The sequence below is a fragment of the Grus americana genome, chromosome 2, assembly GCF_028858705.1.
Source record: "Grus americana isolate bGruAme1 chromosome 2, bGruAme1.mat, whole genome shotgun sequence".
NCBI lineage: Eukaryota > Metazoa > Chordata > Aves > Gruiformes > Gruidae > Grus > Grus americana.
Genome location: NC_072853.1, coordinates 56694605 through 56824511, shown reverse-complemented (window position 1 = coordinate 56824511; position 129907 = coordinate 56694605). Strand labels below are relative to the sequence as shown.

The window sequence follows — 129907 nt, the reverse complement described above, 5'->3', positions numbered from 1 at the left end:
GCTGGAAGTGCCCAGCGAGTAACCATGGCATTGGCTTGCAAGGAGAGTAGGGCCCGAGGAGCTGTTTCAGGATAAAGGTTTCTTTATATTTCAAACCAAAATATTTTTCATAAATGAGATGTAAGCAAACAAAACAGCATTAGTGCTCTGCTATTCCATCTCACTTGCTCTATGGGCTACAACCTTGGGGGGGGAGCAGGGACACTTTTCTTAAGGCGGAATAAAAAACTCCAATTAACTGAGAATGGAAAGAAAACCACAGGGCAACAGAAGTATCTTCAGTGCTGTGCAGTTTGGCTCCTGCATCACTCACACAAAGAAAGAAGAGGTGAAATGAAGCCAAGGAGAATTCCACCACCACCAGCTTTGGAGTTGACCAATTTCTGAGTTTGCAAAAGTGACTCAGGAAATCACTGAAAGATTACCTCAATTTTCAGGAAGCATGCTCTAAATTACAAGGCACTCCAAATGCAGTAGTCACAGTGTGCAATGAAGCGGCCTCCCTTCCACATAAAGCAGTGGGTATGGTTGAATTCAGGCGTAAATAGATTCTACATGGCTTAATTTACTCATTCCTGACACAACAGGGAAGGCTAGGTAAGAAAAACCAGCACCACTCATTCTAAATTTTTTCGTTAATTTTCCATAATTTTCCAAATATTTGCCAAGAATTTTTCCTTCTAGTCTTCTCCTCTTTAGTGCAATCACTGTTATTTTTTTAACTGCTATTTGCTGCCAGCAATTCATAATAATAAGGAAATGAAGAAACAAAATTTCCACTCCACTGCTCAATCAGGCAGAAACAAACATTTCTGTGAGGAATCAAACTACTAGTACCCTCAACAGCTAAGGAAACAGTGCTGTTGGCGTCAGCAATTATTTGCCATGCACCTTCTCCCCACCCCTCCTCCTTCACAAGTCTGTTCCAGAGTATAGGACCAGTGCATCGGATGGATTCCAGCTACGGTGCTACCAAGCCGCAAAGACAGTAAGTAATTCCTACGTGTTTTTCAGTAACGAGAACTGCATGTGATTGATACCTCAAAGAGGGTGGACACGACTTCCAACATCCCTTTCCCCAAGGGAACCACATTGGTCCTTATCTGCTGCCACTTCCAAGACAGTCTGTTGGAAAGTGAGAAAGCATGCTGCGCAGGATAGTGCTGTCTTCAAATAAAGAAATTAACCAAGGCCAGGAAAAAAGTTTACACTTGGAGTTGTTAGGAATTAGATCTCCTAGATTAACTCTGGTGAATTCTGCCATTCCACCCACAGAAAAAGCCTGGGGTCAGACTTACGGACCTTCATCCAGAGGACAGACGCTTGCTAGACAGACACATGCGTTATCAGTTTCTTTCAATAAATGTCCAACTACTGGATCATTTTTCTCTTAGCACCAAAAAGCAGCCTGAAGACCCCTAAAGATGATTAAAACAATATCTAGACATCAGCTTTACTAACTACCCTGTGAGGCATTGCTGGAACCAACCAGCAAACAAAATTAATACTTTCATGGCTATAAACAAGAGACACACAAACCCCCAAATTTTCTGCCACAGAAAAGAGCTATATATCTGAACTCTCCTGCAGGTTCGTGTGACGGCGGCCCATGGGTTCAGGGCAGGGGCCGGCTGCTCGGGCTGGGAGCGCTGAGGGCCGAGGAGACATTGCCATCTGGTGGCTAAAACCTGCTGAACGTTAATTCTCCTGCCAGATTCCCCCCTCAAAAAAAAAAAAAAAAAAAAAACCCAAAACAACGGTACTATGGTTAGGGGAGCTGGGAAACTAAAACCAGGCGAGCTTTTAAGGTTCGCAGTCTCCTTTATCGCGAATAATAAGCAGCAGCCGCAGCGCTCAAGTTAAACAGAGGCTAGGGATGCTTTCCCTTAGTCTGATAATAGCAATTAGTTTAGACTACTCAGTAGGGTAAGGTAGCAACTATGGAGCAGAGGAGCGCCAGCAAGATAAGAGGGTGACACCATGTCTTTCATGAGAGGAAGGGTCATCAGAGCCTGGGTAACTGGGCAAATTAACAGGAAACCTGTATTGGCCCTTAAAGCAGCTTCTCTGCTGAGCCTGAATTTTTAGCATACAGAAAATAAAACATACACACATCTTTTAAAGATATTTACAAGTCTTCCCTGAGGATCAGACTAACACTACAATTTCATGCCACAAGATGCTCTCTCCTTACCAGAAGGGCACACCATGCATGGGAGCAGTAGCAAAAAATGGAATTAGAGGAACTACACTCAGAAGAAATCGGAAGGTACGCTTTCAAGAGTTAAGAAACGCCCAAATTAAGCTTTGCTCCTGCAGCCTTCGCTGCAGCCCTTTCCGCATGCCCAGTGCCATACAATCAAGGCAAAACTTGTTGAACCTATACAATATGCACTAAAGGAATCTCTTCTCTACACTCCGTAAGAGATACTGGGGAAATGACTGCATGTTCAAGGCTGTAGCAACCATTTCCGCAGGTTTTGCTTTAAATTAGTACTAGAAGGAAAACACTATTACGAAACTGTACAGTGTGCATTGCTTCAACATATTCCCATCTGCCATCTAAATGGCAACTGGAAAACATAATGATATACATATATACAGCTCATATGTAAGTACTTTATTCATGCAATTACCAACATTTTTAATGAGTTGAATCACACATTCACTAAAACTGTTCTAAGAGCTACATAAACTCTCAAATACGCTATATATGCTAAAAAAATACTGTACTTTGACAGTCTAATTCTAAATCTTAGACTATTATTGACTCGCCCCATTATAAGAGCAAATGCTTTAGGTTCCATGATTCCAACCAGGACTAGGAGATAACTATCAATGTGTAGCCACATGAAAGGGAGTATATAGGACTTAGTGGCCATCAGGCCTGAGACTGGGAAGGATTTTCCTACGAAAATAGCTTATTTTCTTTAAATCTAAAAATGCTTTTGCATTCACAGCTGAGATCTTTGCACTTCATGAAAGCAGTAGCAAATGCTTCTGGATGTTGGAAATTCACCTTGTGACAAAATCCTCCTGCTTAAGCCTCCTGTTTCTCTTTGAAGGTCTCTAATACTTGCAGAGGCTCAGAGAGCTTTTGGGAAAGGGTTTTGGACAAGGCAGCTCCCATTTGGCAAGAATGAAGGAAGTGTTTCTGCACCCAGTCACTTTGAAAATGAGCAATTTTAAAGTAGCTCAAAAATTAGGAACAGTTAAATGAGGAATATGGATTAGTAGAGACAACTGAAGCAGCTACAACCATGATACACAACCTAAAGTCCTACAGTAACCCAGTCCACTGTAACCACCAGTTTGCACGCAGGCACCCCAGAAAGACTTCTGTTCACAGATCAGACGTAAATATGAGCGTACACAGACAGGCGCACCTCACAGTTTTGCATAACCCTATTATTACACCTGCCCACAGGGGAATTAACATTTGTGTGGCTCACCTAACGAGCTGCGCTGCATGCACAGAGCGCCGGAGGACTTGGGTCATGCACTGCGCTTTCCGTGTTGCACTCTCAGAGCAGTAGCCAAAGAGATCAGGAGGCCCCTGTCCATACACTGCTGGTTTCCTTGCTGAAAATACTTTTAATTAGCAGCTTCATTTCTACGCCTCTAGTTCCACAAATGCAATTTCTACAAGTGGACTCATAAAACAACAATTAGCTTATTTTTTTAAATTACTGGTCTAAGAGAAGCTGTGAGGTCAGTTACACCTCCTCTGAAGATCGGATTTCTTCTCTGATCCATTTGCAATCATTAAATCATTGGTATTTCTGAAGTGCCTGAGCAGAGCAGTGAGGACACATACATGCAGGGTTATACTTTCTTCCAACTTGTAGCATTTTCTTGCATCACCTCCTTCCTGTCCCCAGGTAAATCACACTCCTGTCTCACCCCACACACCTGCCATGAGCTTACTCCAGTGACAGCTCGAGTTTTTCCCCCACCATCCCTGCTAACCTGCTCCCAGGTAATACACTTGTCTCTCACCCACATTGCTGACAAGCGCCAGGGTGTTTGATGGGTGCCCATGCTGACAGCTTGGCAAGCACACCAACACTAACTGGTCAGACAGCAGCACACAGGACAGGTATCTTTTCGGCTTACTGTGCAGGCTTGCCCTTGATGGGAGCACCAATTTAAATGTCTTTCATCTCAGCTCTAATTTTCCTGTAATTGGAGGTAGTTGGTATCTGTAAAACATCAACTTCTCTATCAAATGTGGCTTGAATTAGATTTCAAATTCACACAGGGAGAAGCAGCACAAAGATGCTGCAATCATATAAACCTTGTCTCTTTAAGTTAACTTTTTCCACAAATATGCTGACCTTCCTTTGCCATTGTAATCTGGTTCCTGTGGAGGCAGGATGAAGAGATAATTTCACCTAATCAGGAAAGCAATCTGTTCTGATTTTCTTAAAGCTGGGACATGAAATGAAAGGCCCAAGGGCTAAAGTATTTCAAGGTATTACACAAGAAAGTGTAGTCTGAAAGCAGCGCCGTGAAGTTGAAGGCTGCATTGGAAATCTGAGGTTAGACAATCCTGGGCATGAATACAATGAAAATCCTTCTCCTGGCATTCTCCTGTTTACAAGACCAGTCACCGTGTGTTTGAGGCTTACTCCCTGAGGTTGGACAGAAAGTCCCATACCTGGAGAAGGCCACAGCTGCCTCCAGCGTATGTCTGGGGACAAGGCAGCACGTACAGAGCTTTCCAACAGCCCAGCTGTCCTGGGAAGACAGAGCCACCAACAAAGCCACTTCTGAAGCAGTCCACCTTGCTCTTCTTATGACCATCTTTTCCTACCATACTCCCTTTTTCTTCACCTGACACCAGCCGCTCCTGAGATGTGGGGAAAGTGTCTCATATTTATAATTTCAAAACTTTAAACTAACCTGAGGTGACTCAGGCAATCAGGAAAATTAGCTACTGCATGAGCTCCCACTATGAACGACTCACTTCATTATCAAAGCTGCACCCTCCAATACCTCCAACTGCAGCTCTGGAGGGCTGGCTCTATTTGACCCAGGGTTCAAGTTTTGTTTTCTGTATTTTCCTTCTAAGCCTTTCCAAAACAGCTCTGTGAACTACACTGTCCTACATAATGATTTGAAGCAATGCCTCTCAATCATTAAGAATCAGAGCACCATCTCTATAATTAATTACTAGATTCTCATTAATATTCCTCAAAGCAGCCCTCATACCAGTGCAGAGGCGTACTGTAGTCTGAAAAGCAGTAATAACAGCAAAGCATTTACTAATTTTGAGTGAAAACACATCCGTGGATTTAAACTCTGTAAGAGTCTACTATTGTTGGAGCACCTTTGCCTGCAGGAGTCAAACGTGTCTGGGTTTTAAAAAAAGAAGTGCTTGGCTCTTCTAAGAAGTGCCTCCAAAAATCAGAGCATAGCTGTCTGTATCATCTGTATTTAGACTATTAGAGCAGCAATGGAAAAATATTTTGCCATTCCCATGGGCAGAACAGTATATAACAATATGTACCAACACTAACATATTAGTTGTACAGATTTAGGACTGTTTGTTTACTTTTACTTGAAAAGTACAAACACCACTGGCTCCACACAATTTTTTTTTTTTGCTACGCAGACACACTCTTATGTTCTAAGACTACAAACTCAACATGCCCAAACGTTTGGCTTTTTTTCCTCCCCCCCCCCCACTGTCTAGTCTAGCAGAGGTCAGACATTTATCATCCCAGTGAGCACAATCCACCGTTAAACACCTCTCTAACAGCCATGTTTTCTGCCTGCTTAACACTGGGCTTCAGGAACAGACAAGACAACAGCTGTCTCTAGGAAGGTGCTTTGAAAGCCTATGAAAGATTCCCAAGGAACATGAGGCAGCATTTCGGAAATCCAACAACAAAAAAAGACTTGGAAGAGGCTCAAAGAAGGCTTGATGAGAAACAGGATGGAGGTGTGCTAGAGAACAGGGCTGTGCCTAAACCATCCCTTCCCAATCATTTGTCCCAACATTTGTGCCTCAGTTTCCCCATCTCCAAAGCCAGGATAATCCATCCTCACAAGGCAGACCGAGACACTCGCAAAGATTGCTCTTTAATTACTACCCATCCTGAGAACAGCCTAGGCATTGACCACTAGTGACAACCTCTCTGAACTCACCTATGCATGTGAACCTGCACCAGTATTAGTAAAAAGATAAAACTTTCAACAACATCCTGAAGCAATTATTCCGAGACTACAGCAATTTTTTAATTTTTTTTTTTTTTGCAGAACTTGGATGATAAGCAGACTAATTTAAAAAAAAAGAAAAACCAAACTCAAAACGTTGTTTTTATACACAAGTTTGAAAGGTAAGAACAACTACTTCAGTCACCTTTAAATTAATTTTTCATTTATTTCAAGTGTCTGAGCTCAGACTGCTTAGCTATAATAATAGCTGTCTGTTTCACGCCTCTGTGCCTGGATACCATAACACCATTTAAATCTTTTGTAAAGAAGAAGAGGGAGGGCAAAAGCAGCATTCCACCACTGCCAGCAACAGAAGTAGCTACTGTATAAACAGAGATTCAATACTCTGCTGGCGGTGTTATCAACATTACATAAACTGGTACCAAGGTTTAAATAAAATGGCACTGTAACATGGTGGGAGATGCTTATACCACAGCTTAGTTAAAGCTGCATCTTTCATGCCCTACAAATTATATTTCATCCAAATCAGTTCCTAGATCCAGTTCACCATGCAAACACATATACCCTTCTCCCAGCAAAAGAGGTACTGACCTTACCATCTAGCAGTAATGAGAACACCAGACAAAAATATCAGAATTAATTATTTTGCTTTTGCACAAGACTTCATTTCTACATAGCTATTTGTGACCTAGAGAGCAAATAAATAAAGGTGACAACACCATCACTACCCTCTGCTTACGCAGCCCTGTCAGAATCAGGAATGTTTCTTAAGCATACACAACCTGTATTCAAAAAGAAAAAACACAACAGATCACCTTCGATATACCTGGTTACAGTACTGAGTGCCCCTGGAAAAGAAGGTCAGACAGGAAATAAAGAAATCGGTCTCATTTAATCATCATTAGTTTCAATTTTTCCTACAGGAGTTCGAACCCTTGTGAAAACTGACTCCTCTATTTATTATGACTCTATGATTTAGCCTCCCCTCTTGTCCAACACTAAAGCGTGCCACCAGACTAAAGCTGCCACAGAAGCTCAAGATCAGCAAAGACAGAGCACCCCTGGCAGCAGTGGTCAGTGCTACAAATGGATTTGCCTTGCAGGACACATCCCGCAAAGCCATTTGGCAGGAACCAGCATAGAAAGCAAAGCAATAAACTGTTACAGCAACGTGGCTGAAAAGACAAGCTATGTAATTTCAATCCCACCTGCAAACATGAAGACCAGGGCATTTCACTGTTACAGTAAATGTTTATTAGGGTTGCTCTGTACCTGTGTAGCTTCTCATTCCAGCTTTTGCCAGACCGAAGCAAGCGTTTGCCCTGGCATGTCAGTTCAAGGATAAATACCTAGGGACTCCAAAAAGGAAAGTTCTTTGTCATGACAACTATTATAAATCTGACAAGCCATCAGCATCCTCAGAATTGCCTGGATTCGGGCACCTGCTCTTCAACACTGATTCTTCACCCAAGGCAGCTCCATGCTATTTACCAGCTGTACCTAGAAGCAGGGCAGCTACACAGCCTGCGAGGCAGACTAGATACACCTATTCAGTATCAGCAGTCTACAGAAGGTACATAGTCAGGGAGAAGGTCCAAAATAAAAAGGACACTACTACATTTTTAATGGTTTATTAATACTTCAACTTTTAATATCTTTGAAAAAGCCCTGAAAATTAAGTTTTGCTTATTGACTTTGTCTTTTCCCCTTTGGCAAAATGTCACCTTCCACCTCCACCCTCCCTCCTCCCAAGCGGATAACGAAGTTTCAAGCTAGTGTTTGGATGCTTCTTGTAAGTTGGCTTCAATCCTAGTAGCAGAAACATGCAAGCTGGGGCAATCGTGTTTGTCAACAGCTTTTAGAGAATGCATAGAAATGCACAGATAACTTGTGTATTGATATAAATAACTTTTTCTTAAATGAACTTCATATACTTTTTTTTTAAGTGGGTTAAATTTGGTGCCCAGAATTACTACAGAAGCTATATCTTCTATTTAACTAGGCTTTCCCCCCTCCCCCGAACCATCATACTACTCTTTTTTTTAAAGTGCTATATTCATAAAGACTTTAAAATACTACTTTGATACTGTTTACTTGTTCCATCTTGCCCTTTTGAGAAATCAGAAGAGCAATCTGTAATGCATATTTAACTACAGTTACGCATTTAGCCTCACACGACTTTATGGGCATTGTCGTCGTCTTGTATCAGTAGGAGCAGTGGAGAGACTGTATTTCCCCATGCTTACATACACAAGTAAGCAGGCAGACAAAGCAAGAAGTTCTAACCATTTCAGGAACAAAGACAAACAATTTAATCCATATTACATAATTCACTGAATACAGTTGATCTCATCCAAAGTGACTCCTGAGAGCAAAATAGTTTTAGCATTACATTTTATATACAGCTATGAAGGGATTACAGGAAACCAAGACAGTCTCCTTATACCATTACTAAGTACACTGGTTACGAGACCGCTGCGCACTTTCACTTTGAAGACATTACTTAAACCATGACCAAGTTTTATCACTACCTGTTTGTTATTTATGAAAAAAAGATATTTCAATCTGATTTTCTTGTTATTTTTACCTTATTTCTGCTGCCAGGCATCTAAACCTGAGTCAGCTGCATTAAGCAAGGACTTCTTTTTCTGCTCTCAAGTCTTGAAAGTGCTAGCTACCCTTGAAAACCTCTGTACAGTATGCTGTAAACATTTTAGGATCTTCCAGAGGATTTTTTTTTTTTCTCCCCTTCAATGCAGGAATGACTGCTCTGTCTGAAGCAAACTACATCCTGCACACTATTGCTTTCGTTATTTTCCACTTAATCGGTTTGGAACAGGCTATGAAAGTTTGATGCGGCAATGTTCTGTTAGAGAGAAAAAAGGAAAAAAAAAATCAGGAGAATTACACCATTCTGAACCAGCGGAACCAAAATAATCAAGACCTTAGCATAGTTTTTCCAGTCACTGGGATGGAAGGAGACTTGAATGCAGACACTGGAACAAGGAATTGGAAACATCTGTGCTTGCATGCTTAAGTGAAAAGATAAGCAGTATTTGCATTTTCTTCATCATCTTCCTTGCACATATGCAAGATTTTATAAAAAAGTTTATCACAGAGAGCAATGACAGAACATGATGTAATTATAGTTTTCTTTTTTTAAAAAAAGCACTAGAAATCAAAGGCAACCAAGATAACATACAACTTCTCCAGAACATTTTTCTCAGCTACATAAGGTGTGCATATACCAAGGTCTAACACACTTAGCTGCACCACATCAAGTCAAGCTGTCCAAGAGCATACACAATTTTGCTTACAGGAGTATATGCCTTCTGCAATTTTTCAGTTTATAAGTAATTCCCTGTATTGGATTATGCTTAGTCAGAAGTACAGATAATATTTTGTTCCCATACTACTGTTTGTTTTTATGACAGATGAGGCAAGACATAAGATTAAGTGCAGGGAAGCATTTCAGACCCCCAAATAATGCGTTCTTTAAAACTTCGCTATACATGGTTAACACAGGTAGATCTGCCCAAGAGTTGCATAAAAATGATTTTAATTTTCAAAAGGTGAGCAACTGAGGCTCGCTCAGCAAATATCAACTCTTCTGCATCATAGAATTCACTGTGGGTGTCTGAATCATTCAATTTGCATTTTTGAATATCTGCTAAAAGAGAATTACAAACTGAGTAGGTTAGTATATGTGAATTAAGTACCCTTATGAAATCAAAGAATAATGTTGACTCCTGGAAGACACCCAGAAGATCCAAAGATGGAACAGAAGGTTGATTATTACACTCCTGCACAATCCAAGCAAATTGTTAATATATTGAAAACATTCATGTCTGGTATTTGTACCTGCTGTATATCCAAATTATTCTGTCCCAAAACAGGTTCGAGAACCATCCTCTCTGTAGCTGAAAGCAGCCAGAAAACAGTTCTTTTTTTTTTTTTTTTAAACAAATTGAAACCTCCCCCCCTCCTGCCCCCAAGTTTCAATTACAACAGTCTAAGCCAGAGACTTAAGCAAATAAACTTCAAAATAGCCATTTGTTACAACTAGCAAATTACCATGAACAATGAACTTGTTAGGAATCCCTTCTAAAAGTACGACACATACAAACAGGCTACCCAGCAGAAAAATCTGTTAACAATTTTATTTCTTTTGTAATGTTAAATATTATAGGACAGGATTGTAAAGATGAAGAACTGTCAACAATGCCTCACAAGGGATAAGAAAGAAATTCTGCCATGATATTAGCAAAGTAAGGTAAGGAGAAAATTTACACAGTAAGAGGCACCATTTCCCCCAGAATACCTCTTGTCATATTCCTGAATGAGTGGGATTAGCGATCTAATAAATCATTTTTCAAGAGGTAACAGCAACAGATAAAATTTTAAAGGATTATTAAAATAACATTTACAAGACTGAACAATTTTTGAATTCTTATTAAAACCACAGAAAGAAAGAACAATTCTTTATTTATGAATTTTCATAAAGGACTGACTGTGCAACTGACACCTGCTATTGATGACTTAATATACAATTTTGTCCAGTAGCCGAACAGTTTGTCTTTTCAGATTGTGTTTTCTAACCGTGCGAGATCATTAAAGGCAAAGCCTGTTATGATGCTGTACACAAAAATGGCCACTTGGGCCATATTACCAATGAAGTGGTAGGTAAACAAATCTTTTTCTGGCCAAGAAAAAAAAAAAAACAACCAAAAAAAAAAAAAAAGGAAGCTGCATTTTGCATGCTTCTCTCACTCATCCTTTCTACAAGATGAACTTCCCTAGAAAGAATCCAATGAAAATGGCTGCAATTACAACAAGAAGTGAAGGAAGAGAATTAGAGCCATTATCTCTGAGGGCCAAAGCTGTGGGTGATCCAGATTTATCCGAGTGCGCTACCTTTCTGAGCCTCAAGCCTTCATCCTGAGGGGGGGGAAAAAAAACACAGACGGAAAAAAAATTATAAACACATCTTCTTTGTAAGTGTAAAAACTGAACTCAAAGGCAAATTTACTGGTGAACATTTAAATACAGTTTAAAAAAAATTACTAATATTCCAAATAAGGACAGGTAATCCACTAGCATCTCTCCATGCTCTGGTTAAGAAAGATTCTGAAATTCTTGCTAGGCACAGTGAAGAATCCTGCTTTTACTTACTATGTGGCAGAATGAAATAGCAGTAATTTCTTATTGTTAAGGAGAAATGTCTACTTTGTGTAGTGTTTCTCCAAATGTTCCAACGTCATCAAAATTACAGGTGTGGAGACATCATTATTTCCTGGTTCTTTAAAATGCTACCATGGCCAATGAAATTGTCAGATACCCAAAAGCAAATATATAGAAAAGTCACAGAGTCACATATTGACTAGTTACAGGTTACTGAAATAGCACCTTTACATAAAGGTACTGGAAAGTAGTGTTTGCTTACCTCCTCTGGCCAAACAATTGTTCTTTTTCACTAACCATTTGTGATACAGAATGTTACCCCTTTGGATCTCATTTACTCATTCTTAATGAATAATAATGCACTTTTATTAAAAGCTACTGATTTGGTATCTCTGATTTAGACTTGAAGTAACTAAGACTACCTTAAATAGGACCATTTCATTTAAGAAGAAAATTATGTAGCTTCAATATCTCATCCATAACAATCACAAAATCTCAATCACTGAGACATTCAAAATATATAGTAGAAACAGAACAGTAAAATCTTATTACAAATCACTCTTGACATTTTAACAGTCGTATCTACTTTCTGGAATACACATCTGTTGGCCTAATTACAAACCAGACCTTTCAATCAAGAAAAGTGAAGCCACTTCAATAAAAACACAGAAGCAGAACTTACTCTCAGGTGCCGATTTTCCTCTGTCAGCTTCATAATCTCTGCTTGAAGTCTTTTGCACTCCTCCACTAGCTTCCTTGTTTCAGTATCATTAAGTGAAACACTATGTGGTTTTGGCATCGGTCCATCCTGTTTAGACGTATTCAGTACTGGGGCAGGCTTGCTTGCATCTATATCATTCTACAAATATTAAGAATTACTTGAGAATTTTACTTACGTAGAGAAAAATCATCCACAGTTTAAAACTGCAACAATCCAGCTACTAATATAGTTCAATGAAATTTCTATTTACAGTAATCTGACCAAAGACTTCTGTTATCACTTCAATTCTGATTAGCTCAAATATTAAAAAGCAAGAAGAGATTGCACTGTTTAATTTTGGTACTACATGCTACTGAGACAAAAATTAATACTTTAGCTGCTTAACACTGACCCAGCAGGCATGCAAAAGATGGCATAAAATACATCAAACAGTCTAAAAAAATAAAAGGAAGGAAGTAATTTTGCAATAGTTAAGAAACAAAACAAAGTAAAAAGAAAACAGGTTGTGTCACAAACTAAGTTGAAGTATGGCACAATTATTTTGCACTTATAGCGTCTCTTACTGAAAGAAAATAAAATATCACACAAACATGGAATTTAAATCTCACGGCATCTCTGAACTACATTACTAATTATACAAGTGGAAGTCACATAAAAAGCTGTGAAAAAGCTAAAAATAAAATTAAAAATCTAGTTCCCATAGCTCTGCTCAAAATATACACTGTCAGTAGACATTATCAATACAAGGGATTCAACTGTATAACCCAGGTTACCATTTGTAAAAACACATTCACATGGCAATATACTCGGAAACAGCTCATATTCAGATTCAGGCTTCTGTATTCCTCCTCGCTTGGCTACACAGCTATGTCATTTAAATCACCACCATACTGCATCTTTCATAACCAAAGTAGTCCAAGGTAAATACTAAATGTAACAGAAAACTTATTAAAAGTAAACATATCTATGTAATAATAAAGCAACTAAAGAAAAGACGCAAGAATTTCTTTCGTTCCTATGCAAACAGCAGTTATTTGGTCTACGGCACCTACTTGCATTTTACATTTTTTTGCAATGCAGCCACAGATAGCCTAAGAGCCAGACCCTGCTACTCCACACAGGTAGTCCTAACTGGATTTTAAAAGTCCAACGTACTTATATCATGAGTAAGGAGATCAGGACCTGTTGCTTTGTTAATTGGTTTGCTAGCTGAACTGAATTCCTTTAGTAGCACTGAAACTTCACTAGAGACCTAAGACTTATCTCCCTGGAACAAACCTCCTTCTGCTGTTGGACCTCACTGACTGGTTTCTTAACATCAATCTTCTGGCTACGACTGGTAGGGATCTGAAGAAAGTTGTTGCTGACTGGAGTGAAATACTTGTGTCATAGTGTAGGTATATCCTGAGGTGGCAGGTGAGGCTTACTCTCAGGACGTGGCAGATTTCTCATTGCCAAGTTTAAGGGATTGACCAAATCAACTGCTAAAGCAGGGGGTTGCTACTCTGTGCTGCTACTCAGAAAATACAAACATTATGTACAGTCAACACTATGAAGATATCACATTAAAGAAAGTACAAAGGGAGGTAATTTTGTATAATCCACTACATTTCTCTCACTACATTATACATTTTATAAAATTATAAAAAAGTATAATTTTTCTAATATCTAAGATGTATTTTAGTAAGATAAAAACCACAGAAAGTAAACAACTGCCTTCATAATAAATGCTCAACCTTTACAGTTTTAGCATTTAACACACACTTAGGCAGCTTACACCTGAATAAAAGGCTGCATCTCATAAATTATCCTCTACCCCCCAAAGAAAAAATAAAAAATATATATATAATCACACCAAAAACATTATAACGATATCACATCTGAAAAATATCTTTAAATTACACTCCAAAAACTGTATTAAAAGAATGGTTGCAAAGACAGCTACTAGCCAGCTAGCAGCCTTCACTGGGACCCTTTATGCAATGTAAATAATGAGATTTTTTTACATGCATAGATTCATGCTGCTTTCCCCCAACATGCCTTATATGCTACTGCAAAAAAATGGACAGTACTAAAAAGAAAAGTCAAGGCCATAAAATGAATAAGGTTGTTTACAGGAATCCTACTTCAGCACTCTAATTCATAATGCTAAAAGCAGCACTCCCGAAAAAAAAAAAAATCCCCAAAAACACAATCCAGAATATACAGTATTAAGATTCCATAAATCAGAATTTCAAGTATGAGGGTGAAAAAGAAAAAAAAAGTTAATGCATAAAAATTTAGTCATATCCTGCAAAACTTTTAGGGAACTGAGTTACCTATTTTTCCAAATATCAAGCTATACAAAACAGACATCTTCAGTCTGTATACAATGAAACTGTCGTCTCCTACACAATTGGAATAGACTTTGTCTGAAATCAAGAGCATGAAAGAGGTAATAGGATTTTTATTTTGTCCGATTCTCTGTCTTTACCACTACCTTTAAAAATGCATTTTGGATTCCCAAAGCATGCATTAATTTCTAATCAGTACTTCCTTTTCTAATTCAGCTGAATTAGAAACAAAGGTTTTAAAATTGGAAAGCATTTAATACTTCAAAAAGCAAATGATGCAATTCACTTTTCACTGTACACAGTATCGAAGATTCTTTTTCTTTTTTTTTTAATCTGACAGCAATAAAAATGCTAAAGCAGATCAATAATAAAAATAATGAAAGGATAATAATTTTGGGCACTAGTCTCCATTGCTGGAGGTTTTTAAGATGCAGCTGGACAGGGTGCTCCCTTTCTGATGAAAGGTTGGACCAGATGGTATTTCAAGGTCCCTTTCAACCTGGGCTGTTCTATGAATCCTTGAAAAGTTATATACCGAACTCTCCTCCTGTCTAATTTCGTACAATTTCATACATTCCATTTAATCAACAAGTCAAATCCAAAACAAATTTCTGTGAGATCCTAACAGCCAGTGTATGACAGTTTCTTACTCTTTTCATACTTACCAGTTTATCGTTTTCATTAGGCATTTCAAACACACATCTTAATTTGGAGTCCATTAACTCATCAGGTTTTGCTTCTTTCCACTAAGACAACAATTAATATAGTTAGCATGCCAGACTCATGCAAACATCTCAACAGTTCATAATCTTGCTCTTAGTACTTGCCTCCCCTAACCTAGCTACAATTTTCAGACTTGTTTCTGAACAATGTTTTTTTTGTTCACTTTGACTACGCAAAAAAGTGTAGAAATGGTTAGTTAAGTCTGGAAACAGAAATGAGTAAATTGAACGCAAGGATAGATCCAGAGGTTTGCAGGGGACAGGGAGGGGACAATACAGCAGTTCCTTTAACACACAATGAGGAACAAGTACCATCTGAGTCAGTTTAAGAACCAAGTTCTAGCTCTTTCACTCCTTGGTAAATGTACTCCTTATGTGCCATCTTGGAAGCACCAATTTTAAACAACACTGAAAAACATCTTTTAGTGACTCTTTATTTAGTTCCAGTGTAAATTTCTTTAGTTCTTCGTATTTCAGAACCACTTCCTCCTTTTACTGCATAGTACATTACAGTTTGGCCTAGAGAATTTTTCAAAGCTGTTTATAAAAAACATGTCAGATTCTAATGGTTGTCAATATATTTAAGTAACGGTGAAATATGCCGGAATCTCTCTGCTCAACTGACAATTAACTTTCAAAGGATACACTTCATGTAGTTGGCTTAAATCTTTAGGCTCAGAGACTGATCTGAAGTCTGTAGCAATTTTTCCAACAATAGGTCCTCTGAAGTTACCTTAGAACTGCAGGTTTTACAGACTAGAATACTCAGGCTTTTCATAACATCCTTCCCACTCCCCCCCCCCTTTTTTTTTTATCCAGTGGCATTAGTTGTATAGTAACTTATAACTACAATTACCAATTTTCTGCAAGATCCGCTTCTCAGTATTCTATACTTGAACACACTGAGAAAGCAGTTATTTGAAAAGTATTCTAAAGTGGATTTTTATATCCTCACCAAATAGTTGCGCTTCACTTACCACACATAACCAAGAGCTGTCAGACCATATTAAGAAAAAGTAAACCAGACCAATGAGGAAGAGAGATGTTAACTTTCTAGCTACATGTCTCAAAAGCTTAACAAAATCTAAAAGGTTTTCCACTTTGTCCAGTGAAGAGTGATGTCACAGTAGTCTTTGCCTTCATATGAGAGGACAGAGCCTAAACCGGCAAAGATCTAGTGAATTACAGTGATTTATAAAACCTCATCTTTATCCTTTGTTTCCCCTCTCCTCCTCTGTCTGCCTTGAGTGAATGTTGAACATACCTGTGTAAACTCAGGCATTCCTCGCAACAGTCTCTAGAGACAGAAGCCTGTGCATCATTCCCCTCCACCTTAATACACATGCTTATGGGACTCTACATACACCCTCAAGGGCATGTTCTGACAACCAAATGTTTCCTTCCCATTGCTACCAGCTTGTAACATCAGAAACAAGCGTCCTTACTTCTGAACTAACAAGCACAAACCCAAGCATCTTCTTTCTGGATCTTTCATAAGACCAATCCTGCCTAAGAACTGAATCTACTACATGTTCTATTAAAACAGAAGATAAATCTATAATTTGTGCTGCGTTTAGCCACTTGGTATCTTGCAATAAGACATATCTTAAGTCTTCCAAATGTTTTAATTCATTATAATCCCATTCAACATTTCATTTAAACACTTTTCAGACCAAATGCACCCATTTCATACAGCTTTAGGCTTGTTGTTTAAATATACTCAATTCCTTCAAATACAATGTTTATCCCCTTCAGGTTAGCTGTGTATAAGGTACAATATGCCCATATTTTAACACTGAACTGATTTTAGATTCACTACTATTTCCATTCAACCAGTTCACTAGGTGAGTTCTAAGAACTAAGCTTGTATTTAACATTAAAAACCCCGAATCACATACGGAAGTTATACTTGCTCAGAGAAAACCCAATTCTTCTCCAAAAATAAACTGCAAAAATACTATTCATTTACACTTAAGCCTGAATTTTTAAGGAAAAAAAAAAAAAAAACAACAGTCATTTTACACTATTTTTACTTACCACTGCCTCCATATCTGAAATATTTGGTGGTGCATAGGTTGTTTGTACCATAAACTTGTGTTTACTCTTTTCATTTGGGTCATAGTCGAAAGGCTGCAGCATTACTGTTCGAAAGAAACAATAAAGTACAAAACTGTGATTCTTCAGCTGATCACTGCAACAAGCATGCTATCCACTTTAGATTTGCCTCTCACTGAGCCGACACTGAAAGTTAAAATGCAAAGGCAGAGTTGAAAACAGAGAAGATATACACTGTGCCAACGGGTACTGAGAGAAAAGATCTTAAAGTTTTTCAGAGCCTGACGTAGCTGACATGATTATTTCTGTACTTACTATAGCTAAAACACATTTCATATACAAGTATGAACAAACAGATCCTGTAAGACAGACAAAAAAAAATAATCCCAAATGCCACAGGACTTTTCTTTGGAATAAACACATTTTTTGATTAAGTGAATGCAAAGTTAAAGAATTGTAGCACATATTATGATAGTTGGGGGGGGTGGGGAGGAAGGCATCATGTTAGTCCCCTAGTCTCCTTTTAGAGACAATTAGCTGCCTTACTCCAGATGAAAGTACAGGGCCACACAAATTATATTTAAAATATGTGTATGTGGGTACACGTGCAACTTGGTCTACCAGAGGATGAGGACTCAGAGTGAACTATAAAGATAAATTATTTCACAGTGTACATACACTTGTCTTCCACAGAATGGGAATTCCAGTTCAGTATATGTTTATACAAAATTAAGAGAATCGGAGAATCATAGAATGGTTTGGGTTGGAAGGGACCTCAGAGATCATCTAATTCCAACCCCCCTGCCATGGACAGGGACACCCTCCACCAGACCACATTGCCCAAAGCCCCATCCAACCTGGCCTTGAACACTTCCAGGGAGGGGGCATCCACAACTTCTCTGGGCAACCTTTCCCAGTGCCTGACCGCGCTTATTGTAAAAAATGTATTCCTGATACCTAATCAAAACCTACCCTCTTTCAGTTTAAAGCCATGACCCCTTGTCCTATCACTATACTCCCTGATAAACAGTCCCTCTCCTGCTTTCTTGGAGGCCCCTTCAGGTACTGGAAGGCTGCTCTAAGGTCTCCCCGGAGCCTTCTCTTCTCCAGGCTGGACAACCCCAACTCTCTCAGCCTGTCTTCATAGGAGAGGTGCTCCAGCACTCTGATCATCTTCATGGCCCTCCTCTGGACTCGCTCCAACAGGTCCTTGTCTCTCTTGTACTGGGGACCACGGAGCTGGACAGAGTACTCCAGGTGAGGTACTCTCGCGAGAGCAGAGCAGAGGAGGAGAATCACCTCCCTCAACCTGCTGGTCGCGTTTTTGATGTAGCCCAGGATACAGTTGGCTTTCTGGGCTGCAAGCACACATTGCCGGCTCATGTTGAAGCTGAAGTAGTTTCAGATAAAGATTTTAAAAAACCCCAAAAATTACATTTATGTAGTCCTATCAACAGATATCTGTATATTTACCTATTTTACAGCAATGAAAAAAGCTATAGCAGAAATACTGATTTAGCTAGAAAAGCACAGTGTGTGCTCTGAACCTTCCCATATATTCTAAACCAATTCAGTTTGTATACTTTGATATTGCTACAGTTTTCAACAATTCAATTATATTTTCCACAATTCTGAATCTTCATGGGATGTATAGTTCAACATGCTTCCCTCCACACAGAGAATAAATTTTTCATGGTAGGATTGAACTGCATTAGCTTATAAAATACTAAGTACACTATCAAAATTACTAACTTGGCCTAGTACCTATGAAAAAAAAGTTACTTCTAAATTTAATTACATTGCCACCTAATTTGAGACCTTACTTATTAGTTACAAGTTCCAGGTGTTTGCTACAGGATGGTTATCGCTTTTTTTATTATTTTCCTTAAATGTTACATAAATCATAATCAAAGGATAAGTGAATAATGTGCATCAGATATATTACACAAATAAAGCACATAAAGGAATTGCAGTATTTGACATGCTTTCAAACAATCCTATTTGGAAAGGTTTAAAAGTCCGGTTTCCTTAAATCCTTGGTCTCACCGTGGTCCAAAACATAACTGATCAAACTAAATGCTTCTTCCAGGTACAGATGCTATAGCAATTTATCTCTAAGAATTGTTCCATCAACAGACTACTGAATAGTATGCAGTACTTCAGTTTCCTAAAGCCAAGGGAACAGATGGAATAACTTGAAAGATGGCAAAGCCAGCTTTCCATCATCAGAGAACTTTTTCACATGCTGGCAGAATCCTTGGGTAACAGGGATAACCGTTATGCTCTTTATGCTCTTTGACCACTCGGTAACAGCTGAAAACCTGATTGAATTGAAAAGCAGCAGAAAAAGACAATCCACAGATCCAAAGAGCCCTTCAAGCTCTTCATGGTTTTAAGTAATCACGGAAAATCTCATGAATATACAAAGCCACAGTTTTCAAGATGTTCTTGGAATCCCTGAGTAGTCCAGAGATCACTTCTAGGGGAACTGCAACAAATAGCTATGAAAGGAAGCCTCTTGTTAATAGGCCTCAGTCTTCTATGGAGGAAGGCTTTATCTCCACAAAATAAATCTTAAAGGGGTCTGGAAATCAGAAGGAAGAACAGTAACAAGTAACAGTAACGAGTTGTGAAGGAAGAAGAGTAACAGGCTATATTCTGAAAAGAAAAATCAATAACAAGCAATTGTTGTTAACAAGCAATACATGACACAATAATAAACAGTTCATTTAGGGCATCAAAGTAAAGAAAAACAGCTCTTACCAAATTAGTATTTTTTGGAAGAAAGGATATAAACATGGCTAAAGAAGGTTACCTAGTGATTCACAATTGAATGATAAACAAAATGCCCATGGACTTCCTTAAAATGACTGTTAAATCCCATCTCTAACAATGCATTTATTAAAAACTGGCTTGACTCTGAATCAGCATGATGCATTATACAGGCTGAAGACAGCCAACAGTATCTCAACATTTAGTTTTGAACACAGCATTTCAGCCTATGGTATCCTACAGTGATTTCTGTCTGCCCAACAATGTGAGAGAAATCTATGTTTAATTATATGAAAAATGAGTCAGCACTGAAAACATTCAGTTGAGAGACTGACGAGATAAAGTGGGTCACGAGAAAAATTATCTGCGCGCTTGGCTTAACGAATGACCCAAAAGAAATTATAAGGTTAAAAACCAAAAATACGATGCTGACACTTTGGGGAAAAGAACTTAATTCTGAAAAGCGTTGTGGAATCACTGTAACTAAACAACTGCACATGAAAGCGTCTTGGGGTCACTGTAGCTGAGTAACTGCATGAGAATCCAGTAATACAGAAAAAGGGGTATCAGAGATTCCCTGCTATGCAAACTGAAGAGTTGAGCAGTATGATACTGTTTCCCTGGTGAACCTGAAGCTGAAATATTGTTTACAGCTCCGGTATTTCATCATTTAAAAAACTGAAATATTCAAAATATTAAAAGGATTATCGGTAACTATGAAAACAGACTTTACGATAGGCAAATGGAATACTTCAACCTATTCAACTCCCTGAAGAGAAAGTTCAGCAATATCTCAATCGTGATGTATGTCTACCCACAGGAAAGATCCCTCAATACCTGATCAAACACACAGTTGAGGCAAAACGGCTCTAAGTTGAAGATGGAAATAAAGTAAGCTTTTCACTACTTGAATCCTGAAACAATTCTCAGTAAAATGATCTTTCATCCGCAAGATGCTGGACTGCTCATGGTAAGCAATACTGAAGTTCTACAGATTATATTAGATTAGAAAACTGGTCTCTCTCCTACAAGGGAAGTTCCTGAAGGTTTTAATCAATCATAAATACAAAGTATTCCTGAGTTATTCCTTGCAACATTTGAATGTATCACCTGAAGCTAGTTCTCCAGCTTTTTTTAAACTTCCCAAAGAGTATAAAGATCTGAATCTTAAAAGCTTTGAGGGTTTCTCCATGTTTCCCTTTTGCTTTGCAACAGCTCTCCAAGGGTTCTACAAAAATCAGCTTTCTAGACTTAGGAGATCTAGGAGCTCACACCTGCATCGCCCGTGATCTCTACAACCTGTAAGACCACAGTCTATTAAAAGGGGATTCTCCTCTCTGCAAGTTAGGAAATATGGTAGGTCCCAAGAAATAAAGAGTTTCTCACCTCTTACAGTCACTGGCTTGAGAATCTCCGTTATTCAGGAGATTCTTATCTCAAAATGATCAGCAGAATGACCTACAAAAATCATTTACCAAATCAGAAGACTGATACCTAGTCTTTTCCCATTTTCTTGAGAACGTCTGCTCCCACAATTAATAACACCTGGTCTTTTTGACATTGTACGGTCCAGTATAGGATTAGGCCATTATACATATAGCTATTAAAATTCTGTGGACTGTCAGAATGACGTAAGCAAGCCAAACTGTGTTGGGTTTGCGTGGCAAGGTTTTGGTAGTGGGGGGGGGGGCTACAGGGGTGGCTTCTGTGAGAAGCTGCTAGAAGCTCCCCCTGTGTCTGATACAGCCAATGCCAGCCGGCTCCAAGACGGGCCCGCCGCTGGCCAAGGCCAAGCCAATCAGCGCCTCCGTGATAACATATTCAAGAAGAAAAGCAGTTAGAGAGAGCGAGCTTTTGCAGCCAGAGAGAGGAGTGAGAAGATGTAAGAAACTCTGCAGACACCAAGGTCAGTGCAGATGGTGGGGGAGGAGGAGCTCCAGGCGCTGGAGCAGAGATCCCCCTGCAGCCCGTGGTGAAGGCCATGGTGAAGCAGGCTGTTCCCCTGCAGCCCATGGAGGAAGGATGAGGGGGTGTAGAGATTCCACCTGCAGCCCCTGGAGGACCCCACGCCGGAGCAGGTGGAGGCACCTGAAGGAGGCTGTGGCCCGTGGGAAGCCTGCAGTGGAGCAAGCTCCTGGCAGGACCTGTGGACCCGTGAAGAGGGGAGCCCACGCCAGGGCAGGTTTGCTGGCAGGACTTGTGACCCCGTGGGGGACCCCACGCTGGAGCAGTTTGCTCCTGAAGGTCTGCACCCCGTGAGAGGGACTCCATGCTGGAGCAGGGGAACGATGAGAGGAGTCCTCCCCCTGAGGATGAAGAAACGGCAGAAACACCGTGAGATGAACTGACCGTAACCCCCATTCCCCGTCCCCCTGTGCCGCTGAGGGGGGGAAGGTTGAAGCCGGGAGTGAAGTCGAGCCCAGGAAGATGGGAGGGGTGGGGGGAGGTGTTTTAAGAGTTGATTTTATTTCTCATTCCTCTACTCTGTTTTGCCTAGTAATAAATTAGATGAATTCCCTCTCTAAGTTCAGTCTGTTTTGCTCGTGACAACAATTAGTGAGTGATCTCTCCCTGTCCTTATCTCGACCTACAAGCATTTCGTTATGCCTTTTCTCCCATTTAGTGAATGAGGGGAGTGAGAGAGCGGCTCTGGTGGGCACCTGGCCACCAGCCAGGGTCAACCCACCACACAAACCTACCTGGAGTTTCATGGGAGGAAAAAAAAAAAATATTGTCTGGTTTCAGCTCACACTCTGCTGAAAAATAAGGATACTTTTTTTAATCCCCTCACTCAAAAAAACAAAACTAGATTAAGGAATGAGTGTCTCTATAGTGATTTTTCAAATTTAAGGGCTACAAACTGCTCCAGCTACCTAAAATAATAGAAAATATAATTTTTTTAAAGCAATTTAATGATTGCCACTTAACATATACTACTGTGATAAATGGAAGAAATTCTGAAATAGAGTTCAGGGACCAACACTATCGTCAAAACAACCAGTCTACAATCATGAATGAATTTATTTTTTTTTAAACGCAATGAGCTGTCAAACGTTAAACACATCAGAGCAGCCAAGCAACGCCCTACTTCAAAATATGAATATAGTAGTCTGAAGCAAAGGTACTGTTAATGTCACTGCCCATTTCCAATTTTGCCTCGTTTCACGAGCTGCACGTGACAAATGGCAAGTATTTCTGTATGGAGGATTTTTCATGTATCTTTGCAGCTCTACATCATGTTGACATTGCAATAATTAAGGGGAACAGATGTATTGTTAAAAATGTTTTTAAAAAACTGACATACTTCAAATAGCCTCTAAGATCAATCATTAGAGAACTTCATGAAAGGCCTAAAAACAGTTAACCTACAAGTGTATATATTTGTTTTTACCTGAAACAATTACAGATGATCCTGGGTCAATAACTCCGCTGTTTGGCCTCACACAGTATCGACGAGGCGCTGTGGTCTTCACTTTGAAGCATACTTTTCTATCTGATGGATTTCGTAGTTTAAGATTTGTAGTTACTACATCTGTAAAGGGACCTGAAAAAAGGGTTGGTGGTATTAGATATGCTTGTATCTCTGGAACAGAAATCTGTTTATACAGTACAAATTACTTTTAAAATATAACTTGAAGGCAACGACTTCTAGAAGCAGGTTAAATCATACCTCTGTTAAGCACATATACTGTTACATGCAAAGCATGCTCTATCACCTTAGTTATGATAATATACATTACAGCAATGGACAAACAACTCCCTTAAGTAGTATGACAGACTCAAGTTGCTGGTGCAAAAAGTTCACATATACATATGCTAATTTTACTAAATCCTTCCTAACATGTTAAATACCTAGAAGGTAATGATCACATGCAAAAGTAAATTTTGCTGGATTTTTCTTCAGGAATAGAAGTAACAGGTACTTTGGAACTCTTTCAAGTGTTTAAAGAAAGAAAACACTGTGATACTGAAATATATTAACTGCTCTTGACATTTCACCTTCTGTGGTGCTTCTGAGCTCCCATAGACTTGACAGAAACAGACATCAACCTCATCTTTTAAACTCAAAATAGGCAAAAGAGATGATACTCTTGTTTATGCATATACTCTACCTGATCCACAGAAAAGAAGTTGTAGTTGCCATATTTACATATTCAATGCAGTGTATTCTTTAAACTGTACTTATGTTAAACCATTAGGATAGAAATTGCCCCTAAGACTCGATTGGACAAGAGGCATAATTTCAATGTCAAGCTGCAAAAGCACATCTTCCAATAGAGATCACCTCCATGTGATGCCACAGTAACAGCATGAAAAGCAAGTAAGGTTCACAGTGTTCTGAGCTGTGTTAATCTCCCTTATGCTTGTGTCATCTGAAAGCAAGACTACACAAGCACTAAAAGAATATAACTTAGAAAATGGCATTTTATATGAAAATGAAATTTATTCAATAATATTTCATGTGTACATTAACTTTTAAGAACCTTCTTTACCATTCTTTAAAAATTACATAAATTACTAAAAAATACTTTTCATCAGAATTGAAAACATGACAACTGCTCATCCATTAAAAGAACCCACACACACAAAGAAAGCAAACCTTAGATTAAATAGGATGAAAACTACAGGTGATACGAGCAGGTGGTAAGGTACAACAAAACCACTAATTGATTGAGACAAAGGAAGTCAATTCTCCTCTGGACACCTTATACCACAGCGGTGTCTGAACTACTCTGAAGGAAATGGTACTGGCCACCATCAAACATGCTACTACACTAGAGGGCTCACTGTCTGACCAATGTTTGTGTTTCTCTACTTCTCTCAGTCCAAATCCTTCATTTTGAGAGAGTGCTAAACAGCCTCTTGACACAAAACACCAAGACACAAATTGATAAAGGACTAAACCAGGAATTACTAAGAACCAGAATACCCAGATGTAGATGAAGACACACAGGGGCTAGATTTACATTCAATGAGGCTCATCTGAGAAAACAGGAACTGGTATTACTTGTCAGAAACTTTATTTCTCATCTGGCTTTAGACAGTGGATGAAATAGTCACCCTCTTAATCCAAGGAAATTTGACACAGCCCCCAAGAGGAAGATTTACAAAACGACTTCAAAGTTTCCTCCCACTTGCCTCTTGATGTCTCTTGCAGGATCCACTTGCATTTACTTATAGAGTGTGATCCAAAAATAACTCCCATCACCCATACCACAAGCTGAACTAAAATCAAGCAGCTGAATACTCCTCTAAATCTAAGACTGGCAATACACTCAGAAAAGACCAAACATTTATTTTTCAAGCTATGCTAATATTTTTGCAGAAGTTATTCTGGGAGTTTTACTAATAGACATCTAGGCATTACCTTTGCAGTGCCCAGTGGCATACAGCACCTCATATCTGGCTTTCAAAGGCGTGTATTGGTTTTTTTAATTACAACTCTAGACAAACTGAAGGAGCTCTGCTTCTCAATTTTCTCAACTACTATTACTAAGGAAATTCTGCTTAAAGGAAAAAAGGCTCAGTTCAGAGGCTCATTTTGAAAGGCACAGTCATCAAGAAAAGAAGCTATACTATTCAAAAATAGCTTATTTCAAGACAAAGAAGCAGTGAACTTATAAACTGATGATAAACTGCTATCTAAACTTAAAACCAACAACAACAAAAAAACATGTTCTGTTTCTTTTCAGACATGAAAGGTACCCTCATGCCTGCCTTCTCAAAGTGTATAATAATGAGATAGGATTCAAAATATTCTTCATTCTGGTATTTACTGTCAGTTCTAACACCACAGATGATATTTTTAAAATATATAAATAAATAAATCTACTTTTGTTCCCCAGGTACATGAATGCAGTGACCTCCTTTGCATTTTCTGGATACTTCCCAAAAAAGAGCCTTTAGCTCAGGGACATTTTGAAAGAAATGTCTGATACTGAAAAGTGGACTGAAATCTTTTTCAAGGTTTACAGCATCCGACAGCTTTACCTTTCACCTGTTTTCTAAAAGATTTAAAGAAAAAAAAAAAGCTGCATAAAGCCTCTCAAGACTCACAACCATCAGATTTAACAAACAGCTGGTAACAAACTGGTGCACAAAAGAAAAAGACGACTAAATTTCACTGTTCCTACAGAACTCAGCTATTTGGTAGTTTAGTAGCATATCAAGAGACAGCAGTGATCTGAGCATGGATGGGCAGGAGCAGACACAAGGACAGTAAATCAGAAAAAAAATATCTATTACCATTCAGAGGAGCTGCACGATCTAAATTAGCATGGCATATCCTTCAAAAAAGAAACCATGCAACAGCTGAAGAGGATTCTGGAGTTCCCATTCACACAAACAAAAATACCACTACCCTTGGAGGAGCGGGGAAATAAAGTACAAGCTGGCACTAACAGCCTGAGTGCAAAAGTCTAAATCATGACAGTTCCTTGAGAAAAACAAGCGAAGAGTGGAGGAGGAGAACCAGGAAGGAGGAATGTTTTAGGCCATACCACAAAGACCACATCTAACCAAGGAAAAGAACAGCAAAGACACAGACATTTTGCACATGCACTAAGATAGACAAATGCATGCCAACTCCATCTCAGAAAACATCCAGCTACAGTAGGACAGCATTATACTCTCAAAAAGAGCATCTCTCACTGCTTGTATGACGCCCCGGCCAAAGCTGCTTTTTATTTGAGCACTTAAACCTCAGACAGGCTCAGGCCTAACTGTACCACCACAAAAAATACCTCACGGGTACTTATCTACTGTTGTTTGCCCAATACTTTCATTGTAAATTGCTTAAGACTATCTTTTATCTTATGTTTGTGCAACTTAAGACTTATGGACTTCTGGATCTGCAACTAGGGTTTTCAGAAGCTGTGGTCATTTATCTAATAAAATCCTCAAGCTATACTGATGTACCTATAGTGTCTAATGACAAGAAATCATTGCTTTATAAGCCTGCAATTTCAATCTAACAATCTTTGAGAGTCAGAGCTACTGTAAAGGGGACAGGGAGTTCAGCAACCCACTTAGTAGTATAAATTCAAGATGTCAGTTATAGCACCTTCCTAGGACAAAAGTTGTGAGCGTGCCAGGTTATTCTAACTGTTTTGAATGGAGCAGCGACAATCCATGCTGAGATTTTTCCTGTCTTTTTGACTTATGAGGGCCTTAGAAAGGAATGACAGACACCTGCCTAACCACACTCAGAAATACTAGAGATCGCCAAAAACATTATGTACTGAATTTCTATTCTGGCAGTCTTACAGTGCAGCCACCACAACATTAATGCTGGGGTTGCCTCTGGCAACTACACATCTCGGACTACAGCAACTAGTAGACAGGAAGAAATGACACAGATTCTGCAGAGCCAGTTTCCACTGCTGAAATACAGTGCCAAGTTTCCTTGGCCACAAGCTTGCCAGTTACACTGCAGTAAAACCAAAATACTATGTATTACTGTACAGGTAGGACCTGTACAGAGATCTTTTTAATCAACAGTGTCATTTTCTCTTCAAATTCAAGTCTCCTTCAGTTCCTCAGCTCCAAAAGTCATCCTTCTACCGCCTGGGAGGGTCAAACATAAGAGAAAAATGATGACGTGAATATATCTTTCTAGAGTGGGAATGAAGAGCTTAGACAAACCTCCTCAGTCTGTGGTACCCTGGGAAAGGTGAAAGATCACTGCCAGTACCTCTAGTTGTTGGTAGTACAGAGCAAACATAAGAACTTCTGAGAAGTGGACAGGTTTGTTTATCAAGCAGCGCCATTCAAAATTAGTAAGGCTGTCATAACATACACACAGAGCCTACCATAAAACATCACCTTTACCTAAAATTGGATAAGAAATTGTTTTATTAAATTACATAAATATTTGATAATTAGAAGGTAGATAATTTGTAGAGTTGTACAAAAATGAGCATGCATTATTAAACAAACTCAACAGCATTTTATATGAACAGCTTAAGTATTAAGTATATTGTACTCTTCAATTTAAGACATTGAACTGCAGCTGTTATAAAAGCTAATACCTAAGCTGACTCTGCCAGAAAGCACTCTATTTCACACACAGAACTAAAGTTTATTTGAGCTGTAAACTGGCACAGTGAAGTGATATATGCAGCCACATCTAAAAACAATACAAGTACACGTAAAAAGTACACAGACTGGCAAAAGAAATCCAAACTCCTTAAAATGTGTAAGTTACAGTGTTAACTTCAAACGCTATTGGGATTATATGTTTTAAGTGGGATGCTGGGTTTTTTTCACAACTGCTTCATCACTTTTGAAATTCCAAGAGCACTTGAAATATACAGAACATTTCAAGCATCTTTACCAAAACAAACTCAGGCAGGGTAGTTTTCTTTCAGTGCACAATAAAGTCAGGTTGGACAGGCAAAGAAAACTCATTTACTGCAGTTGACAATTTGAGCCCTAATGAATGAGAAAGGAGTTAAAGTCAGCAGGATAAAAATTAGCAGTAATATTATAAAGCCAGCATTTTGAGAACAAGTTAACCAACTTATGATAAACCTGACAGGAACAGAGTAAGATCTCCATCAATGCATTCTGCCAGAATTAGAAGTAACAATGGCATAAAGAAAGAATAAGTTAAATTAACACAGCACCATATAATTTACATTCGTATGATGTAATAAAGATTTTTTTAATTAGCCAAAGTTTAATTGTTTTTTTTCTTTCCCATCATTTCACATGACAATCACAGAATGGTTGAGGTTTGAAGGGAACTCTGGAGATCATCTGGGCGAAATCCCCTGGCTAAAGCAGGGACACACAGAGTCAGTTGCCCCAGCACCACATCTAGACAGCTTTTGAATATCTCCAAGGATGGAAACTCCATAACCTCCCTGGACAGCAAGGGTTTAGAGCAGCCCTGAGGAGAAGGACTTGCGGGTATTGGCAGATGAGAAGCTCAGCATGAGCTGGCAATGTGCACTTGCAGCCCAGAAAGTCAACCGTGTCCTGGGCTGCATCAAAAGAAGCATGACCAGCCAGTCAAGGCAGGTGATCCTCCCCTTCTACTCCACTCTTGTGAGACCCTACCTGTAGTACTGCATCCAGCTCTGGAGTACCCAGCACAGTAAAGACATGGACCTGTTCAAGCAAGTCCAGAGGAGGGCCATGAAGATGATCAGAGGGCTGGAGTACCTCTCCTGTGAGGACACACTGAGAGAGTTGGGGTTGTTCAGCCTGCAGAAGAGAAGGCTCCGGGGAGACCTTAGAGCAGCCTTCCAGTACCTGAAGGGGGCCTACAAGAAATCTGGAGAGGGACCGTTTACAAGGGCATGGAGTGATAGGACAAGGGGTAATGGGTTTAAGCTGAAGAAGGGTAGATATAGATTAGATATAAGGAAAAAATTCTTCACTGTGAGGGTGGAGGCACTGGGAGAGGTTGCCCAGAGAAGTTGTGGATGCCCCATCCCTGGAAGTGTTCAAGGCCAGGTTGGATGGGGCTTTGGGCAAGCTGGTCTAGTGGAGGGTGTCCCTGTCCATGGCAGGTGGGTTGGAACTAGATGATCTTTAAAGTCCCTTCCAACTCAAATCATTCTATGACCACCTATGCCAGTGCTCAGTCACCCTCACAGTGAAAAAATGTTGCCTGATGTTCAGAGGGAACCTCCTGTGTCTCAGAGGTTGTTTCCATTGCCTCTGGTCCTGTCACTGGGCATCACTGGAAAGAGCCTGGCCCTGTCCTCTTTCCACCCTTCCATCAAGTGTTTGTACACACTGACAAGATCCCCTCTGAGTCTTCTCTTCTCCAAGCTGAGCAGTCCCAGCTCTCTCAGCCTTTCCTCATAGGAGAGATGCTCCAGTCCCTTCATCATCTTTGTGGCCCTCCACTGGAGTCTCTCCAGTATGTCCATGTCTCTCTTGTACTGGGGAGCCCAGAACTGAACCCAGCACTGCAGCTGTGGCCTCACCAGTGCTGAGCAGAGGGGAAGGATCATCTCCCTCAACCTTCTGTCAACACTCCTAATGCAGTCCAGGATACCATTGGCCTTCTTTGCTGCAAGGGCACATAGCTGGTTCACGGTCAACTTGGTGTCCACCAGGACCCACAGGGCTTTTTCTGCAGAGCTGCTTTCCAGCTGGTCAGACTCCAGTATGTACTGGTGTATGGGGGATGTTGTTTCTCTTCAGGTGCAGGACTTTGCACTTCTCCTTGTTGAATTTCACAAGGTTCCTGTCAGCCTGTTTCTCCATGTACCAGCTCCTTCAGCACTCATGGGTGCATCCCATCAGGGCCCATGGACTTATATATGTCCATTTTACTTAAATAGGCCCTGACCTGATCATCTTCCACCAAGGGTACTGAAGGAAAGATGTCTAAAAATTAAAGATCAGTGTTCTGTAGCAAGTCAAAACTACCTTGATTGTCAGTTAAGAAAACTAACCTTAAAATGTACACAAAGCACTTAATTACTCCAAACAGAGTCCTATAGTACTTTCTGAAAAAAGCACAGGTGACACACAGCTGACAAAAAAGAAAATGATAGGAATGCTGTTTATTTCCATAAATTATTTTTAAGAAATTAATATTCAGATCTCTGTGAAAACAATCTGAAGAGAATCCATAACTTGCCAACGAAGATAATTCCTTCCTCTTGAAATACCAAAACCATGACCATTCAAAAACCTTTTCAACTAGAAGAAAAATTCTGACTTTAATAAATCACCTATGTTAAAATTATTCACAGTCTATGAAGCGTAACAGCTTAGGTTTCATGCATTAACACTTCAACATTATAGGTCTGAATGATCAGGCATAATCAGTGGAGGAAGGTGCAAGATTAATAATACCTACAAATAACCATGGCTCTCAGGTAGAGATCCATATACTAGAGCAATAATACACAATCTTTCACTTCTTATTCTACCCTGGTACTTGAGAAATAGTTATTAATTTTATCATCAACCTGCATGTATGTGTCAGAATGCAAAAAAGGCTTTATAAGAAAGCTGACACACCTCAATGTCCACAGCTCCTGAAGGCTGATTCTAGGCTAGCACTATTTATCATGAGTAACATTAGATTTTACCTGAGCTCCCTACAATGACATGCTGTCAGCAACCATGCTGATGATGTATCTGTCAAAGATTTTTCCTTCTAAAAAGTTCTGAGACAATGCCCATTTTTTAATCCTTAAGGAGCTCATCTTCCTCTGCCAAAAGGACAAGCAGAGCCTATATATGGCTATACAGCTTACTAGATGTGTTTGTGCAGATGCTGGCATGCATGCTCTACTGGGGGCTGGTGTAAGAGAAATGGGAATTGAAAATTTTGCCTGCCATTCTGACAGAAGAGACAGGAACACAAGACAGTGGCATTTCAAAGCAGACAAAACAATTTTTTCTTACACTTGGTTTCTGGATCAAAATTTCATATTCGCCCCAGCTTGTTACTGACATGTTATTAGTGGCCAAAAACCACTGTAAAAATGCAATAAGCATCTATCTCAAGAGTAAAGTACAGCCACAGATCATTACCATGAATTCTGGTAAAGAGAACATTAAATGCAGGACAATCTCCTTTTAGTCTGTATTTTATCTAACAGATAAAGTAATGAATGTTAAATACAGACAACGGTTTCTTTAGCATCAACAACAACAAAAATCACTATTAATAAGATGGTATAACATGGAATAACTTCATCCAAAGATATTAATGATTGTATTTAGCTTAAGTTTTAAAAGCTAGCAGTCTGAGTCCAATTCAGACATATATGTCTATTGTTGACATTTTTTCCTATTGAAAGAGTGCCATTACTAAAGAACTGTCATGTTCCTAACATCAAAGGCATGTTTGTTACTTAATCTCCATATTATTGTTAATTCCTTACTTGCAAGTTAACTTTATTTGGTTACATTGTTATTCTTGCCAAATAGAAGCTAAGAGTATACTAAAATTGGTAGCTCATAAGTCTACTAAAGTCTTACAAATCTAATGATAAAGTATTATTCATCCCAAAGCACTCCCACCATTGAAATAACAAGAGCAGTAGAAATATTTCACTTCTGCTAAACATTTAAACCAGCAAATTATGCCCAAAGTCCTTAAACAACTAAGTAATGTGTATATGCAGTCTTTCAGTACAGATACAACATTAACAATTTAATTCAATAAACCCTTCCTGCTGGAGCAACTATTCTCTTTACTTGCATGAAGTAGGATAACTAATGAATCTGATAATTACAGAGGTTCTTACATTTCAAATACTAGCAGATTCAAACAACAAAATTAAACAAACAAGTAACTTTTCCCTTTCTTTTTCCTTTTGAACTTGCTTTGTATTTTAACCTGCTGTAGCTTAGAAAAGGTTTCAGTGATGCTGAAAAACCCAGTTTAAAATATTCAAATATTCAGCAGCTTAAAATATGTATGCATCCTCAAATTCATAATTTCCAATTGGATACACCTTTCTGATCTGCATTGCAACATGTAAGATGCACTTCAAACTCTACAGCAGTAATCAGTATACTTGTAATCGTCTCAGATGGCAGCTGTAGTGGCACACAGAAAATCAGTCTTTCCACAGAAGACCTGACCAAAAGCTGTTACCTAACACTTTTCCCACTGTGCTCTAAGAACTGGGTATATGAGGCCAGATTCAAACATTAAACAGAGCACCAGAGCTCTCCCGGTTTTCATCAGTTTCCTTGCAAGTAGTATCAAAAGTGTAACAAAGTAACTTTAAAAATAAATCCATTTCACACTTCTCCCAGTGTGGACAAAATCCCAGAAAGTTTTTAAAAAACCCAGTCTTAGGTGTTTGACTGTTACATGGTGTCCAACCTCAGCACATAACACAGAGCCCAGTCTAAACAGGCTTATATATCAAACATCAAAATTTCCTACAGACAGGTCTAACTAATACTGGACTACCTCCCAAAGACATGAACTTCAGTTTCAGGGTGACCTTTCATTCTCTGGAAGGATGGACTATACGTCTCCATCTCCCAAATCTCTGAAATCCAAGTACAGCATATCCCACAGTCACTCAGGAAAACAAACATCTGCTTTAAATAAAAGTTGCATTCAGTCACAGTCTTGTCACTCAGGCAGGATCACAAACTCCATTCCTGCATTACCTTCACATCACAGTACTGAGCTAATGCAGCCACACTTTCCAGGACCAGTCAGCTCACTTCTATAGAAGCAGCTGGAGTTCTAACTTGAGCTGTAACATGGAACGTGTCTAGTAGACATCCAAATTAAAAAACAAACAATTTTCTTTTTATTGGGTTTATTAGATTTAGAGGCCATATTAACATCATGCTATTAACATATTAAACATGTTAAATTAACATTATATTCCTATGGATTACAATTATTAAGTTTACTTCACAGATGGCACAGTCCTAAGCATGTGATTTCAAAATCTATGAACATCCCCTCTTTCAAAGAAAAAAAAAAAAAGTCAAACATTAAACATTATCTCAGTCAAGCAATTCTAATGTCTTGGAACATAAAATGACATACTGGCTTCTAGCTTAAGTACATAATGAGGTACCACCACTGTTCCTACCAAGCTTTGAGGAACATTGTAACCTCATGACCTGTGGAAGTCTTCTAAAGTCTACATGAAACAAACCACTTTAAGATGGTATCTAATGAATTTAAAATTATTTTTGCCCACGTAATTTTTAGAAGGTTAGTTCACACTGACACGATTCAGATTTGAAATTCAACTAGTTTCTAATGATCTAAATACATTCACAGCCATTTTATGCCAATTCATTTCTGTACCAATCCTACCCTTTAGCCTATGTAGCTTTTTTCCCCCCCCCGGGCTTACCTCTTCTGATGTATTTATAGACAGCAATCAGATCATCTTCATTTTGCTAAGATAAACAAGCCAAGCTATTCTACTTCACTTATGTTAATAATTTTTTCTTTGCACCATTTCCATTTGGGTTCATCTTCTCTGACAAGGTGTTGCCAGGGCTGCATTCAAGTAAAGCTTCATCAATGCCATAAACCTTGACATGAACACTTCTCTCACAAAAAAACTAGAGTCTCATATTTGCTCTGTTTCATGACTTGTCACACTTGCAATAAACCCATGATCAAGTACTAGTCTCTAGTTTTACTGCTTCATCACGTCCAACTAAAATGAGAAAACAGCAGTTCTATTATTAGCGCACATCAAATGCACAATTTTTTGCGTTCATCATATCTCCTAATTCCACATTATGAATGAGCTCTACCTGCACAGTCCCAACCATACAAAGGTCATTAATGAAGATACTAAACCAAGTTCAAACAAAACACTGTCCATCCTTTAGAAATGTCTTTATTAAGCTTCTAATAGCCCATCAGCTGTGCTGCAGTTTATTTAATAGCTTGTCCCTTCTCTACATTTTTCCACTAAGCTTTTTTACCTGCAATTAAATTATTAGTTTTGCAGATATCTCCGCATCAAATAATCAATATTCAGATCATGAAACAAACCCTCCTGGAAGATATGTCAAAATGTATGGAAGAGAGCGCCAACATGCAGAAACATTACAGGCAGTCAACATGGCTTCACCAAGGGCAAATCATGTCTGACTTATCTAGTGGCCTCTTACAATGGACTGACTGCATCAATGGACACGGGAAGAGCTATGGATGTCACCTACCTGGACTTCTGTAAGGCCTTTGATACGGTCCTGCACAACATTCTTACCTCTAAAATGGAGATATGGGTTTGATGGATGCACTGTGAGATAGATAAGGAATTGGCTGGGTGGTCATGTCCAAAGAGTTAGAGTCAGTGCCTCAGTGTCCAAGTGGAAACCAGTAATGAGTGGTGTTCCTTAAGGGTCCCTACTGGGAACAACATTATTCAGTCTTCAGGCATAGACAGTGGGATTGAGTGCACCCTCAGCAAGTCTGCAGATGACACCAAGCTGAGTGGTGATGTTGATACGCTTGAGGGAAGGGATGCCTTCCAAAGGGACATTGGCAGGCCTGAGGAATGGGCCCATGCAAACTTCACGAATTTCAACAAGGTCAAGTGCAAGGTCCTGCACATGGGTCAGGGCAATCCCCAATATCAGCACAGACTGGGGGATGCATGGATTGAGAGCAGCCCTGTGGAGAAGGACTTGAGGATACTGGTGGATGAAAAATAGGACATGAGCTGGCAATATGCACTCACAGCCCAGAAAGGCAATTGTATCCTGGGCTGCATAAAAAGATGCATAGTGATTGTTCCCCTCTACTCTGCTCTCATGAGAGACCTCCCTTAGAGTAATGCACCCAGCTGTGGGACCCCCAGTACAAAAAAAGACATGAACCTGTTAAGAGTGAGGTCCAGAGGGGGCCCACAAAAATGGTCAGAGGGCTAGAGAGCTCTCCTGTGAAGAAAGACTGAAAGAGTTGTGGTGGGTCAGCCTGGAGAAGAGAATGTTCTAGGGAGACCTTATTGCAGCCTTTCTATATATAAAGGGGGCTTGTACGAAAGAGAAAGACTCTACCAGGGCCTGCAGTGACAGGACAAGGGGCAATGGAGTTAAAAATTAAAGAGGGTAGGTTCAGATTGGACATGAGGAAGAAATTTCTTATGATGAGGGTGGTGAGGCACCAGAAGAGGTTGCCCAGAAAAGTTGTGGATGCCCTCTCCCTGGAAGTGTTCAAGGCCAGGCTGGATGGGGCTTTGATCAACCTGGTCTACTGGAGGGTGTCTCTGACCATGGCAGGGTGTGTGTGTGAACAAGATGATCTTTATGGTCCTTTCCAAACTAACCCATTCTATGAAATAAAGATATCCAGTAATTACAGTTGTAACATCAGATTTTGTTTCAGGGGGTGCACACAGAAGAGATCAAAAAAGAGACAGAGAGAGAGAGAGAGAGAAGTTCTCAGATCAGAATGCCATATTCTACCCCAGACACTCATGCTGCATTTTATTCCATGTTCCATTTACCTCCATGTCTTTAACTATTCTTTACTCTAAGGCTTTGCATACTATCGAGGTCAGACCTATTCAAGCATTGAAGTGTCAAATTAAGAATTACTTCAAGTGAGACCACATTTTGAGAGAAACAGGAGGGAAAAATTCTGATGTGACTATCTTTTTAGAATTCGGGCAAACAATTATTTTTCTTTTCTTCCTTATTCATTTTATTAAAAACCAAACACCTGAAGTCCTATGCTAGGATAACACTTAGCAAAGTATTTTAACTCTCAAGATCTTGTTCATATAGAAATAAACTGTAAGTATTTATTTTAATTTACATAACCATGTATTTCTAAATACTTTCAAACCATAAAATGAAATTATATCTACATTGCCAAATAATTCCAATGCAATGAAATAACTGTATACAAGACAAACAAAAACCACTAAAAGGCAAGAGAAGCTAAGAGGCCAAGATCATTATGCACCAGATAAAGTCTTACTACCTTAAGGAAAACAAAGTTACTAAAATTCTAACTTGTGTTTCTGCATTTTTATTTTCAACAAGACCACATCAGAAATTACTTTATTAGAGTAATTTTGCTGATTTTTTTTCTTTTTAAAGGAATTGGCTTATACACACTTATCTGGCTCATCTGACAATAAAAGCCTTGTAATTTGACAGCTTTCACACTGGAAAATGTAATACTTCTCTAATTAGTCAGTGATTTTTTTTCACCTTACACACAGCAAGTGGTCTCCAGCAGCCTTTTCCAACTTGAAATTATGGCTTGTAAGATGAGCATTTAATAACCCTTTAATGACTGATGTTCAAAAAGATCTGGTAAACAAACATCTCCAAAAGACAAAGTTGATCAGAAAGTAAAACATATTCACAAACCACAGTCAAATCAAAACAGGAACAATTTAAAATACCACAATGGACAGTCAGTGCGCTAAATATTCAGACCTATTAACTGATGCATAAAACAGCTCCTCTTGTTAATGGTAAGTCTCTATTTTGCAACTTGGCTTTGAACAATGGTACAGTGTTCATGTATAATACAGTATTTTTTACAGTATTAATAATGAGGTATTACAGTGATCTAGAACACTTGCTTAGGCTATCAACAAGCAGAATGAGTAGGCGCTTTATACTAATCACAATGTAAAGGTGAAGCTTTTATACCAATGACTGCACTAGAAGTACAAGACAGTGAGGTTTGCTTAGTGTTTCTGTTTAGTGAGGATGTAACATTAAGTAAAACTGAGTCCTACAAATTGCAGGTAAAGCATAAAACTTCCAAATCTTTGCTGCTGTATACCTCTGTCATCACAGGAAAAAATCTTCCATTATTGAATCTTAAAACAAATGGCAAACTAGATCTGCCAAAATATAATCTAACACCTATATTACACCTGACTTCACAGATCAATGCAACTCCTTTTTATTAGTCAGTTTTAAATGCAGTCTAACACTGTAATAGACATATGTATTAACATAGTATCACCTTATAAGCAACACCTGGTAAAAAAATCATCTTCCTTTCTCTTCCTCAACACATTCCTACTACTCATTTCGTGTCTCAATTTTCATTAATACTTATCATTATAAAAAAATAGGATACTAAAAAATATCACATTTGAGCCAGGAAACAATGGATAGAAGTACAGATATATAGGAAGAATAAACAATTCTAGAAATCCTTCTTGGATTTAAAAAAAAAAAAAGAAAGGAGTCAAAGACTACTTGTTGAATACTGAGTCATTCTATGGGACGTTCAATCTTTGTCATTACACAATATTCAGCCAGCAAAAATATTAACTTAAATGGAATTATTTCAAAATATCAAAAAGCCACAACTGTGTTAGTAATCACTTAGAACCAGTTTTTCCCCTCTGCACTCCCATTGTTTAGTTTCAAAAATGTTCTTGAATGAAGATACCAGAAAATTGACATCCCAATCACCTTTTTATTAACGTATCTTAGAAAGCTGGGACATCAAAAATTTGCTGGTACTTTGAATAGAGTGAAAACAGGCGTAAAATTTGACATAATCAAGACACACACAAATAAGGCAGCAAGATCGCATTTGAGGACTTCAAACCCTGCCTACACTAAAAGATATCCTGGGCCAATTCTGGCAACAGACCTTCAGAGCAGGGGACAGATTTAACGTTGAGCTATTTTTACCTTTAAATTCCACCTTCTCGATTTGCAGCAACACATAGCCTATGGCTTTCAATGTTACCAATAGCAATGCAATGATTACAAAATAATCTACAGCAATATTTTTGTATTATTTAAAAGGTAATAGAAATCTGCATTTCAGAATGAGCTGTAATACTTAAGTGTTCTCTACTTCACCTGGAACGCTACCACCTGATAGCTGATTTTATACACTAATAGTCCTAGATTATTAATCAGATTAACAATCAGAAATTAAACAGATGTTATGTTGATCTCTCCCAGTAAGTCAAACCATCAAAGGGAAAACTAATTGCACACAGACATGCTCAAAAGTTGATTTTAGTCTGCTTACTTGCTGACTTATTTCTAGCCTCAAGATAATTAAAAAAAAAAAGGAAATGTGCCTCATTATTTTGAGACCTTTACAAAGGTAACATAACTGGATTTCACACACTTGTAGCAAGAACTTCAATAAAGGACATCAATTTAGAATATTCAGACATTTTTATAAAGTTTGACTACTGCTAGTCAGGCACCTCTGAATCACGTGAAATTCAAATTCTGAACACTGTCTACTAATCTTCCAAGGCTCATGAAATCAACTAGTGTTGATTTGCAATTAGGCATTGCAGAAGCACGTCTTATGACTGATTTAAAGATTTGGCAAAGGTTTTTAAAACCTCTTAAAAGAACCATCATCCAAGACCAATTTAAATACACTTTACTTACAATTGCAAAACTGGCTTCTTGGACATAAGGAAGACCTGGTTCCCATAACAATGTTAGAAATCCTTGAACTGAAAACTTCAAGTGCTGCTATTTATCTACACAACCGTTTTAAAAAATATTAAAAAAATCTATTTACTCACAAGGAACCAATTCCAGATTACCATAATCTTCACTGAACTAGAGCTACAGACAATGATTATGTGCATGAGTCACATGAAAAGACCCCAATAAGAAGCAGATGTTCCACCTTCCAAATTAGTTGCTTTTAAGTGTCTCATGTTACAATTCTTCCAATCCAGTCCTAAACAAACCCAAACAACTTCAGATTTGAGAAGCTAAACAAAATACATTAGACTAAAATACAGAAGAAAGCTAACCTACTGGAGTAATAGGGTTGAAGACCTGGATACAAGAAACATGAAGCTAATTCTCAGTGCTCCGTATTGAGTCTCCGAAAGTGGTATTACGTAGTATATCAACTGCCTCTTGGTTTCATCACTTTTAAGTACAATTTTTCCCCTTGTCACATTTGCACAACACTCTGAAATGTACTTATTTGTTTTGTGGTTTTCCTTAGGTATTCATAATGGTTCCACAATACAAAGAAACCTAATTATCACAGAAGCAGAGGGAATTAACCATGACTCCAAAGTGCTATTAATGACTAAAATTTCTAGGAATTCAAAGTACTATAAAAACAGAATTCTAATCTTTCCGTCACCAAGGGATATATGTAATGTGTTAACCACCACGGGACATGTTCTTTAGACCTCCCCCTGAATTGTGTGCAATAAAATTCAGAATAAATGTATTTATAGACCTCATTTTTGCTGATTGAGTAAAGTAGATTAGAAAAATAAAAAACCCAACCAGGGAGAGTTTCATCAGACAATGATGAATTTAAAACCTTGCCAAAAACTCCTTAAGATAAGTCCTATGTACTTTTAAATCATTGTTTGCACAGGGGCATATTAACACATTTCACTGTCAGCCTAAAGGTCAGCAAATCCTATACAAGATCCTGAGGCAAGAAAACCAACAAAACTATTTGTTCAGTTCAGCTGTTTAGACTTAACTTATATCTCTGTTACATATGCATCAACAGTATTAGGTAAAGAGTAATAATGGATAAATTTCCTAATAAAATAACTTTGCATAACTAGCCACACTGAAAAAAAAATAAAGATATATGATTTTCCTACACTAAGTTACACTTATTCCAAGTCATACATTCTCTTACTGACCAATTACTTTTTAAAAGATAACTCTTGGGATTCCCTTGAGCCAATATTGTACTCTTCAATGCAATACTTTAGAACTGAATTACTGTCTGTGGTCCACAAACCTTTTTAAACACCTCAAAAATATGCAGTTAGAAAATGTTTGAGAGTGCATTCAATGTTCTCGATAGATCTTTCTATAGTATACTACTATAATAATATAGTAATAGACAGTGCTTTCTATGAAGTGTTGGCTGCAGTCTCATTATGCTTCAGATTTTGTTTTTGCTTAGTCTGGTCTACAGAAATTTTCTTAATATATGCATTAGACTGAAACCAAAGTTTATGCCTAAAGAATACACATTTTGTGCTCTATGTACATAAACACACACCACAATAAAAAACACTGATTGACAATGGGTTCAAACAAACAGAATTTCTAATCTAGTATTTATTATATATTCCCTGTATCAACACTTTGTTTGAAATCACATAAATACAGCTTGTCTTCAAGCTGGAAGTAACTCAACATCTGAAAGCTTCAAATTAGACACAGTAGCATGTTTCCTTATAAAAGAAAAAAAATGCATTTTCCTCCAACCTGTTCTTGCAATAAGAATACAGTGTATTGAAATCTGAGTGCAGGCAGACCTGGCAGCATTTTAACAACACAAAACAGAAATGAGAAAGGATAAGTTCCTGCTATGGTTTTGACTCTGTCTATGAATGTGCAATTTAAAAATTGAAGCTATTAAGAAATTAATATGTGTGATCAGATTTTGGGTTTTAATTGATTTGATGGATAAATAAAACAAGCACAGTTTTTTAAAAATCTCTTTGATCAACCAGACTTAAGTTTTATTTCTAAAAGCCAGGCCAGCCAAAGGTATTTTGGGGGAATACAGTGTCCTTCTCTAATATAAACATTAATTTCTTCTAATTGTCCATTTAAAGATTTTTACAACCTCATAAATTCCACTCTGTACCTCTAAAACAATGAAAAATTAGTCTACTAAAAATGGAAAATAAAACAGAAGTATTCATAGGATTAGGCAAGTGCATGTGTTGACACTAATCACAAAATTTTAAATGTAAGTTCAGATAACATTAACAGCTTTTTTTAAAAAAGAAAAATCTAGTATTGCGGACTCTAGTTCTGAAACGTTCTGAGATTTTTCTCAATGCCCCTTATGGGCATAAAATAAAATCACAGGATACTACTGAAAACTGCTTATTCTATCATGCTTTTCTTTATGCCCCTGCCTTTCAGGGATCACTCATCTTTGGAAGAGCCTTCGCTTTTCACAACTATCTAATTTATTAGGAGAGAAAAAAATCCCACATGATAACAGCACTAACTAGGACCTATTTTGACAGAAGTGTATCATGCCGGTCACAGTCATGCGGTCGGCACGCAATACCCGATACGCAGAAACTTCCGAAATGCACGCATTCCTTTCCTTCGTTCCTAAGGAAGGAGCCAGCTGCCTGTTTACGTACCGAGAACCTGCCTGAAACATAACAACTTGGGGGAAAGGGCGGGGTCATTTGCCAGGCCAGCGGGACAGGCTGCATCGGGAAGAGGGTGCGAGTGCCTGCACATCGCCTGGTCCCATACCCCTGGAGTGATGGTGCAAAACCGCACCGGCCCCGCAGGGAGACCGGCGGGGGCCGGGGGCTGGACTCTGACAAGTGCCCACAGCCGCCCCTCCAGGGCGCGGGAGAGAGAAATGGCCAGACATGAGTGGCCTCCCGAGGCGAGTTTCCCTCCTCGGCTCCCCTCCCTGCTCCCTCGCACAGCGGCAAGGCTTCAGTCGCCCACTTCGGGGCCTCTCCTTCCCGCTGCAGACAGAGGGAGACCTCACGGAGAGGAACCGGCGGCCGCGCAGACCTCCGCAGCCACAGAAATGACAGAAGAGCGACTCCCCCCTCCCCGGGCCGGGCTCCGCTACCTCAGGGCCGGGCCTCCCGAGCGGAGCGGAGCGGTGACACGGCAGCGGCCGCGTCGGCATGCGGGGGACACGCGGGGGCAGGAGGCGGACTGGCGCACTGGCGGGGGACGGACGGCCCCCCGAGTGCCGCGCCCGGCAAAGCGGGCGGGCACCCTCCGGGGACCGGGCCGCAGCGCTGCTGGGGCCGCGGACACGCTCTCGAGTCCCCGCGGGATCCCAAAATGGCGGCGGCCGAGCCCGTTCACCGGCTCGGCGGCGCCCCCCACCCCTCGACGGACCCGGGCGGGCAGGGCCCGGCACCGCGGCCCGGGGGAGGGAGGGGGGAGCAAACCGAGGCGACTGGAGGCGGCCCAGCACCGAGGCGAAACGGGACACCGTGCCAGGCTGGGCCGTCCCGCTGTCCACCCTCCCCCGCGCCCGGCTCCCCCTCACCTTTGAATTTGAGGTCGGTGGGCGGATCGAGCACCAGGATCTGCTCGTGCTTTGCCAGAGCCCCGGCAGCCGCCATCTCGCTCGCTCGCTCCGGCGGGAGGAGGAGTGGTGGGAGGGAGGAGGAGGAGGAGGAGTCCGGGCAGCAGCAGTGCCGCTCCCTCGCGGCGGGCGGGCAGTGGCTCCGCGCGGCTGCACGCGCTGTCGGCGGGGCGCGGGCCAAGGACGGGCGCTGCCGCCTGCCGCTGCGCGCGCTGCCGCCCCGAGCCCCGTTCGCCGCCCTCCCCGCGCGACTAGCTCACCGGCCGGTCGGCAACGCCACCCCTCCGCGGGCACGAGGGCGGCGGAGGCGGCGAGGCGCCTTGCGCGCATGCGCCCGCGCGCAGCTCGCGCCTAGCGGCTTCCCCCCCTCCTCCCGCACCGCCGGTTGGAGCGGAACCCCTCGGCCCGGCCCCCGCAGCCACCCCCTCCGCTGGGGCGCAGGAGCGGAGCGAGGAGAAGCGACACCTCCCAAACACACACACTTGGGGCAGAGGCGGCGGCGGCAGCACGCGTGCGCCGCGGATCGCCGGAAGAGGAAGGGCGCCGCTGGCTCGGTGCTTCGGGCGGCCGCAGCGTCGCTTGGGGAACTACCGCTCCCGGCGTGCCGCTGCGGGCGGGCGTGGGGACTGCCGGGAGTTGTAGTCATGGCGGGACGCTGAGGCGGGCATGGGGAGCCGAGGCGGGCTCCTGCTCTGTGGGGCTGTGGGGAAGGGCGGCCCTCTGGGTTCAGAGGTGGTGTGACCGGCCCTTCCCCCGAAACTGGAGGAAGGAGGGCGAGGCTGGGCGTCGGGTGGCGGACACCGGGCGGTAGTTGGGAAGGGGGCAAGTAAAGGCAAATTGGGGAAATAGTCTCAAACTCCCTATGGCCGCTGAGGGATCTGGCTTGGGTTCCGTCTGCTCACGGTTGAGGCGCTGGAGCCAGCTCGTGGCTGCCATCCGGTACCCGTGTGATGCGGCCCGGCCTAAAGGCGGCTCTGCCACCGGGCAGCACCCCAGCGACAAGGTGGATGGGCCCAGCTCTCAAACCGGCCTGGAAAATGGCCAAAAACTTCCCTCGAGTACGAAAGCTGTCACTAGGTGAAGGCTGAGGAGCATTAATAGGGAGTCGATGTTGAGAAAGATTGAGCTCTTGCAAAAAAAAAAAAAAAAGAAATATGAGCTATTATTTATTATTAGGCAGGAACATGGCATATTTGCCATCCTTCTTGCTTGCACTTTTTGCCAGTGTTTTCGTGGTAGGCCTTTTCATTGATACCATACTTTCAAACGAATGGTGCATGTTTGGTGAATACCTCTACCTCAGCCACCATCACGAAGAAGGAGTTGTGATGCCATTCAGCAGGGGAGACCCACTTAGTAATTTAGGTTCAGGCTCTGCCTTGGCTCCAGCAGAGCCTTCACCCTCCATTTCGGCTGCCTGCCTCTGCTCCAGGGCTGCCACCATCATGCCTGCCTACTTCAGCGCTTTTCTCCATGCGGCTTTTGCCAGCAGCAAATACACACATGACTTTTAATACCATCGATGACTGAAGAAGAAATAAGTGAGAATTGCTGTAGAAAAGTATTTCAGAGCAGTTTTACCTGATTAGAATTGGCGTCAATAGGTGGAATTATGTAGCATGTATGTGAAAAAGTTGCTAAAGGTCTGCAACTATTCTGGCTGCAGTTTTCCTGCAGACTTATTTTATGATGCACATAAACCAGCATCTTTAATTACATCCTTTATTTACAGTGCAATATTTAAAGTTATTGTCTGGTGGTCTGCTGGGCTTCGTTAGCAAAACCAATGTTCCGCTTTGCTTATGCATTCTTACCCTTGGGATCTGGAAGATAAACTGGAAGATAGAGGGGTTTTTTTCTGTCCTAGTACATCTTTTTCTGTTAACATGGACACTTAGTCTATTAACTCCACTCTGTTTCTGTTCATGAATCTACCAAAAGATTAAACCACAGTCTACACTTCCCAGAAATTATAATTCAGTTCCAGAATTACTTGGTGATTATATACCAGAAGAACTCATGGGTCTCAGCTTGCAAAGAATCAAGACATGGGGAGCTGCTGCAAAAGGTTCTGTCTTTTCTCCTTTTAATGGGGTTTAAAAATTACAGAAAAGAGTACAAATCCAAAATCAGCTTCCTCTTTGTAGATTTAGAAGACAGAAATACCTCTGTTTTCTAATTCTTTTATAGATCTCTTGTATAAGAAAATCTGAGGCAAATTAGAAGTTAAGATCCTTCCTTAACATGACAACAGGTCTTAGAGGTTTTCCCATGCATGGTTTTCAGTGCAAACACCTTGTTAGACGTGGTTGCATGATATATGTACCTGACATCAGGTGATGTGCATGGGTTGGAGGAGGACTGGGTTAATCCTTATCACCAGCATATCGAGAGGGAGTGGACAAAGAACAGGGCAGAGCCTCAAGCTGTGGCTCACAGAGGGAGCATCACAGCATCACTGAGGCTGGAGGGGACTCCAGGAGGGGCCGTAGTTCAATTTCCAACTCAAAGAAGAGTCAAAGCTGATTTCAGGCCAGGTTGCTCAAGGCTTTGTCCTGTGGGGTCATTAAAACCTCCAAGGACAGAGATTTCGCAGCCTCCTTGCAGCAGCCCAGCTCAGCACTTGCCTGTCCAGCTTCAATCTGCTCCTTTTGTGTTATAGTAACAGCAAAGTTAGTACATAAATATTGAGTGGGTGGATTAATGGTAATTATGTATGTTGTTTGAACACATTGAGAACCTTAATAATGCATTCATCTGTTTTGTTGCATTTAGTATCATTTCTGATCTAATGCTTTTATTACATCCAGACTGATGTCATTTTTTCTATTAAACACCACCTGTGCTGTTGATCAGCAATATCTGGCAACCTGCTCCAACATCTGATTCATTTCATTTTAACACCTTATAGCACAGTTCAGGAATGAAATCTTGGATCTGCTGCAGTCAGTAGAACTCCTCTCACTGATTTTGGTGAGATCATGATGTCATTCCAGAAGTAGCTATCTTTAGTATATTCATCACTGCTTGTGAAAGGATAACATTTGCTTAACCTGAGGTCAACATTTTTCCTATGTGTTTGTAGATCTTAATGTTTTTCACCCTGTGCGTTCAGTATTGTCGTTATATCTCATTTTGGAGATGGTTTGACATTTTTTCAAAACTGTTTGCTATTAAATACTAAATAAACTCTGTCTGTACCTGAGAAGTAGCAGAGTAGATTCAGTTTCGTAATAGTGTTTTCCGCTGTTTATTATGCAGGTAGTTTATTCAGTCCCACCAATTCTGAACTTGAAAATGTCTTGCAATAAAACAGTATCATGACCACCTTTGCAATTTCTTGGTGTTAATAAGACTGTGTCTGAAAAAGCAACCAACTGCCACATTACTTGTCCTGTTAATGAGAAAATTCTAGATTTCACTCAGTGAAGTATCTCATGCATCCTGCACTGCTAAGTCAGTGAATATTGCAAAATGCGAAGGTATAAACGTAAGAGTATGTTTTAATTTCTCTGTATGGAAATACCTGCCCTTTTGGTGCTGCTGTTTATCTTCTGAAATACAAAACTCTTCATACAGCAGGTTCTAGTCATAATTTACTTGACTGCTGATGAGTTCCGTACATAGTTTTAAGCCCACTTGTTATATTGTAAATCAAAGGTAAAATTGCAGTCCACACTATTACTGAAGATTTCTGGCATTAGTCAAATGTTGCTGCAGAAAGGAAAAGTAGGTCTTAGTTGAATATCTTCAAGTTTGTTCAACTACGGTGTATTTCTTTACCTGGTGACATTATTATGAAAACGTACAACACGTTGAATATTCAAATAGAGAGAAGCCAATAGCACATAATGGCATTCTCATAAATAGCTACAGTGTGAAATTTGATGTACTTTTCATATTTTGGACCTGATTCTATATTGCCGAACACAAAAATGCTCTAGGCCATTAACTTACGTAGAAACAAGACAAAATTTGTATCTTGTCTTTGTGGTTGAAAGTAGCATTTAAAGGATCGAATGCTTCCTGAGCCAATTTCAAATGTGCTAAAAGCCATTAGTCCTTTGATAAAGGACAAAGTTATTAAGGAAGTGGATTTTTGCATTTTCTTTTTAGTAAATCGTTCTTACAGTTCATATACATTCATGAGGGATGTAGTGAGACAATTCAATATACAAAGTATAGAATGTGAGTGTATGTTGGTTGTTGTTTGCTGGTGTTGCATTTCTAAAAATGCACCAACACTTTGCTAAAAAGTAGCCCAAAATCAAGTACACATAGCTAAGGATACAAACAGAAGTATGTAGTTGAAACTCACCTCCGGAAGAGAACAACTGTCTTTTAAGTATCAGTCTTAACCTGAGAAGTAATTCTGCAGAAAAAGCGTGATGGTGCCCTGTGGTCGTCGCATCTCTTTCCCAATCTGATATTCTTGCAAACATCATGGTCTTTCTCAGTTTCAGTTCGGAGAACTCACCTGGCAACCGGGGTTCAAATTTCGGCTTTCATTTGCTCTGTTAATACACGTAGCAGCTCTGCAATGCTAATTCTGCCCTCGGCATCTCCTAAGCGGTTCCAGGAAGCCCTCAAATTATATTTTCACACCATGCCTAGGTTCAGTTCTAATGGGTCACAACGTAAATGGGATCAAATAATGTCATATCGATGTGTGAAAGACAAGCATTGTATCCAGACTGTGCATGACACGTGAAGCGCTTTCCCTCTACTAAGCGCTGACAAGACGTACACTGAAGTGCTGTGTCCAGTTTTGGGCACTGTCCTTCAGGAAAGATGTGCGATGATTGAAGGGAGTCCAGAAGAGAGGACCTGTAATGGCTAAGGTCCGGAAAACAGACAGATTGAAACATAAGAACGAATTGAAAAGCTGAGGTTATTTCGCTTCAGGAAGACAAGATTGACTCATGTGTTCGGTAATAGTCTTCAAATACATTAAAAGCTATGGCACAGAGAGAGAAAATCATCTGCTCTCACTTAATTTGAATAGGACAGGAAGTAATGGGCATAGATCGGAGCAAGAGCTGATTCAGAGCAGATGCGAAGAACTTTTTAAGAGAAAGGATAGTTAAGGAAAAAAGATTGCCTGGAAGTGCAATCTATGGAGTCCCAGTCACTGACCTTTAAGAACAGGTTAGACATCTGTTGGGAGATATAAATTTAGCTGATCCTGCCTTGAGATGTGACCTCCAAAGTCCTTTCGAGCCCTATGAGTCTATCATTGTGTAAATTCCAGCATGCTCAAAGATTAAACTGATCATCCGCAGTGGAAATGTCCATTCCCTAAGGTCTGAGCTACAGTCCATTAAAATCAGGGGGAATTTTTCCAGTGACTTTAATAAGCGTTGGATCGGACCCTAATTGAGTGTGTAATTTGGAGCTGTGTGTGGAATTTGGTCCACAATTCTGTTAATGGTATTTGCAAATGAGAAGAATCCAACTCCTTTTCCCAGGGTACATTAGTTTGCAATGGTTACAAGAGAAAGTAAACACACGCTGAAGGAGCAGTGCTAGATTTTTCTTACAAAATCGAGTAGAATTGACTGAAGACAGACACAAGGAAAAGATCTCTGGGGAAAAATTAGCAACTTTTCTCATGGAAGAATATTTTAGACAGCTATTTCTTACATCAATTAAGCAGAGTCAGACGGAAAGAGACAGCAAAAACTATGTTAAAAACACTTTAAAAATAAATAGGTTTCATGAACTTGAGAATGAAATGTTTGTCTTTGCTGAAAGATCAAACTAGCTGAGTGCCTGAAAATGAGCAGAGCAAAAGAAGGGGAGACACGGAGAAATTCAAACTGTCAGTATCTTCAGTCGGTTGCATAGTGACTGGTGAGGAAAGACCCATTCCCCCATAGTCTGTTACCAAATAACATAAAGATTTTCCTCCACTCTGAATGATGAATTAAATCACAAGCACTTATGCCAGCTAAAGCTCTGCCTCTGCAATCACACGTGTTTATGCGATCCGGAGGAATACTAATACGCATGAAGTGGAGAGTTTGCAGATTTGCAAAATCACAACTCCTGTGGGCATCGGCAGCCGCTCTGCATTCGTGGCTTGTGCACATCCCCTGGAAATTCTTTCTCTGTTACCCTTGTCTTGTGGCAGGAAACAGGCAAGTGCTCAAAATGCTCCTCTAACAGATGCAGGAAGGTAAGGTTACTAATATGTGGCTAATACACGCGTGAAAGCTCTTGATTAATTCATTATCTCTAGGAGTAAAGACATAAGGTTTCTAGAATCATCTCCCCACTCCAGTTTGTTTGTTGCGGACGTGTTCTGTGTCTGCACACGGGCTTGAACACTCTACCTGAGAGATCATTTATGAAATATTTATTTACTTTGCATTTGGGGAAGAAAAAAAGAAAAAAGTCTGCATAATATTATTGATGGAATCTTTGCCAAATACTGAATTATTTATAGCTTAATTGTACAAATGATACCCATGAGGACCTGTTAGATTGCAATATGCAATTGATACACTGTGCAAAACCAGGGACATGTCTTTCAGACTTTGTTCTGGTACCTTGGTGGGTCACCTTAAAGCAGTTATGAACACTTTGCAGAGGCAAAGCTGGCACACCCGACAGCATTTTTGACGTTGCAAGGGGTAAAAAGGCCAGCGGAAAGCCCCGTGTAGCAAAAGATGCTCTGACCTTCCCACTCCCAACCCATGTGCCCCCATCGGCCAGCAATCTATCATGCCATGCTTAATTCCCTCATGCTCCCCTTCCCTGTGGGCAACCTAGTCCCTTCTGCCCTTTAGCAGGTCCCACCTACGCTACGGTCACCGCAACTTTGTGCACGGCTCTCTACCTACAACCCCGCATATTCACCATTTTCCTTCCCCCCGTGCCAAGCAATAACAAGGAAGGTTAGGAGAGTGCACCCACTCACCCGTTAACTTTGGTCCTGTGCCTACATCCCTGTTGCAGAGAAATACATAAATAGATGTTTCACTGCTAAATTCATAAAGTTAAATGCTTTTAAATATTTTCTGAGCGTGCCTTTTAATACAGACTTTAATTGTGCAATCACTATTTTAATTCCACAGGTTTCCTGCCTTCAATTCTGCTTTTCGGAGAGAAAGACACTATAGTGCATTGAGACCCTTCTGCTCCCACTCCATCACCCCAGAACTACTTCTGTCCTATTTTGCTGGGGTTTTTTCCCTCCCCTCTCTCCTAATCCACATTGCTCCTGCCCCTCTCTTCCTGCTGTCTAGCAGACAGGCCAGCAAGCTTCCCCTCCTTTCACCTTCAAATGAGACAGGTGTATTTTCTCCTCCTTTGTCCCTAGTATGAGAAAAAGCAGCTTAATAGAAATTAATAGCAATTTAATAGAAAACCAGAGTCAGCTGCTGCAAACCTACAATGTGATTTTTTTCTGTGCCTGGCCGTTTCTTGCATTTTTTCCTTCCCCAAGTGAGGCAAATACTAGAAATGAGGACAATGGGAATCTATAGTGGATCAGAGAGTAGTTTCTATTTATCCACCACCCTCACTCTCTGGGCCAGAACCAAAGGCTTCAGAAAATCCCACCATAGACAGACAGAGGATAGTATCTCTTCTACATTGAGACTGGTCCTATTTTTAAATACTGGCGTAAGGCTTAAGATCTGAAGCACCATGTTAAATACCCTTCTGTCATTTTGTTCTCTTCCTTCTTTCCTTTCCAGCTATTTTGGTGTCATTTGCAAAGTAATCAGCAAACAGTTTATGTTTTCTTCCAGATCACTGATAAAGACATTGAACTGCCTAGCTCCTTTGAAGCTGTTAAATAAGCCATTAGAAGAGAGTAGAAACATGCTGATGTAGCTGCTAATTGGTTCACAGAGCATTTGATACAGGTAAATTGATTTTGTATAGTACTGGTTTTTTTTACAAGATTGTCATGCAGGGCTACATCAAATGACTTAAAGTAATCCATGTGTGTTAAGTCAATATATCTATGTTAAGCAACTACCTTTTAGTCCTGTCTTATTGCTTGGATGCACCTATTTTCCATTAAAAATATATTGATTAACATTACATAAGCTACTACCTATGAGTTAATTTCTATTTATTTCCCGTATCTGTCTTTATTAGTATTTTGCCCAGGGTCTATGTAATGCCTGTAATGATCCAAACCCATCACATTTATTCTTTACGGTGTACCTCGTTCACATTTTACCAGTGATCTGAAATTTCCCCTGTGCACCAGTATTTGTTCAGAATGAATATGAATGGTTCCAAGAGTATCTATCTCCTCCAATTTTTGTCATTCTCCTGGGAGCATTCAACCCTGAAGATTTAAATGTGTTTTGCTTTCACTGATGAACATTCTCTCACACATACAGTGAAAGGGAAAGAATTTCATCTCACTTCATTATTATAACAGGAAAAAATTCAGCTTTTCAAAGTAGCTTAGTAAAAACTGTGCTGTCTTATCCAGAAACTAGACCCCAGGTGAATTCAGTTTCACTCACATCAAAGGCAAAAAAGAAATCGTTGCATTTTGCTCTTGTTAGCTATGCAGCAACAATACAGTTGTGACATAAACAGCTGAGCTGGATTTTGGCTTATGCATCAGGAACAAAACTTTTAACCAAGTTAAAATATTGGATGTTCAATCTTAGGGATGGCTAAGCCAAAAAGATCACACATTAGGCAATTTTCACATTCTAAGTTGGGTTTCCAAGTCTGGCATGTAATCTTCAGCAAATCTTGGGAGGCTTGATCTGGATAGCTTTGATGGACAGCAAAGCAAGGAACTGCATGATTATATTTTTACAAGTCACATTTTAAATCTGAGAATTAGGCTCTTCCTTAAAAACTGTCATGCATTTGGGAAAGCTTGTGTATTCCGGTGACATCATGCCTGATATTTCTTCGCAATTTTTTTCCTTTATTGAAAAGTGAAATGAGGTTTTAAATCGTATGTCTGTCTCTTAGAGGATGAACTGGATAGAGGTTTCTGAATGACTCATTGGGGCCCCTGACTCAATTCAAACAAATTTCAGTAACTCGTTATAAAAGACTGGACAGGATGGGAGGGCTTCTGGCCGCATTATGACAGACCCAACTTCCAATTGTTTCAGCCTGGATAACTTAGATGGATTCATTCTTAAACGCAAGCAGAATTCGCTTGATGAAATGACCATAGCAACATCTATCAATTATCTGACTACTTTTCTAGAAACTACAACAGTAGAGTTTACCCAAGATGAGCTTAAACAGACTTTGGCACATTTTCAGTTTTCACTGTCTTTGTTGCTATTGTGTGAGTTGAGTAGCTAATAAAACTCAACACTTTCCTTCATTGTATCATCAGCAGATACCAGATGATGTCATAAGGAAATGAAATATTTGCAGTTGTCTCACAGGAAAACTTAGAAATGCACAAAAACACCCATGAAGCCTACTCTTGTGTGAGGCAATACAGGGGCCAGTTCTGATGAAAGTGATCGAGTTGCCATGGAGGCCTGACAGTGTGGTAACTCAACATAGACCTCAGTCCCCAAGGCCTCAAAGCCCTGACCCAAAATTGCTCTTATTCAATGGCCTCATAGAAGGATGGCAGTTGAAGAGAGGACTGATACCTAAACTGGAGGCATTTACCCTGGTGGGAGAAGGCAGACAGTTTATACTCCATCATAATCAGTCAAAATCCCACTCTCCATAGACCAGCTCTGAGTACAAAAGATGTAGGTAAATGACAACTGTGACATTATAGTAGTGGTTCTGTTTAAAATTGCAGATGACTTTGAAATTTGACAGAGAATCTTTATATCACTTCATCACACACTTTATATGACATGGTTGTGTATGAAATCAGATAGGCCACTTGGTTCGAAACACGGCTTGCTTACATTGCCAGCAGGACCTGAAGATACCAAAAGAAAATCACAAGTTCCGGAAGTCTAATTTCTTGCCTGTGGCTGGCTGGTTTAAAATACATGTTGGAATTATCTAACATCCAGGATTTAGTTATGCCTTCGAGCTCGCGCTAAGTGGAAGGAAAATTTCCAATGCTGGTTGAAAATGGCAGGGAACACAACATCTCAGGAAATGGGGACCTCTCATGGGAATTCTGGCACTGTTTCACCAAGAAAGCTAGCTTTCTTCAAAAGCAGACCAGTCAGAAGGCAGCCTCTGTAATTTCAGGCTCTCCTGCACTACCAGAGACACAGGTTGAATCATCTTGCCAAATAGCTAAGTAGCCACTTTCCCAGAGCTTTGAAACCCGTAGCTTCCAGACATCCTTACTTTGCTGTCACTGATGTGATGCGAAACAGGCTTCTCAGACGGAGGCTCTCCTTCTAATCTGGTAGTTGCTTCAGGCTTTGTAATTTTTTTAACTGTGTCTATCACATAAGGAAGGGTGCAATTTTCTGCCGTGGTATGCGTCTTTCGCTGGTGTGTGATTCGCAGTGAGATGAGGCGAGGTGTCTGAAAGACATGCCCGCTGACAGTGATGACTTGATGACTCAAGTCTTGTGGATTTTCTAAGGCATCAGTTTGCTCCTGGGAAAAATAAAATTAAAATCCCTCCATTTTATCTTTCAGTGATGGATGTTGTGTTATTGTAAAGCCTTTATACTCCCAGCAGCAAGTACTTAAGTACCTACTACATGCTGCGGTTAAATCGGTCAATGCAAATCTACTTGGATACATTTATCACCACCTCATCCTTTCTTCCTTAGCTTCCTCTGGAACAATTTGCCCTTTCTGTGCAAAACTACCCATCATTCCAAGACATCACTCAGCCAGAATCAAGCTTCATGAAAAGCTAAACCAGGTAGGCAGGGTGGCTACGTAAGTGCACTGGAATGTATTAGCCAAAGCCCTTTGTGCAGGGCTCCTACCCAGTAACCGGTGTGTCATGGACCGCATGAATGAGTATCATCTTTTATTCAGTGGACTTCGTACTATGTAAATTCAGGCATACCCACAGGTAAAGATATGGTATCATTTTTTACAGGTGGAGTCCAGCCACCTGATGCATTCTTAATCTTGTATTTGTTTATGATCATTTATTAGCTAGGGTTCTCAGGTAACAATGGTGTTAACATGGCTGCACCATGAAATGCATGTATATGCACTGTTTGACCATTTATAATGTGATATCCTTTTTACCTCAAATCCAAATTTTCTGTTTCACGCATCACTTTTGTTCCTTCTCTATCACCTCGATGGGCTTGTGACCCCACCACGAAGAGTATCTTCCACAGTAGGACATCATCATGTTGTTTGTCCCTTCAGTTCTAAACATTATTTTCCCTCTACAGAATTTTGTAATCAACATGACATCCTACCCTTGTTCTCATTTCAAGAAACCTATTTCCCCTTCAGAAATTTCACCTCCTAAAAACATTTAAAAAAAAAAAAGTGGTGAAAACCTTATAAAAAAACCCCAAACATTTCCTTTTTTGGTATCTCTGTCACAAGGAAACAAGTTTATCTGTTGAGAGCCCTTTCCTAGATCATCATGAGTTCATATTTCCAGCATATCTCGAAAGCCTCCTTTGTATTCAAAACTGCCAAGAAACTGAGTCACCTCCATTAGAAATGTCAGCCGCTAATGAGACTTCTGTCCCTCCTTACTGTGACTCTGGCGAGAACCGTTCCGGTGTTAAGGGCTGTGCCGTAGGAGGAGAGCTGGTTAGGTGCCAGCAGGCAGTTCAGGTTGCCACCTTGAAAGCAAGTTTTCCCTGAGAACCAGGAATGACCTACAGAGCATGGTAGAACTCAGAGGACAAATGGTATCTCTAAAAGGAGTGGTGCCAGGAAAGCTATTTCATTCCCATGGGGGTTCCTGACTGTCTCAAGAAATAGCACAGAAAATTTAAGTCTTTATTTTGAACATCCTTCTTTCTGAGGGCTCTGATTAGATTCCTACTACACATTTTATGCTTTTTAAGTAAGTATCTACAGTGCAAAATTGTCCCATGTGATGAGTGATGAATGCAAACAGGAACTTGGATATTTGATAGTGATTCTAGATTTGCTGATGACTTGATTTTTTGCAGAGCTAGAATATTGGAAAGGGATTTTGAAATGCACTGTGTCATCCAGGTTGCATCCATTGCTCTTTCTTGCTAACCCTCTGTGACAATTCCTGACATATATTTGTCAGCAAAGCAGTCAGATTCTTTGAAGATGACAAGAAGCAGGGATTTCTTTTATAAGGTGTTTAACCTACATTTCAACCCTATTAAACAAGCAATGAGAAACTATTACTATCCTCTTACTCATTTTTTATTCATTTTAAGTCAGTAACAGCAATGCTATCGGTTGCTCCCCAAGTCATGTTATACTGACAAAGAGGAAGGAACGTGATGTTCATTTTCGTCAAGGGCATCTCTTAGACATGTAAGCTGATTTCCTTATTGAGTGGCACTTGTCAATAAGTAATCAGAAGCCTAGGGATTGTCTCTCTCTTAGTCCGTAACAGATCATTTCTCCAGAGTACTCTACTTGCTGGAGGGGAACAGAGATTTAGTTGTCAAGTATTTATCTTCTTATTTAAACACATATTTTACTGTCATGGAGGGAGCAGGAATAGCAGTCACAAGGTAAAATAAATGTGAATTAAATGGACTTCAGGGGAAATGCATTTTTGTTTTTTAAAATTCCCAGAGTGTGGCAATCAGAAAGGCTGAGTGTTTCATCATAAATAAGGTGTGTCTCAAAGAACTTTTGACAGTTGATGGGAAAGATTAAGCTTGAGTTCTCAGGGAGGTTTTGAGAAAACAAGGTCGGTGCTTTTCAAAGAAAGTGTATTTTTTTAAATACTTCAGGGAGTCTGAGGGATAAAAATTATTTCTGGCTGGAGTAATTTAACAGCCAGAAAAAAGAAATCCTTCCCAAGCTGATAAATGTTTAATACCTAACCAGAAGCCTCAAAATTCTTTTCTACCCTAGTGCTAGACTTTTCTGCACTGAATAATAACATCTTATTAAAAACTTGTTAATTGGTGTGACACTAAATGCAAGTTAGTACAGGTCTCCTACACTTCAAGTTCTGCCAGTGTACTATCTTCAAGTTTTCACAACAACTGTGTTACAAAACAATTTCAGTTAACACTACTGCACCATATCTATTGAAAGCACGGTGATTATGAATGCTAATATCATGAGCCTGTCCTCATACTCCTACAAAATACACAGCAGTGGTAAGTGATAATGCAAACTAATCTGCATCAAGACCCACTTGGTAATATCAGAAGTGTAAAAAATACAGACATTTTTGCACTAAAGACTCTTCTTGCAGAGCTTAATGGAGAGAGGAGAAACCCATCTGAAATAGATTTTCCAGACATGAAAAAGGCTGTATTATGCTATTACTTATTCCTTCTCATCTTAACCTGCTAAATGCGGTCAACCATTGATTTTACAGTTTCTAGCAAAGAGTCTTACTTTTGGACAGTGAAAGAGCATTTCTATCAAACAGCTGGTCCAGCTGTTAAAAAATAGATGTAATCAAAAGCAGATCTTATTAATGGTCAAGAACGCCATTACATATGAATGCATCCTATCGTTGACACTGAGTCCTTAGGGAGTAACCTGCACCAATTAATGGAGGCATTTGTACAAATTGTTTTAGCCAGTCTGTCCTCCCAGGAGGACAGACGCTTTTAAGAAAATTACTCTAGAGCCTTGTGTAAAACAACATCGAGAGGGGAGAGAAAAAAAAAATCCTGCAGCTTACTGTTTTCCTTTCAGGGAAGGGAGGCGTTTCACGAACCCGGTAGTAGCCTAAACACTTACAGATTAGGTGAGGGGGTGGAGGTATGAAGTAGATACATGGACTTTTCATCAGCCTTGCTGTCCCGAGCAGTGCTCAGGAGATCACAGCAGGGTGTCCTATCATGCTCTTTGCAGAAGAGACTGAAACTGCCGTTGTGAAGATTTTGAAGGCCAAAACATCAAATATTTTTCCTTAAGTACCCCGAGACACAACCTTCAGTCTTCAAAAGGAAAGCAGAGGAGGTTTATTTTCTAGCCAATTGTGCAGCTCCATCTCATTGCTAAATGCAACTCTAAACTAACCTTAAGCACTACAAGAACATGCTTCCAAGCCGTGTAAAACATCCCACTGGCAACGCAAGGGCTGATACATCGAGGGGCACAACTCTCTTTCCACACTGAAAGGAAAAACAGCATTCACTTCTGATTTTCCAACACACTGGTAATAGTTAAGAGGGGCTTACATCAGCTTTCCTTGAATTAAGGCTGTCACCTTTTACAGTTTACAGTTATGTACCTGGGTTAATTTTTATTTGCGCATAGCTGGAGATAAGATACCTATTTTTTTCAATGTGATTGTAAATGCCTTAAAGCACAGGACAGATCCTGCCGGGTTTCTTCAAGCAGTAACTAAACTCACAACCTGTGTAATCCCCTTGGAAATATTGGTTTCTCCTTACATAGAGAAATGGTGTTCCGTGCTGTTATTTGAGTTACTGTGCTTCTCGTGTACTGGGGTGTATTTAATTTATCACGGTAGTTAGAAAAGCCTTACTCCAAAAACCTGTTTTTCCTTAATAAAAAACCTCAACCCTTTATTCATAGTCCTCATAGTTGTGGTAACTACTTTGAAAATATGAACCAGACAGTGCAAAAATACTTTGGTGAGTTTAAAGACCTCTTGAAACAACAGGACTAAGAAATATGAAATATTGCATACTTCTTAGAGGAGTGTTAATTCTTAACTCCTAAAGACAAGCTCAAGGAACATAAAATGGGAAAAAATTAAATGTACCACCAAAAATAAAAACATACGAAAAAGGAAGTGTCATATGAGCCATACTAGTCGTGGTTGCTATTCAAAATGAGTGGTAACCATAAACTCACTTATTACCGACAGCTACTATTCTAAATTTCCAAGCTGATACTGGCCACTCAGGTACCTCTCTTCTAATGGATAAATCAAGTAACTTAGCAAAGGGATTTTCAGATAATCTTTTTTCTGGTTTTTGAAAGTTCACCTGCCCTGCAGGATCCCCCAGGAATGCACTCGGTTTCTGCTAAAAGGCCAGCCACGCACGTTTCAAGCAGCACTCAAATCCCAGGTAAGCAATCCAGAGGCTGCAGACAGCCCTTTTTCAAGAGAAAATGATGTGAAAAATGGGACCTATTTTGTTCCGCTTTATTGAAACAAGAGACATCCCCAAATCAGAGGTATTTAAAACATTTATTAGCGTTAATCGTTGTAGGTTAAATAAAACACAAAAACTATGTTTTAGAGCAAAAAAATATTATTAGGTATGATACAATTACTATGTAAAACAGAAGGTAAAGTATTAACAGATTGCAGCATCCCATACATGAAGCGAGTGGGTCCAGCCCAGTCAAAGCCTTTATATAAACAAAACAGAGGAAGAGAACTTAGGAGGTGATTTTAAACTGACAATTTATCACTGACTCTGGTTTAAATAATTAAGGGTAGGATAGTAAAATATATCATCATTGTGCTGAAAAGGTCTGATTATAGTCAGAGTGCTCGCATGTAAAATCTATCTAGTCATGCTTATTACCACGTGCCATGACGGATTAGTGAAGACAAGGGATGATAGGTAACTTTTCTAGGTATTGACACAGACCCATGTTACACTGTAGCACTTTAGATAAACCTGCTGTACCATGAACAAAAATAATCTTTTTTTTTTTTGAGTGTAACTTTATTACTTCTGAGTCCCAATTCTTGGATAATAATGGCCTTTTTTAAAAGATTTCTCAGTCTGCAAGACAAACTTTTTCATGAATATGCCATTTTCATGCATAAGAATGGCAAGTCAACAATTGTACCTATGTGTATCTCCATCTTCTTGCTACCTTTGATCCGTAACTTTAAGTTCATAAAGGTGAAATGACCATTAACAAAAAAAATGTACTTACAGAATACAATGTGCAGTATATGAGAACCAGACATAGTGAAAAAACACTACATGTCAGCATAACAATATAAAACTGTACTTATATACACACATATGCAAAGCATATATGAAAACTAGTTCCTTCATAATCTTGTTTTTAAAACTAGTTCATGACAAGCCAGAAAAGCAAGTCACCCACAACTGGACAGTCACGGTCTTGAGTCACGGTGCAAACAAGCTCCAGCAAACATCCTCGGCACTGCAGCCTGTGCTTCAGTCCTGCTGCCAGCTCTCTTGAGAAAACCGGTCTTGGACAAATCCAGCACCAGCTGCACCGACCTAGAACTGCAGCGTTATCATTATTATTATTATTATTATTATTAGAGCAGATCAGCTACAGAGTCAGGTGCTCCTGTACAGTAATTTAGCTTTTCACCAGCCATTAACTACTAAGAGGAATTCTGGTTGCTGCTGAAACTTTTGACTCCGAGTTTGGGGTTTTTCGCATGTCATTCTTCTGGCTGTTTATGAAGGATGGTGGTACTTTCCAAGCAACACAGGCAACAAAAGGGAGCAGAAATACTGAATTTTACATTCGAAAATCACAATTTTAAAACCAAATTGTTCCCCCATGTGAAGAGATAGGCTAAAGCTGCACTTTAGGTTTGACGAACAGCAGAGAGGGAACATCACCGTCAAAGGCGAGCCCTGTCTTCAAAGAAAAGAGAAGCTGCTCTGCACAGCACAGTGGCCTGTTTTTATTTCACCTGTGACTTCAGTCCCTACTGAAGCTCACCATAACACAAATCTCAAGAACTCACACAGTCAGAATCCTCATTCATTTAAAACTTTTTCTTGACCAAAAGCAGAACAAGGTGATTTAGCTTTGGCCCACCAAATGCAAAAATATCTTTGAGCCTACTTTGCCTGCATTTGAATTTTAAAATCTGCCAGAGATCCATTGTAACGACTTCCAATTTTAAACTATTTTAACATATAACTCATAAACCTGTTCTGATTCACATACAGCTCAATGGCAGCTGTGAGAGCTGGTTCTTCAAGACAGTATCTATTCCATACAGGTCAGCATCAATTGCCAGTTCTAGCATAAATTAGAGTATACAACGTACTCGCAGAATTGTCTTACAAAGCTTTCAGACATCTCAAGTAGGGTTTGATGAGTTTTGAGGTGTCACATTAGAAAAAAAAAACAAAAAAAAGGAAATATGCCACAAAGATTTACGAAAGCTTAAAAATCAGTTATGCATAACTACTATATGTTGAACTAAAATTTAGTACACTTTAAAAACATGGGTTTGATCTCACCTTGTTTTCCTGGTAACAGGTCTAGCCTTTTACTGGGTTTTATTTAGGAAGAACCAGATCTCTTGCAGCATTGAGTCATAGATCCCATAAATTATATGAATCTGTGATGTTGCTAAGTTTGATATTTCTTTAGCGCTGAAGGCCAGGTTAACCTCTCCCTCCACAGCCAGGTGAAAGAACCAGGCACCCCTGGCAGACTCACTTGTGCTAGGATGGGGTTCCCTAAAGGAGCCTCTCTCCCTCCCCAACTATTAATAGTGATGATTGCTGAATTTTCACTTAAATAACCCTGGATTACCTGTAAAATAGTTGCTGCAGTGAAGCAGCAACATGGATTATATATCAGCACAGGTGACAACTGAAAGTTTACCCAAAATATCCTTTCTTATGATAGCTGTCTGACTCTGTGTATTATCCAAGGGCGGATTTTCAAGTATGATTGCTTTCAAAGGAGTCCAAGATACCTGAGAAATGGCTTATATGTGAATTGTTTTTTTTAAAAGGGAATAAAGGAAGATCCAGGGAACTACAGGCTGGTCAGTCTCACCTTTGTGATCAGCAAAATCACGGAGTGGGTCCTCCTGGAAAATATGCTCAGGCACATGAAAAATAAGGAAGTGACTGATAACAGCCAACATGGCTTCACTAAGGGCAAATCGTGCCTGACAAATTTGGTGGCCTTCTACGATGGGGTTACAGCGTTGGTGGATAAGGGAAGAGCAACTAACCTAATCCACCTGGACTTGTGCAAGGCATTTGACACTGTCCAGGACAACATCCTTGTCTCTAAATCGGAGAGACACGGATTCGGTGGATGGACCACTTGGTGGATAAGGAATTGGCTGGATGGTTGCACTCAAAGAGTTGTGGTCAACGGCTCAGTGTCCAAGTGGAGAACAGTGACAAGTGGCGTTCCTCAGGGGTCGGTACTAGGACCGGCACTGTTCAACATCTTTGTCGGCAACATGGACAGTGGGATCGAGTGCACCCTCAGCAAGTTTGCCGACGACACCAAGCTGTGTGGTGGGGTCGACACGCTGGAGGGAAGGGATGCCATCCAGAGGGACCTTGACAGGCTGGAGAGGTGCAAACCTCATGAAGTTCAACAAGGCCAAGTGCAAGGTCTGACACATGGGTCAGGGCAATCCCTGCACAACTACAGGTTGGGCAGAGAATGGATTGAGAGCAGCCCTGAGAAGAAGGACTTAGGGGTGTTGGTGGATGAGAAGCTGAACATGAGCCGGCAGCGTGCGCTTGCAGCCCAGAAAGCCAACCGTGTCCTGGGCTGCATCAAAAAAAGCATGACCAGCAGATCAAGGGACTCCCCAGTACAAGACAGACATGGACCTGTTGAAGCGAGTCCAGAGGAGGGCCGTGAAGATGATCAGAGGGCTGGAGCACCTCTCCTGTGAGGACACACTGAGAGGGTTGGGGTTGTTCAGCCTGGAGAAGAGAAGGCTCCGGGGAGACCTTATAGCACCTTCCAGTACCTGAAGGGGCCTACAGGAAAGCAGGAGAGGGACTGTTTATCAGGGAGTGTAGTGACAGGACAAGGGGTAATGGCCTTAAGCTGAAGGAGGGTAGATTTAGATTAGATATTAGGAATTCTTTACTGTGAGGGTGGTGAGGCACTGGGAGAGGTTGCCCACAGAAGTTGTGGATGATGCCCCCTCCCTGGAAGTGTTCAAGGCCAGGCTGGATGGGGCTTTGGGCAACCTGGTCTAGTGAAAGATGTTCCTGTCCACAGCAGGGGGAGTTGGACTAGATGACCTTTGAAAGTGCCTTCCAACCCAAACCATTATATGATTCTATGAAACAATGCAGTTTAGATTCTTAGATAAAATCCAGCGGGACACTTCCCACCTATAACTAGTTCAAGCCCTCTGAAGACAAAGAAACGTTCCCATTGATTTCATCTGGCTCTGATTCAAGCCCTAATAATTAGTGCCATTTTATCGAAGCAATCTCACAACCAATGAATAAGGTCTGGTTTTTTATGTTTAAACACGGAAACCCAGCTCTAGCCTGTCTGTTCATGATTTACTGTGGAAATTTGATTTTCCCTTTTGTTTGCCTTTCATAAGTCTCCCACCAAATGCGCAGTGAGGTTAATTTTCCTCATAAGAGAACAAATTAATGTTGTGGAATGCGAGCAGGGCTTTGGTTTTGATGCCTGCATTCTTACCCTAGTTCCCATTTCCAATGAAATTGATGAAGAGAAGAAATTCATATTTTATCATCTCAGTCACATACATTCATGAAAGATGGAAGTGGAGAACACATACAGTTTTACATTTTTTCTAGATCCTAACCACTTATTGGATATTTTTTTCTACATTGTACTTTCAAGTGCATCAAGCTTCAAAGGTATCCCGCAGTGGGTCTTCTACACTGCCTCCCCACGTGGGTGAGGAGACCACTCCACAAATTCACAGAATTGCATTTGTAAATAAACGCCCTGGTTTATTAGATTCCAGCCTTTAACCCCAAATTATACTGTGCTCTCTTAAGCTGTTTTTGTACAGAAATATCGTTCTTCTAACTTGACGACTTCCTTGAGTGCTGCAATGAGTCCACGAAGGACCGGGGCAGTGTGGCACTCTCTTAAAGAAACCAGGGAAGTTGCATCTTCGAGCAGAGACAACTATGGTCTGAGGCACAGATTTGGAGGAAACTCGATAAATAGTGGAGATTAAGCTGGCATTCATGTTCTTTTTACAATTTCAGTAATTAATGAAGCCTACACCCTGGAAAGGGAATCCATCCAGGCAAAGCACAGTAGCTGCGTCTTCACTTCTTTCTGGAGCAGACTAGGAACTGCGTGGGGTCCAGCAGTCTCCTTCATGACGACTCCTTCTTTCACATACACAGCACCTCCTGACACAGATTTTAACGTCTAGCCTGTAAAAAACTGCACTTGCTCATCCTTTGGATCTATTTTTTTTTTCTGGTTAGCAAATTCAGTCCATTTCTTGCTGATGTTTGCTGAAAGTATGAGATGAACCTACAGATTTAGAAAAATACAGAAGCAGAGTCCAGCTAGAAAGATGGCAAAGAAACTGTAAGCCAAAATTCAGGTTTTATGGGTTTTTTCCACCCTATTATTAGAGAGAAAACTCTAAAAACATGCCAAGTCCACTTTGCAATGTAAGAAGAGGAGTTTTTGCAGCAAATCTAAAATTTATATATAAAAGGATCTTTTTATTAAAAAAAAAAGAACAGTCACTGGCTTAAACAGAGAATCGGAGTACTTTGACATTGTAATTTTGACAGGATATTAGAGAGGATTTTCCAACTCAGTTTTGCAAAATCCCTTTGAAGTAAAGCTTTCTGCTTCTGGTCCTTGCATTATTGCTCATGGGAAGTATTGGAATTACTGCTTTCAAGATAAGGAGCCACGTCACTGAGATCACAAAGTCCTTTCTCAGTGAAAAAGCAAATGGTGCTGTTTTTCAAGTAAATCTAAAAAGATCAAGTTGGGTCAGCAGCACCGCCTACCCGTCTGTGAAGTCTGCTTTCCAAGTTTGATTGCTCCATTGTTACCATTTTCATGAGGATCTAAAGGTGGAATTTGCCGACCTGAAACACACAAGGAGACAGTGAATTCAATTTTCCTGATGTAGTAACACCACATGCAGATAACAGTTAGAACAACTGAGCTTGCCTAAGCATTGCATCTGTGAAACTTCACCAGAAACAACCATCTCCTGTGTACCTTGAATCTTTTTCCTTACATCCTGCTTATGAAAAAAGATGTTCACATTTAAAAAAAATATATGAAATATGGCTATTGAGAATGCATGAAGTACACTGAAATGATATTATCCATGTATTTAAAAAAAGTTATCTTACTGAGCACCTTTCAATTGAGAAAGAGAAAATGCTTGGCTTTCTCCTAATTCCACTTAAATATGAATGGTGCTAGTTTAATGAGATCTTGCCTGTCCTAAATCTGCGTGGCATTTAGTCCTTGTACACTTGAGTTTTACAAAGCACTGTAACTAAACACATGCTGCCTATGCTTGAAAAAGAAAAACAAATCTGTTCTTTTCATTGAATCCCTCCCTCCTTTGAGGGGTACCCATGTCTTTCCAGCTGACAGCTTTGATTACTTTACACCACCCCCTCCTCCCCCCAAACTCTCCTGACTTTTTAATCATCTTATGGGGTGATTATTTTAAGCATTTGAAAGAATTTCAGCCATCACAGGAGAGCTAGAGATGTCTTCCAGGGGCAGAAGCACTCCTCCAACTCCCTCCCCCGTGTGCCCTTTTAATACTGCTGCATCTTTTGTCTAACTGGATTCCTACTCATGGACAACATACAATGTGCTTAATAATTAGAATTATAAATGGAAAAAGAAGATCGTCCCAAGTCCAATCTATCCTCTGTCTCTGGTACGGGCCTGGCTTGCCCATTAAACTCGTCGTGCGATCACTCCATCAGTATCTTGGAGAGCTTACAGTCATGGTAACATACTTTCTCATTACCTTGTGGATTTGCTGGAAATTTTTTCTGAAGTTGAATCTACTTTCTCTGAATTACTCCTGATTTTACTATTATCCATGCTAAATAACAAGAGTTAAAATATTTAACATTTGTTTGTTATATGCCACTTCCAGAGAACATAAAGTTCCTGTGAACAGCTCATCATAATCCAGGTGGATTTTGCAGTTTAGATTTCCCCATCCTTTGCTGCATTTATTCACAGCTCTCTCTTGCCAAATGTTCTATGAATTATGTACGTCTGTTGGAGTCTGAGTCCTACAAATTACTTGGGGGGTGGTTGTGGGAGGGTGAATTAAAAACATTCGGGTAAAATCCAATGCCAGTGAAATCAAAGAGCAAAATTTCATCTGTAAAACTTGTCCCTAAATTACCTGCGGTCTAATCCATCAAAATTTCACCTCTCTTAATCAGTTCTGAACAGGAATGTTATACAATGAAAGTATGACTTCTGAAGCAGATAATCTTGGGTGCTTGTACAACTGAATGAGAAGGGAAAAATTCCTCACATTACTAAGCTAAAGATACTGTATTTGGTCCATCAGAGTGAGAAATGGGTATCTTGTGGGCTGAAGCACATATAAGCACTGATATTACACTGCTGTGCTCTATTTAGGTCACTAAAATATCAACTGCACACCCTGCTTATAAACAAGTCCCCCTGGACTTCTTGTTTATAAGTGCCCTTCCAAAGTAAAATAAAGAGCAGAATGGGTGGTTATGGACACAGTTGTTAAATGCATTAGTTCTGTTGGCTTTGGAGATGAAGAGAATCCACTAATTCTTAAAACTCTAGAGAATATGAAGAGCATAGTTTCTGTGAGAGGCTTTTCAAGAAGGTAGCGCTATCATTGTAAAGACCCGGAGAGAACTTCTGCATTAGGTACCTACTATTTCCAAAGCGCTTTCAACTCAGTCCCAGCTAAAATAAAACCCTGTCGATCTGACTCAGTAGCTAAAGCAGTTGGAATCTACAGACACGGTTTCCATTACATACCATTAAGAAAAACATTTGGTTCTCCTAACAGCAAGTTTGGAAGAGGTGAGCTTGTAAACTAGCTTCACTTCCATTTTAGAAGTCCATGTTAAACAACTGTGTTACCTCTATCTGTTTTTCATTCAGTGTTTCACATTTCTCGTGAGTTTCAGGTCTTTGCATACACCTCAAGAACATTGTAGAAAAGAAGCAGACAAGCTTATCTTTGGAGCAAAAAGATAGCAGGCTTCAAGGTCAGTGAGCACTTTGTTCAGTTCAGACCAGGACACACAATATATGTCATTAAGAATCACCTTGATTTATTTCATTTCTCAAAATGATAAAAACCACACAGATAACAACTACAAATAATGAGAAAAAAATCTCTAGACATACTATTTCCTGATTAGTTATTCTGGCCTTTGAACTTAAGTACTGTTTGTCATTAACTAGCCATGTTTTCTGCTGTTTGGATACCCCCCCTTGAATTCAATACAAGGAAATAAAGCTTTAAACAGTTTAAAAGCTTTTCAAGGTAGAGACTTTTTTTTTTTAAGTAGGTGAGTTTCTCTCACTTATTATTTCTCTTATTACCAGATTTATTAAACCATCAAGTTAAATCATTTTAGTTTTAGTAACAAGACTTATCCCAGCCCAAGCAGCTTTTACCATCTGATGCACAGCTGACAGGAGTAACCCTCTTAAAGCATAAAACTCAGTCTAACACCTGAGAACCAGCTCCACAGCAAAAGATACAGTGATTTTTCATCACCAAGGGTCAGGGGAAGTGGATAAAAATAATCAGTCAGAATCTGTTTGACCAATTGTCTTTCCCTGGGCCTCCTTGACAGCTCGTCTCATAGCAGATGCTGTAACAGAGAAAGGTTTAAGCAGCAGCAGAACACTAAGGATGAGCAGCAAAATGCTGAGCTTGCACCTACGCTTTCTGCTTCTAAACCAGCTCAATCACTACTGCTACCTAAAAGCACCGTGATCATCGCATCTTGTCATTCAGCTCTTGATAAATATGGCATCGATATTGCTGACACCAACTCAAATATAGCTGGCACTGAGTCAGGATCAACTGAATTAATTTTAGAAAGTATGTACTCATTTAAAGTCTCACTGGCAGACACAGTCTCTGTTCCAGAGCAATAAAAAATACCCCTGTATGAGACAGCATAAATTAACAATGCTGTATGTTTTCTTTCATGCAGTTGATGTCAGAAAGAAGCAGTACTGCCCTGACATCTAGCCCAGCGATTCTCCTGCTGAAGAAATAAATACATTAAGACAATTCCTCTTCAAACCAACGGCTGCTCTGTTAAGATAAAGTCAGCTCAAAAGGTCCATAAGAGATTGAAATTTCTGTTGCTTAACTTAAGGATGACAAACTAGACCACAAATAGAGTCTTTTCTCCATTTTGCAGAGCAGGACACAACTAGCCAGCTTGCCAAAAACCACCAACGGCACATCTTTGGATTCCAGATGAAACGGTCAATTGCACAGAGAAAAACAGATGCGCATACATTTATCTAAGAACTCTACAGCTGAACTGGTGAAATGAGGAACTTCGGGGTGTACTATTACTGAGATAGTATAAAAGTTCCATATGGTTCCCATTGCTGATATTTCTATGGACTGAGGTCCGCTGACTGCAATTTAAAAATTAGATTTTGCACTTGTATTAATTAAATACCTGATCATATTTTTTGGTTTCATTTCACTAATGTTTAGACCATGTTCCACAGATTTCGTGCAACAAACCTGCTTGTAAACGTGCACCTCTACACATTCGTGCAGAGGTCTTGGTGTCCTCCATGATCTCACTCCAGTAAACACACCATGGTGTGTAAAATAATAAGCATCACAAGAGACTGCTCAAATGTAGGGTTACAGAAATTGTGGTTCTGAAGTGAACCATCCAGGTTAACAGGTGGGAAGCACTAAATCAATTGCCTCTCCTCCTTTCTGGCATATTTGAGTTAGGCTGAGACAGCCCAGGATGAAGGTCAGAGTCTTCTCAAATGCCTGGTAGAGTTCCAACTCCTGCTATTGAATCTGAAACTTAAGAGATTAATCAGTACTCTGGAGCTGCGGTTCTGAGAGTGCCAGAGGCAAAGAGATTGGGAAATGGGAGGGTTGGACAAGAGGTAAACAGGATGGGAAGGGAGAAAAATGAAAACTGGAGCAAGGAAGCAAGAGAGACAAGAGGGACTGGGTGACAGCTCTGCGAGCAGAACTTGAAGACAGAAGATGATTGCTCTGCTGCAGCTGGAAGCAGGATGCATCACGGCTGTAACAAAATCTGCTCTCTCTGTTCCTTTTTTGAATGCGATGCTCCAGTTATAAGCTGTGACATCCATTAGCTCAGAAAAATCAGGCTTGGAGTCAGGTTTTTTGATTTTGTTTGGTTTTTTAACATTAAACTAGTTTCATTATTGACCTATACAAGACTGCGTGAGAAGTCTGAAAGAGCCTTAAAGTTGAGCATAAGGAAAAAACCCAACTGGTTACCATGCTGACAAAGGGACAAACACAACAGTGCATTGAACAGATACTCATTCAGTGTGTAGTGGAAAGGAAAACAGATGTGATGATGTGATGTGACCAACCTGAGCTGGCACGTCCAGATGATGAAGTCCACATCCAAAAGAAGCACAGTCCTAATATCTAACACAACAATTCTGCTAAGGGTAAGAGGCAAGACAACACGGTGGCTTTCTGCACACTTGTCCCATCTGTTCTCCGTCTGAAAATCACATACAACTTTTTTTTTTTTTAGGGGACTGAAGGAAGGGGAGATTTTTGTTAGTGCAGGATGTGAAATCCATTTCACTTGGCTCCAGAGCAGCAGCCTGACAGCCGCCACAGCATCCTGAGGATGTGACTGCTGTGGCTCACCTGAGAAAAGGCAGACTTCAAGTAGTGGCACAACAGCTATACGATGGCCAGAACCTCTTCTTAAAATGGCTGGCTGTATCACAGCCAGGTGAGCCCCATGCAAAGCATTGCTCTCTGTTAACCTCATTAGTAAAGCACAGCCATCTGTGAAGGCATGGCAGAATGAAGCAGGCACATCTTATCCAACAGTTTTTGGCATTTGCATACAAGACTTTCTGCGCCTGTAGGACTTATGACAGTCATACTTCTTACCTCCCCAAATCCTTTCATCCTTTGAAACCAGTTTCACTGGTATTTGAGAAGTTCCCCATCTCTCTCACGTAGTTTATAAAGCTCGGCCCACTAGTCAGTCTCTAGCGTCTTTCTCTCCTATACTTGCAGTGAAGCTGGATTTCCCCAACTGACAGAGATGACTGCTGTTTACTTCATGTTGTAAGTTTTCATGCAAGGTAGCACATATTTACAGTAAAGGATATTGCACAACTAAACACAGTTAAGTTGCAATTATTTTAATACTTCTAATAGCATCTCCATGCAATAAAAAAAAGCTTTTTTTTTTAAAGCAAAAGCATAAATTGCTGACACTGAAGTTCTTGCTAGGGGAAGCAGCCATAGAACTAAATTTTACCCATTTAATTAAAATCTGCAGGAAAAAAAAAACCACACCAAGATTTAAATCTTACATGCATCAAAGTAAACAACAGAATTCCTAATGACTTTAATTACTAAGAGATCCAACCTTGATTTGAGGCCCTGCTGTAATTAACTTTGGGCTGTTTTGATTTATTTACTTGTTTATGTTGAAGAGGTCTCCTATGGTTGCAGAGAAATCCAAGACCTCACAAGTTTAACTTTAAGAATAGTCCAAATGCCAGTAAGTTTAGCTTCATTTAAATTTGAAAGCAAGAAGAGAACTAATCCTAGAAATACAAGGAGCATAAACTGTAAAGAATATAATCTCAAATACTTATAATTAGGGAAATGTTTTTCCATCCTTTCACAGTAGGTGAACACCCCCTACAAAAATTCAGTTATGAGCCTGGGCTGCCTTAAAAATGGTGTGTGTGAATTGCTTTGCAACATAAACATACTTGCATTTCTTTTTCAGAGACCTCTTCACAGTAGTTCACAGATATCCCCACATCAGCAGATAACAAAATGAAAAATACCAAACCTGTCTTCTACAAAGCTCAAAAATTATCCATCTAAAATTCCACCCATCCAAGTCCGCTTGAGTCAGTGCAAACATTGAATGTCCACTGGAAAGGATCCCTCCCCCTTCCAGAGACAGACATTTCACACATTCATCTTTAGTTTGTCCAGCATACAACCGGTTAAACTGTAAACTCTAGAGGTTGGGGTTTGGGTTTGGTTTTTTTTTTAATCTCCCAGTATTTCTAGGAAACAAGTATTTGGGTTACATTAAATATTCAATATACGGGCTGCTGGCAAGACATCAGAAAATCAATAGCTTCATACATTTATAACTGAGCATTTACCACATGAAAGATTGTATACTGAGACAGAAACTCCCTGCTTTAATTAGGAAGCCTCGTCTAGGAAGAACAACCTTATCTGGATTTTTAAACATCAGCCTGTCTCTCCTTCTCATAGTACTAGCATCAGTAAGACCAAGCGTGCTAACAACTCTTTACACACTTTCTGTAGTGTGATTCTGATAATCTTATTCCTCGCTTCCCTCTTACCCTTGACAGAAGATGTTGAAATGCTTCAATCCTACCATTTTGGTAGCACACCCATCTCCAGCATTTGCCAGACTTTGAAAAAATGATCCATGCCCATCTCCTTTTTTTTTTTTTTTTTTTTTTCCTCAACACAAGTTTATTTCCTACTTCACTTGGCTAGGTATTCTTCCAGCAGTTTACTCGTCCCACCGCCTGTTTACCTTTGGACCTACTGATGCAGACTGGTATTAACCTGGGAGGGACCGTCTCAGCTCTATCATTTATGGAGGATGGCTTTCATGTATTCGTATGTGGGGCAACTTTACGCTAAGGTAACAGGCAAGACACGCAGGCTGAAGAGAAACAGCTGGGCGTGTACTAGATTGGAATAAGGCCACTAAGGCTTATTTGAGTTCTTAAATGAACGGGTGTCTGAAAATTGCAAGGGTGTGATTGCTACTAAATGACAGTACACACAGGGCAGCTTGTTTAGTTATTGAAAACCATCCAGTTTTAATGGCACAAGCAGTGGGCAGCGGACTGAAGCCCCACAACCAAGAAAGGGCAATACAGAACTGGTACGACCCCCTGCGCAGGCACAACTTTATACTGTATTAGACTGCTATCGTATAATACATTCCTGGCATTTTTGCTGCTGTTGAAGTATAAACCACCACCAAGGAGCCGCTGTGCCTATGATTCTTCTAAGGCTGGGAATAAAAAAATTAATAACATTTGATCCTATAGACACTCAGCTATTAAAAAAAGAACTGCTGGAACACACGAAAACCCACTATAATCTTAAGCTCTTTTTATGTCAAAAACCTTTTGAGAAAGACATTGCGAAAAATTTAACGCAAGTGGGAAATATACCACTGTACTAAAAATATTCCTTTCTTGTTTACAGAGAAATAAAACAGCCACGTGATGTTTCACAATCACAGCAAGCCTTCAGTCAGGCACTGCTAAATGTAACCAGGTAAGTGGAGTGGCTTGCCATCTGAAATCACAGGGGTAACAACAGAGAGCCAGGAGCTGCATCCCATTATGCAGCTCAGTGAAATCTCTCCAGCGCGGAGAATGCCGACTTTGCTGCTCAGTCTGCCTCCTCAGCCTTATTTGCCTCAGTGCACTGACTGCAGAGTCCCTCTCCTGCCAGATTTGCTCCATCTTCAAAAGATCAGAAACTTTTATTGATTCTAGTCTTTCACATCTTGTATTTTCTTGAGGAGAATTAAGGACAATGGATTTGTGTTGAGACTGTGTTATTAAGACATCCCTCAAAGCAGTCAAATCCTCAAATCCTGAGAGAAACTTATTTAAACAAATCTTTTAAAAATAGTGTAATATAATAACCTTCAAAATGAAGTGATCTGTCTACAATCTCTATAATTTTTCCAAGATTTATCTGGTTGTCAGCAAAACATCCCAGTTCCCCTTTTATTTTCCGCCTTCTTTATATCATTATGTTGAGTAATTTTTTCCCATTATACTATTTCACTCCATTCACAACATTTTCCCTGGAAAAGAGACAGTTGTTAGACACCTTAGGAAGGAAAAATGATTATGTTAAAATACCCCTGAGAAATGAAAAGCATAAGCAAGCAGGAGGTAAATCTTTTAGCTCAATTAAAATGTAGTCTACCCTTTCTGTTTGAGGGATCAATTTCAAGAAGGTTTTTAACGGAGAAAATTCTCCATGCACGTTGGAATATCCTTCCAAATCCAGGTTGTAAAATAAGCAACACATACAGTCTACCTACAAGGTCCAAGGTAAGGAGAAGTTGCTGTCTCAGAGGCTGGGGAGCTGCACCGTGCCTTTCTACAGCAGCACAAAGAGAAGGGCACGGACTCTCAGGCAGCGTGAAAGCCAAACGGAAGCTGCAGCATGACTTCTAGGGCACCGGGCAAATAAAATCAGTCAACAGGGTAGGAGATATGGCCACAGAGGGACTTCATACACCGAAAAGGCAAAAATGCTGCCAATGCAACTTGGGCATAGACAGACTTTTTTCTGAAATTGCACAAAGACTGAGGTGGTGTAAAACATCAGAAAGGTATCCATACCCTCTGCCTAGTCACAATCATACTAATTAATTCTCCTGCTAATTAAGCATTTTTCACTTGGTTTCCACTATATTTCTATAAACATACACTACCAACTCTCTCCTTTCTCTCCACTAAGTACTCGATAAGGTCACAAGTACATCCACTGAGACCAAATATTTCTATATTTAGAAATAATTGCCTGTGGAATTAAGTGCACTTGCCTGGGTATCTAGTTCATACTAAACTTAATTTAGCTGATTTTCCTCATCTATTATATCCATTATTAGGGACAGCGTATGCTTCCAGCTGCAGCATTGCCTATCAAAGACGGAAACTAATTATCTAATTACGTGGCAAGATGAGTTCTTCTGCGAGAACATTCACAACCATCAGATGCAGACAGTCAAGTAAACTATCACAAGGAAGAACCGGTTCCTCCAGACAGCCATGTTACACACTTCTTTTTTAAAGGAGGTAAAAGAAAGGTAGCGCATTCTAGGAATATCAGTTCTCATCAACCATTTCAAATGCATCCGATGCAAGGAAAGCAAACACTTGAACAGGCCCCACCTCAGGCAAAGTGTGGTAGATCATATGAGCTGATTATGAATATGTGAAATAAAATAAAGACTTCAGGGAAACAAAGTTGAGTTTCTGGACATGCTATCTCCTAGGCTTCTGTACCACAAAACAGGATCCAGGGAGAAGAGGAACCACCAGTAGTGGAAGAGGATCAAGTCATGAAGCTCTTAAAAAATCTCAAGCCAGTGTCACTGCAAGGCCATTTGTTATTATCCTTATTGTTTTGTAAAGGTTGTGGAGAATGAGGGAGGTCCCCTATGACTGAAGAAAGGTGAATGTTGTATCTGTCTTCAAAAAGGGCAATAACAAGCCATGTATCTACAGGCTGGTTAGCCTCACTCTGCTTCCTGGGAAAACCATGGAGCAAATCCTCTCAGAAGCTACTTCTGAGCGCAGGAAGGTGAAGTCCACCAGTCAGTATGGCCTTGCCAAGGGTAAGCCATGTCCAACTAACTTTGTTGCCCTAAATGATAGTATGACTGGATCTGTGATTGAGGGAGAGCATTGGATCTTGCCTACCTTGACTTTAGCAAGGCTTTTGATACTTTCTCCTACAGCATCCTGGTATATCCAAGTTGGGATATTATAGTCTAGATAGGCAGATAGTTAGCTGTGTGAAAAATTGGCCAGATCATCAGACTTAAAGGCCAGTAGTTAACAGTATGTATCTATCTACCTGTAGGCCAGTTACAAATGGTGTACCTTGCTTAATATCTTTTATCAGTGGCCTGAAGGAGGAAAAAAAATGCACCCACTACAACCCTTAGATGATACCCAACTCAGAGGTACAGTCAATACCCTTGAGGGCAGGGTTGCTGTTCAGAGGGCCTTAGGGTGGAGGGAGGAATGGACCAACAGGAACGTTAGGTGGTTCAGAAAAGACAAATGCCAAGCCCTGCCTGTGGGAAGGAAGAGCCCCTAGCTATGAGACAGGCTGGGGACTGGCTGCCCAGGAAGCAGCTCTGCCAAAAAGCACCTGAGGGCAGCAAGCTGACCACGAGCCAGCAGTGTGCCCTGGCAGCAAAGGCAGCCAACAACATCTAAGTCATGCCAACAAGAGCCAAGCCAGTAGATCAGGTGAAGTGGTTATCCCCTTCTAGATATGGTCTAACACAAGCCGGGTAATGCGTCCAGTTTTGGGCCCCACGATGCAAGAAAAATGTTGTCAAACTGGCACAAGTTCAGAGGAGGGCCACCAAGACAGTCAGGGGGCTGGAGCACTTGCCCTGTGAGAAGAGGCTGAGGAAATGGGGCCTGTTCAGCCTGGAGATGCGATGGCTTTTGGGGACCACAAAGCTCTCTGTTAGTACCTATGGGGAGGGCTGCTAAGAAGACAGAGCCAGGTTCTTTACTGAGGTGCATCCAGGACAACGAGTGATGGTGGCCATGAATTGAATCAGAAGAGGTTCTGACTTGATACATCATGGGGGGATACCACTGAGAGGACTGTTTAAACAATAGACTCAGCTGCCCAGAGAGGTTTTGGAACCTCTGCTCTTGGGCCCAGCCAGACAATAGCCCAAGCAACCTGGTCTGAACTGACTATCAAGTCTGCTTTGAGTGGGAAATTGGACTCAAGGTCTCCTGAGGTCCCTTCCAGCCTGCAAGGTCCTTCCCACTTGCAGCCAGAGACCAAAACTGGAACCCCTAGAAGGCAAACTGAACAAGATGTTTTTTCTTCTCCTCATGAGGAATGTCAGTCTCATCTTGTTTAAAAGACCCGGAGAGAAATTTTTTTTTTTTTTTTAAATGGATTCCACTGCAATGACTATTTTCTACTTATCGTAGCCCTCCAGGCGCGTTTCTCAACATTCAAGTTTTTATCAACATGATGATAAGATCAACAGTATCGCCTCTATAGCAGGCTTGGTCTGAAACAGAAGATATGACCCAGGCCAGGATTTATATACAGATTTAGAAGGAATAGGCTTACCCCGTCCCATATCTACTATCTACTATGTTTTGCTCTGGTGTATTCAAAGTCATTCTTAGTTTACATCTGCATAAACAGCAGCCATATTACTGGCCCAGTGGATTTCTTTATGTCCTTGGGAAAGAAGTTTTCAGACCCAAATCAGAAAGCTATTTTCAGAAGACCTCCAAACAATCACAATTAAATGAATAAATAAAGGGAGCATTTACTTACTTATTCCTTGAAAAAGTTCTTCAATGTTAACAGCGTTCTTTGCACTGGTTTCAACAACAATTGCACCTATAGATTCTGCATATTCTTTGGCATCCTTCATAGGAACCTCCCTACAAAAAAAAAAAAATACCAAACCACCAAATAAATCAAATTTTCAAAAAATAAATCAATTTTGGAAAAAAACCTGCAAACCAACCCACAAAACCTGAAACACAGCCTAATCAGAAAAGCATTAGTATGCAAAAGTAGTACTATCTATCATCTTCTTATAGCATTTAGATCATCATATTTAAAAAAAAAAAAATTTCACCAATGATTGATCCGCAGATTTCTTGGACTTGCTGCTGAATCTATGCCTTGAAAAAATGAAGACAAATTTAAATGACAACCCCATTTCTTTGTTTGTTAAACTTGACTCCAATAAGAAAAGCATTAGAACACTAGAGAAAAGACATACAACTCTGCTGATCCAGGCAGCAACCAGCACTGTCCACACCAAGTGTTCAAACAAGATAGGGTACGACTGTTGTGGAAGAAAATGATAAGAGCATCGTAATCTCTAAGTGTCTGCAAGCAGCAAGAAAACGAGAGATTCTGAAAGAAACATGGGAGCCGCTGACTCCAAGCACATTGGCAAGAGCAATCTGGGAGTGCCAGATTCACTGGGGGAAGACCACCATTCTGTGCCATGTCACCAAAGTGACACCACCTTAAAAATCACTGGTAGAATATCCTCATTTTGTAGCCAATGCTTCATATGCCAAAAACTGGTAAATGCAGTTTTCAACATGCCAAAGACCTCTGCTTCAGACACAAAGCAAACTCCACGCTAACCTCATACCCGCCTGAGCCAGGTGGCAAAGCTGAATCTGCCGGTGCCCACTGCTGCCTGTAATCACCGCTGTTCCTGATTTTTGAGCAACAGAGACTGAACACGCTAATGGGCACTCAGGGTACACCCGAGCAGGGGAGCACACGTTGAAACACCAGGCTGCCAGCACTATTTTTCTTTCAGTTGTTCAATACCTCAACTGGTGTGTTTTGTGTGGCTTTATAGCTATCTGTTGCATACGCAGAATTTGCACCAACTGCTTCACCCCACAGTTCTGATGTACCAGTCCAGAGACTCTCAGTACAATTTCCTCCTAGTGCGAGTGCCTTGGACTTTATCTGAAGGTTCCTAGGTGGGAGCACAGCAATGCAATTTCACAGTTAGTTTATGGAGGTATATATTTTAGATAAATCAGATCTGCTGCTCATGGGAAACATGTAGAGAGGCAGAATAATTGCCTGATTTATTACAAATGATTTTAAAAAAATTAGCCTGCAATTCCAGCATCTGGATTCAGAGCTTGTTTCCATGACTTGCTTCTTTGTATTACATGTCTTTATTGCAGAAAACACAGGGAAAGCAGCGTTCCCTTACTGTTTCTGAAATGGCACCTTGGCATTTACTATGAAGGTATCACCATCTGCAGATGGCCCTAGAGATAAGGGTGGAAAAAAGGGAACTTAACTTTGTAACATAATATTCAAACAACAGTAACGGAAGAAATTTGAGAGCACAGGGTTATGTTATGAAGACTTCCAACTTGCTGTAATTTAGATGAGAAAGTAAACTTGAAGAATCAAGGAAAAGGTAAAACAGCAGCAAGTGACAATATTCCAAGGAAGTATCACAAAACTTCTTAGCCTTCTCTGATCACATTTCCAAAGGAAGCCTATAAACGTCCACAGCACATGGGCAATAAGCATCATGACATCCAGTGCTGCCGGCACTGAGAAGGCTGCATACATCAAGTGGAGTTATAATCTGGATATCAACATTGCTAATACGCTACCTTGTCAAAAAGGAAAAGCACAAATTCTTGAACTCTAAGCTGAGAGCTGAATACACGCAAGATGGGGTGAAGAGGGAAGAAGGCAAGAACCATCAGTGGAGTACTAAGAACGTGTTATTCCAGGGCTACAATGAAAGTTAGAGAAATACCTATTCTGAAAGATGTCAATTATTTCATTTTATCCTTTCCAAATCATTCTATTGATTCAATCTCCTTTGAGTTTTTCTGAATGATTACTGACTGAAGAAATATTCTGGATGCATAGGGGGAAGATCTGAGCATGAAATTCTGCTGAATTCTCTTAACCAAGAATCTGGCAATTTCCAGTGAACACAATTTGTTAAGAAGGTGCACCATATTTTTAGGGAAGTAAACATTTCTTAGTTGCTGTTATGACTATTGACTTCCATAATGTTCAAAAATATTTTGGGACACTTAAAACTTTTTAACATTGAAGTCTCAGTTCCTGTCTTTGAAACTACTTTTTAATGACCTGTCAGAAGGACAGGACACATATCAGAAGGAAAAGTCTATTGCCATTACTTAAAAGTATGCCAAACACTCAACAATACTAGAGATGACAGTACTATAACAAAGATGAGGATTTATACTAAACAAAATTGCCTGTCTACCTGTAGAAATTCCTTCAAAGTGGAGAGAAATTTACTTCAGAGTGCCAAAAACTGCTGATAGCCTACTAACAACACTGAGAAAAGCAGCATGACCCCTGAGTGTCCCAAATCCATCTTGGCAGCTCAAAACCAAATTTTAGATCCTAAATGAGAAGGGTAACATGGTCAATGATTATAAGGAATAGTACCGGTCTTTTCCCAAAGGGAGATAATCAGTTCTTATTGCTTCCATTCATTCCTCCCTACATTATCTCCTACAGGCATAGAGAAGGCAGAATCAAATCAACTTGAACCAGGTCGGCTTGTCCTCTTTTGCATCTATTCACAGTGGTCTTAAAAGCAGCTGTGTCTCTGATATCTAGCAAAACATCTGCCAAAAGTTCTACAAAACCAAAGAGAGATGCCAAAAATGCATACAAACAGCAGCTTGCTCCTGTGTGCTCCTATCATCTTATTTTTAAATTCTCTGCGCCCAAAGGCATGTGTATTTTCTACTCATTGGAAACAATCTGATAAATTGGTGACACATTTCACCTAAAATCATTTTTACTGAAGTAAATTTGAAGACATAAAGCAGCCAGAGAATGCATACAGCTGCATGTATTGCATAAACAATTAGATTTCTGGAAGAACTGTGAAAACATATCACGTACGAGCTAGTCTGCTCTCTATTTTTCCACCAAAATCTCTTTAGCTGAACATCACTGGATGACTTTACAAAGAAAAAAGGCTGTGGGATGCAGAAAGAATAACTGCCTGAAAAAATTAGTCTCAAAACTATTCATAATTATGGAGAGAAAAAAGCCACCTCCATAGGAAAAAAAAGAAGAGGAGACATTAGCTCATGAAGGACAATGAGGACCACGCTAACACCAGGATATTTTGTGCATGGAAGAGCCGTACTGGCTGAACAGGAGCAAGAAACAGATGATCAGCAATCAGTAAACAACAGGCAGTGTTTGAGAATAACGTGGTGGAAAGATCACAGTCGCTCCGTCAGGAACCCCAGCATTCTCACATTTCTGGGGTGCAGGTTTTTCTTCACATCCCCAAGTTAACCTGACTCTGGCAGAACAGCATTTAGAAGCTTGCTGCCATGACAAGTGCTACCAAAAGCAGGGGAAGGGCTGGTTATGGATTCATTTGCAATTGATGCCATTTGTCACAATCTCCAAACTTATCACCCTTGATTTAATCAGGAAATTGTATTGCTGGGAACACTTAAGCAATAAATTTGAAGTGACTCTCGGAGCAACTGAAAACTCCAATTTCAGCTAAATGGTTCTGGAGTTTATTTTTATAGTTTTCCTCTTTTTTTCTACTTCATATTTGGAAAACTTTAGTTTTGTCTTATAGGACTCACTTACACCATGTTGACAAGCATATCACATCATCATAGGAGACGCCAATATACTATCTGTGTCCCTGATTCTTAGCCAGACAGCAACCAGGAGTCTTCTAGTGTCAGGGCTTGTTCAGGTCTTAGAGAAAGCAGTGAGTCGCAGTTTTGTGTAGGTTCATGGCTGACAGTAGTGAGGGCAAGGAACAAAAAAAACCCCACACGTGTCTAGTCTTTGTATATGCCTTAATTCAATAAAGCACTGCATCACTTGAAGTTACACATGTGCTTCAGAGCTCTGGTAAACCTGGGCCAAAGTAATGACTATAAACCAACAGGGGGATACATTTGCACAACCGTAAGAGCCTATGAGGTCCTAAGAGGAAAGCATCAAATACAGCCATTGAGTCTGTACTCATAGTTGAAGCAAGAAATAACAGAGTCATGGACTGACACGAAAGTTCACTACTGTACAGCGGAATGTGCTTCCATTTCCAGAAGGGATAAACGCAAATCCAAAACAGAGCTAACAAGCAGAAGAGTGACTCTAGCTTCACTCTCGTCCCAAATAGCATCATCTCGCCTCTTCTGCAGGAGGGTGGATTCAAACCTCCCCTCTTTTACCCAGGAGGTTCTTTGCTTCTCACAGGTGACAAAAGTTTTACTTGAGGTTACGCTCCCAAAAAACCAAAGATACACTTTCTACATCCAGTACTATGGGACAGCTTCAGTTGTTGCAAAGTGCAAAGTACAAATTCTCAAAGCTTCTCTGTGAATAACATTATTCTTCCTCAGGCCCAGCCTTCTAGATTTACATTGCTGGTTTTGCTCATCACTTAATACATTCTGCACCTTTTAAAATGAATGGAAGGGGAAAAAAAGAGAATACTTTTCCATTCCTAATGATTCAGCAGCTAAAGGGCATAGATTGTACAAATACATAGGAAGGACAGTAAAAGAGAGGCACTTAATTCAAGTTGTGCTACTGCCAGTGTGATTGTACATTGGTAGAATGTACCCCCACCACTGGGGTTAGGAAAGACTCCATACAGCTGACCAAAATTATATACTATAACAGTGAAACACACTGGTTACCTGAAGGAAGGAAACAATATAGTTACTGCCATCAAAGCAACAACAAAAATGGATGTATTACCTGATATCAGAAAGATCACACTTGTTTCCAGCGATAGCCATTACAATGTTTTCAGGACCATGTTCTTTTAGTTCCTTCACCCATTTCTTCAAAGTATGAAATGAATCCTAAGTCAGAGAAATAACAAATAAGCTAACAGCCCGGTCCGCATTGATGTATTTGCTTCTTTTTTGAAGTTAGAGGAACACAGCTTTGATAGTATTAATGCAATAATAATTTTGTAGATCACAGGACCAGAAGAAGATCGCTGTATCTATGTGATCTGCTTTTCAAACTTTAGGTCATAAGATTTCCTCAAACTAATTCTTAAACTTGGACACTTCCCCCTTTGCTTCCCACCAAAGCAGTGTTGAATCTTTTTCTTAACTTTTCAGTGATGAAGAAACTACCACAGTTCTTTTATGTTTGGCTAGTAACTAATTTCCTTCACTTTTAATGTGAGCTTCATTTGTCTAATTTCAATTTCTGCCCAGTGGGCTACCATCTCAACCACTGTCACATTTGTGGTAATATCCAGGAGAGCTTTCACAGTGATGCCCTCCCCCCCAGCATTTCCAAATCTGTGACCTGGTAAACCTCAATTTACTCATTAGGAAAACAAAGAGACATCTGACAGTTCACTACTTCCCTCCAAGTACAAAACTCAAACCTACCTTTTAATAGCAAATTTTCTATTTCTTTATACTAATTAACAAATAGCATTAAAATCACTTTTGTTCCTAGAGATTCTAATTATAGTGCATGGTTGAAATTATTACTGAAACTCAAAGTGAGCTCCCAAATACATTATAAATCATTTTTCCCCCTTCGAAAATGCACATAAGAGTTGTGTCTAAATCGGCAATGGCTGTATCACTGAAGGGAGAGCACTACCAGTTATTTGGGAAAAAAACATCCATTCTGCTTTAATGATCAAAGCTGAATATTAAGGATGATAAAGTGAAATACACGTTGACCTTCCTCTCCTATTTTCTCCTCTCTATTCTGAGAGCTGTTCCACATAAGCTTGGAGAAAGGCTGGCAAAACAAAATTATATTCTTACGCAGCATTACAAGATCAGCTGTAAGATATTTAAATTAAAAATAAGTATCAATAGAGCACGATTCACTCTTCCTCATCTTTTCTTGGGAAATTAGCAAAGAAATACTGCTGTGCAACAGTGGCCATCATCAGCCACAGATCATTACACTAATGCACTGCAGAACCAGTGCAGCCCCCTCAACCTAGTAGTAAATAATTCAATTGGCAGGAAAGGAATAAAATGCTAGTGAACTGTCATGACCATGCACCCATTAACGCCTCCTCTAACTCAGCTTTTTCAGCAGGGGTTTCTTTCAAAAGCAGTGGAAGAGACATTCAGCTAATGAGCAAGAGCAGTTTAGGATCTGAAAATACAATTGTCATTCCAAATTAATAACGTTGAGACAAAGGTCAGAGACTTCTTATTTTGTTACTGGTTTCAAAGTTAAGACATGAGTCCCGCAACGCAAACATGAGATGATATGCTTAGTTAAAAACAATGAGTTTTAAAATCAGTAATATGCAAACAACTGAAGTTCTGTTCAGCTGATAAAGCAGCCAGCTGCTTTTTGTAGTAAAAATTCAATTCCATACAGAGAACATAGGTGGTGGTGGTGAGAGGGGGTATTGCAGGATATTATCCTGTCTACTTAGCCAGAGGAAATCCAAAGAAACTTTGTCAAAATGCAGTCTCCAACCTTTTGTCTAGATGAAGTTTAAACAACACATAAACAGAACTTCATATTTAATTTAAGGCAGTTGGGCACTTCCATCCAAATCTGCACAAACTGTCGAAGCATATAAACCCCACTGACATGAACAGGGATTAACATGCAAATACTTCCACAGCTGTGGGTTTTAACTCCAACTCTGGCTCAAGCAGAGGAGTTAACACAGGTGAAAAGTGTCTTACCTGTTTAGTGATATCGTAAACTATCACAGCCGCTGCTGAACCTCGGTAGTACATTGGAGCCAAGGAATGAAACTGTTAAAACATAACACCCCCCAACAAGAAATATCATTAATAAATCAGAATTATCACATACTTTGTCAGGTCACAAAGACTTGCCATGGCAGGACCATTGACTTACTTTCATCCCATACAGAACAGACCGCTTCAGTGGTTGCCCATCTCTAATTTTCCTTAAATTCCAAGGAAGAAGAGCTCCCTTATCTCCTGCAGCTTTTCATCCCGCTGGATTTACACAATCAGCACTTACTGGTTCAATGCATCTTTTCCATTACAGGGCATGGACTCTGAAGACAAGTTTTGAGATGCAGATCACCTACACTTGGAGGCCTAACCTGACAGCATATTGACCCCTTCCCCTGGCAAACCGCAACGTTTTGATTTGTAGTTGTAACAGATTGGATTCAGCCTGGGTTCCATTTTCATAAAACATTGCAAATTACTTGGATGAAATTAGCTTGTCAGAAAACTCTGAACACCTGTCATGTTTACTTATTCTACACTATGACAGGTATTTTGAAAAACATGGGTTATTGTGGTTTAAGTTACTCTTCAGCTTTTTGTTTCAAGGGAAACATCCTTTAAGAAAAAAAACAAAAAAACAACAAAACAAAAACAACCACTAAGCAATAAATATGTTTATTATAACAGCTTGCCAACGAACAGCATCATTTTCATAATTTACTGTGACTAAGCAGCTGATTTGGAATTTCAGCTTATAATTACACAGAGAAAGGAAGTCAAAGAGCCTTTCTGCTGATTCAACTAAAGTTAGTCTTAAGCAAACCAAAAATAAATTTTTCTTGGAAAATACATTTAGTCTCACTATACTCGCACAGCCATTTTACAAATATTTTATTTGCAAAGTGATCTGCAAAGGCTTCATATAAAGCTACAACTAATAACTGAGGTCAACTCTTAAATCAAATGTGTTATTAGGGCAGGGTACAAATCTCCCTGCCCAGTGAATGTGCACGGATCCATGTGTTACGTTGCAAATCTCTGCAGATTTAGTGGACACATCTTTTTCTCTGAACTGTACTTACACACTGAGCATTTAGACCTAGCAGTCTCCACATTTCTAGCTGTTTCAAATGCAATGTATAAAGCAAGTTATTTGTAGTATTGTTTCATTTGCCAGTTTGTAAGCTGTTTATCACAGATCACACGCTCCAGCTCAAGGTCAATACTTTCTCTTATAACAGTAAGGATGCACAGCAGCAGTGACAGATGGTCAAGTACTGAGGTGTTTTGGGGAGCGAGGCAGGTGGGAGAGCTCATTAATAGGAGAAAACAGCAGGAAGGAGGATGAGAAAAAAAAAAAAAAAGAGGAATCAGTCAAAAAGCATAGTCTGAAGAAAAGGGATCAGCCAAGATCCTGAGGGAGTTGGGTAGATGCGTGCCTTCCGGGCTTTTAGTGTGTGGCTTTATTACTTGCAAGTTTAAGCAATAAATGCTTTCCAGAATTTTTAGGCTTCCAGATCATGACGGAAATTTCCAGTGTGTTAGAATAGGATAGACTCAAACTAGACAAACCCCAAGTCCCTAGCTGCTCCTCACAGGACGTACCTTCCAGCCCTTGCACCAGCTTTGTTACCCTCCTCCAGAAGCATTCAAGGATCCTCACATCCTTCTTAAATTGTGGGGCCCAGAACTGCACACAGTACTCAAGGTGAGGCCACACCAACACTGAATACAGCAGGACAGTCACCTCTCTTGACCCGTTGGTTACGCTGTGTTTGATGCACCCCAGGGTGCGGTTTGCCCTCTTGGCTGCCAGGGCACACTGCTGGGTCATATCGAGCTGCTGTCGACCAGCACCCCCCAGATCCCTTTCTGCAGGGCTGCTCTCCAGCCATGCCTCTCCCAATTTATACTTGTGCCCAGAATTACTTCATCCTAGGTGCAGAATCTGGCATTTGGACTTGTTAAATTTCATCCCATTAATCATTGCCCAATTCCCCAATCTACATCCCTCTGCAAGGCCTCTTGTCCCTCAAAAGAGTCAACAACACCCTTCAGTTTGGTATCATCAGTAAACCTGCTAATGGTGCGTTCAGCTCCTGCATCCAGATCATTGATTAATATATTGAACAGAACTGGCCCTAGAATGGAGCCCTGCAGAACACCGCTAGTCACCAGTGAGATGCAGCCCCATTCACTACAACCCTTTGAGCTCTGCCCTTCGGCCAGTTCTTCACCCAGCGCACCATGAACCCACTCATCCCACAGTTAGGCAACTCGTCCAGAAGGATGATGTGAGGGACAGTACCAAAAGCCTTACTAAATCCAGAAAAACTACATCCACCACCTTCACTTCATCCACTGGGCGTGTGACTTTATTGTAGAAGGATATCACATTAGTTAAACAGGACTTTCCCTTTGTGAACCCATGTTGACTGAGCCTGATGATTGCCTTTAAATGCCTTTCAATAGCACCCAGTATAACCTTCTCCATAATTTTTCCAGGAACTGAGGTTAGACCAACAGGTCTGTAGTTCCCTGGGTCTTCCCTCATAGCTTAGAGTTTGCTCTCCTGAAGTCCAGGGTAGCAACTCTGCTGTCCTTTTTTTTTCTCATTACACTCAACCATTTCATGATCACTGTGGCCAAGGCAGCCACCTACCATCACATCCCCCACCAGTCCTTCTCTATTCACAAACAGCAAGTCTAGGAGGGCATCCTTCCTAGCTGGCTCACTGAGTACCTGTGACAAGAAGTTATCTCCTACAAACTTCAAGAATTTCCAAGACCTGCTTGTTAGCATGTGCGTTTCGTTAAAGTAACCTGAAAATCAGGGACCTTAACTGTGGAGGGTAGATTTGACCTTTCATGCTGTATACACACTCCTCCCAGTCTGTAAACTCCTGGACAAAAACGACATACCTTACACATATGCTGATTTGGTTTTTATCTAGATTACACAGTATTCATGAATTTACAAAGAGCTCTCAGATAACAGTAATCACACTTCACAGGACCCATGCAGTTAAACTCACATGCAGTTAAACTCACATGCTTCAAATTCCTTCAATATTGGCCCAGAAAGCACACTGAGAATCTGTACATCATCTTGGAAATTCCTCTCCCTTTTCTTTTGACCAGGAGACAAGAACACTTTCCATAATAGCTGTTTCACTGAAGAATATGGCCAGTGTTATGGCCAGAAAGTAAAAATAAAAATAATAACAACCTAAAAGAAACCCAAACCAAAACAGAAAATCAGACCTTTTTCACTGAATCCTGGACAAGTAGAACTGGATACAAACTGGAACCAGGATGCAAACTACTGCTTTTTGGGTAGAATTAATTTTTAGCTGGATTCCCAAACCAGCTTGTTGTGCATCAGATAAACTCAGCTGAAGGGAAGGGGTGGGAAAGCACAGCTGAGAAAAAGGAGGAAGGACAGGACCACTAGAAGCCAGATTCACACTGGTTTAGACCACACTCAAATAGCTCTGCACTTGCAGAACTACTTTGTGCACATCTCTGCTGGTACAGTTTACTGCCACTGGCAGTTTTACTCTCTTTTTTTTTTTCCTCCTAAAATGGAAGCAATAATAATTTTAAATTAGTGCAGGTAATATGCAGAAACAAAGAAAACCTTTAGAAACATTTTTGGTGATTAATTAATCACTTCAACAGTGTATTGCATTTCAGTAACAGAAATGCCAAATGCTGTCAAACTGGGTTTGACCTGCTCCTTGTGTCAAGAAAAATAAAAAGTGGCAAGACCAGAGGCACAGCATGCGGGAGGAATGCAGTTCCTCTGGTATTTAAGACAAAATAATCTACTTAAATATTCCAATTCCTCACAAGCTTGGAAAGAAGGAGGGCAAGACCACAGCAAGTTAGGCTCAGAAAGGTAACTGCCTTTGAAAGGCACTCGGGTTCAGTAGTTGTTGTTAACAGGTAAGTCTGACCTCACTGCTCTGCTGAAAATCTATGTACTTGCTCAGGACAGTTATTTCCTCTTTCATAATAATACTTTCGCTCTAAGAGGAGAAAACATTTCATCCATATTTAGGCATGTAGCATCAGGATTTGGGTTTTTTAATATCAAGTCATAGATTTCATCTGGCATCTAAGTTTATATTCCTATTTGGATAAACCTGACACTCAAGATTTCATATTTTACATTGGACAAAGTGACCAAAATGGGATTACAATGCATCTTAATGCAATTTCCTGCAGTCTGTGAGGGGAGAAAAAAAAAAAAAAAAAGCACTTAGAAATTGTTTAATACCAACTGAAAGTGCACTAGTAACAACTATTATCAGTTATCACACTGCAGAATATCAAGTTAAACCAAAATTAAATCCCCTTTGTCATTCTTTTGTACAGTCTAATAAACAAACATGATGATACACTATGTCCCAAATCACTGTTGTCCACAAGAAAACAGGAAAAGACTCTTTGCAAGGCTGAATAACTGAATGAATCAAGAGGGGTTGAAAAATTGTAACTCTGATTAAGTTTCATGATCTAATAATAGACTCTTAATGAATGTGGTTTATGAACATGGATTTTCCATTATCACAAACATACTAGTAAAAGTATTATGCAAGTAAATATGTTTACTTGGTGGTGCTTTTTTTTTTTTTTTTTTTCTTTTAAATCAGTGTCCAAAAGAAAAGCCATCTTAAATCTTTTTCTGGCCTAATTACCTGGAAAAAGGGAGTCATGCAAAATTAATTAAAGGGATACAAAATACTAATGCACACATTTTTCACCTGCCAAGGACCAAATGTGGGACAGATGCCCAAAACAAGCGACACACAAAAAAAATCAGCTCACAAAATTAAATCTCATGGGACTACCTTCTGTATTATAAATTATAACATCTATAACCTTGATTTTATAGCTCAGTATTTCTGTATCCAGTAATTCCCAAGAAAATTAGGAGAAACAGGAGCAGTTCGAGATTTGGCAGGAGAACAGCTCTGCTTCTCAGGAAGGGCCACCTGAAACGCTCGGGCAGCCACCCCCAGCTCTGCCACATGGACACCAGGTCGCAACCCCAGCTTGCTGGGGAGTCAGCCCCTCCGTAACCCGCAGCCGAGAGCAGCGCGCTGGCAGATGTCACCCCTACCTGCAGCCAGCAGCAGCTCACATCACCTTGGGCTAACAGGGAAACACAGACCCGAAACAGTCATCTATCAGCTCCCACCATCACAAATAACCACACTCTTAACTCGCTTCAAAGGTGATCGTGGTCCAGCCTAAAACAATTCAGGGTTGTTGGTTTTTTCCATGATACTTCTACAGGGATCATATTATTTTGATGATTAAAAAATTTCTGAATTTCTAATTACTAAATTACTTGTCATTTCCTTGCACCTTGACTTACTAAAATTCAAGCATCAACGCTTGCCTTTAGCTGAAATATGAATATAGAGCAGTCTTAACTTTGCCAGTCTGCTAACCAGGCTCTTCCAGTCCGAAGCTAAGGTGATGTGGAGAAAGCAGGGTCTAATTACCTTTCTCTGTGCCCGGTCCAGCTTCAGTTCATCTTTCCTGACTGCTGGTGACCAGGTTTGTATGCAGCACTCTAGACATAAAACAGTCTTAACTGCACTTCCCCTAACATGTAACGCATTTCTCATGGCTCCATCATACACACATGATCATCCTTTAACCAGTAAGGATGTTCACAGATGGCTTTCCTCCTCTCTTTCCAAAAAAATCACCTACAACTTTACAGCGTACATTTTTGTTGGGAGTCAAAAGGTACAGGGACTTGCTACTTACTTACACTACTGAATTTTACACACACACCCCCCATTTCCCACCATGTTCTTCTAGGCACTGGGAATACCTCCCATCTTTGTATAATGAGTAAACTATCATTAGCAGCTCACCTACTGTGGAAATTTAGAAGACTTGTGCCTCTCATTCAGTATCTGCAAAAAGTTTGCCTATTTGCAAATACCGACCCACTTCATCACTCATTAGGCCTCTTCTGCTTTTGTGGGGGTTGGTGACAACTTGTGAGGCTGAGGTCACTAAACCATGCAATGCAATAGTTAAGTTGTAGGAGTACATTTTCCAATTCAACACCTACAGCCAGGCTGAAAGGGCCATTGAAAATACAAATAAGAAACTTATTTTACCAAAGACATGCCCAAACCAAAATCAATGATTTGTGTGGCTTCATGCAGACTTCTAAGACTCTCTTCCCTGGAGAACTCTGCACAGCGTGCTACACACCTACACAGTCGCACAAGTGCTGGTGCAATGCTAACTCAGTTCAGAGCACCTTTGTGCTGGTGCTCCTCTACCAACACGTCCATTTTGCACTTGCGGTTCATCATCTCTGCCACTAAGGAAGAAGCAGCAAGGCCATGTGGTCATTATGAAATTTCCTCTGAAAGCAGGTCCCCTTTTTCTCTCAGAATCCGACTAGAAGCTGCCCGACCTTTACAGCTGTTCGGCCCTGCAGCACAGAGGACACACTCAGTCTTAGGTGGTGCAAATGCAAGTTCAGCATAACCAGAGTTGCTCTGGTTGATTCCAGGAGTATTTTGGGATTCTGCAACCCCTCACCTGGCCATCTCACTGAAGTCAACAGAAGCTTTGCCCTTGCAAAGGGCAGAAAAATGGAACCAACAGCCATTAAGGAATTTACCACCTATTTAAAAGCTCTGCAGTATTTTGCTTTCTGTTTCCTCTGTATTTCATCACGGAGAGGTATATTTGGTCTTAGGTAATGCTTTTCACATTTCCTCTGTACTGACAGTTCAGAATGAGGAAGAAGAAAAATCCACAGAGTAGCCATATCGCAATACTTTGAAGAGAAAAACGAATTCAAGGGAACACAATGCAAATCACACCCAAGCTGTGGTAGTGAAAGTCTCTTAACCACGTCTTATGTAATGCTGGTTTAGAAAGCAAAACAGAGGCCAAATAAATACAGATATAAAAACCTACCACTCCTGCCTATTTATATAGAGGCTGACAAATGCTGCTGAAGACAGTCTGGATTCGTTCAATCTGCCAGGCACACCAGGGAACACTAATTCATGTCAGCAGCTCTTTGCACCATCCTGCTACACCCCAGCACTGGCTTATTGCCACAGCAGGGCTGTCTCTTCCAAACTCCATAGCCAAGAGGAGAAAAAACAAAACCAACAACAACACCTCCCCCCAACTCCTGAACTGGGTTGCTTTTACCATCCTAGACTGTAAAGAACACCACTTGTTCTTGCTGCAAAAGGATTATAATTCTGCCTACAAGCATGGCTGGAAAGGCTAAGGATGCACAGAGTAAACAGAACCAGACCAGTGCTCAGCAAGCGTTATCCACCTTCTCACGTAAAGGGCTGAATTCAGCTAAGATTTTTCCACATGGTGCCTTTTCAAGTATCTGCAGGTGCATAGCAGCACAAGATTTGCTTCCTGACAGCTGTGATCATTTGACTAGATTTCATTCCCATTCTTGAGAAGCTGCTCTCCAACTACGTACATTGTATCTGAGTGGCCAAGACAAAACCACTTGGCTCCTCTCAAGGTCAGAGATCCTTATCCTTTCTTTATCTGGGTGCCATTAATTGTAAGGACAGCCACAGCTTCTCGCTCTCTACTAGCCGCTTACATGTGCGGGCAGTGACGTAGCTCTGCAATTCCTTCCCCTTCTATTAGACACACTCACCTTTCTAGACTAGGACCTTCACACACCTTGGTCCCCTCACTCAGCAGTCCGTTCCCAGCCCCTCTACAGGTGATTTTGGGTGTCCTGTTTTTCCCATCCTTGGCTCTTCCTGCCACGCCACCCCTACAAACCCCTTCGGTCCAGTCCCCAAACCCACCTGAAGCACCTTCCTCCCCACGCTTTGGCCCCCGTTCCTACAACCCGAACCGCTGAGGTTCTCGTGATGAAGATCATGGTAGACCAGTGCCAGAAACACGTTACTACCAGCCTGTTTAGGAGAGCTGCTTTAACTGCTTCCATGGATGAGGTAAGCACCCATGGGGGAACAGCCAGAGGTTGCCACCATTGTGTCTGCGTTGCATGAGCTCATTGAAGCAGTCCGTGCACCATGAACAGTACCTACCACAGCTTGGGAGCCCCTACTTGCCCAAGTACGGGCATTTACACACCCTGTTCTTGTCACCTTCGAGGCAGCAGCTGCCAACAAACAGAAAACCGGGGTGTGGAGAAAAGCAAAGGCAAACCCCAGAAGTGTCAAACGTTATCCTGACACATAAGCTTCTCGCACAAGAAGCGGCACAGGGAGGGATACAGAATTCCTGACATTCTCAGCTGGCAAAGCGCAAATGGAAAAATGTTATGCATGAAAGCCACTATCAGATACTGTTTAGCATTTCATAACCTTGAGTAGTTTTCTCTACATGATTGAAGGCTGAGATTCTAGTTCTCAGGATTTGCAAGCTGAATAAATCAGGAAAGATCTGTCTGTCTCCAACCTACAGGTATTTTTGGCTAGTTAAATTGAAGAAGATATATATAAGAATGAGCATTTTTCTCCAATATGTAAGAATTCTTAAAGCGAAGAGAGAAAAATTCCAACATTTTAGGATAATCTTTTTGGAAGATATTTTAAATAAGCAGAAAACAAGCTTTTGCAACATCACGGAAGAGACCTGTGCTTAGCCCTTCTGAAGTTTACAGTCATTAAACAAAGGATGCAAAAGACACTACACCTGAACCGCGGCTCACTGTCAAGCTACCCATGCCACAAGTTTGTTGAAGCTTAAGAAAAGAAACACATCCACACACATCTCAAACGATTTACCATGCTTAACGCTCACTCTAAAAATAGTAAAAATAACATATTCACTTACTAGCTTTAATGCCACTTGCGCTCTCTCAAACACACATACTACCAATCACCTGTTGACCTTTACAGCTTGCAAGCAGTAGCTCACTGCAGGGAAGTCCTTACACCACATATAAGGAACCACCTCCACACTGACTGAGCTGCGGGCTACCATCAGTCACCTATATAAAACCGCAGAGCAAAATTCAGGCCACGTCTTGACTGCAGAAGTAATTCAAGTCATTGATAGCTGGTGTTAACTCCTGTCAGGATAGTCTGGTTTCAGAGGCAGCATCCATAAGCTCAGTGATTAGGTTGCTCAACTTAGGGCAGATGTCCCAGCCAGGACAAGTCCTCCTCTCAAGGAGCATTTTCACCCCCCTACTTTGTGACACTCTGAATCACCAGGACAACTACTGTCACTCAGAAAAAAGGGGGCTATCAAGCACTGTAGGTATCTTATCAGTCAGCCTTTTCCTGGAAATAGAGCAGTTTAAAAAAAAAAAAAAGCCCACAACTCGGGGTAATTCCTATCAAGGTTTAAATTGGGCTCAAGTAATTGAGGCTCCTTCTATTAAACAAAATTAAAAATCCCAGAGTTCAACACAGTAAATTTAAAAAGGACAGAGATAAATTTTCCTGCCCTAGAAACACAGCCCTCAGGCTCCCTCACTATTTGCTACAATATTCCTCAGCTGGCAAAAGGGAAAGCTGGCAGCCACCCAAGATATTCAGACAAAGCATTGTAATTAGAAGCTACTTAGGGCACCATGAACCAAAATATATGCTAATAAAAACATCATTAACTAACTTGTGAAGAGACTCTTCTTAGGGGATGGAATCTTTGCTAACAATAACATAATTGTCATGCATTTAAGTCCTGAAGTCCACAGCAACAATGTAAAGCTGATGGGGGAAAAAATGAGATAGGGGGAAAAAAAAGTGACATTTGGAAAACAGTGGAGTGGAGGGAAAGTGGCTCTGAGAAACGGAATAAAGCAGCTTGTCTGATAGCACACCGACACAAAGCAACTGGGTCTGCAGAGACCGGTACTTAGGCACAGAAAAGTAGGGGGATTTTGTTAAGTGTTCTGCCAGTTTAACATTCTCCCTATCCAAAAAAGGGAAAAGAAAAAAAGCAAGATAAAAGGATTAAGAAGCTCTCTCCTTTTGTAATGAAGTACAATGTGAATTTTCCACAGCAAGAGCTGCTGGAGAGCCACATACCCCTCTCCAGGATCTCTTCCAGGCAGCACGCTGAGTGTTCACTCCCACCAAAGCTACAACAGAAACGCTTTTGATCTCCATTTTCTGCTGCATTATTGTCATTCTGTAGAAGTGACGTCTGATCGTCATTTCCCACAAAATGCCAATTCTGGTTCCTTCTCTGCTCTGCCTACAATTCCAAGTTTCCTGACACAAAAGAAACAAAATATTATATCTATTATCCATATGAATCACAAGTTACCTGTTGTCCATCACTAACCTCTGACGGGCTGGCCTGTGTATTAAGGTGCTTCAACTAACTCAGGTGTTCCTACGAGCTTTTAAACCCAACTATGACCAGCATTTCCGAAGGCTTGCAACATTACAAGTGGCTATTCTGAAAGCTGATTTAATGCCTCAAGGGGGTGCTGAGTGCTTCCAGCTGGCTCCTCCGAGTACCCAGGGCACAGCTTCTTTTCAAAAGCAGCCACACGAATTTCCAGTTTCTCCCAGCTGGCTGAAGGCAGCCAGGAGGCACACTGGTTCTCACAGAGCATTGCTTAAATAAGGGCTTGAGACTAAGAAGTTTAAGAGTCGTTTCTCTACACTCTCCAAGCTGGCAGTTTCCCAGTTTGTTGCCCAGAGAAACACATGAAAAAGGAGAAAACTCGTGAAAAAGGAGAAACTCGTGAACGAGAAGTGCTGCTGTTGTTGTTTCTGCCTGCCTGCTCCACCGTGGTTAAGGTTTGAGCTTAACTCTTACGGCATAAGTAAGGCTTCAATTAAATCTCACCCGCGGCTCTTCTGCTATGAAGGCTCCACATCAGCATGTAGACTCAGCAACAGCTGGCGCAGCTGGGGAAGCACAGAGCGCCGCGACTCCAGAATAAGCACACGCAAGCCCTGTGCTTGGCCTTGCGTTTAGGAGAATGAAGCCAAACGAAGGCAATGTTGAAAGAGCAGGAAGTAGACAATAGGGGCATTGACTAAATTTCCAGACTTTAGCAGTGGAACATAAAGCCTCAACAATAAATCACAAAGAACAAGGGAAGGACAACAGCTCTCAAAGCAGAAACACCACTCAGAAGACATTTCTTAGTATACTATGAAAAACAGCAATAGGCCCAGAGGTTGGGGAAGGCTGGAAGCTTTGGGTCATCACTGTTGTTCAGAGGATGATCAGAAATAAATTAACAGGGGAAGACATTTGTTCTTAAATAGCAGATCAGGAGCAGCAACACAACACAAAGGAACCAAAATCCCAAATACAAATTAGAGTGAATAAGCTATTGAGAAGCATCATGTGTTTAGCTGTAAAATGGGAATGTTTTAGGATGGAGAATGACCCGGAAGAGTATGGACCTCACCTTGGGAAACTTGTCTGCCTTGGTAACTAGCACTCCGCAACCATCAACTTTACTCTATCACCCCAATTTCCTAGAGTCCTAGTGAAAGATTTGGAATATACTGTGCAAAGACAGAAGAAAAAGATGGGCCCTGGCCTTAAAGAGGTTATAATTAACAATTACATGTGAAAACCTGTAACATAACTTATCTGTAATAGATTCTGAGCAATTTAACAGGGTTTGTGGTGGTCACTGCTCAGCATTGTTAGACACACAAAAAAAAAGGAAAGCAGATGTTTGAAAAATGATGAGCTTAAAAAAAATTGAGAGGAAACATAAGGTACTAGATGGGAAGGATGGATTTGGTGTCCAAGAGTCAGAGCTCAGTCACAGATTTCCTGCCTCAAATGAGGCATCATTTAGTTCTGTAAATACGACTTTATCAATATTCACCTACTTTAAAAAAAAACTTTGAGAGTCTTACAACTACGTGGGAAAATAGATTAATGCTTATATCTAAATGTCAAGAGCTGTGTTTTGTGTACTAAAGAGCTAAAAGAAAAAAAAAGCGGGGGGAGCAGAGCAGGGCAGCAGAGGGAAGAGAGAGAGAATAAGCAAGGGAACTCAAACCATGGGAAAGAAAACTGAACCTTTGCTACCTCTTGCAATAATTAGTCAGTTATCAGCTCCAAACCATGCAGAAATCGAACAAACAAGATTCAAGGGAAGGAATTATGCTATACTTCAAATATGTTTTTCAAGATCCGTTTTCCCATCATAAATAACACACTGAATTGCTAAGAGTCAACAGATTTCATCAGGGCCACTTTACATCATGCTGTGCATTGTAAATAAAAGCACAAGCATTTCCTGCACTTACCAGCAAAAATCTCCATTGCCCACAATTCACATACAAGGCATGGAGAATACAGTGGGATGTATCAGGACTCACATTACAGCCTGTGTAAGCATCTCATCTTACCCCAACCTAACATGAACATAGCTGCATTTTTCTATAAACAGGAACAGTGCAATTTCACAAGAAAGTTTGAAGCTATTTTAAAACGCGTGCATGGGTTTTTCCATTTCTTTCAAACTTAAGATAAATGTGGGCATATATTAAGAGAACTCTACAGTTCTACAGTCTTTTACTGCATACTACTGCCATTGAGACTATTAAAAGAAACAAATGATCAACCAGGCTTACATATGGTCAACATGAACTAATGCCCACAAACTCCATTATGGCCTTTTTGAAAAGCCAAAGGAAAAGCTACTTGATTTGAACAATTTGCTTCACACACTTGAAAAATCAAGACAAAAACCCTCAGTGGTTCAGGTTGCCAGTGCTAATTTCCAGAATAATAACAGCAGACACAACCTGTGCCCATATTCAATGTCCCAACTCAGGACAACACCAGAGTCACCCTGGTAGGTTTATACTTACACAAAGTCTCTGAACATGAAAGGTTTAGAAAAAGTACACCACTACATGAAAAGAGACCGGCATAACAAAGACATATTGCAAAGTAATACTTACCCGTTCCTGACCAGCTGTGTCCCAGATTAGAAATTTATGAAGCTCATTCCCACAAGGCACAGTTTTAGTCATGAAGGATGCTCTGAAAAGAAAGAAGCAGCAAAAATTTGTAACATGACAAACACTCTGAATATGCAACCTATAGACCTTAGCCAGTTCTGCTGGGTTAGGCTGCATATGGGGAAACTCCAAAACCTTGATAAAATGCCTACAGAAGTGTAAGTCTCCCTTTTCTCAGCTAAAATATACGATACCTATATATATATATACTTTAAAAGAAGGGAAAAGCCTCTGAGGTTCAGAGGGCATTTGTGCACACAAATGCTCCTGCCACTCACACATAGCTTCTGCTGCTAGCTAGCTCCATCTTCTCAGTGATATGGACCTGAGAAAAAGGCATCAACCAGCATCATACCAGGCAACAAATGTGCAACTTTTCAGTTAAAGCTAGGAGACTGGATCACCAGGAAATAGAAAAGTCACCTGCTGGAAAGCACGTGGTGAACAAATAGAAAAAAATTCTTCCACCTCTCAACTCAAATGAAGAAATCTTCATGGCTTCTTGTATTTTTTGTAGGAAGTGTGATTTGTCTATGTTTTCATAGTGTGGGGTTTTTTTCCTCTTTATGAAAGACGGTTACAAATTTATAGGCTTTTTCTATATTACAGCATTTCAATTGAAAGCTGGCTAGTAGAGACTGCCAAACTCTAGCAGATTTTTTTTTTCCCATCCTATCTGGACACTGCTGAACAATTGTTGTGATAACTTTTTTCATGGCCTATAAAATTGCATTTGATGCTATGCACTGTCATTACAAAAGCACTGAATCAAATGACATATGACTGATCAAAACATTTCCTGAGAAAGATATACCAGAGTTCTCCTCTACAGCCATCTGCAAAATTTCTCACATTTAACAATTATTTTCAGATTATTTTCAGGGTGTGTGCTTTCAGTTGTCACTCTCCTTCTCAAAGCATTAAGCAACACTTTACAGCTCCAAACACAGGAACTTTAGAGCCACAAGAGCTACTGTAGATTGCAAAGATTGTGTATTTAAAACATTTGATTAATTTAGAAGAAAATAAAAATAAAAACCTTATCTATATAGACAAGTAATATTACCTGTGTGCAAGATTGCCTTCAGATTTTAATCCTCAAATAGAAAAATATTTTCCCTCTGTTATCATAATTATGAAAATTAAAGGGATTTTTTTTTCCATTTGAGCAGAAGACATTTACTTAGTAACAAAAACTACTTGGGGAAAAAGGCTGCTGATGATTTAGAAGTAAAGAACCACTCAAGTTCCCATCAATTCCTTCACTGCAAACAAGTGTCCTTCAGTCAGTAACGTTGTTCATTACACGCTTCCTTTCTCTCTGTCCATTTTTCTGTATTCATTACATTCAGGAGTCCAAAATTGTCCTGGAACTTCAACATGCAATTTCCAGCTGAGACTCCTTCATGCATCAAAAGGCAGAGCTCTGGAAGATACCATCTAACCCTCTGAACACCACACAGCAATCAATACCAGTCATTCACAGATGATTTAAAACAGCTCTAATAACACAAGCCAGAGCAGCTCTTCTCACTCAAATTACTCCTTTGTGAACATTATGTATTAGCTTCCTTTCCCATAAGAGATCAATTGAATGGATTGACAGCAGCCCTGAAGAGAAGGACTTGGGGGTGTTGGTTGATGAGAAGCTCAACATGAGCCGGCAGCGTGCGCCTGAAGCCCAGAAAGCCAACTGGGTCTTGGGCTGCATCACAAGAAGTGTGACCAGCAGGTCGAGGGATGTGATCCTGCCCCTCTACTCCGCTCTTGTGAGACCCCACCTGGAGTACTGCATCCAGCTCCGGGGGCCCCAGCACAGGAAAGACATGGAGCTGTTGGAGCGAGTCCAGAGGAGGGCCACAAAGCTGATCAGAGGGCTGGAGCACCTCTCCTATGAGGACAGGCTGAGAGAGTTGGGGTTGTTCAGCCTGGAGAAGAGAAGGCTCCAGGAAGACCTTAGAGCAGCCTTCCAGTACCTGAAGGGGGCCTACAAGAAAGCTGGAGAGGGACTGTTTACAAGGGCATGGAGTGATAGGACAAGAGTAGATTTAGATTAGATGTTTGGAAGAAATCCTTTACTGTGAGGGTGGTGAGGCACTGGAAGAGGTTGCCCAGAGAAGTTGTGGATGATGCCCCCTCCCTGGAAGTGTTCAAGGCCAGGTTGGATGGGGCTTTGGGCAACCTGGTCTAGTGGAGGGTGTCCCTGCTCATGGCAGGGGAGTTGGAACTGGATGATCTTTGAGGTGCCTTCCAACCCAAACAAGTCTATGATTCTATGATCAAGAATTTTCAGAATTTTCCAGGTAACACTGGACTTGGCAGATTTGTCCCGAGACAGTAAAAGAAAAAATTTTTTAATCAGAATCAGCTACAGGACTAATAGATTTCTGATGGTCTGACATGCAGAACCTTGGCAGTTTTAAAGAAGAACAGGTGTGAATTAATTATACTTAGTTTAAATTGCATTGTCCCTATTTTGAGAAAGACAGGATAATGTAACGTGTCCTAAACCTAGATGAAAGGATGTCCACATCTGATAACAGACATTGTCCATGTTCCAGCCCAGCCTGGCAGGACACACAATATAGGTATGTTAAAGGGCTCCCCATGGTTCTCCTGCCCATTACTCAGCCATGGGATGTGCTGGTCGTTGTGCAGATCACAGCCTCTTTGGGTTGTGGGGTTTTGGTTCTTTAAGCTCCGAGGATCAGATCTGATACCTCATTGACCTGTGGGAACTAAAGTGATTTTAATCCTAATGTTCTATGACCAAATCACAATGTAAAGGGGGAAGCTCTTGACAAGACAAAAAGAAAAGGACATCAGCTGAGTAAGACATCTAAGATCTTTTGTTGTAAGATGGGTGAAGAAAACCAAAACAGAACAGCTGGAAGTCATGGTTATGCCCAATACAATTCACTAACAGCATGATTCTGGATAGCCCCAGAGAAGAAGCAACTTCAAGAGATGCCATTCACAGGAGGAGAATGGCAGAGCTCTGTCAGCCTCTCCATAATAGATTATGCTGCAATATAGTTAAGTTGAGGCCCGCCCCCCCGCCCCCGTGTATTCCCAGAACAGGGAGAGCAGAGCAGACCTGGTCTGGGGCAGCCCCAGATTCTCTAAACAGGTATCATGAACTGAAAGCCATTAAAGGAGACTAAGGGGTTTGGTGAGATTGATAAACTGGAGAAAAAACCCCAATATATAGTATTCATAGCCTTGAAAGTGAGGAAAAGAAATGAGCTCAGTAGAGGGCAGTGAGTTAAAAAATATATAGAAGAAAAAAATATATTATGTATGGTACTTACCCAATAGTAGGACTAATGTTGTGATCAAAGTGGTCCTGGACAAATCGACAAACGATGCTCGATTTCCCTACCCCAGTATCCTGAAAATAAAGGAAAGCATGACAGTGAGTTCAGGAGACCCCAGATATCAATACTTCACCTCAAGAAATAGTCAAATATTAATTTGTGAAATTAAATCTCTCTACTGGCAAGTGAGGCAGGTTAAACATTTCAAAAGAAAAGCAAGTGCATGGATTATCTTTCTCAAATGTCAGCACTGTGAATGGAGCTCCCTGGTCTCCTTCCTGACACTCCTTTTTCTCCAAACCTTGGAATTTTTGGGGTGGATTTTATATTCCTGTTTCAAGAAATGCAGTACTTCAAGCATAACCATTTACTTGTACAAGGAAATCCTGCACTTTCAAACACATGGTGCATTATCCAGTAAAACCAGAGAAACAATTTCATCCAGACCTGTTGCAAGGGCAGCCCAAGCATTCTTCCAAAACAGATTACTAACACCAACCTTTTAGTACACTGACAGCACTAACTTAGTAGAACTAACCTTTCCATAGCAAGACGAACAAGCCTGCTTGCTGGAAACTTCACAGAGGCTTCAGGTGGAGTTGAAAACGCAGGAATCCCAAGAGTTGGATCCCCAGAGATGTGCAACTATTCCTGTGCAAGTTGGGTTAGTGGACTGCAGTGAAACAGCATTACTTTAAATGCGACACAACTTGCTCTCTACACTGCAATGTGGCATGCTGATTCCATTTGCAGGAACAGTCTTTTTTTACCTCCCCTCCCCCCAAATCAGTAAGGAAAAATAACAGCAGTACAGTACTAGAATAAAATTCAAAATGAACTCTGGGGTGTGGGGGTGGGAGAAAAGCTTGACATTACCCAGAAATACTATTTTAGGCATTTAAGTTATGAACAACTTCCCCAAGAAGTTGCATTTTTCAGTTTGTCTCTGCTATTCCACGAAGCCTTAGATGGTAGGTATAAGAACATAAATTATACAGAGAATTATCAAGGAAGAGGAATAGCAATATCACTATGTCTCCCATAGAATTGCAAAGAGCCTCCTTAGAGACAAAAAGGATGCCAGGAAATCGATCCTGACCTTTCCAAGACATCAACAATGGCAGCCCAATCTAACTCATTAAAAAGTCACTGGAAAGTTTTCTATTAATTTCATTGGAAGTGATTGCAGAACTACCAGATTGCACCTGGTAGTTCCATTTGAATCCACAATTGAAGACACTTGACTAATTTACATAAACTTCTTGAAAAGTGCCAAGAGAAGAGAATACAGTTTGTTGAGAGCATTACACACATAACTACATATTTAAAAAAAAAAAAATCCATTACCTTTCCTGTAATTTTGCAATATTTTATCTTCTTTTTGAATATTAACGAAAAAAAATGCCCATAGTTAAGACTTCCTTTTACCATGTTTAAATGAAACTGTATTGCCACTGCAAATGAAGTCTTTATAGACAGCATTTATTAGAAAACCATCATTTAAACTCTCATATTTAATTCAAAGCTGTCCTTAGTCAGCTTAAAAGCCTTAATAAATGCTCATACTACACAGACGGTTGTTTATCTACTGTGTTCAATCAATAGGAAAAAAAAGATCAAAGTGAGGAGCAGTGTTTAAAACCAGCCCCATAGCCTTTGATCAATAGCAGCAACACATCCTGTTGCTATTCCCAAATTTTGCCTTCATTATCGATTCCAGCTGACATCTCTGTATAATTACTAGACCAGGATGGCAGAACACATTAAAAAAAAAAAAAAAAAAAAAAAAAAAAGAAAAGAGTCCTCTGTGCAGAAACTGAGGATCGAATCATTATTCTGGATTTTAAACATTGTGGAAAAAGCAGAAGTACGACCTGCTAGGTGCAAGGAATTACATTTCCCTCTTGCAGGGGCAGAGTTTCTGCTGCCGTGTTTGAAACTTGACATTGGCCCCCGTGACCCGATGATGCTTTAGTTTTGTGTACTTCCTTCAGGTCACCCAGAAGGGCAACTGCAATTACAGTTCCTGAGCAAGAGCAGCCTGGTCTCTGGCTGGGACGTGACATCCACAAGTGTGGATTAAAGCTTAGCTCATTTTCTTGGAAGTTCCTACTTCTTCATCTTGCAGTTCGTGGATCTTACTAACATTTCATGGTAGCGTTAAATAACCTTCATAAGTTGCTATTGCCCTTGCATCTCTCGCAACAAGCACGGCTAAACTCAGGCACGTTGCCAGGCACACCAAGAGCCCTCAAACAGCTTAAAGGCATTCTTACACTTTGTTCCCAGGGTTGCTTGGACTACTGAGAGGGCTAAATTTACCCCTGGTGTAACTCCAGTGAAACCAATGGACTTGGACCACAAACGAACCTGTCTTTAGGACGACCACTGTTGCAGCCAGTGGCCGGTGCTTTGCAGGAGCCAGGCAATTTATTGCACCAAGGGGTTCAGTTGAAACAACCACTCCCAGCTTCTGTTTTGTTGCCTGGAGGACATAAGCAGCCGGCTACCAGAATGCAATTAGAGCACAGAGGGGAAGGTAGTAAAAAAAGAAAAAGCTTCCTACTTAAGGCAGTGATTATCATTCCATTGTGGGATTTAAAACTACATAGACAATTTTCACTCCATGTTCCCGTACCCACACCCAATCGAATTAAGACACTCACCTGCCTGAAAGCAAAGCAAATCATGGTGTATGAACATTATACAACCTGAAAGCTTAGTAGAAATTTTTTACCACTAATCAGAGCTGATCTTTACTGACAACAGGTAACTATCTTTCAGGTCAATCCCACAGAAGTCAAGGAAAGCATGGTCAAAGAAGTAGAAAAGGCATTCACTTCTTAGTGATGGATTTAATTAGACCTCCTTGCTAAGGCTGTACAAAGCTTTCTTGCTGCCATCTGCTTTGCCCTTTGCTATATGGTCTTCCTCTACATACATCCATTTTTCTAACAACTGATGAGGATGATCATCCTTGTTTTGTTCCTTTTTCTTCAAAGGATTATAAGAGATTTGTCAAGCCACATGCCTGGGTAACATGCATGCATGCAGATGACTTCATTTTTCAGATCTCAAAGTTCTGCTTTTCATCAGCTTTTTACACTCTCTAATCCATTTTTTGTTTGTTTGTTTTACTCCATGTTGGTGTACACATAATATACACCAAGGAAAAAAGTTCAGCTTATGTAAAAGGTCACAGCAGTATTGAGCTGAGTGAATTGGCCGTTTCAGAAACCGAGAACATGTGTCCTCAGGAGTTATGTCACACTTTAAGGAACAGATCCTGTAATTCTTCAGAAAAAGCCTCATCCGTGGAAAAGCCAAGGGTTTCAGCACTATACTAATTGACTCATCATGATGAAGAGTATACCATTCCATGAAAGGAGTGGCAAGAAAGGAAAAAATATAAAATAATTATTCTGAATCAAGATGTTCATGATGCATTTGATGAGTCACTCATGGGACCAACTGCACATTTTGCTTTTCTCCTTTCTTCTTCATAAGCCTCATAGTACATTTACAAAACATTGGTTATAAACTGCATTGTACCGAGATAAGCAAAAAGGGTAGGGAGGAAGGAAAGGAGTAGAAACGTAATGTGAAGCAGTAAGTGAAGCACTATTAGTTCACCAGAAGAACTAGCTACAACTTCAGAATCTCCCGCTGGTCAGCAAAATGGATATGGAAATCTGAAGCTGTATCAGATGTTTCTGATAAATACAAGGAACCAATGCAAGCATGACCAGTTCCTGATCTTTACCCTTTAACCCTGAAAAGACATTTTCTATTCCTCCAAAATCCCTTACCCACAGATTTAGGCACGAGGATTTTAAAAGCACCAGAATGGAGAGCAGCATGCCACAAAAAACAGTGCTTCCACCCACACTCCTGCTCGCGGAGAACCACCCCACTTGGCTCTTCTCGGCTCACATTACTGTAAAGGAGATGAGACTGTATTTCAAGCCAGCAGAATTACAGGATGCTGGCAACTAATTTGCAGGCAAACAACTGAGCTGCTGATTTCTTCTGGCTGATTTGCAGCAGCATAGAGGACGATTAAAAAAAAAAAAAAAGGGCAGAAGTTCACTATGAGCAATATATTAAAAAAGAAAACCATTTTTCCCATTATAAATAGGCAGCACATCCCCTGTTCCAGACGTGTGCATCCTGGCAGAAAAATTTAGATCTTTAATCTAAATCTGGATGTCTCACTTATACCTTTGCACAACCACATGGCTCAGTCCTCCAAGCACTTTGCCAAATTGAATGGCACTATACTACCCTGTAAACACGTCCTTGATTAGGATGTTAGTCTTTAGTCTTGATACTATAACAGCTTTTAATAGATTCAGATGGGTCAAGCCCTATTGTGCTGAGCAAACTAAACTCTTCATGCAAATTCTTTTTACATCTGAAATGGAATACATGTTGAATTCACAAAAAAATTCACACGTATCGTGACTGATGACTAAACAGCAGCCCTATAATTATGCACACTGCTGCAACAGCTTTTTTATTCTTGACTACACAGAATCTTTCTGTGCTATGTTAACACAGAGGGCTTTTTAAATATATGTCAAATTAGATAAACCATGCAAAAATCCTTTTATTACTCTAGGATTTTGAAAATGTGTATAAAACAAGAATACTAGATGGCATTTCACACAGGGAAATGGCACACTAAGAACAAACATACTGAAGAAACTGCCTTCTGTCCTCCCACTTGCAAAGAAAAAAAAAAAAAAAAAGAACATCTGGTTTAAAATCCACCACAGATCTCATGACTAACTTCCCATTTCAGCTTTAAAAGAGGGTTGAGATACCCTGGAGACGGGTGCCAAAAAAATCTGCACTGAAGAGTAAAGGAGAACTGATCTCTATAAAATAGAGATCCAAGACATGGCTCCTTTGGAAGGATGAAAGTTTTCTCATCGACTTAGACAAAGCCAGGACTCAATCCATAGTATTTCAATTTGCCTAAATTTTTACAAATTAAAAATGTCTGTCCAAAACATTTTTTGTAATAGCCAAGATTCACTGGGACATGATGTACAGGCAGAGGTCTCATCAAAACTGACTGAGTGTAACATGCATTAGTCTTACATATCAGAAGAATGATCATGCTCTAGCAACCTGGAGGGTATTAACACCAAGTGCTCAAAAAAAGCAGGTAAAGTAGATGCTATTTCAACAATAATATAAGAAACATTTGGAAGTGACAACTCTGTGTCCTTTCCCATAAGCAAGAAACCGATCCCATGGCTGACATCTTCCACACTTGGCAGGACTCCCCTGCAGCTCACAGCAGGAATATATCTGCCCCTCAGGGCCGCTTTGGGCTAGGACTCCCCAAAAGCTTCCTACTAACCACCCTAATGGCAAAGGCACCACAAGCATTTGGCAGCTCAGCCCCTCCTCTGATGATTTCTGATCAAGAGAAAAAGAGTGCGACCGATGCAGTCAGGGTTGATTTGTGCAACCCCCTGGCAGCTTCTCGTGGTGTAGCTTCTTCATCAGGCACACAGCTGGAATTGAAAAGGTGCTCACACCGATGAAAACCTGGATTCCAGGCAGAAGACAATACTGGATCTTATCAGCAAGCAGTTTTGTAGCTTTCTCAACAGGTCAGCATCAAGAGGTGCAATAAGTCCATGCACCAGAAACAACTGTGGTCAAATTTGGCTGACTAATGATCTTCTCGGTACACCTTCCAGGGAGATCATGCTGCCTTGTATCATCTTTCAGATACAGACAGAGGAATTAAAAAAAAAAAAAAAAGGCTCAATCAAACATACAGAACAAAGGTACAGTGAAAAAGCTGTCCCACTCTCCTGGAAGAGGATCTGTTCAGAGAGGAAGCTGACTGTTCCAGATTATTGAGAGAAGCAACAATTCCTGGCTCCCTGTCACATATTCATGCCACCAGACAAACTTCTTGGCTGGCTCATTACTAACTGAAAAATAACAGAGGAGCCAGTTTATGCTCAAGATTTCCCAAGCTAAATTCTCCTCTTTGTTACACCGATTTGACTCCTGCTGGTGCTACAGCAGATAGGAAGGAGAGGTCCTTGCCTTGCCCACCGCAGAACTTTCATTGTTGGGAGCAATTAAGATGTACAGATGAAAACATTTGAATTGGTATGAAGCTGCCAAAAAGCAGAAGACTGCCCTTTATCATCAATGCATTTGATATTTTGATTTTAAAAAAAAGGCGCTCAAAATCTCTACAACTGGCCAGGCAAATCTGAGGTAGAAAGACACAGTTTAAACTTTAGGGAAAGAAAAATAATCAGAGTCTTACAAAAATTGCAAATGCAGAGAGACCTTTCATTCTAGTAGGTCTGTAAAGCGCAGCTGGTTTTGACTTGGCAGTTCAGCTTCTGCACATTAAAATAGCCGTTCTTTCCACTGTCAGAATTGGCCACGCTTTAGTTTTTGATTTACAGCTGAATTCCCCTGGCCCATTCCCATTATCCTCAGCAGGACTTTGATGGAATTTGAAAATTCACAGCAGCATAATCACATCGCAGTGCTGCTAAATGGTTAGCATTTTATTAGCTATCATCAAACAAATCGCTAGGCCTGCACCGTAAAGTATCGCTGGGCTTTTGCAGAAACGTATGCTCAGCTCTGGTCAAGCCTGGTATCTAGGAGGAACGTCACTCCTTGGGCAAGGTCTGGCACGCAGCACTGAGATATCCAACCTGCATCTCTGATGTTTTTCAGAAATGCCTGTCCTTAACCCAAAGGCACAAGATGTGGTAAGGCTCAGTAGAGGATTACGGCTGTCTTTTGAATTCCAATAGGAGGCAAAAAAGCAACGCACTGAACAACAAAATAAAGCTTTGTAATTTGCAGCCTGCTTTAGTTCTCTATGCCTACCATTAACATTTTAATCATTACTCATACGATCAGATGCAGGCAGCATTGCAATACTTTCCATGTCTTACTAATCCAGTTACAGCTGCTCTGGAAGGCTGTGGCAGGCAGCTTGACGAGCATCTGAAACTGGCTTTGGATTTTTATCAACTGTATGAACATACAAGGAAGAGTTATGCACAACAGACTCCTGATCACAGTTTCCAAGGGCAGTATTTTAATCCAAGAATCACTCTACCCAATAAACTTTTGCTAACCTTAAACACATCCTTCGTCCTTCCCTGTATTTGGGTATCACTTACTCATCTGAAGACACTGCTGTAAGGAGAAATACCTTTCAGGAGACCTGGGTTCAGAGACACCCCTGGGACTGAACTGAATCTGCCAAGTGTCAGGCTTGTCCCAGCGAAAACGCAGTCACGCACTGTGGAGTGGTGTCTAGGAAGAAGTGCAGATAGCTTCTTGCTGTATTCAACTTTTCCATCTGCAAGACGTATCAAGTGAGCAAATCCCACCACTGCACAAGCACGCCGATGAAAATACAAGAGCAGCCCTTAGACTGACACATCAGCTCTCAGCCGCTTCGCCAACACAAAACTTCAGCCTGGCCAGGCTGAGGCCTGCGGCTTCAGCCTGGGCCAGCGGGACGCAGGCTGAGGTGCTCTGAAGCCTCACTTCTGCGGTCAAAAGAACACGCACCTCATTCGGGACAGAAATCATTTTTGTAGATTCCGATTTTCGCTACAGCCCTGTGCAATGAGAAATAGATTATTTCCTCTGTGAGCAATGAGATTCTTAGAGAAGATCCTTCTCCCGTTGATTTGCTGGGATACCCCTTCCAGAGCTACAGAACTGGCCCAGGGGCACACCTGCTGCCCAAAGCAGCAGCACAATTTTTCGACTCCCTGACAGGCCCTCTACCACATGAGAGGTCTGTTGTGTTCTTCCTCCCTACCCCATCACCACCACCTTTAATCATTTGACTTTCTTCATTGCCAAGCCTGGCAATGTAGTTCTGCAACAAGAGCTCCAAACGACATCGGACACGGCCTTATGCCACCAGTGATGTACAAAGAGTTTCTACAAAGGCCTCAGGGAAATGCAGTCGCAGAGCAAATTTTTGAAAGAGAAGAACTGGAAGCAGAGTTGTCCCCCAGGAGTGCCAATGTGTATCACGCGCTTTCCCAAGTGAAGGGTGCTTGCCAAACAAACAGCAACGCTCCCACTGAATACTGGAACCAAGTTCCCCAAGATCCCAGCACAAACACACAGATCTTGATGCAACTGCAGTTTTAGGGGGAAGATTATTCTGCAATAGGAACCATGCATGCCCTTCTTTAAACTCATAATATGTGGTAATATTGGTATCTTTTAAGTCAGTTAGTATATTACTCCCATAACGCTAGGATGGTTTGTGTCAATTCTCCCACAGTAAAACACCCTACACATAATTTGTAATTGCTAGTGTAATTTCAGGCCAACATTGGTGTTGCAGAGCATGAATTAGCAACAGAATAGGGCTTTTTCCTATGGTGCACATTAGAATTACATTAACTCTAATTCCCTCTACAGGTAGGGAGCGCACCGCTTGTTCTCAGAGACATTTTTCTACCCCCAACCAGGTCGGTCCTGTTATATCAGAACACAATCCTTCCTCATAGGGTTGCAAGGACTGCATTTGGCACAGAAATTCTTGGCTCTATCATTCTCAGCTCTCTGGTTGTTAAATGAAAATAATAATTACTTGATTTTACTTTGTAACAGAATTATGAGGATTTAAATCAGTGATAATTGTAAAGTGTTCAGAAAGTGCAGTAAAAAAGAACCATTTAAGTGCTTTGAGAGACAGTCAAGTGCTGAGTTCATTTGTTTGGTATTTATATACATTTTCAATACCACCTGAATATTCCTAATGGCTTTTTTTCCACTCCAATAGACAAAAAAAGAACATTTCCAGCCCTCCCCCACCCCAAACTGCAATATTAGTTACAATCTCTCCACCTATCTACTTTTGTCAGTATGCCCAGAGACCCCAGTACAAAGCATAGATGGCCAAAAGCACTTTATCATCCTAGCAAAGCAATGTGCCTGGCCAGAAATGAGAGAGACTGAAGAGCAACTAATGTTTGTATAGTAGCTAATGTAAACAATAAAGTAACTTTCCTAGAGACGTTCATATCTTTGTATCTGTAATATTATATGAAACCAAAGCCTCTCCTAGAGTGTTTCCAAGATACTTGGCATTATCCTGATATCATAACTAGGGTTCCAATCTCAAGCTCTTCATGCTGAGTTGAAGGCATGAAGAGTCACAGCCTGAAGAACTTCAAGATGAGTGGACCAGCTGTATCTTCCCTCCTCTTTCTTCCCCAAACACTTGGTTTTCAAAAGGATTCACCCAAAGTGCGCTCTCTCATCTGGCAGCTAGTAGACAGTCCACTAACTTCAGATGAAGATTTGACTCCAAGTGTGGAAAGGTTTCTCTAAATGTGGGGTCTCGAGAGAAGGAACATTATCACCTTGAAAGAAGGCAAGATGGTCCTGGAAAGATGACCTCGTCAGAAAGGGAGCTCTCTTTCCTTCATACATAGTCCAGTCACTGACATGGCATTAAGTCAGCAGTAAGGAACAAATCCTTGTTTTACACCGCAGTGGCAATGGGTGGCAGGATTAGCAGTCAGTTAAACTATCTACAATCCAAGAAATCACGAAGTGGCCCACGTGGCTGCTGCACATCTACTCACCCAGAGCTTACAAACCGTGCTGCTCTTCCGTGACCCGCCAACTCTTTTTTGTGTGCAAAGTTGGCATGGGAATATAAAGCGATCTTTATTTATGAGACAGAGGGCTGCAGAGGGAAAGGGAGAACAAAGAAGATTCCTTCAAATAACTATTCTTTAAAACAACTCCAATGCAGTAAAAATAAATAAATAAAATTGTAAGGCAAAACAGAAATGCGACTGATGAAGAAAACATAGCCTATGGGTCAGTACTCCAGCTACCTCAGTTCCTTGCTCTTCAACATGACCCAAGAACAGCAATATTGCAGAATATATAAAAGATAACAACAACAAATTAACACCACAGCCAGCCTAGCCCCAGAATGCCCAATTTTGCAGTTTTAAAAGCTCATCTACTTTGGTCAAAAAAAACCCCAAACCCATACACGAATTCAAATATATATGCTTAATCACTGCATCTTATCGTACAGAGTGCAAGCTAACCACACTGCCATGCTAGCATGAGTGTGGATGGCAAAGATAAGAGTCTTCAATCATTATTAATATTATTTAGAAACTGCTTCCCCACATCAATTTTCCAGCTAATTCTCTGTGTCTTTTCTTACACATTTCCTTCCCCTCTCCACACAAGTTACCAACTTCAGAACAGTACCTGAACTGCCGAGAGAAATGGACAATTCTAAACTAAAATCAAAGAGCAGAATCTCAATCAATCAATTTCTTATGCCCTTGACAGCATGTGGTATGGACTGCTGCAGAGGAACAAGTGCTTAGCCTGGTGAAAAGGAAGACGAGAACTTGGGGTTTATTTGCAGTCCTTCATCTCAGTTTGTGGCTTTTGGGGGCATTTGCTATTCGCTTAAGATGCTGAACTCCTGTTTTGAACTGCCTCTACAGTTTCAAGTGAGAGCATGATCTCTATAAAAAGCAGCTGTGAATAAGGTGGTATTAATCTAGCTGACTAATAAGATGAGGGGATGAAAGGAGAAACAAGAGGAGCACCTTTCAGGGAGCAGTCACTCACACACAGACACACAAATCTCCTTTGGAGTAGCAGCAGATGCCAAGGAACCTGCAAAAAAACCTCCCACTAGATGGGGGGAAACCAACAGCGCAAAGTCTGAGGGCATCCTTAGTGAAACTTACTCATACTTTGCAGTAAAGATGCTTTTGAGTACAACAGTGTGGTCACAAGCTGTGTAGAAGCAGCCCGGCCTTTCCAGGACCTCAATGTTGAACAAGGCACTGGCCGATTAAGTCACAGGGAACAACTTTGCTTCAAAAAAAAGCTGACTCAAGATTGAATACATGGCAAGAAGCAAGACCCCTCACTACCTGCCACAGCTGCCCACCAAAAAAATGCTCCATCACAAAACCAAACACTGTAAAACCCTTCTCTAAGGGCTGGACTGTGCTGCAGTGCAAAGGAGGGCATTTAATTGGGAAATAGCACCACCTGGTGACTCCCGGTACTAACGGAGAAGAAAACAGTCGGCTTGGCCATACTGGGACAGGAGGAAAGGAGAAAAGGAGAAAGGAGCACTGGCTAAATTGCTCAGGTGAGTTGGGAACCAAGAGCCTGGGTAAGGAGGGAAGGTTGCATGATGGAGTTACCAGAACAAGACAGGTGGGTGTCGTGGTTTAACCCCAGCTGGCAGCTAAACACCATGCAGCCGCTCGCTTACTCCCCTCCACCAGTGGGATGGGGGAGAGGGTAAAAGTGAGAAAACTCAGGAGCTGAGATAGCAACAGTTTAATAGGTAAAGCAAAAACCATGCACGCAAGCAAAGCAGCACAAGGAATTCATTCACCACTTCCCATGGGCAGGCAGGTGTTCAGCCATCTCCAGGAGAGCCGGGCTCCATCATGTGTAATTGTTACTTGGGGAAGACAAATGTCATCACTTCAAACATCCCTCCCCTCTCCTTCCTCTTTCCCAAGCCCCTTGTCTGCTGAGCATGATGTCATATGATATGGAATATCCCTTGGGTCAGTTGGGTCAACTGTCCTGGCTGTGCCTCCTCCCAGCTTCTTGTGCACTCCCAGCCATCCTGCTGGTGGGGTGGTGTGAGAAGCAGAAAAAGCCTTGGTTCTGTGTAAGCACTGCTCAGCAGTAACAAAAAATCTCTATATTATCAACACTTTTCAGCACAAATCCAAAACATAGCCCCATACCAGCTACTATGGAGAAAATTAACTCTATTTCAGCTAAAACCAGGACAGTGGGACAGACAGAGGTGGAAAGAACAACAGTGCCTGAGCACCTTCCCTTGGAAACACAGGCATCTCCCACTGCTGTTACCACCTTGGAAGCCCTGTGTGACAATGAGTGGTGTGAACGTAGCAAAAGCAGCTGCAAAGGGATGCCCATATCCCACACATAAGTCACTGTATTAATGAACCAAGAAAGGAAAAAAAAAACCAACCCAAAACCAAAACCACCCAAACCTGCACAGTATCAACGATGTTGTACACCACAGAGGGATTTTTTGGGGTTCATTTTTAGGAGACCTATAGCTGTGGGACTTCATAGAGTTACTACCATCCAAACAAGAATCATACCTCTAATTGCCTTCTACTGATCAATGAATCGTAGGATCCTCTTGACCAAGGCATAACACAGACCAGCAGGTAAACCTACCCTGCCAGATGCCCTGTAAGTGATAAGAAAGCGTATTATCTCACACTCCACGATATACTCTCCCACCACCCTAGTTCATCTTAACAACCTCTCCCTGTTACTGGCTTGCTAATTTCCCATCTGAGCAGCACCACAGACACTTAAGTATGATCATTGCCATGTTCACCACTTCATTTTTCAGGTGAGAAGGAGAAACGAGAGCCCCAGTTTACCATGGGAAAACTCCTACTGTGGTGCCACAGATGGGGGGTGGTCACCACTCATTCCCCCCAGCCCCCAACAAAGTAGGAACCAAGAACAAACTTAGCAGATCTCTCCAGCGTGTGAAACCTCAACAGGGAGGAGCTAAATAAAGCTGAAGTAAAATAAAGAAAAATTGCAAGTCCTGCTTTAATGCCTATGAAATTTTACCAAGAGCAATATCTGATTTTGGAAACTCAACTGGTCAGAGTTTATCTTCTGGACAAACTTGGGAGACCTTTTAACATCCACACACTGTCATCCTTTTCCTACCCAGTCCATTTCAAAATATACATACAGTCACAAAAATCCACTTGACGTACTACTCTTCACACAGATAAATTCCTATTCAAAATACAGTAAAAATCTGTGTGAATAATATCTGCTTAGGAATCCTGATAATTGGCCCTGACCTTGAAAAATTAAGTAAGGGATAAGTGTAAGGAAGTAACAAGTCCCTGTACCTCACATTGTCAATGATAATGAGTACTGATTGCAGGGGCTGTTATCTCTATAGGCCATATGCACACACACCAGCGTAACAATCTGGTTAAATATAATTCATCATCATTGTGCAATGCCGTGATCAGGGAAACTAAATTCAATTTTCAGACTAAATACATAAATAACCTGAGGCTTTCATAGTTCAGTAAACACGTTAGGCAACACCATCCTGACAAATGTTGTTTTTGAGTACAGTTTGGCAGCAAAAAATGGGATAAACAATTCTGTGTTATTCTTTCCAAACCAAATTCTTTTTCTAAGTGAACCTTCCCCACATATATTTGTAGCAGCTGAAACTTTCAAAATAATTGTATGACGAGGAGATAATCTTTGACCTGAATTGCTGTTTGACACGAGGTTCTGTTCATACTCCAACACCCTGTCTCTTCCATTGTCAAATCCTATTATTAGCAGCCATAATTGCAAAATACAGACTTGCTAGTGTCACTTACTAAATGGGAAGGGGAAAAAAAATTATATACCTGTCCTCACACAGAAGATATTCAAAATTTTCCAGTCAGTCTGAAATTGATAATGCAATCTAAACTTTATGGTTTCATGTCACAGACTGCCTACAAATCCCAGCCTGGGTGAAAACTTCTTGGTTTTCACCTTAGATGCACAAAGACATTTTCTTTCATTAAAAGAAGGCAGTGGCTCTTATGCAATCAACTACATGCGCATCAACTAGGTACAGCATTTGAGGAAATGGCTCTTGGTGTTCCGTTTACTATTTCAGTAATATAAAAATCGTCCAGCGGTTGCCTGGAAATTTGTAAGAGGACTGAATTACCTTCAAATTTACTCATCCAAGCTCAGTAAGCAACTCAATTCAATGTTCAGATATTCCCCTCTACCTCACCTGCAACTTATTATTGCATTTCATACCAAAGAGGAAAAAAAAAAAGCCACATAAATTATGAGTGCCAACTGAAACACCAGTTGAAAACTTCAGTCCTGAAGAAAAGAAAGCCTGAGTCTTTCCCTCTTGCAGCAACGGGCGACAGAGAGGAAGGAGGCAGAGTTTCAGGGGGCATCTATATAAAGACATTTCCCATAACAAACAGGGACCAGCCTCATGGCCCCAGATCTTTGCTACGAATTAGCAGAGCTCTAGTTCAGGGTATGTCACCTACCAACAACCAGAGGCAAACAACTCTTCCTTCCCTCTCCGCTGGCCGAAGGTGGCCAGACGCCAGCAACCTCAAGCGGTTCAGGAAATGCGACACGGGTGGGACAGGCGCTAAGGATTTCGTTTGTGGTTTTATCGCCAAAAACTCTGCCTCTGCTTATCAGTTCCTTTTTCACTGATACAACAACATGTAAAATCAACAGTCTCCAACAACCACCGAAGGTCTGAGGCAGTCACCTTTTATCAGCAGCCTCAAGGTCGGCCAGCTGCTAACAGCATCTTCTTTACTCTGGCTGCCCTTACAATTTGCCAGCCATACTGCAGCTTTTGGAAATCTGCATTCATTACCTTTCCAGACACATTAAAATGTGTGCCTTCCCCCAGGGCATCAGGGGAAGGGGGTGAGCTGAGATTTACTGGAATTTGCCATTATTTATCTACATTTAACTGTAAATAACATGTAGATGTAGATAATGCACATCTACATGGACATTAAATAGCATCAAGGAGAGGTCTAAATCCTCAAAACTGGGGGTTTTCATTTCCTGAACTGATGTGCAGGACTGGGAATGGACAATCAGAGGTTTATATAAACCTAAATCTGTGTTAGAAATTTTTTCACCAAATTATCATGTTTAATTAACTTAGATTAACAGTGATTTCATGCTCATTTCACCTATTGCCTGGATCTGAATATCCCTAATATAGTAAACATCACCACTTATTTTAAACAGCGTCATATAAGGACCCACCTAGTGCTTTCCCCTGCGTCACCCGTGCAAGTAAACAGAAGAGATAACACAAGCACAGTGTAATAAAACCCAAGGCTGAGTTTTTTATCTGTGGATTTACTGTGTGCTGCTGTGAACTTACTGAGAGTAAAGCTATCTGCACCGAACAGGCTCATAAATGGGAGACGCTATCAGCGCAAGGCCATATCCCTTAAACAGTTGACTTCTTGAATGTTTTCACCTCCTGTTGATTTCAGCAGGAATGAAACTCAGCAGGTCCTGAAGTTGGTACCAGGGAATTCAACTTTTTAGGGAAAAAAACTTTAAATGAGCAGGAACAGATTTTGTTGCTGATATTGTTAAAGGCACCTTCCTCTCTCCACCACAAAAATAACTAGGAAATAAGTATCTAAGTTATAACTGACTCTCAGAAGATAAGTTTGAATCACCTGGCCAATTTTCTCATCTTCACTCAGAAACAGGAATTCAGAAATGGTCAAAAGCATGTGGATTTTGCAAATCTCAACTGAAAACACGCTGGGAGCATTTCAAAAGGCAATGCTAAACCATGAAGTTTAGTACATTTAAGGGCATCTCCTCAAAGGACAAGAATATCTGGGCTAAAAGATTTGATCTTTCCTTCCAATTTGATCTTTCCCTCCAAAGCAGGAGGAGACTGAGCCACGCAGAGGGTACTGAGGAGTCCCTCTCGGGACAGGCTGTTTGGGTGCTAAAAACACTTTCTGTGTTGTAGCCTGGGTGCTTGGGACCATGTGGGACCATGTCCAAAGCTTCTGCAGACCCCAGACATGGCACAACAACAGGCACAGGGATTTTGGACAACATCTCAAGAGGCCCATGAGATCCTACCAGACCTTCCCTTTCAGTTACCAGATCTGCAACAGAGTGTTCTTGACTGGTCAAAAGATACAGCTTAATTTAATGCAATGTAAACAACAATTCTGCAGGTTCAGCTGGACAGAAGTGTTTTGAAACACAAATGAAACAATGCTAAGACAAAGCATTTACAGCTTTAAAAGAAAAAAAGGAAACTGAAGGCCAAAACCAAGGGAGAGGTGGCAGGGTTTTTTCATCTCGCCTTATTATTTTCTATGTATTACTCCCTTTGCTGTTTTGTTCTGTGTGGTTTTCTGTTTCCTTATTCTCAGCTTCTCTTTCGCTTGCTCCTGCTCTGATCTTACCCCCTGTGTTCCCCATTCTGTCCCACCAGTCCCCCCCAATGCTCCTCTAATGCTTTCCCTTGCTCTCTCACGTTCAGTCCTCCACTTCCTCTTCTTCCTCCTCCTTCATTAGTCTCTTTCTTTATCACTTTGTTCCTCCAAATCTCTTCTACACTGACTTTTACACCCCTTTTTCTACTGGTCATCACTTCAACTATTCCTGAAAATCTTCTTAGGCTGCAGGGCTGCCAATCTCCTTCAGACAAACTTTTTTAATTTGGATTTATTCTACAGGTGCCAAGGGTTTGTTCTCTCTCCACACCAGCCTAAAAGAGATCGCAAACCTGGCCACGAAACTCTGGATCAACTTAATTACCTGGTCAAATAAAGCACCATCTCCAAAGAGCCTACCAGATGCTGAAAACCAAGCAGAGGTAAAACTGAGCTACTTTATCTGCTTTTAATGTCAAATGACAGAAATCACTCAAGAGCTGTGTGAAGTAAATACTTAATTTACTTAAACTTTTTTATCTTAGCACTGTATCCAGCTGTGTATGAAAGTATTTGCTGAGCTTTAAGCTTGGGATTCAATTTAGCTCATTCAGCAAAGGCTGAACGATGTATGTACCCTGATACACTGCTGAAGTGGGATTACCCCAATGTTTAGAATTAAACACGTGCTTAAGGACACTACTCAAATTAGGGCTTCTATAACATAATCTTAAGTCAGTATTTATGTTATCTGTTTGTATACAACTGCCATTTTTGTGACATAAAACATGCTCCAACTTTCTGTCTAACACCTAGGCATGCTTTTATTCTTTTCAAGCACACCTGCAGGGGAAAAAAAAAAAGAAAATCCAAGGGGGTAAGGGGGAAATATCAAAGGACAGAACAACTGGATCTGAACACCATTCACAAAAACTACACTCTGCTGCTGGAGTCGTAACAGTTGAAGACATTAAACGTGGGGGACAATGTTTCATTCCTTCATTGACATTCAAACAAAGACAAAACCAAAGTCCAACTTTCCTTGAACTTCCAACAAGAGTAGTAATTGTCAAAAAAAGAAAAATGCTGACTTAAGGGATAACATAAGAGAAAGCCTTGTTTGTAGCACGCTTGAGAACTGAATATCCTAAAAAGTAAGATTGTCTGCATAGTATCACAAAGGTTGAGGTCAGTATGGATTATGCACTATGAAGGACTTCTGGCCTAAATGTGGTTGGAAGCTTCCTGTTCATATCAGCTTTAAGAAGAGATATTACAAGTGTTGATTCTATGACTCTTAAAATAGACCTACTTTTATTTAGTATGCTAAGGGAGAAAAGAGAGGGGAGAAAAGAGAGGGGAGAAAAGAGAGGGGAGAAAAGAGAGGGGAGAAAAGAGAGGGGAGAAAAGAGACGTAATGGGCTTCCTATCCAATAAAGGGAATCTATTCTTTCTCATTTCCCAAATTCCTCCAGGAATTAACCAACCACCAGATTTATCCAGCCACAAAGTGGAAGTGTGCCCTTGCAGACTGGCAGTGGGGTGTGTGTGTTGGTCAGAGGTGTTTTTTTAAATTAACAAAGACTGTCTTAAGCAATCAAACATAGCATTTGCTTCCACAGACTGCAGAAACTGCTTGAGATTAAAATTGTGACTGCGCACGGACAAACGCCTCAATTTTTTCAGTTGTAATATGCTTCTAACTCCTAAACTACTAACCATAGTGATAATGTACTTTCTCCCCCTTAAATCAAGTAGTTAAAAAATGAATTAAAGTCCCAAGAGCCAAGCTGAGCCTTGGTGTGACTCCACACTGCGTTCAAGGGAGTCTTCTCGGGGATGCTGTTCATGTCAGCCTTCGGGAAGCTCGGTGATCCCTACTACAGCTTCTCTGTGGTGGCACACACCAGATGTTGACCAAACACCTCAGGATTCCTCCTCTGTCCCTGAATTCCCAGCATCAGCCTCACCAGCAAGAAATGGGCATGTCGGGAGAACACACGCAACAGCAATCCTGGAGACAAGGTACCAGCTACTGATCACACGAGATAGAGAAGGTTAAAGATACTCCAGTGCCCACTGTATCTCACAGGTCCCAGTGAACATGGGAGGACATGCAAATGGCTTCAGACACATCCCATTGCTCAGAAGCACAGCTTTGCTGATGAACCATTAGACCCTATCGACACTTACTAAGTTTTGTTTGCTGCAGAATTAAATAGGCAAAAAAAAATTTTTTTTTTTTTTCAAAATTCAACCCATTTTGGGGAACTTTTTAACTCCCTTTGATTCTGTAGACAGGCTTTAGAGCAAAGGAAAATCTGTCTCAGAGAGTGCCTAACTGTAGGTGAATTCCTGCAAGAGGCTGATACTTATAATTTTAAAAGGTTGCCCTTACAGTTTTTTTATAGTCCTCTGCAGTTGTGCCCGGCAGAGGCTGACCAGTCCAACCGGGACACCCGATGACGTCTGCAGCATCCTGTCACTCTGCTGACAAAGGAGGAAACAATAACTCAGGGACACAAAGTATTTAGTAGCTGAATTTCATGCACATGTACTTCCACATGTTGCCCAAGTAAGAACTTACTCTGTCCAAAACAAAAAGTGCAAAACTGTAACTGCTTTACCCTCTCCTCCAAGAAATACAAAAACCACACGCTAACTAGCATTTATGTTTAAAAATAGCCAGGCGAAAATAAAAAGCGTTTGTTCCACTGCCTGTTGTTCAGCTTTCACGAGCAGCCCTGCAAGGCTGGAGACTGTAAATCAAACCACTGGCATTTGCTTACACAAGGCTGTGCTCCGAGCTGGCCTCCCATCCACCTCCGCTGGCGGCTTTCTAAAGCTTGGATTTGTCTTCTTGCGGTGGTGTTCAAAACTGCAAGCATTCATGGGAAGGGTGTAAAAGATGTTTCAAAAGCAAGTTGAAGTGTCTGCCTTTGCTGGCATACTACAAGCTAAGCTGAGATGAAATTTAAAAAATTTCTTTTCAGCTGCACCCTTACACCATTATCCAGTCTCGAAAAGGTAGGTAGAAGAAAAATGTCTCCGTGAGAATAAGAACATCTCTTATTCTCATTTGCTTTGGGAGCGCGTGTCCCATGGCAGCCCTTGCACATGAGCTGCCCCTAGGCTACAAACACGAGGTACTGAGGGGGATGACAAGCCCCAACAAGGAGCTGAGCAAGGAGCTGAGCTCTGCCCTGTCCAAAAAGCGGGAGATGGTCTAACCCATCGGTGTGATTAGCACTGGATGGAAGTAGGATTTTTAAAAATATTTTATAATGCAGCCAATTATCCAAAGGAAGTGGAAGGGAAAAAATAAACCAGCTTAAATCTGAGAGCCACAAAGATGATCAGAGGGCTGGAGCACCTCTCCTATGAGGACAGGCTGAGAGAGTTGGGGTTGTTCAGTCTGAAGAAGAGAAGGCTCCAGGGAGACCTTACAGCACCTTCCAGTACCTGAAGGGGCCTCCAAGAAAGCAGGAGAGGGACTGTTTGCAAGGGCATGGAGTGATAGGACAAAGGTTAATGGGTTTAAGCTGAAGGAGGGTAGATTTAGATTAGATATTAGGAAGAAATTCCTCACTGTGAGGGTGGTGAGGCACTGGGAGAGGTTGCCCAGAGAAGTTGTGGATGATGCCCCCTCCCTGGAAGTGTTCAAGGCCAGGTTGGATGGGGCTTTGGGCAATGTGGTCTAGTGGAGGGTGTCCCTGCCCCTGGCAGGGGGGTTGGAACGAGATGATCTTTAAGGTCCCTTCCGACCCAAACTATTGTATGATTCTAATGTAAAGGTTAGTGAGCTAAGCAGTTAGAAATATCAGGCCATGAAAACTAGATGGAAAAGACCAGGCTGAACACTAGCTCTTAATGGCTTTCAAAGGGAAAGTCTATCAGAGCAAGAACCTCGAGGAAAGATAGGTAGTGGCAAGTATGCCTCTTCCTCCTCCCCCAGCAGGCAGGACCACTGCCCGGACTGCACACAGACAAGCTGTTCCCACTCATGTCCTTGTGCTACCCCTGCAGAAAGCTCCAGGGACACCAGAGCGACCCACAACTAGGAGCTTCATCTGTGCCCGGGGGGCTGTGTGCTACCCTACAGCCCTCCATGCCAGCTGCTGGGGGTCTGGCTCGCCCACGGGGCTGCAGAGCTGGTGGGGAGCAGCTGAAGCCACAACCCAGAGGAAGCTCTACTGCCCTGAGTGCCAGCCCCCACAGCACAGGCAAGGGCATGGAGGAGCAGAAGAGGGAATGGATACTTACTGAACTGAGACGTGCTGCCAGCTCTGGAGAGAGCAAATAATCCTTGCAAGGAAAATCCTTGGTGCTCCCAGCTTTACAGATGAGCTCCATAAAAGAACCAAACCAACCCTGAGAAAGACTAAAATGCCAGACAGGCACACTACCTAATTTAGCCAAGGAAAATGCATTTGTTCCCTTTGATGTCAGGACCCAGTAGACCAGACCAGATGAACCCTCCCCATTTCCCAACCCTTTTGGAGGCTACCTCTGGGTACCACATGTTGGGCATTTAACTGACCTCAGACACGGCTTGAGAATAATACGAGCAGAGGAAGCCACAAACCTCCATGTGGAGGTGAGGATGATGGCAAGGAGGTCAAACCACAACTCCAAACTACAGCCCTCCATCAGCAGAGGCTGATGGGCCACTGAAGCTGAGGAGAAACAAGTTGCCCTACACTCAACAACTTATTTTCTGAGGCAGCACCTGAACTGCAGGGAAGGTGGGGGTCAACGGTGCCAACCTGCTAAAGCCAGCTGTGTTCCCTTTCAACGCCCCCCTCAAAACCAAGGGGTAGGGAAAGAAGGAAATGGTGCCTGCCCTGATCTCATCTGAACAGGGATGCAGCCAGGAAATACGTGATCAACAACAGTCCCTGTAGGGTCTAACAGCCCTGAATATTGGGCACATGGCATTTGGAAAAAGGAGCAGAAGGGAGGCAAAAGAAAAGGGGGCTGTTTGAGAGCAACCAGAGCAGAGCTGTGGCTCCAGCCTCCCTGTAAACACTTCTCTCAACAAGGAGTTAGCTTGAGAAATTGCAGAAAGAACACGTCTATCCAGCCTGTACACTTGCAGAGTCTACAGCATCCATGTACTTGGCTCAGACCCAACCCAACACTAGCAAAATGTACCGGCACTGCAATTTATAAACACTACCCTGTGCAAAAGCCCTGTGGGTTCAGAGGCCTTTGCCCATGGCTAGCTCAGCAAATGCCCATTTTGCCACTTCCTTAAACTGCGCTCCCACTGCAACACACCCTATCAATAAGGCAAATTATCCCCTTAGGAACAAGTCATACCATCAGGCAGAGTCTCAGAAAACATACTTTAAATGTAAATTGAAAATGGCTTTTTAATATGGCTTGACTTAAGCCAGTTAAAAGGAACCATCTGAGGAGGAGGAGAGGGGGTTTTTCCCACACACGTTTCTTGGATGCAGAGTTTCTGGTTGCTTCACAGTCTGCCTCAGCGCTACTTCACTGAGTAGGGCTGAAACTGCATTCATCCGTTAAAAAAAAAAAAATAAAGTTTATTACCAATTCCACTTCCTTATTTTCATAGAAAGAAAGAATTTACTTTTTCTCTCAGAATTACTGTAAAACAAGTTGTTCCATAATTTTTCAGCCAATGCTAAGAAATCAAAGAGAGGGACTGAATGAAGCAAGGGGCTGGGGAAGCCTAAAAAAACCCCCGAATTGGTAACACTATCAACAAAATAAATAAATATGATTTGAGAGACAGTTACTAACTATAACCTGCACATGATTTTTGGATGATAAACACAGCAAGGTCTCATTCAACAGGCAAGTTATAATCAGTGTCTGGGACCTGAGAGCTGGTTATCCGTGGATCAGAGCCGATCACATGCAGCTCTCCCAGCAACTGGCACCAGCCACGGAGTATTCTTTTGCTGCCCAGTTGATTAGTAATAACGAGCTTCCCCTTCAGAGGCTTTGCAGCTACTGAAAGCAAAACCTGCTTCAAGTTCTGCCTTTTGCTGCTTCAGAAATCCATTTTCCTTGTGGTGCTGGAAACGAAAGCAGAATGCAGCCTCCACACTCGTCTTTTCCTAGAAGGATGTTCTGGTCATAACCCAGGTTTTGGCTGGAATACAGTTAATTTTCTTTTTAGTAGCTGGTGTAATGCTGTGTTTTGGATGTAGGATGAGAATAATGTTGATAACACACTGATGTTTTAGTTGTTGCTAAGTAGTGTTTACACTAAGTCAAGGACTTTTCAACTTCTCGTGCCTTGCCAGCAAGGAGGCTGGAGGTGCATAAGAAGCTGGAAGGGGACACAGCCAGGACAGCTGACCCCAACTAGCCAAAGGGATATTCCATACCATATGACATCATCGTCAGCATATATAACTGGTAGGAGTTGGCCAGGTGTGGGATTGCTGCTCATGAACGGGCTGGGCATTGGTCAGCAGGTGGTGAGCAATTGCATTATGCATCACCTATTTTGTATTTTTTATTATTATTGTTATTATTTTCTCTTTATTTGCTGTCCTGTTAAACTGTCCTTATCTCAACATATGAGTTTTACTTTTTTTCCCTTGATTCTCTCCCCCATCCCACTGGAGGAGGAAGGAGTGAGCGAACGAACAGCTGTGCCTGCCGGGTTACACCACAACACCCTGTCTACTCACTTTTCTAAGCAATCCCACCTAAAACTGTTGGAAGATATGAGTAAATAAAAAAGTTTTGTAGATACATTAGGAAAGCAGTAAGGCCAAGGTCAATATGAAATCATGCATTTTGTTTAATTCTGAGAAATTGCTTACCTACATATTTAATGTCTACATTGCAAAAATCTGATTGTAGCCATTTAAATATTTTATAAATTAATAGGAAAAGGCTAGTTTAGGCTTCTGAACATACTTGTTTATTGATATAAGAGAAAAGGCATTTCTCACTTGGTATGTAACTGGCTTTTCACGCAATATTTAAAAACAAAAATAAAATCACCAGTCTCAGTCTCCTTCGGTATCCTGGCAAACTGTTCTTTTGAGTGGCAAAGCAGGGCAATGGAGTATGGAAGTGCTGTGCGCACAGGTTAAGTGCAAACTTCAGACTATTCTTCACCAAGGAAGGATACAAAGAAAACTATTTGCCACGGAAATGAGGCATACATAGTCACGCTAACCGTGTGCCTGGCTGTCTGCCTTTCAGTTGCCCGTGGATTTAAAAATCATTGTTCAGTTTTACACGTGATTTGATGTTTCACTACAATGCAAAGGAATAAGTGGCTAGGGGAGAGACATGGATGAGGGCTCCTTTGATGGAAAGGTTGCAATGATGGGCACTTCACACCAGTGACTCCACAAGACAGGCATGCAAAGTCATGATTCAAAAATTTCTCTCATGATAGAGCTACTTGTTTAAATAATAAAACATGAATAAGTAGATGATGAAACATGGGAAAAAAAAAGTCACTTGTCAGTCTTTCTTCTTTCAGACGGATATTTTGTGGACAAAAATTTAGAAGGCATACATTTACTTTATCAGTACAATTTTCTTATTTTCGCTACCACCTTTGTCATCTGCACTACTTTGGTCCCTCCTGTTTTGTTTTAGGCTACAGCACTGCAGCTGTTGATCCATACACAGCTTCTGCACCTGTGTAGCGATATGGTCTTCAGTAGAATGCTCATCTTACATGTAGACCACCCCTTGCACATATCCAGTAAGAAGAAAGGTCCTTAACTGGTACAACCCATCCAGGGGCGCGTTTTTAACAGCAGTACTCTTACTCGAATTGGGACATCTTGGCACTAAGAGCATTAGTAATGACAAACATTTTAGAGTCAAGGAGAAATAAAATTGTTGTCCTTTACAAATACCAACACAAACTAAAAGACTCTCAGTCATACATGTTCTGTGTATAACTACTTACAGAAGAGGAGTGGATACTTTAGCTTTGCACTGAAAGGTCTGACCATGCTTATGCTCTGCTACAGGAATTTGTTCTCCATCCAGCAGAATCCAGAGCTTTACATTATCATGACATGAAGATAAGAAAACCAGAGAGATTTTCTCCATAAGAAAACTATTATCGTGTTCCCAATTACTTTGAGTATCAAACAATTCTTAGCTCAATTCCACAGCCTGCATGTGCAGACACTGCACACTGAAGCGCACGACATCATCAAAAGTAATAAAATGTTCTCCATACCTAGCAATTGGGATTCAGTTGTGGACAAACTCTTCAGGAAACCTTCTCCTCCACAGAGGAAATGTCACTCCTTTTACAAATGTAGGATTACCAACTTCAGACAGTATTTTCAGACTACATGCTAGCAGAATGCATGCCAGCAAGTGACTTCTTATGAGCAAGAAAGTGGAAACACAAGCAGGAGGGTTAAGAAACAAAGTCTCAGGCAAGGAAGATGTAAGCACTATGTTTGGGAAAAACTTTCTACAGTAAGAGCAGTTAACTTCTGGGGCATAACCCTGGGGAGAAGATAAACCTTCATCGTGAGTTTTTTAGGAACAGGTGACACAAACATACATCAGGAAAGTTATAAGAGGAGCTTTAGGGCCACGGGATGACCTCTGAGTGTCTTCCAATCCTAACTCCTTTGGTCCTGTGATGAACAGTCACAACATAAAAATGTAATAAACAAAAACAATAGGAAAGGAGTAATGGAGGTCACTTTAGATGGTAGTTAGCAAGCCACCTCCCAAAGTCTGTCTGAAGGGCTGTCAAAGTTTCCTCAGGAAGTGACAAAGACAAGAAACTTTGCCTTAGTCCTAAACCTGGCAATCTCTTCTGCGGTTGCCACACGCAATTATGTCAGGACTTGGCAGAGAGTTGTAAATCGCTCCTCCAGCCCGCATAAAGAAAATGTCGGGAGCCAAGGCACATGGCACTCGGCAGCCACAGCCAGATTAGGAAACCTGGCAGCTGCACACTCGGCCACATTTCAGCACTGAAGCACAGCTCAGGAACACACCAGCCCCCCCTCCATCCTTCTCTCCTTCACCACCTTAAGAGGGTACCCACTCAGGACAGACACATCACGCAAGTCAAATGGGAGCTGCGCTTCATTTCACCACATAAACTGAGCTGCAGCTAAAACTTGCTCAGCCCCAGAAGCATGTGGCCTCTAACACAGCAACAACCGCTGTGAACAAACAACAGACTGGACCAAGAGACCAGGAAGAGTTTGGAGTGACAAGACAGGACTTGGAGCAGACGCTCGAGTGTTTGCATTTATGAAGATGAACACTTTCCACGTGCAGATACCTTACTGCCCAGCAGCGATAATTTACTGGGGGAAGTAGTTTAGGAGCAGGCTTGAGGCCACTTGCATGGACACGTACTCAAGAGAGCTATTAAAATTGTACCTCCGTAGCTCTTACACCTAAGGCTGTGAGGCACTGAACAATTAGGCAGGCATGCTGTTCCTGCCAGCCCACCAGCAAGCTGGAACCATCTCTCCTCAAAGAGCACTGCCTTCCCAAATTCATGAATAACAAAGCCTGCCTTCCAAACTGACTTACACCTAGCCTTGAGCTGCATCAGACTTCCTCTCTGTCGTTCTCTCACTGGTGTCTCCTTCAATATCTACAAACTCCACAACCATCCCCTTGTTGCACACTACTCCAGGCTACTCCAGATCGCTCCCATCACACCCACAGAGAGTTGTAAAAACCCCAAGATACTCTGGAGGAGGAGGAAGTGAAATGCAGATACACAAATCCCAGTTTTGTTAGATTTATGCTAAAAATGACAGGTCAGGTTCCTTCCCGGCAATGCAGGGTTACATCCAGGAGCTGATAACTTCCTCCCCAGCACTACTGCAATGGCTCCAGGGCAAACACTGCCCTGGATTACTGCTCTAGCTTATAGGGCTAGCAGCATGGAGCGCAGCTCTGGCTTCTCTATTCCCCTCTCTCCTCACCCCGCCATTTAGACCCTCTACAGCCGAATGGGGGTTTAGGGCTTGTGGAGAAGCTGGCTTTGCAAGCATTGCACCAGCTGCAGTTTTTCCTCATTGGGGAATTTGGAGCTGGCAGAAAGAGCCCAAGCTCTGACCCTTTGCACAGCTGAGGGCCATAGACCATCAGTGATCCTCCTGTCTGATTTAGAGCCTAGGGTTTTGTTCGGAAGTGGAGAGGGATACAGGTTTACAAACTGATTTAATCCCTATTTCTAACAAGGATAGGAACTCATCTTGGGACTTTGACATGCCAGACTTGACTGATTATCAGGGGATCTACTAGATCATAGAATGGTTTGGGTTGGAAGGGACCTCAAAGATCACCTAGTTCCAACCTCCCTGCCATTGACGGAGACACCTTCCACTAGACCAGGTTGCCCGATACAGAATACAAGATACAACACAGAATAACCTACCAGGTCCAGAACCTACTGAAAAGACAACTGTCAAGATTCCTTTTGGTAGATTTGAAAATGTATTTTTGAGTTGTCATCTAGCTTTCAAGTAAATCAGAAGATCAATGCCTCCATTCGTTCACATGGACAGCTATGGACTTTCCCTGTTCTGGAAATTGGTCTGAACTTCCCGAGGGGATTGGTCATATGAAGGATTCCTCTCTTTTGGGAAAATGGAGTGTCAACCTCTATGGTAAGCGAGATGTCTATGATCAGAAGTAGTTTTCTAGGATTATGCCGTATTAAAACTTAGGCAGGCACACCTCGCTAACTACTAAGTGACTAGAACTACAGACACATCTTCCTAAGTGTTCCCACTGCCACCCTATCATTTAATGAATCTACAGAGTAATTGCATACTTCTAGTAACACAGAGCTCCCTTATAGGTTTCTTTTCCTGTCTTAAAAGAAGTAAACAATTGCCTTGCAAAACCTCCAGTACATTTTAATGTTACAAAACAGCAATAAATAATGGGCAAGAGGAATGTCATTCCACAAGACACTTCATCTCTACAAAATTACAGGATTTTCTGCTGGCAAAGAAAAAAATAAAGTCACATCCACATATTCCACCACAGACTCCTCAGGTTTGTATAAACCACATTTATTTTGTCTCTATGCCATTTTAAAAGTTGAAGGCAGGAAGTCTAACTGAGAAAGGAGGAATGGTCATTGCCAAATACTTTGGGTTGAACTCTCCAGTGCCCTGGCACCATGTCCTGGCACTTACTCCAGGGTAAGGTACCCACTCCTGCTGGGATAAGTGTCAATACAAATCAGAAAATTGGTGTGTCTGTGTTTGATTGTTTTTTAAATCTTCAACTCATTTGTACTGCACAAAAGAGAATTCACTCTAAAATGCCTTAATTCATGCAGCTTTTCTGAATGTTTACGGAGATACAGACCTAAAACCAGCCTAACTGATAATTTGAGATGTTTGATTTTTTTTTTTTAAAAAAAACACCTAAGTAGTGATGCTCTGCTGGTAACTGTCAGAAGAGGTGGCTCTGTTCTGCCAGCAGTGTTTCTAACCACTCGGCGAGTGAAGCTCCCTGCGAGCAGGGCAGAGAGGGGGCAGGCGGAGCCAAACTGCAAAGCTAAGCACATTGTTGCTCCAGATGTGAAATGCACACACGGGTTCGCCAAAAACTGAAAGAAGAAAAAGCAACGGCAGAAAGGACGTTCCTGTAAGGAACCGAGCGAAAGACGCTCTAAATAAATCCAGGCAAGTAATTAAAGCACCGACATAGCACGTAGGTGACATGGGACCGAGGCGCCCAGGAGAAGGAGCCACCCGAAATAAAGTCTCAAGCGCGCTGCTGCTTTCCCCTGTTTCGCTTCCCACCATTATTGCTGGGGCTCGGTGAAACCAGCGCTGCGAGTGACAAGACCTTACAGCCTGCCGGGGGGATGGCGGGCAGAAAAACCCTCCCGGATCCCTTTCGGGGCTCCGGCACCGGACGGAGACCCGCCGCGGGGTCACCACCGCCTCCCGCGGCCGGGGAGAGCCGGTTCTCCGGCGGCGACGCCCCCGCTTGGGAAGCGCTGGGGGGGGGGAGGCACCCCCCCAAAGAAAGCCCCTCACTCCCTTCCCCCCCCCCGTTACGCCCTTCTCACTTTTAAAAAGTTAAAAAACAAGACAGAACCAAACAAAAAACCCCCACTAAAGCCTCCCCCCCCCCCCGGAGGCCGGTGCGCGGCTGCCAAGTCTCGGCGTGGAGGAATGCACCACGGCCGAGCTCCCCCGCCCGGGACGGGGAGACGCGGCGCCCTCCGGGAGGTGGGTGAGGGGGGCTGAAGTGATTCCCCTTTTTATCGAGCGCCTCATCTCCCTACAGGGTGGGAAAAAAAGGGGGAAAGCGACCTCCCCGGCCCCCTCTACTCACTCCAAGCAGACACACTTTCAGCTCGCGTATCGCCATCATCTGCCCGGGGCCCGGCCGCTCCGCATCCCCCGGCACTCCGCCGCCGCTCCGCACTACCCGCCCCCCACACACACCTCCCGGGGCCGCCCCCGCAGCCGCCGCCGGTCACATGCGCGCGGCCCCGGCCCCGGCCCCGCCTCGCCGCTGCGGCGGCGGCGCTGCCCGCCCGCCCCCCGCCCGCAGCCTGGCCCCGGCTCCCCGGCGTCGCAGGTCCCGTCTGCGAGCCAGGGCCTAGGGCGAGGGAACGGGTCGTTTCGTAGCTGGAGGAGTGAACGTGCTCGGTGCCGCAAGCGCTGCGCCCCGGAGCGGGCTTGTGAGCGGGGAGATGTTGTGTAAATATCCGCTGTTGTGAGAAAAATAATCGGTGAGGGGCTTGCATCCTGCACGGGACTGCACATATGCTTAGTCCTACGCACCATGTGTTGGTCTAGATACGGGATTTGGACTGCTTCGGTTGTGAACGATCTGCATCCATCTACCGTTTTGTTTATTTTTTATTATTTTTCTTTTGGTTGGACGACTTAGGTGCAGAAAACATTTAAAAGAGTAACTCCACTTTCACACAATCCTGGTAGTAAATATCTGTGTTTGATTAAAACAGCCAACCTCAGGTTGATAGTAGGGCTGCACCCCACACATCAAAAAGTTATGCTAAATACTACATGGCAGCTAATGTTAGGACCGGTCCACTGAAATCAATGAGGGGGAGGGTCGTAACCACTGTTTTCTGCTCTCGTTAGCCAAAGTCCTAGGATTTATGGAGAAGAGTCTCAAGGTATAACCCCAGAAAAGCAGAAAAGCGTTATCTGACAAGTATTTTCTGTCAGAGCTGCTGTTCTACTTACAGTTTTAATTTTTTTCACTGATTTATCAGGTAGATTTGCTAAAGGGAAATAAAGAAAATCTTGATTAGTCATTGCAAGATTACTGCCACGTCATCCGGAGCTTCCTGGCAATAAACTGTTGTGGTGTTCATTATGTCACTAATTAGTTCCACGTTGCGTCCAACACTCCACTCTGATAGGCTGGAAGAAGATGTTTGCACTTTTCCAGAGCTCCCAAATCCTAGGCCAAGGAAATGCTTGGAACAGAGCAGTTGTTATCCCCAAGGAGGAAAACACAAAGCATTTCTGGTGCCGTATCACAGCCTGTCAGAGAGTATCAGAAGAGAGAGATCAAAGGAGAGGCTCATCAGAGAGATGCTTGTGATTTAATTAAGCTTTTATCTTTTTTTTTTTAGGACAATTCAGCGAAGAGAAACAAAACTCAGCAAGTTTTCAGACAACCAATACAGAATATTGCTAGGATTCTGTCTGCTCATTGCCTTTCCACTATATACAATACAACTTTCCACTTTTATACAATAAAGTCTTTCAATAAGCAAATAGGATACACTCACTAACATAGAACAATTGCAGTTTGCAATCGTAGCACAACTAATTTCAAGCAGCTTGACATTTCAGCCAGTAATTAATTCTACAAATTGACAGGAGATACTAAGGATTTTTAAGGTTGTACACCATCCCATTCTATCCTTTCTTTCAATTTTAAGTCTGAGTTAAAAGTTGCTCCTCTAACTTTGATTCAGACTTTACCACTGTTGGGGACTGAGATTCACAGACAGTGTTATGGTTCAGGATCACCTTTCCATAAATCCTTCTCTTTTTTTGTCACATCTTTAAACGTTTCTGTGTCTTTCACGTATCCCATTAGTCATCTATCCCTTTGGTCCAGATTTTCTAATCCTTGAAGTTTGGGAAATTTGGCTTATTGTACACATGAAACGTTGTATCAGCTGAATTAATTTCAGCAAGAAACACTTGAATTACATTAGATTTTAACCTACATCAGATTGTGGATTACAGAAAGAGACTGATGAGTGGCGCACTATGTTCAAAGCTGTTCAGGGCAACAAGCACAGCTTGAGGGCTAGTCCACAGGTGAGCTCAGATTAAGCTACAATGATGTAATGGCAACGAGAGCATCCATAGAACAGATTAATGCACTTTACTGTACGTGCATTGACTCTGCAGCTTTAACCGAGGTGCCTTAACTTTCCAAAGCCTCTCAGTGCAGGCATGCACTAGAGTACAATTAATAAAGTTGCAGTTTGGGAGAGCACTTGCTTAAGCCTGTCCATTTTTGAGACAGTAATACATCCCACCAACTTCAAAGGCATGTAAGTACCTGCCTAATTACTGCCTTGACTCAGTATCACCGTAATACAAAACGGTGCCTGAGAAATCTGCCCAGGAAAGCAAGTCAGATTCCCATCTTTCTTCTTATCTGGGGAGACTTCTTCTCAAATACGCAAGTGGTGAAACAGGAGCCCTCACTAGAAAAAGGTTAAAGCCCTGACCTCAAAAGCTTACTTCTGAAGATAGCAAATAACTAATTAGCTACTTATGAACAAGCAAATTGTTTAAAACAGTAGCATGAAGATGACCCAGTGGAAGCTGTTCAGGCTCAAACAGCAGGAGAGAGAGTGTTAAGGAAGGGCAGTTTTACTTGCACAGGCAAAAAAGTCTGAAGACCCAAGCAAAAAAAGAGCAACCAGAGGAAAAAATAACCTATTGTACTCATTAAACAAACAGTCTAGGGAAAAAAAATAAAGGAAAAAATATCCCCCCCAAAATTAGGGAGATAAGAAGAGAGAAAAACAACAATACAGACATGTGCTCCAGTATTAAAAAAAGCTAATGACGTTTGTTCTTCCAGGAACTGGCATAATCCTTGTGTTTGTCTGCATGCAAGACGCTGTGGTCAGGAAAACATTTTTGAGGAATTGGTCATGTTGCAGTGTTTTCAAATGGCTGGTTAAAAGCAAAGGAAAACAAGTCTTTGCATCCTAAAGGTTCTCTTTTTTTCCCTTTTGTACCATCTTATTCAATGAATAATTACAAGTTTTGAAGCAATGATTTACCTCACTTCTTTCTACCCAACTGTATTTTTGCATTTGGGAATTACAAAGCCAAGCAGCTTTGTTTTTTCAGCAGCCCTCCTTTAGAGTTTCAAGTAATCCATTCTCTCCTCAGAAATAATTTGCTTCAGTTGGAGAAGGAACTGGAGGAACCAGACCATCCTTCAGTTTATTCTAATTTTATAACAGTACAATTGCACTGATCTCAAATTAATTACTCCTTATTTTGAGAGATTTAGGTCCTCAGAACTGGGCTTAAGCCAGCAACATGCAATCTGGCTCAAGGTGTTTCTGAGTGTGATAATTGGAAAGTTTGTTCAGGCCTGTCTGCCTGGAAATTCAAGGTAGTGCTAGTTGCCTTGGGAGGGTAGGATTGATTCATCCTTCACTTTGCTGGGTTTTTTGGATTTTTTGCTTAGCCAGCTAAAGCAGGACTACATTATCACTCACCCTGATTTTTTCAGTGTACCACTGATTTCGTGTAATAGAGGAAGGAAGACCAGGAGTGGGGAAGACTGGGTTATTCTGCTGCCTGCAGCGTTGCCCTGCTGTGAGACCTGGGGCTGCGTACCCAACAGCGCTCTGTCCCAGCATGTGATCCTCCAGCAGCCTGGGGCAATGGTAGCTGGGGCTGCTGCCGCCCTCCTCTTTGCCCCTACCCACATGTTCCTGCCCCGCTGTGGCTCATACTGGTAGAAAACTAATCCTACATGTAAAAGTTTTCTACAAACTCAGTCTCTTCCTCTCTAAAAATGTTGTAGTGGTATTTATCTAGCCTGTATTGGTAGGAAACTGGATGCTTGCGAGGTGCTGGCAATGTTCCCAGGCTTATGAAGGCATCTGCCTTCCTTCTCCTGCTTTCTCTCTCCGGTGAGTGACCTATGCAGAGTA

The 129907-nt window shown here is 41.2% G+C and overlaps 2 protein-coding genes across 9 annotated transcripts; both read right to left on the bottom strand.

Moving 5' to 3' along the window:
• Positions 1 to 8471: 8471 nt before the first annotated feature.
• Positions 8472 to 42935, bottom strand: VAPA (VAMP associated protein A). Its single transcript, XM_054816459.1, has 6 exons — positions 42397 to 42935; positions 23359 to 23511; positions 17178 to 17281; positions 15084 to 15164; positions 12047 to 12223; positions 8472 to 11121 (listed from the first exon to the last, which is right to left on the bottom strand). The coding sequence occupies exons 1-6, from the start codon at positions 42470 to 42472 to the stop codon at positions 10963 to 10965; spliced, it is 750 nt and encodes a 249-aa protein (XP_054672434.1). The 5' UTR covers positions 42473 to 42935; the 3' UTR covers positions 8472 to 10962.
• A 9908-nt stretch (positions 42936 to 52843) lies between these two features.
• On the bottom strand, positions 52844 to 126170 carry RAB31 (RAB31, member RAS oncogene family). Of its 8 annotated transcripts, none has more exons than XM_054816192.1 (8): positions 126058 to 126170; positions 97697 to 97776; positions 94326 to 94407; positions 81397 to 81468; positions 79463 to 79569; positions 74495 to 74604; positions 63144 to 63224; positions 57684 to 58664 (listed from the first exon to the last, which is right to left on the bottom strand). In XM_054816192.1, exons 1-8 carry the CDS (start codon positions 126094 to 126096, stop codon positions 58483 to 58485), a joined length of 753 nt encoding a protein of 250 aa, XP_054672167.1. In that variant the 5' UTR covers positions 126097 to 126170; the 3' UTR covers positions 57684 to 58482. The 8 variants fall into 8 exon arrangements, with proteins under 8 accessions (XP_054672173.1, XP_054672167.1, XP_054672168.1 ...); XM_054816193.1 differs by having other exon boundaries at positions 126073 to 126146; XM_054816190.1 differs by lacking the exon at positions 126058 to 126170 and adding an exon at positions 109888 to 109970.
• Between the last annotated feature and the right edge of the window lie 3737 nt (positions 126171 to 129907).

Excerpts from the sequence above, each read along its gene's own strand:
- VAPA (XM_054816459.1), bottom strand. The coding sequence starts at position 42,472 with ATGGCGGCTGCCGGGGCTCTGGCAAAGCACGAGCAGATCCTGGTGCTC. Across the intron at positions 23,512-42,396 it reads CACCGACCTCAAATTCAAAG|GTCCCTTTACAGATGTAGTA; the intron begins GTGAGGGGGAGC and ends CCCTTTTTTCAG. Across the intron at positions 12,224-15,083 it reads CTAATGAAAACGATAAACTG|AATGATATAGATGCAAGCAA; the intron begins GTAAGTATGAAA and ends TAATATTTGTAG.
- RAB31 (XM_054816190.1), bottom strand. The coding sequence starts at position 109,941 with ATGCCTTGGTCAAGAGGATCCTACGATTCATTGATCAGTAGAAGGCAA. Across the intron at positions 97,777-109,887 it reads TCAGTAGAAGGCAATTAGAG|GATACTGGGGTAGGGAAATC; the intron begins GTATGATTCTTG and ends CTTTATTTTCAG. Across the intron at positions 58,665-63,143 it reads AAAGCAGACTTCACAGACGG|TTCTAGGTCGGTGCAGCTGG; the intron begins GTAGGCGGTGCT and ends ATAACGCTGCAG.